Source organism: Homarus americanus, unplaced genomic scaffold (assembly GCF_018991925.1).
Source record: "Homarus americanus isolate GMGI-L3 unplaced genomic scaffold, GMGI_Hamer_2.0 scaffold5589, whole genome shotgun sequence".
Taxonomy (NCBI): domain Eukaryota; kingdom Metazoa; phylum Arthropoda; class Malacostraca; order Decapoda; family Nephropidae; genus Homarus; species Homarus americanus.
The window spans coordinates 993338-1137516 of NW_024736650.1; the positions used below are offsets into that span (position 1 = coordinate 993338).

Here is a 144179-nt window from a genome sequence, read left to right on the forward strand (position 1 = left end):
TCGAGGGTCTAGGCACATGGGTATGGTAATTCTGGTATCAAGTCACTTGGACGGAAATAAAGGTAAAATACTGTGGGAGATGTATAGATATGTAAATACCAAGAGATGTGAACACGCCTGACGCCAAGACTCTGTTACCAATCATTGTACCATTTATTCACATGTCTGTATTACTACATATTATTATAGCATGTCTGATATCTATGCTTATGTCTAATGCCTATGTCCACTTACTATGTCCCGATGTACTATGCCTGTACCGCGCTAGTCGAGTAATTAGAAGACCCCATTTATTGTCCTAGTAATGTCTAGCAACTCTCCTTGCCTAGCTAGCTAATTTCCCTCAGATCGGCTTCGGCCTGCCTACGACGAGGAGTTCCTTGTGCTGGCTCCTGTTCCTGTACCGGTTGGCTATGACGCCAAGTCTTGTACTACTTATTGAATATATCTACTGCTCGTGCTCTGGAGTTTGAAGAACCTTGTCTAGGATTTCATCACACCACATGGCGCAGTTGAGTAGCTCCAACACGACAGTTGACAAGTTGCAAGAGCCGGCCTGTCTGTTTCCCGGCCTCCTCTGTTTCCCGCCCAGAAGATATACTCCACAGTGCCCCTGGATTTAAAGTGCTTTGTGACCTTGTGAAGTGCCCTAAGTGAAGTGCAGTGCCTTTCATGTCTCTTTGCTATGTTTCTGCGGCCCTACAGGTAGCAGAAACGCTTTCAGCCCAGTTTCCAAGACAGCACTTCCGGCATACATCCTCCATCTGCGCCGGCCCGCAGGCCACTGCCTGCGTCCCCCTTCGACTGAGCCAGTACCGCCAGCTCGCCCGCGCGCGGAGGAATACAGGGACCAGCACCACCGCCGCCAGCCGCCTCCTCTCACTTCACAAATATTACAGTCAGTACTCTTTTACTTGCCCGCCAGTTCCTGCATTTTAGGCAAGTACATTGACGAAAACATAGCACTTCACCTTATTCTCCTTGTCTTTCCCATCGCAACCATACCAAACACGAGATGTCTAACCACGACGATTTGCCGGGAAATTTAGATGAGGATTATGAGGTAGATGAAGCCTCACAGACCCTCCCACCCCCCCTCACGCCTCACACGCCGGGCGCGCCAAATTCAAAGGATGGGAGCCAGGATATACGTCAGTTAATCCACTTCCTACAAGTTTCCCAAGAGAAGGAAGCCCAAAGACGTCAATTAGAGGAGGAAAAACGACGTCAAGAGGAATGGTCAAGACGTCAAGAGGAATTGTCAAGACAGTCAGAGGCATCAGCTTACCGCCTTCAACTTCAACAACAACACCAAGCTGATAACCACAAACTCCTGGGACTATTGGAATTGCTGGCAACGAGGACGACTTCACCAGCTGCCACAACCAATTCGCCAGCTTCAGCCTCTTCATCTATCCTTCAGACAACGCCTCCTCACACGTCACCTATCCCCCTTGGGTATACCTCAGTGCCTTCTCAACCACCTGCTCCAGTCTCAACTCTCGTCGACCTCTCCGTGCCTCCTCCACCGCCTGCCGTCTCGAGTACACCCCTGCACAGCAAGTCTTCAGTTCCCAGTCCCCCACCTCTTCAATCTGATGCAGCATATCAAGTATACCGTCAATGGCGACGTGGTTTCGAAGACTTTGCTGTTATGTCTGACCTCAACCGAATGCCCCCTCATAAACAACTCATCCAATTAAGATCGTGCATTTCCCTCGATGTTCAACGCCTCCTAGAGCACACGCTAGCCATCCCCCTGACTCCCCCAGGTCAGTGACAGAGGTTTTAAACGCCTTGCAGAGTCATTTCCGTGGCCTCCGCAATGAAGCTTTGCGTCGTAGGGAACTGCTATCCTGCAAACAAGCTTCTGGGGAATCATTCTCAGACTTCTATGCACGACTTAAGGACCTAGCAGCCGAGGTGGACCTATGTACAGGCGATCCTGTAACCTGTGCTGAGATCCAGCTCAAGATGATCTTGCTGATGGGTGTACATGACGAGGACCTGCTTCAAAAACTCCTCACCCTCGACGCCGCCTCTTCCCTCACCGACTTCGTCACCTGTTGCAGGTCGTATGAGGCCACAAGAGAGGCTGCCTCAGCTATACACTCATCGCCATCTCAAGTCCACGCCGTCTCCACCTACAAGAGGAATCAACGCCAGATGCAGACGGCGTCTTCTCCACAGCCCCCGTCACAGTCACCAGTGTTTTCTCCCGAATCCTGCAGAAGCTGTCAGCGCCAGCACGGTCCAGGAAAGTGCCATGCGGCTGATAGTACATGTCGAAACTGCGGGTTTCAAGGCCATTGGCCCCGCACAAGTCGATGTCCCGCCAACAAGGTCTCATGCAACGCTTGCAACAAGCAAGGACACTTCGCCAAGTGTTGCAGGTCCACCAAGAAGCCTCCATCTCCAGGTCAAAACGTCTCTTTACAGCCCGACAGAACGTCCACACCACCGTCTCCCAAGAACAACAAAGGATGCCGACGCGTGGATGATGCCTCGAGTGACAGGTCCCCCAAGCCCGTCAATGTTCGTCTGTCCTACGGTACCAACTCTTCCAACCTCCTGATGATACCTGACACGGGCGCGGACATCACGGTGATTGGACCAACACACCTGGACGCCCTCAACATTCCCAGGAGTAGCCTGTCACCCACAGCCATGAACGACGTGCTCACAGCGGACGGGTCCCCGATGTCTCCACCTTTGGGTTGCTTCAAGGCAACACTACAGCTCGGTCCCAAGTCTTGCCTTGCCACAGTCCACGTCCATGAGGGCATCCAAACCCCTCTCTTGTCATGTGGCCATTGTCAGGACTTGGCCATCGTCTCATCCGAGTTCCCAAAGCCCATCCTCGCCGTGACACACCTCAACAGGTGTGCAGAGATACCTGTTTCAGCCATGGCCACACCTGCTGCCGCCCGGGAGTTCTTTTTTCGTCAGTTCAGCGACGTCCTTGTCTCCAAGTCCGACCTCCAGAAGACGCCGCTCAAGAAGATGACAGGCCCCCCGATGAGAATCCACCTCAAGCCTGGCGCGACGCCTTTCGCCATCCACACACCCAGGCCTATCCCCTTTGCCATACGGGACAAGGTGAGGGCGGAGCTCGATTCTCTGGTGCAGCAGGGGATCATCAGACACGCCGGTGAGGAGCCCTCCGAGTGGTGCCACCCTATGGTCTTGGCACCCAAGCCTGTAGGTGTTCGCATCACAGTGGACCTCACCCATCTCAACTCGCAGGTCTCCCGTCCCGCCCATCCATCGCCTACGCCCATCCAAGCAGTCCGCAGCGTCACCCCGTCTGCAAAGTTCTTTACCACGGCGGATGCACTACATGGGTACTGGCAAGTCGACCTGGCGGAAGAAGATCGCCACCTCACTACATTCATCACGCCCCACAGCCGCTTCCAACACTGCCGCGGACCCATGGGCTTCGCAGCAACGGGGGATGCGTACTGCCTCCGTGGGGATATGGCTCTGCAGGGTGTCACCAACTGCGTGAAGGTAGTAGATGACATCCTGCTCTTCGACGATGATCTCCCGGCCCACTTGAACCGAGTTCATCTGATGCTCACAAGATGTCGTGCCCATGGTATCACCCTGAACAAAGATAAATTTGTGGTCGCCGCTTCCCAAGTTAACTACTGCGGCTACAACATCTCGCCAGAGGGGATCTCAGCTGATGAGGAGAAGGTCAAGGCCATCAGGGACTTCCCTACTCCAGCGAACCTGACCGACCTTCGCTCATTTATGGGCCTGGTAAATCAGCTGGCCGACTTCTCCCCTAAAATCGCCACATCAGCCCAACCTCTACGCCCCCTCATGAGCCCCAAGCGCTCTTTCCTCTGGACTCCTGACCACGACCTAGCGTTCAGGAATGTTAAGAAGGCGTTGCTGTCACCACCAGTCTTGGCACCCTTCGACCCGTCCTTACCAGTGGTCCTCCAGACCGACGCCTCCCGTCTATACGGCCTCGGATATGCCCTCCTTCAAGATCACGGCCAGGGTAGACTGCACTTAGTTCAGTGTGGCTCCAGGTTTTTGACCGACACGGAGACCAGATACGCCACCATCGAACTAGAGATGCTGGCAGTCGCCTGGGCTATGGCCAAGTGCCGCCTTTACCTGTTCGGCCTTGGGCATTTCACCCTCATGACGGACCATCGCCCGCTCATACCCATCCTCAATCACTACACGTTGGACGCCATTGAAAATCCTCGCCTCCAACGCCTCAAAGAGAAGACCGCCCCTTACGTCTTTACAGCTGTGTGGCGCGCCGGGAAGCTTCTGTGCATACCAGACGCCCTCTCCCGAGCCCCTGTTAGTCGCCCCACACCTGAAGATGAAGTCGACTGTACCACGGCCGCTGCTCACGTTCGGTCTTTAGTGACACACACAGCCACTTCTCTTGCTGACAAGACGACGACGACGCCCTCCATCGAAGACGATAGGACTCTCCAGGAGCTTCGCATCGCCGCCGCTCAAGACCCGGCATACGTCCAACTCCTCGACTACGTCTCCGCTGGATTCCCCACCAACCGCTACGACATTCACGCCTCCGCCCTCCCCTTCTGGAAGCTAAGGGATAGCCTCTATGCGGACGGAGAGCTGGTGTTGTACGGCCCCAGGATCGTCGTTCCCGCTGCCCTCCGCCGGCGCACCTTATCCCGCCTCCATGACAGCCACCGCGGCGTTGAAGCCACCAGGCGCAGAGCCCGTCAGACCGTCTTCTGGCCTGGTATTGACGCCGATATTAAGAGCACGGTTGAGGCCTGTGAGCCTTGCCAGCAACTCCAGCCCAGCCAGCAACAAGAGCCGTACCTGTGCAATGACCTCCCAAAGCGGCCCTTTGAGTCCGTGTCCGCCGACTTCTTTAATGTGGCCGGAAAGTCTTTCCTGGTGGTCGCCGACAGGCTCTCTGGATGGCCCGTGGTAGTTCCCTGTGGTCGGGACACCACCTCTTCCAGGGTCATCCGGATGTTTTGTTGCTTCTTCCGGGAAGTCGGAGTGCCTCTCCGCCTCCGAACCGACGGTGGGCCCCCGTTCAATAGCCACGAGTTCAAGAGCTTCGCCGAACGCTGGGGCGTCCACCACATCGTCACCTCCCCTCATTACCCGCAGGCGAATGGCCACGCCGAGGCAGCGGTAAAGTCCGTAAAATACCTCATCCTCAAGACAGCACCGACGGGGAACCTGGACTGCGAGGAGTTCGACAGGGGCCTACTGGAACTCCGTAACACCCCTACCCCTGCCGGACGCTCTCCTGCCCAGGTGTTGTATGGCCGCCCCCTTCGTACTTGTGTGCCTGCCCACCCCCAGTCCTTCTTAGATGAATGGCAGATCAAGGCGGACGAGTGTGACCGCCGTGAGGCTGCCCGGATGGCCCAAGTGACAAGCCACTATGACGCCCAAGCCCGCCCCCTTCCCAGGTTGGCCGTCGGCCAGCAAGTACGAATCCAGGACCCGACGTCACACCGCTGGGACAAGGTCGGGGTCGTCATGGGCCGTGGCGAGTCTCGTTCGTACCAAGTCCGCCTCCCCAGTGGTCGTGTGTGGTGGCGAAACAGACGCCATCTCTGCCCAGTGCCATCCTCTAGTGACGAACCTTCCTCCCCGTCCCCTGTGTCCCCTTGCCCAGACCAGGAACGAAGGTCGTCAGTTGATCCTCCCATTGTCCCTCGCCGCTCCCCCCGACTCATGGAAAAAGAGTCCGTAGCCGCTCGAGATTTCACTACGAGCGTAAAGGGGGAGGGAGGTGTATAGATATGTAAATACCAAGAGATGTGAACACGCCTGACGCCAAGACTCTGTTACCAATCATTGTACCATTTATTCACATGTCTGTATTACTACATATTATTATAGCATGTCTGATATCTATGCTTATGTCTAATGCCTATGTCCACTTACTATGTCCCGATGTACTATGCCTGTACCGCGCTAGTCGAGTAATTAGAAGACCCCATTTATTGTCCTAGTAATGTCTAGCAACTCTCCTTGCCTAGCTAGCTAATTTCCCTCAGATCAGCTTCGGCCTGCCTACGACGAGGAGTTCCTTGTGCTGGCTCCTGTTCCTGTACCGGTTGGCTATGACGCCAAGTCTTGTACTACTTATTGAATATATCTACTGCTCGTGCTCTGGAGTTTGAAGAACCTTGTCTAGGATTTCATCACACCACAGGAGAAATGAATACACCTAAAATACTCTAAGAACAAGTTTATTAATCTGAAATCAAAGGGAAAAAAGAGATATTATTCACATTACTACCAGGTTCAACTCCTGGGCTTATTGCAGACTCAGTACTTTCTTCTTTACTTATTTGCTTATTTACTTATTTTCTTATTTCTTTACTCAACAGTAATTACTCAGATCTTACACTCTTACTGCACACAACCTACTGGTGTTACATTACCTTACATAGCAGGACCAGTTCCTTGGCCCTACTCACAATACATAGTACATGGCACTCCTTGTACATTACTGTACTTCTCACACCTGCTGGTGGTACGTGGCATTACAGTACAGATACAAGACTTTACTCAACATACTCGTTAATACTGAAAAGAGCAGATACAGGGGTCCACTACCCAACATGGGATAATTATTTCCAACTAATTATCCCTAACATACATGTTACATTGTTACAACACTCTCTGTGGACATATACTTCCAGGGTGCGTTTCAAGGTGGAACACTGGGGCTCAAAGACCGTTGTTGTGGTCGGTGGTAGCCAGACACATGGCGAGTCTGGGGTCGGCACTACGAGGCAGTGGAGCACATTAATCAGGCCGCATCGATGCCATCGTTTCATATATGATCCCTGTTGGGTTTCTACTACATCCGGAGCAGTTGTCGAGTGATCCAAGAGTCACAATTGGATCTGGGGAAATATGGAGCGGGCGTCAAGGGACGGAAGCATGACAACACAAACAAAAATCTGGTCTAGAAACGACAGACGTATTTACGTTATATTACTTCTTACACTGGGTTAATGACAATTAAACTGTTAAAGCATGCACACTGATGAACACTGATATTCACTACAATTGACTGAATCAAACTGAATGGCTACACATAAACATACCTGGGGAAACATGTTGGAGCGGGCGTCAAGGGACGCTCGTCCTGCGTGATGCCCGGGTATATATATCCCTGGGTTGCCAGTGATCGCTACTCACGCAATGACAATACTTACAAACAAACTAACTGTTACTCATTCAAAGATGACCCTCAGTTGACAAAGGTCTGGCAAATTACTTGAGTTGATTACACAGACTAATTCAAGATTGAGCTTCCCAGGAGAAAGTGGAATAACAACGCATTGATAGCTGTCTTCACAAAGGCGGGGCAAACTAGGAGGAAAACACAAGTGTAGCGTCTAGGGGGAAAAACACGTCTTCTCAGGGGTCGCTAACCCACTCATGTTTTGCGGTCATGGAGTTTAATAAGAATCATTAGTTAAATAGATTAGCAGTCAACGTGACCATGACAAGGCATCCTGACATGCAAACTCCTTGTGCGTCTTGGTGCCCCACCGGTCCATTCACTGTCCAACCTGTAGGTTATGTATATAAGCTACTGTGCCGAGTAGCAACCCTGTATATTAGGGTGTGTCATAGGAGGGAAGATCAGCTAAAACTAATGGCCCATCACTTTTTTGGTAGATTTTAGTGTAGCTTATATAGCTTATATACAGTGTATATAAGCTACTGTGCCGAGTAGCATTTCCTAGTTGTCGCCGACAGACTCTCTGGCTGGCCTGTGGTGGTAATCTGTGGCTCGGACACAACATCCGCGGCCACCATTCGCCACTTCCGGCACCTCTTTCGTGACCTGGGCGTCCCCGTGCGTCTGCGGACGGACGGTGGGCCACAGTTCACCAGCCGGGACTTCACAGGATTCCTGGAGCGTTGGGGAGTCCGCCACATCATGTCAACACCCCACTACCCACAGTCAAACGGCCATGCTGAGGCTGCGGTCAAGACAGTCAAGCACCTCATCCTCAAGGTGGCCCCTTCAGGCAACATAGACTGCGAGGCGTTTGACAAAGGACTCCTGGAGTTACGTAATACTCCCACCCACACAGGGCGCTCCCTTTCCCAGATCCTGTATGGTCACCCTCTCCGCTCTTGCGTTCCTGCACACGCCAAGGCCTTTGCGAAGGAGTGGCAGACCAGAGCCGAGAGCTGCGACAGCCGCGCCGCTTCACGTGCCCAGGACGCCAAGGCTCGGTATGACGACCGTGCCCACCCTCTTCAGCCACTGGAGATTGGTGCCCTTGTCCGCGTCCAGGACCCGACGACGACACGTTGAGACAAGGTGGGCATAGTGATGGGCGTCGGCCGGTCGCGGGACTACAAGGTCAGGATGCCGAGCGGCCGTGTCTGGTGGAGGAACCGCCGCTTCCTCCGGCCAGTCCCACCCCCTGCTGCTGGCCCCCTGACCGAGGACGAGTCACCTACACCTCACGAGGATCCGCCCCACAGTGCACCTCGACGCTCGGAGCGACTTAGGACTAAGAAGTCCGCTCAAGACAAAGACTATGAGCGTGAGGGGGGAGGGAGATGTAGGTTATGTATATAAGCTACTGTGCCGAGTAGCAACCCTGTATATAAGCTACTGTGCCGAGTAGCATTTATATATATCATCACGTGGCAACACTGCACGTTATGTGGCAACATTGCCCCGAGGCTGCCATATGGCAAGGCAGCCTCAGTCTGACTGTGTGAGCCGTGCATGGCACACGCGAGTCACCACTTGTATTTCTCTCATCCATAATAAACGGACTTCAGCGTTACACGGTGTTTCCCTACCCATCACTGCATTCTTCAGGGAACACTTGTAACCATCACAACCCAGTAGCGTTTTTATGGCGAATGGCATTCCATCCCTTCCTGCTCTGACCTCCAAGGGTACCAGGGCCTGTGGCACATCTTGTCCTATCAGAATTTCTATGCTGTTGCTCTGCAATTCTGGTAATTCCACACCTCACAGATGGGTCCACCTTGAGATATCACTTGTGTTCGCTACGGAGTTGTGCAGCGTTGTGGGGAAATTTTGTATAATGAGTTCTTTCGGCATAAGTATGGTTCTGCCTCGTTTCATGCCTGCGCCAACCACTTCTAGATCTACCTCCGCTGACTCGAGTATCATCTCTTGGGCAGGTGTACCCATGGTTACCAGGGTAGGTGTCCCTTTCACCCTTAGTTTCTGTGCCAGATCTTTGGTGCAATACGACCTGCCGCTGCCTGAGTCCAAGAGAGCTAAAGTTCTGATGTGATTTCGTTAGTGCGAGTCCTTTCCCCGAATCTTCACATTCACTATGGGCAGTACAATCTTGGCATTTTTCAGTCAATAGTCAGATGTCGCTTTCGCAGCTGTATAGGTTTTCATGGCCGTCCTTTGTCCCTGTAGCATAGACATGGCCTATTTTTCCGGCCATGTACGAACTGTCGTTGGCTTTCTGGGCCATGCCACCATCAAAGGTGCCTGCCATTGACTCCTGTTTCACGAGATCTTGAAAATTTCGCTTTACGCCACCCTTGCGTGCGTTTGACATACTTGCAGTATGTGCCTCCCATCGTTCTTGATGCAACAGTCTAGAATGCTTCTCTTTGCACCCATCAGTGCCACACCTGAAGCGTGACCTGACCAACACTCAGCAACAAGGTGGCCCACTCTCAGACACAAGAAACAGCAACATAATCTTCTTACCCTCTCTAACCTCTCCCTCACTGACATGCTCCGGAATTTGTCGCACCCTGCTAATCCATGTGCTCTGGAACACACTGGGCACGAGCCTTTTCCAGAGCTTGTTTCTCCTCCATTGCCTTTCGCTTCACTGATAGTCACAAGGCCCACGGCACGTTTGCTTGACGATGATCCTTCTGGTCTTTTCTTACTTCCTTCTTGACTGTCCTCGCTTGATAGCAGAGCCATGTCATCCATCGTCACCGCTTTCTTCTCCAAATATAGCGCTAACCACTTCACCAGCCCCGTTCTGCGTCCTGTCGACTTCTAATAATTCCGTACATCATCCACACAACGTTCCCTCAATTTGGGGGGAAACTTAATCACCAGCGTTCTGAAGGTCTGCCTTGATTTAAGTTCAGACATCAAGTTCAGATTCTCCAGATGGCTTACTGTACCCCATAACTGAGATGCCAGTTTTTGCAGCCCTTCGCCGTCGAACGCCCCCACTGAGCGAGCGTCTATGAGCCTTTTCACCAGCTGGTCCGCATATGCATACTTATCTCCAAACCTTGCCTCCAGGATCTTGATTGCCTTGTTGAAGGCTTTGTCTGGCTCTAGATAGTCGCATCCCATGATTGCTTGATGTAACTCTTCTCCTTCACAAGCATCCATGAGCAGTTGGTACTTGCACTTCTCTGGCACAGCCGCACTTGTCATGTATCGACGGAAGGCATGCATAAAGGTCCAAAACTCCGCCCGCCCTTGTCCTTTAAACTTGGGAAGGGTGGCTTGCGGCATGCGCATCGTAGCCACTAACCCTCTTATTTCTTCACCCTTCCCTGATTCTCCCTGTGGATGCATAATTGTGACTTGAGGCGCTTTGCTTGCAAGCATTGGCGGTAAAGACGATGCCATTTTCTCGACATTGACCGATGCCTGTTGCTGGGTTTCTTCCCGTACTATTGGCATCTCATAATTGCTGGAGTTCTCTGTCGAAGGCTGTGAGCTGTCACTTCTTCATGTTAGTGCTGATGTCTCTTGGCCGGCCACCATTCCAGTGTGCATCGTTTTCATCCACCCTGCCTTAAGCTCTCGCAGGGCTCGGTTTACTTCATCCGACGCTGCCTCGGCTCTGGCCACTGCTTGTTGATAATCCAATTCCCTACTGTGACCTTCCCGTGGATCTCCTGGTATTGCAAGCTCATTTCTTGTTTCACCAATCTCTGATTGTACCTCAGCGGGCGGATCCATTGTCATTAGGTCAAAATGTTTGCTTCCATCTAGATCCGACTCTCCATCCATGTCATCAATATACCCAATCTCCGACATCTTGCTTATTCAGGTAATTTGAATTGCGTTCGTTTCCACCACTCTTAAATTAGGGCACGTTCGTGTGCCTCGTCTCACTAAAATTATCAGGGCACGTTCGTGTGCCTTGACTTGCACTCATTTATCAGGGCACGTTCGTGTGCCTCGTCTTACACTCGCACCTGATATCATTACAAACTTTACATTGATATTTGGGTTATTTACAAAGCAATATCACTTCAGTCAACTATGACTGCTAATTGTGGTCTGCACTTACGTCAGACAACAATAATGACATGTGTTTTCATTCTCATATGCACTACACTGAGAGTGATGAAGATCACCCAGACAAGACTATTTTCTGGACTAACAAGGTTTAACTATTATTGATGCGAGAGGTATACGGACGTTGCACTGCACTTCTCGCCACTGGATACACACACATCCACACCCACACGCACACACTCGTCCCTCGAGTAACGCGTGTTGGTGAGCCAAGCTACACTAAGAGTGGCTGAACTCACTCTGACAACATTATTTTCTTCAATAACAAAAGGTTCAAATATTATCGCCACTATAAATCTACGGGCGTTGCACTGTAATCCGTGGCACTGGGAACGCGCGCGCACGCACACACTCACGGGCATCCCTCCAGTGGGTTGAGTTGAATTGACCTTGGTTACTCTGCTGCCCTCCCGTTGATTCAAGCTAGCACTTCTTCACAGTAGACATCCAAGTTTGACTGTAACAGCCAGTCAGGCGGTTAAAGGATATTCAGACTCTTTAAGTTGGACACAAACATTATAATTCGGTCAAACCTGTTGAATACAATTCATTTAGTATTTCAAATAAGTCATACATAGCCACTCCTACATAAATGTTTAATCCAATATATATTTACATAACAATCATGGCTATGTAATTAGTCTAATCTTAACACTTACAATGAGTACTCAATTTGCCATATTTCTATATTGTCACACTGATAAATGATGCAATGGACACAGTCTACCTGTGTACACAATAAGTACTAGTTAAGCTTACGTGTTGAAAGTCTAGAGAGAAGCCAGGGTAGGTGTTGACTCTAAGATATGGGTAGCTATACTTTTTGCCCACCCTATAGCCTGGCCCCGTGGCTGGTCAGCTATGGCTGAGTCAGGTGAGTATAATAATACATAAACAAACTCCCTTCACACGCTCCAACCTCCTTCTGGGCCTCTCATCTCCACCATCTTCGTACTCTACATACTGCATACGGGCAGGCACACCCAATAAACATGACAACACGGAGAAGGTGGAGTTACCTACCTGTGGGAGGGAAGCGTGGCGGCTCACTGATTCGAAAAACCAACCGCCGCCTTCCACCCCCCCCCCCCCTAAAGTCACAGATTCCACCTACTCAACCATTTCACTGAATTACGTTACTGTAACACTCTGACGTTTGAAACTGAGACTACGAACTCAGTTTCATTTCCAACTATTATCTTTACAAACAATGCTCTGACTGAGCTATCAAAAGCAAGTATTAAATTGATAACAAAAGGTTGGATTGTCATGATCGTGATAATGGCTAACCTGAAAACCTTAAGGATTCATATTACGCTCAAACGTCCACAAAACCTTCCGAGTCCCCCAGTGGAAACGTCCCCGGTTTTCTCTGTTCCTGGGTGACGTCATCGATAGGCCGTCTTTGTCTTAAGGGAACTTTGAATATAATCCGCGGATTTCGTAGCAGACGCTGTATGTTGGGACCTGTTGCCATCCAACCCTTTGTAATCAATTTAATTTTGCTTTTGATAGCTCAGCCAGAGCATTGTTAGTGAGGATAATAGTAGGGAATGAAACTGAGTTCATAGTCTCAGTTTCAACGTCAGAGTGTACAGTAAATTAATTCATCGAAATAGAAGTAAGTGGACTCCCTGGCCTATTTTGAGTGAGGGTGCCGCGGGCATTTCACCCGTTAGTCAGAGTTGCCAACTTAGCGACTTTGTAGCTAGATCTAGAGCTTTTTGTTTTTTTCTAGCGACATTTTAGAGCGATTTGCGACTTGTCGCAAATCTAGAGATATCCACAGAAATCTAGCGACTTTCTGGATACTTTTGGACTGTCCATGAAAACTCAGTTTTCCTAATTTCGAGCCATAATATATAGCAACGGGGTTACAGGGACAATAAATAATAAGAAAAGTTTAATACATTTGAACGGGTCGTGGTACAGAAGGAGGGACACGTCTATTTCCTGATCACTTGATGTCAGCCCGTCCATGCATCTAACACCCTAAAATTGTGGTCAGAAGTGGCAAATTACAGAGATGCGACAGGTGAAAACCCTTACCATGATCTGGCTGAAATTGCACTCGCTGCCTTATCTCTTCCGCATTCAAACGCAGATGTAGAGCGCACATTTAGTAATATGAACTTTGTGAATCAAAATTGCGCAACAAAATGAAACTATCGACATTAAAGGCAATTCTTACAATAAAGTATGGGTTAAAAAGACAGAACACCTGTTGTGCAAGTTATGAACTTCCTAGTGATATTTTAAGAAAGATAGGGACTGTGGAGGCATACAGTTACAAGATATCTGCACGAGAACCTGAACCAAGCACTTCACATGCTTCCAGCTCTACAGTTGTTCACACTGCCGACGACTACGAAGAGGACTGGGATGCAATTACTATTGAATAATAGGTAAGTGTGCACATTAAACTTTAAAAAAAATAATATTTTTATTTTTACATAATGCATTTTATTTATACTCCGTCCATTATAGTCGGCATTATGAAAATATTATTTGCATCAAATTACTGAAGGGGGGGAATAATAGCTAGCGACTTTCCATGGAAGATTTAGCGACATTTAGCTACTTTTAGGTACCAGCCTAGCGACATTTGAAAATCCGAGTTGGCAACCCTGGAGGGCGCCGCGAGCATTTCTACCGTTAGTAAGTGCTCGCCCCTTCACCCATACAGGTATGCCATTCCACTGTGTTGTAATTCGCCCTTCTTTAAGTGATTTGACCCAATTAATAGTTGATTGTACAAGTGTTACAGTAACGTAGTTGATATGCTCTGAGTGAAGTCATATTTACGTCTTTAACGTCCCCTGAAACGTGATGTTGTTGTCACCGTTAGTGAGTGCCCGTCCCTTCACCCATACAGGTCCCTAACGCAGCCTAGGCCGTGTCTGTAGCGTGGATGTTGTATCCACTATGTCTGGGGAGATGTCCGAGGTCCAGTAGGATCAGTTACCTTCGTGAGACCCGGCCGTCAGACACTTCAGACTACCTATGGCCCCCATAGCTGGCTCGTCTGGCCCTAACGCTCGGCCTGCGAGGTGACCCCGGATCACCAAGCCACACACCACTACCAGCCCCCATCATTGGTGGATGAGTGTCTAACTCAGTAGGGCTATTTGTGTGGTGGGGTTAATCCACTGGGATCTTCAGAGTTCGTCGGAAAGTACCCCATGGTGGCAGGACCCCATGGCGGTTGTTTGAGTATCACTCCTGACGACCGAGTGTTGTAGTGGCAGTTGCCCCTGGTCTTTATGGTGCTAAGTGACTATAAGAGTTATGTGTTATTGAGTATGTCCACCCAGTAGTGGTGTGAGTATGTTGAGCCTGAGGGCATAGTACCAGATTTCGTCTGTTGGTACATATATATTCTTTCTCCTACATCCATATTAATGTTTAAATAAATTTTGTATTTGTATATTGTGTCTATTATTTACCTACAGTATTTACCGTTATTTCTTCCCTATTACTTGTTACTATCATTACATCTACCCACGAGCCTCCTCTCGTCACGCTACCAATGGTAATAAGTATGAGAGTAAAAGGAATTGTTACTGACACACAGGCCCTTATAAAATGGTGGCAGCTCAGGCCCTCATAAAATGGTGGTTGCCCAGGCCCTCATAAAACGGTGGCAGCTCAGGCCCTCATAAAATTGTGGCAGCTCAGGCCCTCATAAAATGGTGGCAGCTCAGGCCCTCATAAAATGGTGGCAGCTCAGGCCCTTATAGGATGGCAACAGGTCCCAACACGCAACGTCTTGCTGCAGCACCCATGGAGCAGATTTTAAAGTTTCCTTTCCAGGAATATCAACTCATTCCTCAGTTAACCTCCCTATCACAATTTCACTATGATTATCAGTCTCTGCTAATCATAGGTGAAAAAATTTTTTTTACAGGTTCTCGGTAGCAGAAAGAATTTACAAACTTCCGTCAACAAACACACAACATCTCGATGACGTCATCAAAGAAACGGGAGGGACAGAGGACATTCCCACTGGGAGACTCAGAAGGTTTTGTGGACGTGTAAGCGTAATATGGATCATTAGTTTAACAGGTTAGCCGTCATTACGATCATGACAGTGTATCAGTGAGAACCAGAATAATGTCAAAGCGAAATGTGAAGCTAGGAAGCTGTAGGCCTAGTTCAAGGCGAGACGCCACGCCATAGTATCAGTCGAGCGTCTCTTCTCACCCACGCAGGTCAGTACTCCACCGTATTTATAGAGGCCTATCTAGCAGTTTATATACATATTGAAACCTTGCCAACTGTCATAAAGTGAATTAATACTGTAATAGTGTGTGGTGATATTGTAATGACCACGGTCGTACAAATCAGTTAACATAAAATCAGACGATTCATATGACGCTCAATAGCTCACAAAACATGTAGCTATGCCTTCTTTATTGAGTCTCCCATCTCAAGCGTTCGTTTTCTCATTGCTCCCTAGCTTAGGTGCCGTCCATTTTCTCTGACTTCCTGAAAACAACCTCTCTATTAAGTAAATCTGAATGTGAGAGAGAACACCATTGTTTAGAGTCAACTTAGATATGTCTGATTATAGTTGAATCATTCACGATCTCTTGTAAGTGATGTTGAAAGCTTCAACTGTCCTTATTGTTAGTAACACTTGTCAAGTAGGTGAGTGTCGAGTCTGCGAGTACGAATGGCATCCCATGATATAGTCCTTGGGGATAGCCAGGAGTTTATGAGTACTACTGAAATTAGATCATTTTGATTCCCAAACCTCATAGAATCTGATATTTGGAGTTTGAGCATTGTCAAACTCCTTATCTCCAAGATCTCAACGTATACCCATAGAGGCTCCTTGTTAAGAAATCCCGCAGAGTTTGTGAAACTAGAGTTGATAGCGTGTGTGATTACACAGGACAATAAGACCCTTGTCGTTGATGCAATGAGTATAATTCGGTCAAAACCTGTTGAATACAGCTCACAGATAGCAACTGCTGGTACATCAGGTCACAGTTTGAATAATACGATCAATATACAGTACATAATTACACTTATTAAAGTTATATAGAGTTCTCAGAAGATTCAACAGTTCAAAATCACACTCACGTTTTGGGGTCTAGGGTTAGACCAACGAGAACAAATATAAAGTCCTGCGGGAAACTGTTGTGGGCGAGAATCAAGATGCTGCCTTTGAGTTGTAAACAGTTTCTTCACTTAACATGTGGCCGGCGCGCACAATTGGCGTGGCGATAACACTCCCCCTGTCGGGCTTCACACGAAATTACGGCCTACCATTAGATTCTCTCTCCGACCCCGTCCAACAGGCAGAGTCTCGTCGCTGGGCGTATTAACAATGAGTCCTTTATCTTCACTTTAACACTTCGCACCAGGCCATCTGCTCTCGGTAGTGCCTCCAGTACTCTCTCTTGCATCCACTGACTCCTGGGGAAGGGTTGTCCAGAGATGATCACGATATCCCCAGCGTGGAGATCACGGCGAGTGTTGAAGAATCTTTGACACTGACGTATTGTCGGGAGATATTACTTTACCCACCTCTCCCAAAATTGGTCCGCGATGAATTGGGCATGCTTCCATTTTCTGTTAGGTCGGCTTGGCGTTAGTGGGTAGGCCTCCAATTGCTTCTCCGACAAGTCACACACGTCCGTATTGTGCGGTTGAATAATTTGCGGTACTTACAGAAGGTATCCAGTATGTCCCACGAATTATGGCAAGAGTGTGTTCTCGTCCTGAGTGTCCAGCTCTAGTCGAGTGTACCTCTCTCACAATGAGCCACGTGATCCTGTTGTCCATCAGCCACAGTATGGGATTCTTCTGGTCTGGGTGGAGAGTGACATGTTTCAGTCGGCCGCCTACTCTGATAAAACCGTGCGTGTCTAGATGAGGTTCCAGTCGACTCACGTGGCTACCTCCCACGGGTTGTCCCTGTTGTAACATTCCAAGTTCTCGAGGGAATCCTTTCCTTTGCATAAAACTTAAGACGACTAACTTCGCATCTTCCAATTTGCTGACCTTGAGTCGATGTTTTCGGTGGTATGTTCTTTTGCTTCCCCAGCCGCCATTCTATAAATCTTCTAATCTACACAAAGCTATTCAGAAGTAGATGCCACGTGGAGTACCTGGCCCATAGCTTATTAAGGTTACCCTTCCTTTGGTCAGCTTTCGTCGTCAGCACCGTGGTTTCCTTCTTCACCTCTGGGTCTCCGTCTGTGAGGTGTGGAATCCTCATTGGACTCTTTGGCCAACTGTCTTCTTCCAACAAGAAGAAAAACAGGTCTCCGAATCCACCTGCCCTCCTCGTTGAGCTCTGCTCCGTGTAGTCCAAGACTAGCGTCGTCGGCTGAGTTCAGTGCCGACTTCATGTGGTGCCATTATTCTGCATTGGAGTCCTCGTGTTTCGTTCCCACTCGATTGGCCACGACGGAATGGAAGCGTCTTTCGGTGTTGCGTATGTGCTGAAGGACTGCCATACTGTCTGTCCAGAACACTGATCTGTCTATTTGTAAATCAAGTTCTCGTCGTAGTTGTTTGTCTGCCTTGGCAGCCAGTACTGCCGCGTAGAGCTCGAGTCGAGGTATGGTCTGCTGTTTCAGAGGGGCTAGCTTTGCCTTGCCACACACAAAGGAGATACGGTGGGTTCCATCTTCACACTTGGTCCTCAGATACGATACAGCGCCATATGCTTGTTGGGAGGCGCTCGTTCATTGGGGAGCCTGTCGTCTTTCAAATTACTTCCTTAACTCCTACGGCTTTCTCTGTCTGTGGAATTGCCTTGAGGACTTCCTTGTGATTACAGACCCACTTCGTGAGTCTGAATCCGCCCTTCTTCATCAGTTGTCTCAGTCAATGGGTAATTATTGTTGCCTTCCCCGGCGAATCTACTGAGAGAAGCAGATCTTGGAATGTTCATTGCAGCGCATACCCGGCACATGAAGGGCTACACATACCTCCAAAGAGATGCACTGTCATTCGGTAAGTGGTGGGGGCCCCTGGCAGCTGGTCGTCCGTCCACCATAAGAATTGTAAGACGTCTCGATGTTCGAGTACTACTCGCATAGTGGAACATTGCCTCGATATCAGCCATGAGTGCCACCTTTCCTTGTGTGAATCTGATGAGGACGCCCATCAAATTGTTGTTAAGGTCTGGCCCTTGCATCACCTGGCTGTTCAACGACATCGACTCGTATTCGGCCGCACAATCAAAACTATTCTCACCTTTTCTGGCTTGTTGGGATTCAACAACCGGGTGGTGTGGGAGATACCAGGTCGTCCCGGGTGCAACACTGAGTTCTTGACGTGGGACTCACTCAGCATGTCCCTCGTCAACTAGACGTCACATCTCTTCTTGATACCTTTGAGAAAGCCCTGGGTTCTTTAGGAGGCATTTTTCTCAGTCCCGCCAATCGCTGTTAGTCAAGCTTCTTATTGTCTGGGAGTTCCGGTTCTTCATGGTGAAACGGGATGGGAAGTTTCAAGTGTCCGTCCACTTGAGTAATTGACGTTGACCACTGCATCAGGACTCTTTTGCCTTCGACAGGGACGGGATCATCGTTACTGTAGGCGGAGTCGCATTCCCAGAAGTTCCTGACTTGTTTTTTTCCAGATTTGTCTCCGAATTTAATGTTGCCATTCTGACAAAGTGGTTAATCACGGCATAATCACGGCTCACCACTCAAAGCAGTCCATTTATAGTCCAGCCCAGAAGGGTGCGTGTTACAAACGGCTCTCCGTCCTTCCCGGTCCTTACTTCTAACGGCACTAATACTTGTGGTACATCTAGACCTATCAGGAGATCCACTCTTTTCGATGATTGGCGTAGTGCAGTACCTCGGAGGTATTCCCACAAGGTGACGTCTTGGGTGTCTTCGCCCGAAAACTCTCAGAGAAGACTGTAGATTCTCAACACCTTTACACTGATCTCTTCGGTGTTTACACTACTTCTTTCTTTCATGGTCGTGCCAATGGAGAGAAAAAAAATGGCCTTCCCTCTGCCTGCAGCTGGTTAGCTAGACTACGCGTGCAGTATGATTGGTTGCTACCTGAATCCAAGAGAGCTCCGGTGACCACTGCTCCTTCGCCTCTTGGTTCTTCTCCTCCATCCTGACTTTCACTATTGGAAATGCAACTCTGCTGGACTCTTGTAATCACAACTCGCAATAATTTGGTTCTTCACGCCAATCATCAATTCCGTTGTTGGTTATGGTTTCCCTGACCCATCTATGCGGATTTCCTCTATTCGTGGTCACCAGCACGCTTTGTGTACTCCCAGTCCTTTTCCCCATGGTGCTTGTACTGGCTTCGGCCTTCCATGATTTAGCTCCACTAGTTGCCGATTCCGGTGGTGACATAATGGCCTTAAGTTGACTCATTCTAGGTCGCTTGTGGTCAGGTAATATGTCTATTTGGTAAGTGCCCCCAGTGATTGCTCTCTTCACCCTTTGGAAGCTGGTCTGGTGTTCTCCTCTATCAACTTCGCCCCGTAGCGCCTTGCCACTGCTCGTCAGAACTCCCGTGAAGTGCAGAAGCCTCGAGTGTACACCAGAGCAGCCATCTATACCACATACCATCTTCTAGGTGCACTCCGTTATCCGGTGATTACTACCCAGGCAGGCGAAGCAGCGACGTCTTCCATTACAAGGGAAGTTCGCTTCCCTGTGGACATGCTGAGGAATGTCCAGCACATCTGAAGAAGGTGATGTTGCAAACTGCCGTAAAGCATGAAGGGTGTTGCTGGTATTGCCCTGACTGTGTAGTCAAGGTGAATGAGGCGATTTCAAGCCATAGGGGAACGAGTTTCCTAAGGACGAAAATAGAAGAAGCTGGAGCCTTGCTGGTTGCCAAACTAGAACAAGTTGGGAAAGAGATCCTTGCTAACACTGAGGAAGTAGCCGACAGAATGAAGGTGGTTGCTAGGAGGAGTTATGCTGACGTATTAGCAGAGCCACGGGAGGTGGCGGAGAGTAATGCAGGATCAGAACAGGTTCTACAGCAGCTAGGGACTCTAAAGAAGTGTGACGAAGAAATGAAAATTAAAGGACCTACTGTTAGGGGAGAGGAGTAACAACGGGAACGTCTCCAGCTCAGGAACAATGTAATTCTTTTTGGAGTCCCTGAGAGCCAGGCGGAGGGAACCGAGAGAAAGATAACACACGATAAGGTGCAGTTTAAGAATATTTGTACAGAGGTTCTGAAGATGCCATCAACCCCTCACGATGTGAGGAGGCTGGGTCAAAAGCAGGGGGACAAGCCTCGCCCCCTCATGATCACACAAGTGAGTGAGGAGGAGAAATGGGAGGTTATTCGGCAGGCAAAAAAATTAGCAAGGAGCGAGGCATTTCGGAGTGTATTCATTCACCCAGATCGCACGGTAATGCAGAAGGAACAGCACAGGAAGCTCCTGCAGGGCTTGAAGCAAAAGAAAGAAGAGTCGAGGAGGAGCCGGGACGGGTGTACATGGGTTATATTCAGGGAGAGAATAGTGGAAGCAAGTGTGCCGACACAGGGACGGGGGACAGCGGCGCACCATCCACCCGCTCTACCCCCCGCCCAGGAGGTGGCACCATCTTCGCCTATCAGCCGGGGGTTGGCGAGTGCCTTGTAAGCAATAACATTTCTAACCACACCCTGCAAAATACAGTGAACTTAGCAAATGGCGGGGTTACTACTAAAAGCAGAGACGTTACCGAGAACAAATTCGGGCTTAAATGCCATGTACACTAATACTATCAAGTTCCTTGATAAGAGAGAGGATTTTGAAACACTACTGAAGGTACACCAACCAGATATTGTAGGGGTCGCCGAACTGTTGTACAAGAACAGGAGAATCGACCGAGAGGAATGTGAGTTCAGCATTGTTGGATATGACTCATTTACGAACCTTTCTCAAGAAACTTGCAAAAGGGGTGTGGTTATTTATGGTAGGCAAGGCCTTGGAGCCAGCCAGGAGAGGGTACAGGGAGAGGATGTTTTTGAAGAGTCCAAGTGGTGTAAAATTAAACTAAAGGGAAGGGACTTACTCATTGTCGGGTGTATCTACAGATCTCCAAACTGTGACCCACTAAATCAAAGGTACTTAAGAGCCTTAATAGACAATGCGGCGATGCTCAACCTAGCCACCTCCTTATCATGGGGGACTTTAACTATGGCGACATCGACTCGAGAATAGAGTTCACCCCAAGTGACATGAATAACCCGGCTACTCTTTTTGTAGAAACTCTGGGAGATAATTTTCTGTTCCAACATGTTAGAGACCCGACACATTACAGAGAGGAGCAAACACCCAAGCCACTAGACCTCATCATAAAAAACGAGGAGGGTATGGTGGCCAAACTGGAACATCTTGCCCCAGTTGGCACCAGTTACCATGTGGTGATGTCATTCAGATTTAACTGTTACCTAGTTCAAGATAAGGCCAGGCCAAGGTTCAAATATTAAAGGGGAAATTACAACTGGATGAGGGAAGAGATGAGGGGTATCCACTAGCCTGACTCATTAAGGCACAAGAACGCAAACACTATGCTGAATATCATAACTAGTAAAGTGACCCATTCGATCGATAAATACATACCCAAGACCAAACCCAGTGCCTCTAGGAATACGAGGGGATCCCTACACATGAACCATGCGGCGGTCGACAAAGTAAAGAAGAAAACCCAGAAATTCAAGAGGTGGGTTGGGTCAAATGATGAGCAGGACAGGAGGATGTATACAAGAGCCAGGAACCAAGCAAAGGTAGAATGTAGAAGGGCTGAAAAGGAGTTCCAGAGGCTGGTTGCAAGCGAGGTCAAGTCAAACCCAAAGGCGTTTTACCGCAATGCAAAGTCGAAATTCAAAACGCGATTAGGAATATCAGACCTGAGGCTTGAAGATGGTAGTTACACAGATTCTGACCAGGATAAAGCTGAGGCATTGAACAGCTTCTTTTCCTCGGTGTTCACAAGAGAGGATGCGATTAACCTTCCTGCATTTGAGGACAGACGGTTCGACATAGCACTGACCCACATTGTATTCACAGAAGAGGGTATTAGAAATAAACTGTCAAAGCTAAAGGTCCATAAGAGTCCCGGCCCTGACATGGTGCATCCTAGAGTGCTAAAAGAGTTAAGCAGCGTGCTTGCCGAACCCCTGAAGATCCTGTTTTGTAAATGCCTGGATGAACGAAAGGTCCCCAGTGAATGGAAAGTGGCTTATGTGAGTCCCATCTTCAAGAAGGGCGATCGTCACTCCACGAACAACTATAGACCGGTGAGCCTGACCAGCACAATATGTAAAGTACTTGAGAGTATTATCAGAGACGCCGCGATGGAACATCTACTACGAAACAACCTTGTAAATGATTGCCAACACGGTTTTATGCCGGGGCGCTCCTGCTTAACACAATTGCTCAAGGTAATGGATATTTGGACCCATATTCTGGAACGGGGTGGTAATATCGACAATATTTACCTAGATTTTGCCAAGGCTTTCGACAGTGTACCCCACAAAAGGCCGAAAATCAAACTGGAAGGGTACGGAATTCAGGGAAATGTCCTAGCATGAATAGAAGACTTTCTACATGACCACAAGCAGTGTGTGGTGATTAATGGCACGAAATCATCATCCGTACCTGTCACAAGCGGGGTACCACAGGGCATTGTATTAGCCCCGCTGTTGTTTGTTTCATAAATGACTTGCCTGACGTACACTCCTCCATACAAATGTTTGCCGATGACGCCAAGTTATTTCGGGAAATCCAGAGCCAAGTGGACTGTGAAGAGCTGCAGAAGGACCTCTGTGGGCTCCAAGAATGATCGAAGAAATGGCTGCTGAGATTCAATGTCACGAAGTGTAAGAGGATGCACCTGGGGCGTACCAACGGTAAGGAGGCGTATCATATGTCCAAACGGGATGAAGAAACTGCACTATTTGAGACTGAATGTGAGAAGGACCTAGGTGTGTATGTTGACAATGAGCTGAAGTTCTCGGGCTATTGCGAGAAGAAGGTAAATCAGGCAAATAAATTATTGGGTCTTTTAAGAAGGTCGTTCAGATATCTAGACAGTCCGTCCCTCGTAACGATCTTCAAGAGTAAAGTGCTTCCCCATCTGGAGTACTGTTACCCCGTGTGGTCCCCGAGATATGCTGGGGACTCTCAGTTGGTTGAGAACGTTCAAAGGAGAGCCACCAGACTGGTGCCTGCCCTTCGGCACCTCAGCTACCCTGAGAGATTGGAGCGCCTGAACTTGCCTAGTTTATACTACAGATGGGCAAGGGGTGACCTAATTGAGGTGTATAAGCATCTCAAGGGGCACTACTCAGTCGAACGTCCTTACTTGGAGATGGCGGACGCTCGCCCCACAAGGGGATACAGCTCAAGATTGAAGATTCCGCAAGTCCAGAAAGCTGTGGGGGCAAACTTTTTCGGAGTGAGAGTTGTGAAATCTTGGAACAATTTACCAGAAAGCATTGTGACGGCACCGAGTGTGAGCTTTCAAGACAAGACTTGACCAACACTGGAGCAGGTGGCGGACTTTTCTTACTTCTTACTATTTCATATACTTATTCTTTTTATTCTTCAATATATTTATACTTATATTCTCGCTTATATTTTCTAAGTCACCAATTTGTAAGAGTCCTGTTTTCCTCTTTACTATTTCATATACTTATTCTATTTATTCTTCAATATATTTTACAGTATAAGTATATACAGTATATTATATTTCTCTGCTTATATTTTCCAAATCAATATTCTTTTCTTTACTTCATTTTTTGTCATATATATTATTTTATTTTCTGAATTTCTATGTTCTTACTTTTTCTCAAGTATATCCTGTTTTAATTATATTCTAAACCATGGATTAGCCTGGGAAACCATGTCATTCTTATTACAACACTTATTATACTTACAACGGTAGCCTGCCACCACCCAGACTTTAATTAGAATATAACATATCTCGTTGAACTGTTAGGTAGCCTGCGAGGGAGCTTCTGGGCAGGTGAGTTACAATAGTTATTTTCTGAGAACCAATGTGTAGAAGGAATAGAGCTGTGATACTCGTATTTTACTAATCTAATATTTATTAACATACTGAGTGAATAAGATGTTAATTAAGTTCACTCAGACCAGACTGGACCACTTAAGTCTTACCTTACAAGTAACAAATTAAATATTAATTTCTTGATTACAACATTACACACTCATTATATTACTTCATTGTCAATACAGATGAATATATAACACACTAGACAAGATCCAATATTCATGGGTTCAAGACTTAACCTGGGATAACTATATTTCTGTTAGTTAATCCCCAATCATGGATACCAATACTGCTCAATACATATAGCCAAGATCAATGGACGGACAAGACTGCGTCCACTAGTGACGGGAGTTGTTTATGCCACAGACAGCCAAAGCTCGCTCTCAAAGAGCGCACGGTTTTTCCCGGGTAATCTTGTCCTCGGATTCTTATCTCGCCATATTAAAGACATCCTTCAAGAACCATCTTGCCCATAGGCGGCTACCGAACCTCAGTAGTGGTGCCAACACAGACAGTGCCTGGAGATACGTTGAGGAAGAGTCACGAACGTGTTAAAATGGTCTAACTTCAACTATACATAACATACGTCTGGCAACGATACAGATGACACTTACTTTACTCGAATTACTTGGCACATGATTATTTCACTATGTTAAAACGTGAGCACTAATATCCACAAAATCGACTAAGTTAAACTGACTTAACATGGCGGCGGGAAACAATCATTCACATACCTGGAGAGGCGTTGAGGAAGAGTCACGAACGTGTGATTCATCCTTGTGCATCCGTATATAGGTGAACCTGGGGCAGTTCTGGCCCTTGCATACATACCAGAAAGATTAATTTCACCAACAACAGAAATTCTATTCACCTTGGTCGCTGTACACTCAACTATGAACGTCAGTGTCACGAGTCAGGCAAATTTTCCACGTCTGTCCCTATAACCTAATCAGAGATTGAGTTTATCAGGAAAAAGTGAAATGGACGTTAAACACGCACTAACAACTCTACTCACAGGAAACCACAAAACACAGCCAAGGAATTCTTCCTGAGAAGAGCCGTTAGGTCTTGGAGAGTTTGAGTTCGACAGAATCTTTTCAGTAGATTAATGAATTTCTTAAATAGACAACTGACACTAACTAAACTACAAAGATCCGATTCTCTGATGTTTGGGCATCAAAATAATCTAACTTCAGCAGCACTTGGAACTCATGGATATCCCCAAGGACGATATATGGAAATGCCACTCATACTGACAAACTTGACACTCACTTACTTGACAAGTTTTACCAACAATAAGGACAGTTGAAGCTTTTAACATCATTCACAATGGATCTTGAATGTTCCGACTGTATTCAGACATATCTAAGTTGCCTCAACATATGCAACCCCAGTTGCAATTTCAAATTCTGTGTCATTACTAAGGAATAACGAGGTCTCTGGTGCACTCAAAGATTGAGAGAAAACGAAGGACTCAGGCGTCCTGAAGCTATGAGAAAACGTACTTCTCAGTCGGGGGACCCAAATAAAGAAAGCACAGTGTAGCGTACTGTATGTGGCCAGTTGTCAATTATCTTAGTATGGGCACACAAACGTACGTACATGTAGATATCTCACACTCAGGAATGAGGTAGAATAGAAACTCACAATGCGCTTTATGTATATATATTGTTGTATAGCGCAGTGCTTAGGAGTGACTACGTGGAGAAGCTTGCTCAGAGGTCCTGTAGGGCGAGGAGGTTTCTGAGGAAGTTGGGTGGTGAGGAGCTGTGAGAGATGTTGCTGGTCCGGTAGCCGAGTGTAGAATGGTCTCCCTGGTTTTTCAGTTCAAGTTTAGAAGCTCCAACAAAGTTGTTGGTAGCGAAAGGCAGAGCGGGGAAGATGACAGAGGAAGGAGCAGGAGGTTAGGAAGGGAATTGTAGTGGGAGAGATAGTGCCATGGCTTTACACGACTGCGTTTATTTGGTTAGCGCATAGCGCACGTATTTGGTTTTGTCTGTGTTGGGTGTGTGATCCTCGGGTCACCACTCCTCAGGATTGTGTCGGTTCAAGTTTAGAAGCTCCAACAACTTTCCCTGAATACGAATTCGCAACCTTTCGATTTACAACAGGTACCTACTTTACTGCTAGGTGAACAGGGACCAAGGGGGCTAGGAAGAGTGTCCAAACAACTTCCGCTTGCCCGGGAATCGAACCTGTGACATCTTGCTTGCGAGGCAAGAGTGGTACCGCTTCTACCACAAGCGCCCCTAAGTCTCCCTGGCCAGGCATGGCCGTATTTATACAATTTACGAGGATCAGGATTTGGGGTGAGCGTAGCGAGAGGGCTAATCACAGCGGCTTAAGCGTAAGGTGTGAAATGCTCTGATCCTCAGCTGGAGGTTGAAGGTCGAGACTAGGTCGGCGATTGTACCCCTACGTCCACTGCATAGACCTAGTCGCTCGGCGTAGCACTCTCTAACCCTCTCTCACCATGAACGGTTACGAGTTTGATAACGTGGCGCGGATACGTCCGGATACGCCGACCTGCCCCAAGAAATTAGACCTCCTAGTTCTCAAGAAGTTCTTTGAAACTAATGAGATCGTGGGGGTCACCAAGGTGGAACGACTGAAGCTCCATGGTGACATCAAGATCACCTTCGCCGAGAAGAGTATGCCCGTACAGCTCGCGGAGATCCCAGACATCAACTGCATTCCATTTAAAATGATTGCCTACAAGTGGGACAACCTGAAGCTGGGAGTAATCTCCCACGCCGAAATTGCCCACGTGGACCAAGCAGAGCTGAGTGAGCTCCTCAAGGGGCAACTCCAAGTTGTGAAGAAGCTGCCCGACACCACTGCCCTCATCGGACACCATACAACCTTACCCAAGGAGGCTCAACTGGCGTGGGCAACTGTGCCAGTCAAGCCCTACTGCAGACCGAAACGCTGTTACAAATGCCAGCACTACGGACACACTGTCAACAAGTGTGAGGCGCAGGAGGACACCTGCTCCCTGTGCAGCAGCCCCGGACACCTCTACACGGTCTGCCCCAACACAGTTAAAAAATGCGCTGCCTGTGGCGGCCCACACTCCTCCGCCGATCGGACCTGCCCGAAATGGAAGGAGGAATGCAGGATAGCCAAGGCTCGACTCGACAAGAAACTGAGCTACAAAGAGGCCCTCCTTGCTGTACGCTCCCAAGACAAGAAAAAACCAGCAGTAAAGAAAAACCAAGAAAAGAAAACCCAAGAAAAGAAAACTCAAGAAAAGACACCCGCCACACAGAACCAAGAACACCACGAGGCCCGTGGAGCTGAAGCCCACGTGGTCAACCTCACCGTCTCCGACTTCTTCCACACCTATGAGGACTTAAGACACGAGGAAGACGAATAACAAGACCCAAACACGAATGAATGGACACTTCAAGAGAGCAAGAAGAGGAGGAGAGTAAGAAGAAAATCTACATCAAGCTAAGAAGAATACCAAGACAGAAGACCAAGACATTTCCTCCACACAATAAAACAACACACACAATCAAGCCGACCAAGCACTGAGAATCCATGGCCCAACCCAACACGCACCTGACGCTTGACCTGACGCTAGCCTGACTCTGTCCTGTCGCCTCCTGGCCGCGTCCGGGCGAGTTGCTGCTGCCTCCAACTTATACTCCCTCACGCAAGCGGTGTTTAGCCACTGCACCTATTCTCTCCTCCTAAAATTCACTTCAATCCTCCCTTTATTCTTCCCCTGAACCTCCTTCCCCCCTGTCACTAGCATTTCATGTTCATGGCTGTACCGAGTCAGCAGTCAGACAGCACACACAGCACGCGACACACACGCTGACTGGACACTGGAGAGGACGGACCAGCTGACGGGGACGACGGAGAAGGAACAGACACAGCTGATAAGCTAGACTTTGGACCTCTCCCACTGTCCAACTTACCCTGAAAAACACATCTGACACTTCAATTCTCTACATCTGACAAATCTGTTGATTCGATCGACACATTGGGCCTCTCCTACAGTATCGGACCTCCCTTAGGAACCCCGAATGCTGCTGAGGGGCTTGGTGTGAAGAGAGAATCATCAGTGAGTTTTCAGACTCTTTCTACCACTTGGTTCTTCTCTTCCGTGCCGTGAAAGGACCTATTCCCCTGTCAGTTGACGTACAGGGGAGTATTCGTCTGGAAACGCCCTCTCTCCCCACACCTCGCTAGAGCGTGTTAGTGTGAAGGGTGGAGGGTCAGCACAGCCTGCCGATTCACCTGGGGACCTCTGTGATAGTGCAGGGTCTCCCCTACGTGAGGGGCGCAGGAAATTAGGGACATTGTCAGGGGAGATCTCCATAAATCTCCACTAAAATAGTAAACATGCCCTCAATAAAAATTAGAGTAGACCGCACCCTCCAACTATGCTCAGACCTGGCCTCACTCATCTTCCAGCTGACCTTGATTCTCCAAATCCGTTCCTTCATCAATGACGACATAATCAAAATATTTGTACAGACTGACGAAGACGCCGACCAGTTCCACTCCCCAGCAGTGAGTAAAAAACTAAAAGACAATGGCTTAACGGTCCTCAGCTCAACTGAGTACCGTGCAAAATGCACCCTTATATGCAGAAGTCATCCCTCCTATCCTGGACAACCCAAACTTACTGAATGAACTCAACTCCCACAACACCAACAAAATGACATCAGCAACCCGGATGGGAACCCTTCCCATGCTAAAAATCACCACAGCAACAAAAACAGATGCCATCAAATTAAAATCAAACGGCATAAAAATCGGCAACAACATCATCCCCTCACGTGACATTGAATTTCAACACTACATCAAAGTTCACCAATGTTACAAATGTTACCAATTCGGACACAACACTAACCGGTGCAATAACACACAAACCTGCTCAAAGTGTGCCAACAAAGGCCACTCCCACCGAAACTGCACGGCCACTGAAACAAAATGCTGCAACTGTAAAGGCCCACACTCTGCCATCAGCAACAAATGTCAAATCAGACTCGACAACAGCACAACACCACTCCCTCCCCGCCGACCCTCACCTCCCACAGTACCACCTCCACCTCCCCACCACTCACTCCCTACACCCACGACTCACCCCACCCGCACTTGCTGGACCAACAACGTGACCGCCCCCCACCCTCCCCCGACACTGACGCAAAAATCACTACCATCATACTTTTGGCACACACCCTAAGCAACGGAAACAGGTCACTTTTTCTGAAACTAGCAATTGAAGGTTTGAAGGCGAACGGCCTCCCTACCATACACATTCCTGATTCCTTCAGAACCGGTCCCGACCTCATCTTCCCCACTGCCCCCATCTCCGACCGGACCAACATGCCCCCCCCACCCCCCAGAGAAACCACTGCAATCTCCCTCCGCCCCTCCACTTCTGCCATGCCCACACCTGACTTATCTCACCAATCTACCATTACCTCACCCCCCAGAGTAATCAGTCCAAAACCTCCCGGCCCCTCCACCTCGACCTTGCCTACACCTGACTTCTCCCACACGACTACGATGAACTCCCGGACCACAAACACCCAAACCAAACCCAATCCTCCCCTAACACCTCAGACTCCCAAGAATAAAATGGCAGCCCATCCCCCCACAGAACTAGTGGTCAAGACCCCTAGACCAAAGAGGAAGAACACCTCCCCCCTTTCTCCCTACACACCTGACAGCAAAAGAATTATACAATACACACATCCAACTAAATCTATAATCAAAGTAAATCTATTCGGCACTACCCCAAAGGAAACAGGAAACAACCCCGACACGAACCTAGCACACTCCCCTCATCCTCCCGACTCCCCCACACACAGTCACGTAACCGCCCATCCCTCACCTGCATATACCACACTCAGACCACGCTCACAGTCACTCGACAATTTAGACCTCATCCCTGCACCCCAGAATTTCAATCTCATATAAGTAACCAAGAACAAATTATACAACATGATCACCATTATGCAATACAACTGTAGAGCATATCATTCAAACAGACACGCCATCTCTCTCCTCCTACAAGAACACAACCCAGACATCCTCCTCCTCAACTCAACATGCACAAACACCAAAATCAAGCACTTCGGCTACACAAGCAGACAATCACCCCACGAACTACACGAGGGCGTTGCAATCCTCATCAGATCCTCCATGAAACACGAATTCATCACCAACTTTGCCTTCAAACACTTCATGGCCGCCAAGATCGACACTCAACACGGACAGATAATCATCTGCACAACATACTCAAGACCAAACACGCTTATCCCCTTCACAGACCTATACTCCATCTTTAACAACACACACCTACCTGTAATACTAATGGCCGACCTCAATGCACACCACACCGCATTCCAACACAACCGCATCGACCCCCATGGCCAACAACTACACACTCTGGTCACTCACAAAAACCTTCACCACATTGGACCTTTCTTCCCCACATTCTACGCTGCTCACGGCAAAGGCACACCAGACATCGTCATCACCAACACCCCTGCCCTCCAATTCCAACACTACATCACTCCCGGCCCCCTATCAGGCTCAGACCACATTCCCATCACTCTTCACCTCTCCAACAATTCCATCCTCCTCCCAACAACTACACCTCAATACCAGTATCAACACGGAGATTGGAATGCCTTCCAAACCACACTCTCTGAACAACAATACACACTAAACCTCGAACACCAACCCACAAGGAAGATTGAGGAAACCTGGACACACCTTTTCAACACTATCACCGCCATAGTGTAACGGGCCGAGTTTTCTTTCATCAATTCTATCATCCAGCATTGTTTTCTGTAGTATTCTATTTACTCATACTTATTTGTCTTGTGTAGCATTCCCTCCAATGAGCAAATTCTGTTTAATATACTTATTCTTCCATTCTGTACATATATATTTATTCTTATATGTTCTTACTTATATTCTTATATGTTCTTAATTTCATACCTTATATTCTCACATATTCTTATATAAGTAACTCTATGTTTCTCTTACTTCTTGCTTTCCAAGTCAATGTTCTTACCTTTCTGAAGTATACTTTTGTTTTATGTCTTTTCTTATACATGGGTTAGTTCAGAACCATGTTATTTTGTATAACACTCTTTATACTTACAAGGGGTAGCTGCTTACCCAGACTTTTCATTATATAACAGAACTCATGGGTGTTTTAGTAGTGGTAGATGTATAGGCACGTGAGTAAGTATTATTTTCTGGGAACCACGCTTAGAAGGAGAGTGGTGATATCTAGATTACTAACTCAATATTTATTATCACAGTGAGTGGAGAAGATGCATCTAGATTCACTCAGGCTAAACAGAACCGAAATTAACTTATTAAATCATCAAACACTTCAAGAGCTTATTACCTCATTCAACACCTCCAAATAATACTCATATTACTTTATTGACACTGTTGTAGTATTTGTGACAAGTAAGATTTAGAAATGCTTACACACTGTCAATAACCCTGGACTCGCAGGTCTACTTTTAACAAGGAATAAATTACCTTCTCAATTCGTGGTTATTAGAACATCATACTCTCAGGTTATTCTTTTTCATGATTACTACAGATGAATACATAACACATTGGACTAACTCCACAATTATAGTAATACAATACCTCCTGTTAGTTTGCAAGGAACAACCTGGTACCTTTTGAACTCTCATTCAGTGGTTCAATACTTAACCTGGGATGACTATATTTCTGCTTAGTCATCCCTAAGCTTGGATATTACTACGGCTCTGTTACACCAAGAACAGTAGGTAGACCATGATCATATGACCGAGCCATTAGCCAGAGTTGTTTACAGCGACCGCTGCTGAAGGCCTGCCTGCTAGGGTACCTCAGGGAGGTTGACTCGTTACACACTGGCAGAGTGGTGAGGGCGCTTCTCGGGGAATCGTGTCCTGGGATTCTAAATGCGCCCTTAGAGACAGTCTTCAAGAACCATGGTGCCCATAGGTAGCTATCGACCTTCAGGAGATGGGTTTAATACATCCGCGTCTGTAGACGTGGAAGAAGAGTCACGAATGCTGAATATTTAACTTCACTTTCAAAACATACGTCCGGCACCGGTTCAGACGATAGCTAGAGCTCTACTTTACTTGACTTAATTAAGTAATTGAAGGCATCTATGTTGAAACATGAACACGGATATTCGCAAAATGACTAAGTTAAACTGAGTTAATATGGTGGCGGAACACACGTGAACATAATACCTGTAGACGTGAAGAAGAGTCACGAATGCGCGATTCTCCTCGTGTAAAGGTATATAATGCGTGATTCCGCTGGGCAGCTTTGGGCCTCCATATTCATGCTAGAAAGGTCGATCTTACCAACAACATACCTTTCTACCATTTTGGGATCACCGTATACTTAATTGTGAACTCCGGGTGTTCCGGATCAGGTAATTTCCTATGTCTATTCATATAATCTAATCAGAGGTTGAGCTTTGCCAGAAAAGGTGGAATATACACGTTGATACAATAACACCGCAAGTTTCAGGCCTGAGGCAGACAAAGAGCTGTCTACAGAGAGACGTTAGATCTTGGAGATATACCAGTTGACAGAATAGTTCAGAAATTAATGACTTTCTTTTAAATAGATAACTGACACCACTAAACTATAAACATCAGATTCTCTGATGTCGGGGCGACAAAATGACTTTAACTTGTGGCGCGATCAGAAGCTCATGGATATTCTCAGGGAACGAAACTGATGGGTATCGCTGGTCCTGGCAGACTCCAACACTCACTTACTTGACACGTCTTATATTAATAATAAGGACATGCTGCTGTTCCAACACCACTCACAATGGTTTTGAATGTTTCCAACTAAACAGATATCTAAGCTGACTCTAAACCAGGTGTTCTCTTCTCACATTCAAATTCATTTTATAGAGAGGTTGGTTTCCAGTAAGTCAGAGAAAATGGGATAACGGAGGACTGAGGTCTTGAAGTGATGAGAAAACGGACTCCCTCAAGATGGAGGACTCAAATGAAAGCCGAGTTACATGTTTTGTGGCTATTGAGCGTAATATGAATCATTTGATTTGGCGCTAACTGACGTAAGACCGTATTGGCTACAATAGCAGATACCCACATTCCTAAACACCGGTTCAAGAGAAAATACTCCTTCACACCCTCCATAAGAACTCGACGCCTACTTCACTGCTACAGGTCACGATTCGAACTAAACAAACTTAACCTAGCACCAGTTTACGCAGACATCTCCACACTAAAAACACACATCATCCACAGCCTCCGACAAGACCATAAGGTTCACTGGGCAAAACTCGTAGAGGCTGCCCAGGAACACAGAACACATAACCCCCGAGAATTTTGGCAAAGGATCGCCAAGCTGAGAGGAACAGCAAAACCCCCCTTTGATCACCTACTAGTAAATGGTAGGAAAATCAATGAGCCAGCTGACGTAGCACAAACACTAAAACAACACTGGGAACACATTTTCCACCCACACCCCCCCACACAACAAAGGCACATCTTAAACCACATAAACAACATCACCACACACATGCAAACACTTCACGACAGAACAACTCCTGACAACACAATAGATACCTCCACACTTACACGGAACCACATCCTCACTGCTCCTTTCACTCCAACAGAAGTCAAACAAGCACTAGACAGAATCAAAAAGAAAACACCAGGCGACAGCAATATAGGTCAAGCAATCCTGAAGCACCTGCCCCCAGAAACAGTCACAGCCATTACATACCTCTACAACACCCAACTGGCTACAGGATACTTCCCAAAACTCTTTAAGACAGCCACAGCCATCATGATACCTAAACCAAACAAAAACCCAACAGATCCACAAAACTACAGACCGATCAGCATACTAGAAGTCTTAGGCAAAACTTTTGAAAGACTATACAACACCCGCCTCAGATACCACCTTGAAGATGAACAACTACTGTCCTACAAGCAGTTCGGCTTCAGAGCACACCACTCAACTCAAGACGCACTCAATATAATGACAAACTACCTCCACATGAACAAAGGTGCATACAAGACAGCACTCATTACAAAAGACGTACAAAAAGCCTTCGACACAGTTTGGCACGATGGATTAAAGTATAAGATATGCACCAATTTTAACCTCCCTCAAAAATCACAACAATTACTATGCAACTTCCTAACAGACAGAAAAATGAGGATAAAATTCACACCTGCCTACTCTGACCACTTCACACTGCAAGCAGGAGTCCCACAAGGATCAGTCCTGTCCCCAACACTATACATTCTTTACACAAACGACTTACCCGACCCCTTACACATCGACTCTCTGACAATACAGTACGCCGACGATGTAACCCAACTAGTCAGACACATCACTAGCCTTGATCACCTAACAGATAAAGCACACAGGGAGCTAGAACAAGTTACACAATGGGAACTCCAATGGCGAATACAAACCAACCCGAACAAAGCACAAATCACCTACTTCGGCACCAAAAGACGCCAACCACGTCACATTTACCCAAACCCCTACATCGCCTACCCTTCACCCATAACTATCAAACGAACAAACACAATCCTAGGACTCACATTCAACGACACCCTCACCATGACACTACACACCAAAACGAAGGGTTCGATCGCAAACAAAGCACTCGGGAATATATACAGATTCAGAACCGCATCAATCAAAACCAAAACACACCTATTCAAAGCCCTCATACGTCCACTATTGACTTATGCACCTAACACACTCCAGCTAGCAGCACCATCACACGCCAAGAAACTTCAAGTCATACAAAACAAAGCACTAAGATTCATCCATAACACACACGGGTCATCCTTCATCCCAAATAGACATCTACATGAACTCAGCTCCGTCCCCCCACTTAACATCTACTGGAGACAACTAGGAGACGAACAAATAGAATCACTCCTCATTACTAACCCTCAATGGCAGGATTATTTCGACAATATCACTTTTATCCTCTTCGAAACTGATCGGCTTGTTAGCCGCTCAGGCGATCGGTCACATCTCTTTTCATTATATTCTTCACCAAAAGATCCTGACTCGCTAGCCGCCAGGCGATCGGTCACGTCTCTGTCGCACTGTTGTTGGCAAATACTGGGCATGCACGGCTCCTGAATGCCTGGAGCCCGCTCAATGTTGGTCAAGTCTTGTCTTGGCGACTCACCTCCGGTGCCGTCACAACACTCTCTGGTGGGTGTTCCGAGGGGTTTACAACCCTCACTACGAAAAGGTTGCCCTCACGGTTTTCTGGACTTGCGGCTTCTTCAATCTTGAGCTGTGACTGTGCGGTGAGCGTCCGCCAGCTCAAATGGGGACACTCCTTCAGGTAATTGCCCCTGGATGCTTATGCACCTCAACTAGGTCCCCCTTGCTTGCGTCTGTAGTATAAGCTAGGCGAAGTTCAGGCGCTCAATCTCTCAGGGTGGCTGAGGTGCCGAAGTCACCCGGCACCAGTCTGGTGGCCCTCCTTTTGAAAATTTTCGCCAACTGACAGTCCTAGCATATCTCGAGGACCAGATGGGGTGACAGTACTCCAGATGGAAGCACTTCCTCCTAAAAGTCGTTACGAGGACTGGACCGTCTAGATATCCCTGAACGACCTTCTTATAAGACCCAATAATTTATTCGCCTGATTTACCTTCTTCTCACAATGTGGAGACTTCAGCTCATTGTCCCAGCTTCACACACCTAGGTCCTTCTCACACACAGTCTCAACTGGTGCATTTTCTTCTCCCGTTGGGACATATGATGCACCTCCTTACCGTTGGTACGCCCAGGTGCATCTCCACTTCGTGACTTGCATTGAATCTCAGCAGCCATTTCTTCGACCATTCCTGGAGCCCACAGAGGTCCTTCTTGCAGCTCTTCACAGTCCATGGTTTCCTTAATTTCCAGAAATAACGCATCATCGGCAAACATTTGGCATGGAGAATTGGCATACGCGTCAGGCATGTCGACATAAGAAACAAACAAACAACAGCAGGCCCAATACACTGCCCTGGTACCCCACTTGTTACAGGTACAGATGACGATTTCGTGCCATTAATCACCACACACACTGCTTGCGGTCGTAGCGAAAAGTCTTCTATCACCTTCGGTTCCATTTCCCCAATTCCGTACCCTTCAGTTGATTTCAGCTGCTGAGGGTACACTGTCAGCCTTCGCGGCAAAATCTAGGTAAATATTGTCGATATTACCACCCCCGTTCCAGAATATGGGTCAAATATCAACACCTTGAGCAATTGTGTTAAGCAAAAGAGCGCCCCCGGCATAAAACCGTGTTGGCAATCTTTTACAAAGGTTATTTCATAGTAGATGTTCCATCGCGGCATCTCCTGATAATACTCTCAAGTACTTTACATATTATGCTGGTCAAGCTCACCGGTCTATAGTTGTTCGTGGAGTATCGCCTTCTTGAAGATAGGACTCACATAAGCCACTTTCCATTCACTGGGACCAATTTGTTTCATCCAGGCATTTTACAAAACAGGATCTTCAGGGGCTCTGCTAGCTCGTTTTGCAAAGCTCTCTTCCTTTTCAGGATGCATATCAGATCCGGGACTCTTATGGACCCCTTTAGCCCTGGACAGTTTATTTATAATACCCTCTTCTGTGAACACAATGGCATGGGTCAGTGGTATATCGATAATCTGTCTCAGAAGCACTAGGAAGGTTAGTTGCATCCTCTCTTGTGAACACTGAGGGAAAAGAAGCTGTTCAATGCCTCCAGCTTTATCCTGGTCCCAGAATCTGCATAACTACCATCTTCCAAGCCTCAGGTCTGATACTCCTCTGCGTTTTTCAATTTCGACTTTTTTGCATAGCGAAGTAAAAAGGCTTGCCCAACTGGGTTTGTCTTGGCCTCTTCAGCAGCCAGCCTCTGAACTCCTTTTTCAGCCCTCCTACACTCTATCTTTGCTTGGTTTCTGGCTCTTGCATACATCCTCCTGTCTTTGCTCATCGACAGTAGCCCACGTCTTGAATTTCTGGGTTTTCTTCTTAATTTGTCGACCGCGCATGGTTAATGTGTGAAGTGATCCTTCGTGTCTTAAAGCACTGGTCTTGGGTATATATTTATCGATCAAATGGGTCATTTTACTAGTTATGATATTGTATCAGTGTCTGCGTTCTTGTACCTTAATAAGTCCAGGCCAGTTGATGCCCTTATCTCTTCCCTCATCATACTCCCCGCAGATTCAGAAACGAAAATCCTCCACATACTAAAACAGATAACTGACACTTCCTCCACCTCCCTGGTCTTGGGTATATATTTATCTCTCCTATACACCCAACAACTCCCGAAATTAAACCTAACACCTCTCCTCAACCCACACAACGATTCCCACCCAATTAACCTCACCTAACCTAACCTAACCTGACTTACCCGACCTCAAAAAAAAAAAAAAAAAAGAGCACTAACACTCAACCTGCATCTACTCCCCCAAAAAAGAAAGAAAAAAAACCTAACAATCCCCAAAATAAAAACCTAATAACACTCAGCCGTTACTAGCAATCACAAAATAAAAATAACCATTCAACCATTCACTAACCACACCTACCACTCCTCCCAAAACAAATACCTAACCCCATCCCATACTAACACAGATGACGTGTACGTCTCCCTTAGCCAATAAGGTCGGGGAGAGGTGCACAGTACCTACAAAGCCCTCTCCTCAGAATGTTACCAACACTGTTCAGATGGGCGCCTCCTCAACAATAAGGTCGGAGAGGTGTACCTTACAAAGAATGGTACCAACATACAGATGACATGAACGCCTCCCTTAGCTAATAAGGTCGGGGAGGTGCATTAGTACCTGTACACAAACCCTCTCCCTCAAGAATGGGACCGGAACTCACAATACCTAAAAGCCCTCCATGCAAATTGCAGAAGTCCTTTACAAGCCAAAGAAGAAAGAAAGCAATAATAACCCAACTCTGCCAACCACTAATAAAACCTACAATCTTCCCAAAAGAAAAACTTAACCCACCCAAACTTACTCACAATCCTCCTAAAAAAAAAAATAAATAACTCAACTTATCCTATACTGCCAGATTCTAGGGTCACTAAGTCTAAGGGGAATACTTAACTCTAATCTTAATTTCTAAGGGTCGCTGCCACCAGACCCCTCTGGACAGCATGTAGCTCGTTAGGTAGCGTGCAGAGTGGACTAGGCATTGGGTTAGGTTTTTCCATTGACCAGATCGATAAGGGTAAGAAGAGGTGAAACCACAACATGTCTAATTGATTTATTCCTATAAAACATACTGGTAAAAATATATACATGAATTGGCCTTCCTCAGAACAACGGAAATGTGGTTACAGATGGGCCCAGACTCTTACATTGATGGCGTGTCATCCACCTACTTATTGCCTAACAATCTGTGACCACCTTACCTCGGTCATTCCTTCTTACACTAACCCTTAACACATCAGACTGCTCCACCTGTATGGAATCTAGCACCGTGGTTATCACTCATAGTAGCACCATCTCAACACACATGTTACACTCCATACCTGCAAGTATGGGACTCCTTGTGACTTTTAGGTATACACAACAAGCACCTCGTTCGCACACCGCCCTCGGTGGTGAAGACGAGGCTTCACCTAGAACCATAGCACTATTTCTACGCTTGGTATTATAGGTCGCTCAAGTGACGACCGCAGAGTTCTCACGGTCTCCTTATTTGTGACTATTCATTTGGAGTGGTGCGCTGGAAATCCAGAGTTCACAGTGGATTGGCATGAGGAGTGGTCACCACCTGTTGTGACGCTCAAAGGGATAATAGCGGCCGGGCGGCAAGGTACTCAACCGCATGGAACCTGAGGTGACAGTGAGAACGAGGAAGACTGAGAAATAATGCCTGACGGGCGGTTATCCCTTAACATTCCTATTACACTTATATATCCGGCAAAGCTTTAAACTGTAATAACTTCTGTTATCAACCTTAATTATAGGGCGGGATATAGCCCGCTAGGACACTGACCTGAGGTGACGGTAGAACGAGGAAGACTGAGGCATTGCCCTACGCTCTCGTCACTAGGCCTACAGTTTCCAATCCTGAATTTTCACTTTTGTTTTTATGGTTCTCACCTGAACACTTTTCGGTATATTGTCACTCATGCCTTATAAACACATATTTTAATCCTAAATTACACACTAAGGTAAGGTCTTGGTTTGCTAGTTCTTGGGTAAATTCATGGGGTTATAATATCAACGTGGCATCTGAGGCGGGTACATGACTTGCGCCTTGAAACAAAAGCTGAATGTTCATGGCGGGGTGTATCAACTTCACTTAAAACTGTAATGAGGTCCTCCTCTCACACATTGCACTATTTGAACACAGACATAAGATTCTCTGATCACTGTACCTGTCGTGGGTATATGTCACGTGAGGATACGAGGTGTATTAAATTCATACCGACGCATACAAGATATTTCCTTTCAAGTATAGTTTCTGGATCACTTCAACACCTCACATAGTTCTGATACATTATCTTTTTCCAGATCATTGTTCTCATGTATTTTCATGATATCTGTGGGAGTTATGTTCGCTACACGCTCACAGACGTAAATAGTATGACCTTCAAACCTGATCCACATAGTCTTACAGTACACTAGTCCGGCTCAACTGGACTTTAACATTCATCTTATGCATACCCTGAGTTCTCCTTAATGCTATGAATACATACACTTAATATGATATAACTGTACCTGGGTACAATACAACACATGGTCTAGGAACATTGAGTAGGTGAGTTGTCCTTTATCAATGTTTCCCGTTTTCTGAGGTTCCACAAGCGCGGTGCATTTGAATGTTATATAGCGTAATATGAATTAAATGGGATTTTTAGGAATGACAATGATGTGCGCAGTACAATCCAACCACTAATCAACTCCTACAATCCTCCCAAAACAAAAATTTAATATACCCGACCTTTCTAACAACCCCCTTCGACCCCCCTTAAAAAAAAAAATTTTTACATATGACTCAATACAACTATTCATTAGCCATACAAATCATATCACCCCTAAAAAATCCTACCATACTATAAATTAACCTAACAACCTCCAACCTCTCCTCCCCCTCCTCCCAACAACTCACCATACCTGACCTCACTAACAATTATCCTCCCCTTCCCCCCTTACTATATTGACACAAACACACACACACACAACAACCCCCCTTAAGCAATTCTAATTCAGCTCAAATCAACATGCCACCGCCACCCCCAACCAATCCTCAAATACAAACTCCCCTCCCCACAACCAATCTCCAAACACAGCCCCCCTTCCAGACAAAGCCTCTCATAATACTACAACTCTCCAGAACCAAACCAAACATACCCAACCTCTATGACAGCCACTGTCAACGAAATCGACCTAACTCAAGACTGAAACCAATCAACCTATATCTCACTCATCTCCGTTCACAATTTGACAAAAGCTCAAATCTGTCTCCTGCTATTACTAAAAACTCCTACGGTACGCTCATCCTTCCTTACTACGAATACTTTGACATTTCAAGATCAAAGATTCAAAACTCTTCCTCCCAACTCGCTCCATTTCTCTTCGACATAGCTCAAAGACCTACAACTCTCAGAACCAAATCAAACATACCCAACGTCTGTGACATCCAATCTCAATAAAATCGACCTAACTTAAGACTGAAACCAATCAACCTATATCTCATTCTCGTAACCGTTCATAATTTGATAAAAAAACTCAAATCTGTCTCCTGCTATTACTAAAAACTCTCCTACGATACGCTCATCCTTCCTTACTATGAATACTTTAACATTTCAAGCTCAAAGATTCAAAACTCTTCCTCCAACGCGCTCCGTTCCTCTTTGACATAGCTCAAAGACTTTACCTTCATCTTTCTCCAAACAACCCTACGACTAGCTACATTTCCATATTTTCACCTTCTCTATTACTTTGATCGTGTGTTGCCTGTGCGTCCGTCCACCTGCACTTCTCAGCTTGCGCCGCCGCCGTGGAAGGGCGGTTCTTCCTCCGCTTTGCCAACACTGCCTAAGCTAAGACGACAACCAGAGCACCCGCGTTAGCCCTTTGCTTGCCCGGTCCTGCTCCCGCCCTCCCTCTGCCTCGTCCTGATTGTGATTGTTACACCTACCGGGCACATTGCCTACCCCCTCACGCAAGCGGTGTTTAGCCACTGCACCTGTTCTCTCCTAAAATTCACTTCTATCCTCCCTTTATCCTTCCCCTGAACCTCTTCCCCCCCCTGTTATGAGGGACTGAGCTGCCACCATTATATTAGGGCCTGTGTGTCAGTAACAATTCCTTTTACTCTCATACTTATTACCATTGGTAGCGTGACGAGAGGGGCTGTGGGTAGATGTAATGATAATATCAAGTAATAGGGAAGAAATAACGGTAAATACTGTAGGTAAATAATAGACAATATACAAATACAAAATTTATTTAAACATTAATATGGAATTAGGAGAAAGAATATATATGTACCAACAGACGAAATCTGGTACTATGCCCTCCGGCTCAACATATTCACACCACTACTGGGTGAACATACTCAATAACACTCCCAACCCTACTGGGTGGACATACTCAATAACACATAACTCTTTTAGTCACTTAGCACCATAAAGACCAGGGACAACTGCCACTACGACACTCGGTCGTCAGGAGTGATACTCAAGCAACAGCCATGGGGTCCAGCCACCATGGGGTACTTTCAGACGAACTCTGAAGATCCCAGTGGATTAATCCCACCACACAAATAGCCCTACTGAGTTAGACACTCATCCACCAATGATGGGGCTGGTAGTGGTGTGTGGCTTGTGATCCGGGGTCACCTCGCAGGCCCAGCGTTAGGCCAGACGAGCCAGCTATGGGGCCATAGGTAGTCTTAAGTGTCTGACGGCCGGGTCTCACGAAGGTAACTGATCCTACTGGACCTCGGACATCTCCCCAGACATAGTGGATACAACATCCACGCTACAGACACGGCAGGCTGCATTAGGGACCTGTAAGAATGAAGGGCGAGCACTTACTAACAGTGACAACATCACATTTCAGGACGTTAAAGACGTAAATATGACTTCACCAGAGCAACACCTTCACTCAAAATAGGCCAGGAGTCCACCTACTTCTATTTCGATGAATTAATTTACTGTACACTCTGACGTTGAAACTGAAACTATGAACTCAGTTTCATTCTACTATTATCCTCACTAACAATGCTCTGACTCAGTTATCAAAAGCAAAATTAAATTGATTACAAAGGGTTGGATGGCAACAGATCCCAACATACAGCGTCTCTACGAAATCCGCGGATTATATTCAAAGGAAACAGAAAAACGGGGCACGTCAACTAATAACCCCAGAACTGATTGGTTTTTAATATGAATCGTCTGATTTCACGCTAACTGACGTGTACGACCATGGTCATTGCACTCTTACACTTCGTGACATTGAATCTCAGCAGTCATTTCTTCGACCATTCTTGGAGCCCACAGAGGTCCTTCTGCAGCTCTTCACAGGTCGTTCAGATATCCCTCGTAACGATCTTTAACAGTGAGTTACTTTCCCATCTGGAGCACTGCCTGGTCCCCGAGATATGCTACGGACTGTCAGTTGATTGAACATGTTCAAAGGAGGGCCACCAAACTGGTGCCTGCACTACGGCACCTCAGCTACCCTGAGAGATTAGAGCGCCTGAACTTGCCTAGCTCATATTACAGACGGTCAAAGGGAGACCTAATTGAGGTGTATAAGCATTTCAAAGGGCACTACTCGGTCGAGTGTCCTTACCTGGAGCTGGTGCATGCTTGCCCTACAGGGGGTTCCAGCTTAAGGTTGAAGATGCCGCAAATCCAGAAAACGGTGAGGGTGATCTTTACGGAGTGAGGGTTGTGATCTCGTGGATCAATCTGCCAGAGTTTTGTGAAGGCACCGAATGTGAGATGGTTCAAAGACCAGACTTGACCAGCATTGGAGCAGTTTCAGATACTTTCAAGAGCCAATGCATGCCTAGTACTCGCCACAGCGCGTAACAGAGACGTGGCCGAAATTGACTGGTCACCCAAGTGGTTAACGAGCTGATCCGTGGTGAAGAGGATAAAAGTAAAAAACGAAAGTAACTGAAATTCAGGACATGTGTTCGTAACAAAGAACCGGCTAGTAACCCGGCATGTGGCGATATGATAAGTTAAGAATAAAGATAATTAAACGATACCAGCATAGGTTACGTTAATTTACTTTGAAGTGCCTGAACATGCCCAGCATCTGTTGACGGTAGGAACCCGGGAGACAGCGACCGTCCGAACAAGTAACCTGACAAATAATTAAAACAACAAATATGAAAATATTAGTAAACTTAATCAAAGTAGTGCATGTTAATGTTACATATCGGATTTAGATGCTTTACACTGAAGCATACTTCTAGAATGTACACTAAAAAAGCAAATGGCATTTACTTTTACCATATACATAAGAAAATGTGGTGGAAAAATATGATTTGATGAAGTATAAGCATTACAAAAACTGAAGCATCTTTCAAAAAATTACAATATACGCGAACGTGAAAAATGCATTAAATTTTATAAAACAGTTGAGCATCAAAATTTTCTCATATTTTACCTTGGATCGTAAGAGAAAGTGAGAGAGGAAGCTTGTGATCCTCTTCCTCACAATACTGGCGTTTATGAGGCAGTGATTGTCAATCGTAAACAAAGTGGTCGCGTCGCTCAGTGGAGGTCTAATGTCTCAAATTAACTCTGGAGCAGACAGCTAAAGATACTGCCAGGATCAGGTAAGTTACGGTCGCTGATTTTGATTATTTCCGAATTAAAGTTTATTTGTCAGTCTTCCTCAAGCATTGTGTCTCCAAGTAAATGACACTAACGTCGAGTACCCTTTAGGTGATATACTAAATGAAATATTAGTGAGTTGTCATAGATGGCGGCCACAGGATAATACCGTAAGTATCGAGAGGAAATATTATGGAATACTCAGTAAGGTATTTTTGCAATTTCGGCCAATTGACGGCCGACTGTTTTAACCATCCCCAACCTTTAGATCTCCTTATTTGGAGCATTTCTAACCCCATTTCAACCAGGGGACAAACAATAATATCGCCAGAAATGAATTTAAAGTTTTTCCATACTTTCGGGGGTAACTCTAAAACTGATACTTTCCCCCGGAAATAAAGGTCAAATTCGATTAAATCAGACCAAAATACACAAAATAAATACATTTCTAAACTACTAGGGCATAATGGCCGAAACTGCAATTTTACCAGTAGTAATTTTGGTGTTAACAGCAATAATCAATTGGTAGAGAATTTAGGGATAATTCAAGGTTTCTGTAAAATTTTTGGGTAATTATATAGGACTAACCAGCCGGTCCGACTAATTACCCAAATGTACCCAAATGTAGCCGCAATGAAGTCAAATAATGGTCCTACATGAATAGATCGGACTGCCAACCACTTCTCGACTAGTATTTGGTGTCAAAGTCACAAAAAATTGGAAAACTTAATTTAAACTGAATTAATAGATTGCGTGCTTGTACCGAGGGCGCGAGTAATTACCCAAATGAACCCAAATGTAGTCGCAATGAAGTCAAATGATGCTCCTACAAGCGTAAATCGGGCTGTGAATCACTTCTCGATTATTATTTGGTGTCATAAAGTCACAAAAAACTGGTAAACTTAATTTAATCTGAGTTGTGTTAGGTTAGGTACATGCACTCGATCTATTAACTCAGATTAAATTAAGTTTACCAATTTTTTGTGACTTCGTGACACCAAATACTAGCCGAGGTTAGGTTAGGTTAGGTACATGCACTCGATCTATTAACTCAGATTAAATTAAGTTTACCAATTTTTTGTGACTTCGTGACACCAAATACTAGTCGAGAAGTGATTGGCAGTCCGATTTATTCTTGTAGGACCAACATTTGACTCCATTGCGGCTACATTTGGGTACATTTGGGTTCATTTCGGTAATTACTCGCTCCCTCGGTACATGCACGCGATCTGTTAACTCAGATTAAATTAAGTTTACAATTTTTTGTGACTTCGTGACACCAAATACTAGTCGAGAAGTGATTGGCAGTCCGATTTATTCATGTAGGACCATTATTTGACTTCATTGCGGCTACATTTGGGTACATTTGGGTAATTAGTCAGACCCCTAACCAGCGGCCGAAATTGATTGATAACAATTATAAAAACGCCGGATTTTCCCTGTTATTTTATAGAGGACACGGTTATTTTTCGTTATCCACCCATCACCTATTTTTCACATGAAAATTTTTTTTTTTTTTTTTGCTAATTTTCTTGCTGTTTTAGATAATTCTGACATTTATCTTTGGAACAAATCACCTTTTTTTTCTTGTTTTTAAGTTAGGTTAGGTTGGTTGGTTGGTTCCTTTGGTATGGGAATAGGTTATTTTTGGTGTATTACTCAAATCTGACCTCCATTTTTTGTGTAAATTAGGGTTTCTGTTAAATAAAAATGTTAATTTGGGGGAAAAAAAATTCATTTGCACAAAAATGGATGTCAGATTTGAGTAATACACCAAAAATAACCTATTCTCATACCAAAGGAACCAACCAACCAATCTAACCTAACTTAAAAACAAGAAAAAAAAAAGTGATTTGTTCCAAAGATAAATGTCAGAACAGACCTAACCAAACAAACCTACCTAACTTAAAAACAAGAAAAAAAAAAGTGATTTGTTCCAAAGATAAATGTCAGAACAGACCTAACCAAACAAACCTACCTAACTTCCTTACCCCCTGGTATATTAAACAGAAAGAACTTACTATGATATTGTGAAATTTGAGGGATTTTCTGGACATGAGATGATACGGCCACATCGGTGTTATACAGCCCGGGCAGTGGAGTGATTTATTGTGATGGTGGGAAACATCGAGCTACAGCGTTGAGGAAGTAGATGAAAAAATTTCTTTATGATCTGAAAGCACAGGAATTCCCGCAGTGTGGACAGTCTCTATTTAAAGGAACAATGCTGTTGTCTTTGAACAATTAAAGGGTCTCGTTGTCTTTATCCCTAAATTCACAAATTACGTACATTTAAGACTGGCGACAACCTTAACACGACATGCTGAAAAACAAACTGCCCCGGGCGCTGTAAAAGCGCCTCAGCTAAGCGTGGCCTCCTTACCGCCTGGAAGACAAACTAGTGCGCACCTAGGTGCCTAATTATATATGAAATGAAAAATTTGCACAATAAATTACTATCATTTCAGAACTCTGATGAAAATAATGTAAAAAATAAACTAATAAAAATAGCTCGTCCGCAGGTTAGTCGTATATATTCACCAATTTTAGTTTCGGTCCTGTTTATATAGATATCCAAACCACTTTTTTTTTTTTTTATCTAACATAACTTAACCTGATATTATTATCGTTTTGGTCATGCGGTGAATTTTAGGATTTTAAGTTTAGGTTAGGTTCCGTTGTTTTATTTTGTGTGTGTTTTGAACGATTCTGATCTACTTCCAAATAGGTGTCTGACTGAAACGATACTTTTACTCCTAACCTAATCTAACCTAACCTAACCTAACTTTACCTAACGAACCTAGCCATAGAACCCAGGAACTATATCTAACTAAATATAAATTCCAAAGATTCCCCGGATGACCAAAACTATATTAATACCATATTAGGTACAGTCGGGGTCAAAAGCCTTGAACACTTAGCAATATCTGGTATCTACTTCTGAGTTATACATACAGTATATGATTGGGATATACTAATAACACTACTTGTCATCACATATTATGCCTGAACCACAAAATGGGATAAAACTCTCCTTAATACCTAAGATCTTCGGGTACTTACATGCCAAATACTGTCAAGTGTTCAAGACTTTTGACCCCGACTGTACATTATTAATTTATAACAGAAGTGTACACAATGAAAGTTATCATAAAGTCATTTAGATTTATAGCGACAGTTGGATTTCGGGGTGAACTAATAAAAAAATATTTCTGAATTTTTTTTTTTTTTTTTTTTTTTTAGTCTTCCCAAAAATAAAATGAATGCAGTCCAACTCGGCCTATTGCCAACTCGCACCATCAAATACCAACTCAGACCATCTCGAATAACCAACTCGGACTAAAAAGTATAAGTAAAGGTTTACAGATTTATTTTTGCATGGATGATAAAAGTACAAAAGTACAATGATAAAAAGCAGCATAGGTGTACAAACATTACTGATAAACAGCCATGTGATGTGTGTAGCCATTGAATAGAATCACAAGAAAATACTTAAAAGTTTACCCTTTAATCTATGCATGAATGACAAAAGTTCACTGTTAAAAAGCAGCATAAAAGTACAAGCATTACAGATAAACAGTCACGAGATCTGAGGTTGACGAGTTCCACAACAATGTTCCCACAGAGGGCGACCTCACTTTACCTGGTGACTTGACAACGATAACCTCACAAAATATGGCTGTTGAGGATGACCTGATCACGAGATCTGATGTTGACGAGTTGCGCAACAATTTAAATAATGAGTTACTTGATGCACAAAGGCAGAACATACCATACAGAAAACTCAGAGCAGACAACAATGACCCTAAATGGGTAAATAATTATTTAAAGAATATTATTGGCCAAAGGAAGGCTATAGGTAAGAGAATAAATCGTGGTGAAGTTTACCTCCGAGATGATTATAGGATTATTATTGGCCAGTAGGGTTAAGACTGAGATAAGAAAAGCAAATAGGAATAATGAATTGAGGGTAGCAAGGGAGGCAAATCAAACACCAAGGGATTCTTGCAAATGTATCAAACTAAAAAACACGAGACAAGATTGGACCAATACGATGGAGAAATGGGCATTAATCTGAACAGATATTTTTCAACAATTTTCACCATCGAAAATTTAAACATGATACCCGAGGTACCGACTATATACAGAGATAGTGAAGAAACTGGATTAAGCGAGATAGTAGTGACTAGTAACGATGTTAGTAAGCAATTAGACAAGCTAAAGCCTATTAAGTCACCAGGTCCTGATGAGATATTTGCCAGAGTATTAAAGGCATGTAAGGGAGAGCTTAGTATGCCATTAGCAAATTTTTTTAACATGTCATTAAACATGGGTGTAGTAAAAGAATCCTGGAGGATAGCGAATGTGATACTGATTTTCAAGAAGGGAGATAGATCACTATCCTCTAACTACCGTCCAATCAGTTTAACATCAATTGTAGGCAAATTACTGGAAGCAATTATTTCAATCTATTCGAAATCACCTGGAGAAGCACAAGTTATGAATGTGAATCATGGTTCATTGATCAAGTTCTACTAACATACTCATAAAATTCGTCCTTCAAACCGATTGAATCCTCGGTATTCACTCATTCTCACTCTTCGTATTTCACTGAACCAAAAGGGACATAAAGCAAATCTCAAACTCATTCCTGAACCTCTAGTCACCTACTTGCTTGAGGTGTACAAGGTGTGCCGAGTTAGTAATGTGTGGGCCCATTGGTTATTTAAGATAGGCCAAGTTGGCTAACTGCGTGGGCCAAGTTGATTCTTTAAGATGGGCTGAGATGGAGGTACAGTACATCAAATAAAACTATGTCCATTAAACATAAGGAGCAAAATTTAAGCAAATAAAAAAAAATTTTTGTCTAGTTAGTGGATGGAGTAAAGAGTAAGATTTACCGATTAATTTTTAGGCTATACAAGTAGCAGGAAATTTATTACCAAAATAAGTTTTTCTTCTTTAATTTTTTCTTGTTAACAGTCAAAAAGGTAATCTGGATATGGCTAACACCGGAAGGCATTCAATTTTGTTCATTTTACTACATGCTCTCCTATTTGCTAGAAAGAAGCCAAGTAGAAGATCTCCCATTGGTTATATTGTGGTCTTGAGAAGGCATATCTGTCATTGGCTGTGGCTATAATATGACCGAATGGATTTGTCATTGGCTGTACATATTTATAAGAACCAAATAGAACCTGACCTAACCAACCAAGGAAATCTACCTAACCTTAACTAACTTCCTAGCCGGGGGGCCAGACCCACGTCATATTAAACAGAAAGTACTTATTTTGATACAGTATTTGGTACCAATGAAAGCAAATTGTTGATGCGTCGTGGTGTATTTTACTTTTTTTGTGGATGTGAGTGTACGATCGAACCAAGCCGGTCAGTTGTAATCAAACAGAGCAGTTGACAACACGTGTCGACTTGGTAGGTCTTTCGTGGGAATATTTACGGTAATTAATTTTTTCACGTATACCATAAAGCACGTAGGGACATTATTTTATTGTCATATGATCAGTTTTTTGCCGTACCATAACCCCACAGTTTCGCTCATCCTTCATACCCTGCCCACTACACTGTACCCTCTTTAATTTGGATCGTTATACAGGTAATTCAGTTTTCAGCTTAATTCGTATGTTTGTTTGTTTGTTTTTCAAAAATGAATTAAACGATTTGAATTTGAAATAAATCTGAAATAACTATTTATTATATACAGGTACATAAAACGACATAAGTAAATTTGCTGACGGCACTAAAATAGGGCATGTAATTAAGTCTGACAAGGACACCGCAAAACTACAGGAAGATCTAAACAAATTCTTTGCATGGTTTGAAAAATGGCAGATGAAATTTTATGTGGATAAATGTAAAGTACTGTACTTAGTCTAGGAGATGTAAACAGAGAAACCAGATACAGGCAGCCCCCGACTTACAACGAGGTTAGGGACCCAAATCCAGGTCGTAAGTCGAAAATGCAAAAAGTAATACATAGAAAATCTAAAATGAAATACAGTACAGTATTACCCCGCTTTACTCGGGTTTTTTTATGCGTTTCCACGTTTACGCGGTGCATGTACTCTTTTACGCGGAGAGCGGCACGGGTAAGGTGCGCACAAGGTCGCCCAGTCATCAAAACATTACCGAGTTCTTCACTCGCCACCCACCACAGCCGGCCCAAGTCAGTGATAGTGAGGATATGGACTTATTTGGACTTTGAGGGGTTTGACAAAGAGGCCCTGCAAGCCTCTGTGGTGGATAGTGATACAAGTGATACAGGTGAGGGCCAATAATCTGCCCTCTGCCTCGGAACCAACCCCCCATCCCCGTGTGCCCAGCCATCTTTTCTACTAATGTAAGTGTTAAAAAACCTAATATTATTGATATATCTCTTAATTATTAATTGTGTGTGCATACCATCATAAAATTAAGAAGTTATTTTTACTACAATGTAGGTATTGTGTCTGAAAAAGTGGAGTTTGGGGGTCGGCCCAGTCTCTATTTCAATTAATCCCATATGTTCTGTTGTTCACTTTTCGCGTTTCCCGCTTTATGCGGGCCTCCATGGGTTCAATTGACCGCGTAAAGCGAGGTTTCACTGTACAGTAAAAGTAATCAATAATGAAAAATGAATACAGTGTTACTGTGCACTTACCTTTAATGTAGTCAGCTGAATGCACACGGGGCCCCAACAATTTTTTTAATTAAACATGGAGACTACATTAATTGGATGAAGCAGAGGAGACAGGGCTGGGTGGGTCATCAATGTCGCTTGCTTCAGACAGGCTGACATACTTGCTTGTTGAAGGTATTGGATCATCTTTAGGGCGTGAAGCACCGGTGGGGCGTGAGGAGACTGCAGTGGGGGACTTCTTAAAATATATGTCCAATTTAGACAGCACAGTTTGCCTTTTCTTTTCATTGTAAATCTCCCTGTAGCAAGCAAGTGCATCTTGGATCATTCTGTCAACTTTTGCAAAATGCTCAACATTTTGATCCAATTCTTCAAACATTTGCATCCCCTTATTAATAGTAGCAAATGCCTCTGCCATTTGTTTCTTCTGAGCACCACCAGAACTCTCACTTTTACACTTGCCAGTCATTTTAAAGGAAATTAGAACAAAAATATTGAAAATATTGTCAGTACACTACCAACAACAACGACGGCCAAACACCAACTGAGCACTCTATGGCTTGGACGCTGTACACCACGAGGCGGCCCAGCCCACGCCACGCTCTCGTAAGGGACGGAAACGTTTCGGTACTGGAAAATACGTACGAAATTTGAAAAAAAATTGGGTACGACTGAGGTGGTCATATGTCCGGGTGGTCGTATGTTGAGTAGGTCATAAGTCGAGGAGTACCTGTACCTGTATCAGATGAACAGCGTTGTTATAGAGAAATCTGACTGAGAGAAAGATTTAGGATTAATGATAAGTAGGAATCTTAAACAAAAACAACAATGTGTATTTGCTCGAAACAAGGTTATCAAAGTACTTGGGTTCATACAAAGGAGTGCTAGTTACAAGACTAGTGAGGTTATCCTAAAACTGTATCTTGTGCTTGTGAGACCTCACTTGGATTATGCAGTTCAGTTCTGGCCACCATACTACAGAATGGATATAGAATCCCTAGAAAGAATTCAGAGGAGAATGACAAGACTGATCCCAGGCATTAGGAACCTTGCATACAGAGACTGGTTAAACCATCTTAATTTGCACTCCCTCAAAAGACGTAGGGGGAGGGGCGATGTGACCAAAGTGTGTAAATGGAAGTCGGGGCTAAACAAAGGGGACATTACAAAGGTACTCAAACTATCCAACCAGGAGCGAACTCATAGCAATGGTTTTAAATTAGACAAATTTAGTTGTAGGCGTGAGATAGGTACCCGGTAAATATTGGTTTGGAAGTAGAGTAGTGGATAAGTGGAACAAGTTACCAAACATCATCATTAACTCGAATATGCTGGATAGCTTCAAACATGGGTTGGATGGATATATGAGCGATAGGGGTTGGGTGTAAATGGGACTGCCCAGTATGGACCAATAGGCCTGCTGCTGTTTCCTCCATTCTTATGTTCTTATGTTTTGGGAATATATTATGAAATAGATTAAGATGAATGAATTATAGGAAAAGAATGTGAATTATATTAGGATAATGTACAAAACTACATTTGGTGTGTAGCTGGGGAGAGGAGGAGGAGGGAGGGAAGGCAACTCACCACCTCCCACTCAGCAGCCCGCGATCCCTTTATAACAACAGTACAGTATGCAATTTACCATAATTCCCATATTATTTAGGTTCATTTGGTGCTGGCTTAGTAAAACATTATTAAAAAATAATACATTTTCCCCCAAAAAATCCCACACTCAATCCCAGAATTGAGCTACTGCACTGTAGTATGTTCTCAGACTCTTATTTACATATATTCTCAGACTCTTATTTACAGAGCAGTAACAGCTGATTGGTCCTGCTGACCCGCTCTCCCTAATAATGTCACTCGCACTCACTATCTCTCAAGCACCGTTGTTGTCACTGCTCAAGAGGGTTGGTGCTTACCACAGGGTCTGTCTTGAGCACTTAGTACAGTAAATAATATTGTAGTGTAATTATCAGAACTTAATACTAAAGATTATTGTATTGTACAATGCATCTCCACATACTCTGGTTTATTCACTGATGAGTTGTCTAAGTGCAAAACTATCCAAATCGAGCTATCATATTTCAATAATTCTCAAAATAGGAATTAGAAAGTAAATTGGTACTAGACACTGGTTTAGTAGTGCTGTTAATGTGTGTACAGTGGTCCCTCGGTTAACGAACACAATTCGTTCCAGAAGGTCGTTCGTTAACCGAAACCATCATTTCAATGGGATTTTGGGTAATTGGTTCCAGCTCACCGAAAATTACATACAAACTAAAAATAAATGCGGAAAAGTACACTTACTTTGAGGTGTGCATGTAGAAAGCTCCTGGTTGATGATGATGGGAATTAGAAGTGGGGATGGAGGAGAAGGGAGAAGAGAAGGCAGTGGGGTGGAAGAGAAATCACCCCATGCTTCATGCTGACATTTCACCCCAAAAAATTTAAGTTCACTTGGTGTAATTCAAGATTATTTTCTTTAAATCAACACTGAACTGCACTATATATTGTCAATATGAAAACTAAATTTCAGAATGACCAATAATTGTACTGTAAAAATGTAAAAAATTTTTATGTTCAAGAGAATCTCAAGCAAGATGCTTCCTCTACTGAGCAGAGACACAAGCTGATGCCATTCTGGGTGAGTCAAGTGGCTGTTTGGCTCGCTAAAAACTAGTTCCCTGTACTTCAATTATGTTAAATAATTGTTAAAATGACTAAAAATTTTAATATAAGACTTTTAAAATTATTGAATAGTACAACCTTCTTGATATTTACTCAAATGGTAACGAATTTAAGCCCTAAAACCGATTACTGTATTGGCGGACTAATACTCCAGCTGGTGAGCAGGCAAAAACATGTTGACACGAATTCGTTAACCTAATTTTTGTTCGTTAATCGAGTTGAATATTCTTATGGAAGGTAATTCGTTAACCGAGGCGTTCATTAACCGAGGGATCACTGTAGAAGCTGACTTAACTAACCAAAGAAACCTACCTAACCTTACCTAACTTCTGGACCCCCCGCCATATTAAATAGAAAATACTTTTTAGACATTTGAGACCAATGAAAGCAACTTTGTTTAAGCGTCGTGGTGTAATTTTATGTATTTTGTATACAGTACGTGTATTCCCTTAAGGGGAGCGTCCGGCTAAAGCACAAAATTCGTTAATATGGGATCAATCAATATCAATTTCCTGTCAGCAGTTAAGGAAACCAGATGCAGTACATTGTTGCTATACCCCTGAATCGGTTCTGTCTAATCCCTGATATCTGATTTTTCCCTAATACAGGGTATTTTCATAAATTTTCAAAATCCTACTTCTCCATAACTTCTTGCTAAATTACGTTGAAATTCATGTGTAATATAGGTAATTTACTCTTCTTGAACGTGTCGTATATATATATATATATATATATATATATATATATATATATATATATATATATATATATATATATATATATATATATATATATATATATATATATATATATATACAATGAAAACGTGGATAAGATAAATCTTGATAAAATCACACGGGAAAATGGAAACAACGGAGCACCTTAGCTTTCGTCTTTATTCAAGACATCTTCAGAGGCAACTGGACTACATGGACAGAGAGAGGCTTAAATATACAGGGTGACCTTAAAAACATGAGGTCAGGTCATAATGATGTCATCCACTAATCCCCACACCAACACACACGTAGAGGAGCTTAAGAGAAGGGGGGTGACGTGACTAGTCAGGTCAGGTCAAAAATAAGGGACCCACAAAATAACTATCATACATCTAGATCAAAGGTTTTCAAAGCATTTTTAACCTTGGGCCACTGACAAATAAATTTATGTAACATATTATCAGTTTTGAACTGACCATCACTAAGGTTTATTGATTTTAATTCCTTAATCAAACTAGCTTCAACCAGAAGTCTTTCTGTGACACAAGATGATTTAAATACTTCTTAGCTTTTTTCCCAAGCAATGGGGTGATTATTATTCCTAACATGAACGAACAAGGCACTGCTTTCAGATGCTGTTCTGATATTATACTTATGTTGTTTGATTCTGAGCTGCAGTGTTTTTCCTGTTTGTCCTACATAATTACAATTACATTTGCTACATGGAATACAATAAACACTTCCATTTACATTCAAACTTGGGCTATTCCTTATTAACATATTGGTAATGGTAGAGTCATACTTGAAAACAACATTAATATTTAGAAGCTTGAGGGACCGAACTAACGGGACAAGTTCATTACGATAGGGCAGAGTCAAAATATTCTTAAGTGTAGGAACTTGTCTGGTTTGAGAGGAATGAAAGGATTTTTTAGCCCTTTTAAAACAACGATCAACAAACACAGAAGGGTACCCGAGTTTCTGTGCAATGGAACGAATGTGTTTCAATTCATCGTCAATAAATTCAGAGTCACAAATACGCAGACATCTTAAGAACATAGCAGAAAAAACTGACATTTTGGTAGACTCAAGGTGATTCGATAAATAGTGAATGAAACTGTCTACCTGTGTGGGCTTTCTATATACCTTAAATTTATAGTTTTGGCCATTTCTCATGATAAGCATATCAAGGAATGGAAGGGATCCATTTATTTCTCTTTCAATTTTGAATGTGATACTTGGGACAATATCATTAATGTAATGAGACAAATCTCACAAGAAGAAGATTACATATAGGTAGAATATTGATAGTATAAGAGTATAAAAGAGAGGAAGATTTTGGTAGCGTGGCCGTGATAGTTATTTACACTTATCTTATCTTATACGTCAATACACATCTATTACGTCTTAAGGGCGACTTCTCAAACACCGCTTCGTTACAACTCTTTATTAATTACGAACATGACATGGACACATTGATAACACCTTCTATTGAAGTTACTAGGACATTATATTTACGTTACTAGGACATCATATTACGTTACTAGACACTCTGATTCTCGGACACGAACATGAAATGAATACACTTCCCACGTAAGTAACTCATCCCATGGAAAGCTCTGACAAACACTCACGTGACCTAGGGGAGGCCTAGCAGGTGGTCCTGGGTTGTCTCTATGGGAGACTGCTTAGCTGGGCGCCGGAGGGAAGTCTCGGTCCTGACCGGAGGCGACCGGAGGCGGCTTGCCTCCGGCCCCTGACTTCTCTCGAGCAGGACTCGGGACGTGGTAGCTGGCCCTTCTTGGTTACAAGACACACTCTCTCTCTGTCTCTCTCTGCCTCTCTCTGCCAGAGGGAGGACTAAGACGTCCTATATATTGGGAGGCGAGCCGTCAGGTTGAGCCGATTGGGGGGGGGGGGGCGGCGAAGGGTCTCCTTACATTTGCCCTCGCTAATGTAGGGTCAGGTCTGGACTTCTTCTGCGGTGTAGGCCATTGTGTATATTGGGAGAGAGCCGGCCGGTGCCCCCTTACATGTATGACATGGGAGGGGAGCCTGGCTGATTTATAACCCTTGGTCAGCCGTGAGAGTTACCCTACACTTGACCTCCCTAATGTCGGGTCAAGTCTGGACTGTCTCTGAGATGCAAGCTGTGGTCTGACAACCCATCACTACATTAAGCTTGTCTAAAAATTCCAATGGGTCACTGTTTCTAGGCCAAAGACAAAGAACATCATCTACATATCTATACCATGGAGGAATAAAGTCCACTATATTGGGTAGTAATCTCGACTCAAAAAACTCCATATAAATACAGGCTAGAGGAGCAGAAAGACAATTACCCATGCTCATGCCAAATATTTGCTTGTAGAACTTCCCATTTGCTCTAAACACATTGTCAGTTACGCATAACTCTATCAATTTCAGGAAAGTATCATGTTCAATAGTTAAATCTAACAGTTGTAATTTATCTTTGAGAAATGAAAGTAAGTCTTTCACAGGTACTCTAGTGAACAGTGAATTTACATCAAAACTTATTAATTCGCAAGGTTCATTGTGTTTAATTGATATATATATATATATATATATATATATATATATATATATATATATATATATATATATATATATATATATATATATATATATATATATATATATATATATATATATATATATATATATATATATATATCTCGGCTTATAAGACGGAATTTGAACATTAAAAAAATCTGCCCAAAGTTAGGGGGTCGTCTAAACCACCAAGTATAAAATTCTTACCTCTTAAATATTGTGGTTTAGTGTGTCAAGAGTGGTGATGGAAACATCGTAAGCCACTCACAAGGTCTTACCACTAATTATTTTATACTGAAACTTACGTTTGGCAAGCTGGATTCAAATTAAGATTACCGGTATATTAAAATAATAAAAATGTATTATAAACCTGTCTAACATACCGTAAAAGAGAATTATACCCCTGTAATAAACACAGCTATCATCACACACCCCTCCCCACGCCCCCCCCATTTGCCAGTGAGGAGACAAGAAAGGGAAAGTGACCGCGAGATTGGGCTATTTTTAGCCGTGGAGGTGGTCAGTAATGCATATCGGTATATTTACTGATAATAATACTTATCTCCTATAAATAATTAATTTAAAATTTATTTTTTTACAAGGAATATTCAGTAAATGACTGCATTAATTCTTGAAACTACCGACAGTTAAATACAGACGCTTAAGTGACGTCACTAGTGTTTACACTACACCAGCTGGTAACATTTGATGCCATTACTTGAAGTGAATTGGCCTTATTTTAAGTAACTAACTATAAATAAATACAAAAATTAAAAAAAAAGATCAAAACTGAGAAATAATATACTGTATGTATGTTGTGTTGTCAAAGTAAGAGGAACAATTGAAACTGCAATTCGGTAAATCTATTTCAAGTAAATGGAAAATAAGCAAACATGTTATTTACCAAGACGCTTCCCTCTGGCTCAGGGTGAGATGGAGGGGAGATAAGGCTATTTATAGCTCGTCTGAAGTGGCCAGTACCCTAATGCACCATAAATAATTCATTGAACATTCATTTTTTGTACATAGTATATTCAGTATATATATATATATATATATATATATATATATATATATATATATATATATATATATATATATATATATATATATATATATATATATATATATATATATATATATATATATATATATATTTCTGATTATCGCTTTCTTATTGGGTGCATTAATTTTTACCTAACTTACCATTTTTTCCTCCAAATATTTATAAAGGTAAATCATCAAATAATAAACCAAGCCAAATATAAAGAAAATCTATATGTTCAGCCATGCACAATATGTTATTCTACTACTGTACTTAGTTATTGTTTTATTAGAATTGGCCCATAAATGGCCGATCCTTAGGGATGTGAATGTTAGAAAACCTAGTTTTGAAATATGGGCCGATAAAGGTGAAGAGAGCAACTCACAATTGTACCTCTGTCTTGCATGTTTCACAGTGAGGACTAATAATGGTTTACACCAGCACTCTCTGTTTACATCATGTGATCAGTTGAATCGTGCGGTTTCTGTCAATTACTCCGTGATTTTCACTATTTTCTCCAATTTTGTTGTTCGCGATGAATACAGAAAGCGTTCTGGTGATCTAATTGCCGCTGTTAAACGTAAAATAGGTTTACAAGAACGCAACTAATGCGTTGTAGCCCGCGCCTTCCTAGCGACTGGCCGAGCTGTTATTGTGTGCTTTTTTGGGTGGTGCTACCACCTTATTTAGTCAAGATAATGGCCTCTACCTCTACTGGGGTCCTACTGGTGCTGGTGGGGGTGGGACAGACCCACCTAAACGGCCAAATAAGGAAAAGGAGAAGCGGGACTATCATAAGGGAGTTAAGTTTGCCAAGTACTCAATGCAGGATATGCAACGTGTGATTAAATTACTTGAGGAAGGCCTAAAAACTAGTTTCCAGAAAGTACAATCAAGTCAATAAAGGCAGAATTTGTAACATTTGGAGGTTATAAATGGGAAAATCAGAGGTTGATGTAGAGTAGCCAGTCTATATCGTTGTCATGGGTGATTGTCATGGGTTGCGTTAGGCTTACCCACGCAACCAACTCCAAAGTTTGTTTTACTAGAGATAAGACGCCCGGCGAGGCATAACTGGGACACGTATTTTCAATTAGGTATGTTAGCCAGCCTTTGGGGGGGTGGGCAGTGAAACAGTGTTGTACTGTTCATCGCTTCACACCCAAAAACCTCATTTTTAAGTAGTATCCCTCCTGAAAGGGAGCGGGACACCTCACCACACAGAGTCCTCCACCGCCACTCCGTCCTGTGGATCATCGTCGACACGAGACTAAGTGTGTTAACCTAGGTTGTTATCCCCGTGGAAATATCACGTGTGGATGCCTGGTTGCGACAAGAGCAATCCAGGCTGGCCTATCAAACCTACAGTAAATGGTTAATTAATTCATGCTTACAGAGTTCTGCACAACACCCGTCTACAGTGACCGTGATCGACACGAGACTAAGTGTGTTAACCTAGGTTTGTTATCCCCGTGGAAATATCACGTGTGGAAGCCTGGTTGCAACAAAAGCAAACCAGGCTGGTCTATTGCACCTAAATGGTTAATTCAAGTCACGCTTACCAGTTCTCCTTGCCGCGACAACCGTCTACAGTGACTGTCAGTGACGCGAGACTATGTGTGGTAACCCAAGAGTACTTTTTGTTGTTATAGCTCGTGGAAAGAAGTTCTTATGTGGAAGCCTGGTTGCAACAAAAGCAATCCAGGCTGGCAGTAAATGTATCACTTGAAGAATTAAGGCTCTGTTAAGTCATACCCACAGTAGAGTAATCACATGTGCCCCCAAGTTGAAAATTCCCTCTTTTAGAAGATTAACTTTATTACAGCGTGAACGTGAGTGAATCATATATCCATGCAAATAGTAAATCATTGTATGGAAGCTTGACAAATAAATGTAAGTGCAATTATCTGCCCGTATCTGTGATCCTATCTTATTATTACTAAAGGTAATACTGATTGGTTATGACAAAGTACAGTATAACCAATAACTGAGATAGATGTTGAAAATTAATGGAATTCATTAAATCATCATTTATCAAGTATAAATCATGGAATGTCGAGTGGTGGAGTGAACTTCTACGTAGATACACCATAATCTCCTGTAAGTAATCAGTGTGAAGGTATCGAACTCTACGGTAAGAAATAAGAAATACAGTGAACCCTCACTTTACGCGGTCAATTGAACCCACGGCGGCCCACGTAAAGTGAACAACATAACATATGGGATTAATTGAAATAGAGACCGGGCCGACCCCCAAACTCCACTTTTTTAGACACAATACCTACGTTGTAATAAAAATAACTTCTTAATTTTATGATGGTATGCACACACAATTAATAATTAAGAGAAATATCAATAATATTAGGTTTTTCAACACTTACATTAGTAGAAAAGATGGCTGGGCACACGGCGATGGGGGGTTGGTTACGAGGCAGAGGGCAGATTATTGGCCCTCACCTGTATCACTTGTATCAATTGTATCACTCTCCACCAAAGAGGCTTGCAGGGCCTCTTTGTCAAACCCCTCTAAGTCCATATCCTTACTATCATTATCACTATCACTGACTTGGGCCGCGTAAAAGGGTACACACACCGCGGAAAATGAGCATTCCGGTTTCGGCAAGGTACCGTGTAAACGTGGAAACGCGTAAAGTGAAACCGCGTAAAGCGGGGGTTTACTGTACGATATATTATTATCTTTATATACAGTCGGCCCTTAACATACGCGGGGGTTACGTAACAGAGATAGCCGTGGATGTTAAAAATCCGCGTATATGTGCTGCCCCCCCCAAAAAAACCCTGGCCCCCATGTCCTTATTTACCGTATATACCTGCGTGTAGTTCGAGTTTTTAAGACCAAATTATTTGGCAAAAAATTGGGGGTTGACCTCTAAAAGGGTAATAGTTTCGTAAGGTTGAAAAATATTTACCAGTAACTACCAGTAAACAATGGAAACGATGCACCAACGCACCACCAGCTGTGAGTGTTGGTACAGTTGCCAGGGCAGATCTCTTGCGTCATCATAGCAAGCCCAAAGTAGCCAAATTCATGGTATGGTAGCACAGGACGATGTAAAACATAAAGTATTCATTTCTTAAAGTTTATTTATAGATACTGGGCATAAACTTTTGTTCATTACATTTGAAACATCAATCTTTGTTAATTAAATTTGAAACAAAAGAAAACTACGATACCGTATTTTCATTAAAATATTACATCACAAGTATATTTTACCTTAACTGTGACTGAATGTATATACGTATTCTCAGAAATAAATACAGAAATGTAATATTTTTGCTGGAATGATGTACGTATTACAGTGGAAAGTGGGATAAAATTGTGACGAAAGCAAATGACTTTCGCTTTCTTTCGTTATTCAAAAGATTTTACCGTAATCGCTTTTCGAATGGTTTTCAGTTAAAAAACTGTTGTACTCGTACTGTAATACAATAATATTCTATCCTATCATTAACCTTATAATCCCACAACTGAAAACCATTCGAAAAGCGATTACAGTAACATCTTTTGAACGAAAGAAAGAGAAAGTCATTGCTTTCGTCACAATTTTATCCCACTTTCCACTGTAATACGTACATCATTTCAGCAAAAATATTACATTTCCATGTTCTCAGAAATAAATGGTAGTTTTGTTGAAACAAAATGTACAGTATTTAATATTAAAATGCAAAAATAGCTATAAAAACAATTAATACACCCGTAATGTACTGGCTGGCATCTCGTCCCTTTTCCCGCGTCCAAGGTCACCACTCCTCCCAACTCGCTCCCTCCGCCTCCTCCACCTCTTCACCATCACTACCGCCGACAACAAACACAAATGTTCTGTGAATAACTGCACCTCCACTTCCTATGTACAGTACTGAACTGTACAGTCGGCCCTTGACATACGCAGGTTTATAATACACGGATTTGCAAATACGCGGATTGCCCCGCCGGGGGAATATTCTGTCCATTGAAATAATTGAAGTACATTCAAATCGCACGCCATTCAACTCGCGCGCGGCACCGAACACGGGACACCGCCCGCTCCCACAACCTCACACACACACACACACACACACAGCTCTCCCTCGCAAGGATTTCAGCAGTGTGAGTTATATTCTGCTAAGTTTAGTCTGACATTTTACAAGATAAAAACTTTTAAGCCTAAAACCACCTTCACCCTGGCTGGGAAAATGGGGGAGGGCTGAGGTGTTGACACGGCCAGCGGTGAAGGTTACCTAGTGCGTATTTATTTACCTGTCATATAGAGGGAGTAAAGTTTTCTCTTATAAAATGTCACTAAATTGACTTGGCAGAATATAACTTACATTGCTGTAATTCTTGCAAGATAGTGATTAATTTGAGTATAAACATCCCATAGTTTGCACTAGATTAAAAAAATTTAGTAATTATTTAGTACAGGGGCCCCCCCAAATTCATGGGGTTAGGTTCTCAAAATGGCCACAAATCAGCAAATAACATATGCGGACCAGGGGAGGGGGGTACATTTTTACTTGTGTACAAATAAATGTACACAGGGTACTGTATTTCCTGTATGTGTTTGCCCTTAGGACAATTATTTATTTTACCTGTAATACTGTATATATATGTGTGTGTGTGTGTGTAGAGACACACACACATACAAACACTCACAAAACACATACAGTGGGGTATGCTATAACGAACGGATCCTACTGCGAATATTCCTATAACGAACGGTTTTACCTATAAAATTGAGAATGCTATAACAAACGCAACTCCTACAACGAATGCGGATGATACGGGACTATTTCGTCTGGCGCATGAATATTGTTGTACCGCGACCCACAACAAAAGCGTCAGGCGCCATCTTTGTCTCATTGTGTAGCCAGTGCACCACTGTTATTGTTGAAATTTCGTCTTTTGATGTGGAAATACGAGTTATTTGTATAAATATTTTGTTATACAAGTGTACAATTGTAACAATGAATCGTCCAAAGCAAGTGAGAAAGCTCATAACTCTTGAAACTAAGATAGAAATCATAAAGAAACGTGAGAGTGGAACAAGCATTGCAAAACTTAGTAATGAATATCGGATGGCTAAATTGACTATATGTACGATTTTGAAGAATAAAGAGGAGTTGAAAACTGTGCAAGTGGCTAAGGGAATCTCTAGACTTAGCAAGCAAGGTGTAATGTGATTGAGGAGATGGAAAATTTACTCTTAGTGTGGATAAAGGAGAAAGAAATGGCAGGTGATAGCATTAGTGAAGCTATAATTTGTGAGAAGGCCAGACAATTGTTTGAGGACCTTAAAGCCAAGACTCCCAGTGGAAGTGATAGTGATGTGCCAGTGTTTAGGGGTACCAAGGAGTGGTTTACTGGTTTCAGAAGGAGAAATAAATTACATAGTGTTGTGAGACATGGTGATGCTGCTAGTGCAGATAAGGAAGCAGCTAAGGAACACCATGACATTTTTTAAATGTGATTAAAGAGGGAGGCTTTGTTTCTCAGCAGGTATTCAACTGTGATGAAACTGGACTTTTTTGGGAAAAAATGCCTCGCCATACATACTGTACATTACAAGGGAGGAAACTTCTGTCCTTGGCCATAAGCCAATGAAAGACAGGCTTACCCTCCTTCTTTGTGCTAATGCTTCTGGTGACTGCAAAATAATACCACTACTTATGTACCATGCAGAAAACCCCAGAGCTTTCAAAAACATTAGGAAGAACAGCCTTGGTGTTGTGTGGCGGTCAAACCCAAAGGCTTGGGTGACCAGGAGTCTTTTCTCTGAGTGGGTGATTGAGGTGTTTGGACCCAGTGTTCGGGATTACCTCAGGGAGAATAATCTTCCACTGAAAGCTATATTGGTGATGGACAATGCACCAACCCACCCTCCTAATTTGATGGTTGAATTGCCAGAGGAGTTCAACTTCATCACTGTGCACTTCTTGCCACCCAACACAACACCTCTCATCCAGCCCATGGATCAACAGGTAATTTCTAACTTTAAGAAGCTGTACACAAAGGCACTGTTTAGAAAATGTTTTGTGTCCACTTCTTCCAGTGATGTTAGTTTGAAGGAATTTTGGAAGAGTCACTTCAATATAGCAGACGTTGTGTTTTTAATTGCTTCAGCCTGGAAAGAGGTTACTATGAGGTGTCTTTGTGCTGCTTGGAGGCCATTGTGGCCTGAATGTGTGCTTCAAAGAGACTTTGAAGGCTTCGAAGAGTTAGAGGAAGAGGCTGTTGTACATGAAATTGTGTCTCTGGGCAATTCCATGGGCCTGGAAGTGGATGATAATGATGTTGAGGAGTTGGTGGAAGAGCACAGTAAGGAGCTGTCCACTGAGGAGCTGCTTGAGCTTCACAAAGAAGAAAATGAGACACTGAAGCGGAGCTTAACTTCTGAGGAGTCAGGGGAGGATGAGGACAAGGAGGAAAGCCGCATCATTCCAGCCAAAGATCTCAAGGATGTGTTCTTTTGCTGGAGCAAACTGTCTAAGCTTGTGGAGGATTATCATCCTGATGTTGGCTCTGTGGAAAAGGGCATCAGTGTGTTTAATGACAATGTGATGAACTACTTTTGGAAGGTCCAGAAATCAAGGTTGAGGCAGCCAACCCTGGATTCCTTCTTTAAAAAAGTAGCAAAAGACCCTACAGACAAAGTGCCTGTGAGATAGTCACCAAAGAGGGCTAGGAAGGATGACTCCTCTCCTTCCACCTCTTCTCCATAATTCTCTCCTCCCCCCCCTCCCCCTCTGCCTCCTGCCCTGCATGCTGAACAACACTAAGGTAAGATAAAGTACCATATTTTTTACATTTTCCACAGAAAATTTTCAGTGTTAAGTGGTTGTATTTGGGGGCCTGGGACGGATTAATCCTATAACGAACGAGGTTCTAGAACCAATTAGATTCGTTATAGCATACCCCAGTATTAATTGGAAAAAAATATTCTCAAATAATCAGAAACAAATTTATTAAAAATGTGAGTCTACCCTCAAGTCCGTGCTAAAGTAATAAAGCACGGGCTCAGGTTTTTAATAAATTTGTTTCTGATTACAGTATTTGTGAGAGGATTTTCCCACTACAGGGGTATTATTTATTTGTGCAGTATGTGTTTTGTGTGTGTGTGTGTATGTCTACACACACACACACACACACACACACACACACACACACACACGACACCACAACCGCATCCAGCCCATATGAGCATGAACCGATTGTTATAAGAACAGCCCAGTCCCAACCATTGTAAAAATTATCAATAACTTGTATTCGACCAGGGTATTCACTCCCAGTCAATCTTACTTTTTGCACTGTCACTATGTTGAAATGCCCTGTAGTTTGAGCTTCTCCCCACCAAGTTATTATATATCATATTTGTATCACTTATGGAACTGTATATTTTCAGCCTTCCGGCTGCCATGCTCTTTCAATAAACCGCTAATTATTATTATTATTATTACACACACACACACACATACAGGTAATGGAAATTACTGTCTCTAGAGCGAATGGCTTCCTGTCCCGGCCGTGAAAATGTCAGCAACTTTAAAACTACCCACAGACATTCTCGTGTACATTCAAGGTGTCATCCGCGAATAATAGAGGACCGTGAAATAAAAATCCATGAACTTGGGGGGGGGGGTCACTGTACATTTGAGTACAGGTTTGCCCTTAGGATAATTATTTCTTTTACTTTTTTCACAATATGTATTTAGGATGACGTGTGCATGTAAATGAGTAAAATTAAAATGAAGAAAATTACATATACACTGTACAGGTATCTACCCGAAAATACGAGTTGAAAAATTTTTACTTAAATGTACAGTAATGCCCCGCTTTACGCAGTTTTTTTTTTTTTTACGCGTTTCTAAATTTACGCGGTACCCCGCCAGAACCGGAATGTTCACTTTACTCGGTGCATCTACTCATATACGCTGGAAGCGGCCTGGGCAGGGTGCGCACAAGGTCGCCCAGTCATCAAACATTACCGAGTTCTTCACCCGCCACCCACCACAGCCGGCCCAAGTCAGTGATAGTGAGGATATGGACTTTGGGGGGTTTGACAAAGAGGCCCTGCAAGCCTCTGTGGTGGATAGTGATACAATTGATGCAAGTGATACAGGTGAGGGCCAATAATCTGCCCTCTGCCTCGGAACCAACCCCCCATCCCCGTGTACCCAGCCATCTTTTCTACTAATGTAAGTGTTAAAAAACCTAATATTTTTGATATTTCTCTTAATTATTAATTGTGTGTGCATACCATCATAAAATTAAGAAGTTATTTTTACTACAACGTAGGTATTGTGTCTGAAAAGGTGGAGTTTGGGGGTCGGCCCAGTCTCTATTTCAATTAATCCCATATGTTCTGTTGTTCACTTTACGCGTTTCCCGCTTTATGCGGGCTTCCGTGGGTTCAATTGACCGCGTAAAGCGAGGTATTACTGTACTACACTAAAGGACTAAAAATTTTAGAATTTTTTGCAAACTATGTGATGTTTCTACTCAAATTATTTGCTATCTTGCAAGGATTCCAGCAATGCAAGTTATATTTTGTTAAAGTTTAGTCTGTGACATTTTATAAGATAAAAACTTTAAGCCTAAAACTTCCTTCACCCTGTTTTAAGAGTGCTGCTTAGGGGAGCTTCTTAGCCGAGAACCCCAAAAAATTTTGTCGTAATCTTCTGAAATCCGGATTTACCGGGTTCGAATCTTCGAGGGTTCACTGTATATACCTACGTACATACATACATACATACAGTGGTGTCTCTATTAGCCAGAACAATTGGTGCAGAGAACTTCGGGAGATGAGAGATTTCCGGGTAATGAAACAACTTTTTCAAAGCCAGAAAAAATCCCTCATCCACGGAATTTTCTGGGTAATGGAAAAATGTTCTCAGAAGTTCCATAAATTGCACATTACATCATCTCTCGAACCCATAAAAATATCCCTAATCTGGAATATTCCAGATACCGAAAAAATTTATCAGAATTTCTGGAAAATGTGCCTGATTTTCATCTCTCAAACCAGGAAAAGACTTCCGTATCCCTGGAAATTTCCAGAATTTTCCGCGTACTGCAAAAATTTTCTCAGAAATTTCCAGAAAATGTAACCCCTTGGAAAATTTCAATTCCGGCTATTAGAGAGTTCCAGTTAAGAGGGATTCCGGCTTAGGGAGATATTAATATAGTACAGTGGTCCCTCGGTTAACGAACTCAATTCGTTCCAGAGGATTTTTCATTAACCGAAACCATTGTTTCAATGGGATATTGGGTATTTGGTTCCAGCTCACAGAAAAGTACAGTGGGGTATGCTATAACGAACGGATCCTACTACGAATATTCCTATAACGAACGGTTTTACCTATAAAATTGAGAATGCTATAACGAACGAAACTCCTACAACGAACATTATTTAAATTTTTTTTTTTTTTTTAATAATTTATTGTTTTTTATTACAAGTATTAATGATATTCTTTATTTCAGGGGTTTAGATGCATATTTATGCACTTTTTTACAATTTTATATTACAGTGACCCCTCGTTTAACGAACTCAATCCGTTCCAGAAGGTCGTTCGTTAACCGAATAGTTCGTTAACCGAAACCATTGTTTCAATGGATTTTTGGGTTATTGGTTCCAGCTCACCGAAAATTTCCTAAATTCAACAAAAATGGTAGAAAAGTTCACTTACTTTGAGGTGCGTATGTAGAAGGCTCCTGGATAATGATGATGATGATGGGAATTAGAATGGTGGTGGAGGAGAAGGGAGAAGAGAAGGCATTGGGGTGGAAGAGAAGTCACCCCATGGCGCCATTTCACCCATAAAATTTTAGTTCTCTTGGTATAATTCAAGATTATTTTCTTTAAATCAACACTGCACTGCATTATATATTGTCAATATGTAAAATAAATTTCAAAATGACCAATAATTTGCTTGGAAACAGAAAAAAAGCATTTAGTTGAAGAGAGTCTCAAGCAAGATGTTACCTCCAGTGAAAACAGAGAGAGACTAACGCCTGTTTGCTGTGTTAAGAGGCTGGATGCCGCGCATTAAACTAGTCACTTTACCTTCAATTATGTTCAATAATTGTTAAAATGACTAAAAAATTTAATATTAAACTTTTAAAATTTTGAATAGTATAAACTTCTTGATATTTACTAAAATAGTAAGGAATTTAAGCCCTAGGACCGATTAATGTATTGGCTGACTGATACTAAAGCAGGTTGCCCGGTCAGTACAAGCGAAAACATGTTGAGGTCGGTTCGTAAGAAATTTGTTAACCGAATTTTTGTTCGTTAACCGAATTGAAGATCCTTATGGAAGGCAGTTCGTTAACCGAAATTTCGTTAACCGAGGCGTTCGTTAAACGAGGGGTCACTGTATATTTTTCAGTGTTAAGTGGTTGTATTTGGGGGCCTGGAACGGATTAATCCTATAACGAACGAATGCTATAACGAACAAGGTTCTAGAACCAATTAGATTCGTTATAGCATACTCCACTGTATATACAAAGTAAAGCCAAAAACGCATAGTCAGAAACACTCCTAAAATTCCCCTAAATTGCCCTTAAATCACTGTATATGTGTGTACATATACACTCTTATTCTTAAATCACTACTGTAATGTGATACAGGTGATTAATTTTTATCTCTTTTTGCAAAATATATGACGTTTATACAGTTGTACCCCGCTTTACGCGGTTTCACGTTACGCGATTTCTCATATACGCGGTGCCTCGCCAGAACCGAACTTTCACTTTACGCGGTTCATCTACCCATATATGCGTGAAGTATAATTTTTTTTTTTTATTTAGCTCATAAAATTCATACAAATTACCCGGCCAGAATATAATTTGCATTGCTGGAATTCTTACAATTTGATGATCATTTTGAATATAAACATCATAGATTTTGCATTAGACATACAAATTTTAGATGTAATGTTTACTCTGAGTAAATATGCTATCTTTTGTGCAAAATATATGACATTTATATTCAAAATGTTCCTGGTCTTACAAGGAATCCAGCAATGTCAATTATATTATCCTAACTTTAGTCTGAGGTTTTATTTGCTACTAAAAGTTAAAATTAGTTTTTCACCTAACATTTCTCTGGTAGGGAAGGAAGGTGGGGGGTGGGGGGAGGGTTGGGACCGACCGACCATCTGGCGCGGTTGGAAGAGGGGGGAGGCAAGTTGGGGTACTTTGATTGACAGTGTCATGAAGAATATTTTTTTTTTATTAACTGAAGATATTTGTTTTAGCTCATAAAATTCATACAAATTACTGGACCAGAATATAATTTACATTGCTGGAATTCTTACAATTTGATGATCATTTTGAATATAAACATCATGGATTTTGCATTAGACATACAAATTTTAGATCTAATGTAATAATTTGGTTTACACAAAGCAAGTATTTTATCTTTTGTGCAAAATATATGAAGTTTACATTCAAAATATTCCCTGACCTGCAAGGAATCCAGAAATGTCAATTATATTATCCTAACTTTAGTCTGAGGTATTATTTATTACTAAACGTTAAAATCTAGTGTTTCACCCAATCATTTCTCAGAGAGGTAGGGGCCAGTGAGCTGGGAAGAGGGGGGGGGGATTTGAGTCTATTATTTGAATGGACATTAACCTGGCGACTGTATTTCTCTTAAATATTAATTGTGTGAGCATACCATCATAAAATTTAGATGTTATTTTTACTACAACATAGGTATTGTGTCGGAAAAAGTGGAGTTTGGGGGTCGGGCCATTCTCTATTGGAATTAATCCCATATGTTCTGTTGTTCCATTTACGCGGATTTCACTTAACGCGGTACCCTGTGGGTTCAATTGACCGCGTAAATCGGGGTACTACTGTATACAAATTATTCGCTGTCTTACAAGGATTTCAGCAATGCAAATTATATTCTCCTAGCTTTAGTCTGAGATATTATATAAGATAAACACTGTAAGTCTAAAACCCTGGCTGGGCAGATGGGGGAGATGGAGGGAGGGAGCGGGAGGTGAGGTGATACGGTTTGACAGTTGGCGCCAAGAGGTCTAGTGAAGTATTTATTTGTTTTTTTATTTCCTTTAGATTGGGTTTTTGTTTTTTGCTTATAAAATTTCATAGACGTAACCAGGGAGAATATAATTTACATTGCTGGAATTCTTATACGATAGTGATTAATTTAAATATAAACAAGCTATAATTTGCACTAGACATAACAATTTTAGTACCGTTAGTACATGTACACTACAGGTTTGCTTTAGGTCATTTATTTCTTTTAATTTTTTTTAGTATGGTGTGTGTATGTAAATGAATGAAAATAAATGAAGAAATTTATTTAAATCTACCCAAAAATACAGTTGAAAAACTTTACATAATAAAATGTACTAATGCACTAAAATTTTTATCTCTTGTGCAAAGTATATGACGTTTATATTCAAATTATTCACTGTCTTGCAAGGATTCCAGCAATGCAAATTATATTCTCCTAACTTTTGTCTGTGATATTTTATAAGATAAAAACTTAAAGCCTACTGAAAACCACCAAACCTTTGCTAGGAGGGTGGGGGGGGGGGTGACAGTGACATGTTTGACAGTTAGGCGCTGAAGTTCTAGTGAAGTATTTATTTGTTTATTTATTTCCTAGATTGAGTTTTTGTTTTTTTATTATAAAATTTCATAGAAGTTACCGGGGAGAATATAATTTACATTGCTGGAATTCTTATACGATAGTGATTAATTTAAATATAAACATGTAATAGTTTGCACTAGACTAAAATTTTAGTATTCATTTTGTACTTTATTTTGATCACATGTACAATACAGCTTTGCCCTTTGGACAGTGTATGCATGTACAGTAAAAGTCCAAAAATCCGGATGCCAGAAATCCGGACCACCTGAGAATCCGGACTTTTCGAAAACTATTTTTTTTTTTTTTTTAGCGGGCTTTTGTGTGTATGTGCGCATGCGTGAGCGCCACAGCTGCACAGCAACAACAAGCGACCACGTGGTCGCCACTTTAAAACGAGCAATCAAACTGTGACAACATACCGTATATACTCGTCTATACCCCCCCTCGTTTATAGGTCGACCCTGATTTTTTGACCAAGAAATCGTTAATTTTTGATATTCCTCGTTTATAGTTCGACCCACGTTTTTGAGGGTAATGGAACAACAAAACCTTCTGTAAAAACACTCTACATCCTTTAAACCGAGGCTCGCCGTGCCTGAAACACGAGTGCCGAAGGCAAATTGTTTACCATTTATTATTACGACGCTTTACACTGAAACGCGGGTAGTTTCAACAAAAATATTGTATATTTCCATTCAATTATTTATTCAAGTCAATTAGGGGGGAATATTATTGTAATACAACAGTTTTTTAACTAAACCATTCGAAAAGCGATTACGGTAACATCTTTTGAACGAAAGAAAGCGAAAGTCATTGTTTTCGTCGCGATTTTATCCCACCTTCCACTGTAATACGTATGTCATTTCAGCAAAAATATTACATTTCTGTGAATGTATTATATCAAGCACAGTATGAATAGAATATCATTGTAATATAACAGAATTTTAACTGAAAACTATTAAAAAAACGAGTAACATCTCTTGAACATTGGAAGCTTAGGTAAAGTCTTTTGTTCTCGTCATGTATTTTATCCTATTTTACATTGAAATACATCACGTTTCAGCAAAACTACTATTTATTTCCGAGAATATATTCATTCAGGCGCAGTTTAGGTAAAATATACGTGTGATGTAATAGTTTTTTAACTGAAAACGATTCGAAAAACACGTACCCTCTAGCCCTGTTCAAGGAGAGGACTGGGAGAAGCTGTTTGGTGCTGCAGACGATGACAAGGAAAATGATTTTGATGGGTTTTAATGAAAATATTCGGAAATATGGTATCGTAGTATTTATTCAAGTCAATTAGGATAGAATATTATTGTAATACAACAGTTTTTTAACTGAAAACCATTCGAAAAGCGATTACGGTAACATCTTTTGAACGAAAGAAAGCGAAAGTCATTGTTTTCGTCACGATTTTATCACACTTTCCATTGTAATACGTACGTCATTTCAGCAAAAATATTACATTTACGTGAATGCATTATATCAAGCGCACAGTATGAATATAATACCATTGTAATATAACAATATTTTGAGTCCTACTCTTTCCATTTACAGAGTACTGTACAAGCCCATAATAATGGCTCCTAAAGTAGATAAACTTCGTTGTGTGAAGAGAAAGAACATGTTGAAATTGAGTGACAAACTTTAAATAATTAAGAAACTAGAACGTGGTGTGAGCAATACTATTCTAATGGAAACATACGACATTGGAAAGTCTACAATTTATGATATAAAAAAGGCAAAGAATAAAATTCTAGAATTCACAGCTTTTTCATTAAAACTGCTCATTTTGATAAATGAAGCATGCTATATTTGCTAATGAATAAACTATCAAAATGTACCTGTTCATCTCTTCTTTATTCCTCCTTTGATTTGAATTTTAAAAGTACTGCCTGAGAATCCGGAAAATCCGAAAATCCTGACCGACCCAATCCCCAAGCAGTCCGGATTTTTGGACTTCTACTGTAAATGAATTTTAATAAATGAATAAAGTTACATATACCGAGCCAAAAATAATAGTTGAAAAACTTTATGTAGACAGAGCTTGGATGGATAAATTTTAGAATGACCAATAATTTGAATATAAAAAATGCACAAATATTAAAGAGCACAATTTTCTTGATGTTTACTCCACTGGAAACAAATGTAAACATAGAACAGATTAGATTACTGAATTGGCAGACTAGCCCATCAGCTGATGCTCACAACAAAACGTGATGTTCGTAAGGATTTCGTTAATCAAATTTTTGTTCGTTAACCGAATTAAAGATTCTTATGGAAGGTAATTCGTTAACCGAAATTTCGTTAACCGAGGGACCACTGTACAGTCTCTCCTCGACTTACGACGGGGTTCCGTCCCAACGACCAGGTCGTAAATCGAAAAGGCAAAAATAATACATAGAAATTCTAAAATGAAATACAGTATACAGTAAAATTAATCAATATCCTAATTTTTTCCATAAGATTAAGTACAGGTATTCACTACAGTATATGCTGATTCCCATTATGCTGTGTTGCTGCAGAATGCAACCATAGCATACAGCAAAGGTCAGGTGTAAATGGACAAACCAATACTTTTTTGTTGAACAGAAATGCTTGCCACTGTTTGATTTGCTCGGAAAGTGTCGTGTGTTTCAAAGAATACAATCTGAAAAGACATTTTAAGTAAAAGCACACTACCTATAACAAATTTCGATGACAGGCACCAAAAGAAGAGATGCAGAAATTGAAGAGAATATTGCTTGGGCAACAAATGGTGTTTAAAAGTATGAAGAACGATGCAGACAATATTGTTAGAGCAAGCTACATCGTATGCCAGTGACTTGCAAAATTTTTAAAGCCATTCTCTGTTGGTAGGCTTGTGAAGAGCTGTATCTGTGATGTGCAAATACTTTGCCCAGATCAGCATAAGGATGCATAAAAAAAAATTGCCTCACGTTGCACTGTTGCAAGGTGAATAAATGAAATGGCAGATGATATTAGTGGGTCATTAAAAAAAGGTGTCATTAGAGTTCAGTGCTTTTTCCATAGATGTTCGTGAAAGCGCTGATAAAACAGATACAGCCTAACTGGCAATCTTCATCTGGGGAATCAACGATGATTTCAATGTCACCGAGGATCTACTAGCTCTTCAGTCAATGAAAGGGCCGATGACGGGAAGACCTTTTCTCAGAAGTAAAATCAGCATTTGTATGCTTCAAACTGAAATGGGAAAAACTGAGTGGTATTACAACTGATGGGGCAAGGACTATGGTGGGCTCCAATGTTGGCCTTGTTGTGAGGATTAAAGTAGAGATGTCTGATCGCAGCTTGTATCCTGAAGAACTGAATGTATTTCAATGTATCATCCATCAAGAGACTATTTGTTCCAAGAAACATACTTTTAAGCATGTCATTGACCCAGTCATTACTTGCATCAATTTCATCAAACGAGATTACGAGAGTTACGAGTTACGAGTTACGAGATTTTCTTGAAGATCTGGAGTCATATAAAGACGATCTCGTCTACTATTCTGATGTGCACTGGCTTAGTAAAATGTTAAAAAGATTCTACCATCTCAAAGATGGGGTGTCTACCTTCATGAAAATGAAAGGTAACCCAGTGCTGGAATTAAATGATAATGATTAGTTGGGTGAATTGGCATTTCTTGTCGCTGTTACGACAGCTCAATGACTTGAACATCAAGTTACAGAAAAGAGGTCAACTGATGCACGAGTTATACAGCCACATAAAAAATTTTCAAAACAAACGGCAATTGTGGCAGTGACACATCACATTTTCCTACACCTCCTAGAAATTTATGGAAATGAATTCCCAGGGAAAGGTAATCAATTTGCGAGAAAACTTGATGCTTTGTCCCAGGAATTCTAATCTCATTTCAAAGAGTTCAAAACTGAATTAAGCAGTCTGAACTTCTTCACCACACCATTTCATGTTGATGACGCTCCAATTCATCTACAGATGGAACTGACTGGGTTCAAAACACCGGGAACTGAGAGTTAAATTGCAAGAAGTTCAGTTCTTGAATTTTACAGCAAATATTTTCCAAGACACAAATATCCAGGTCTCACAGCATCTTCACTAAAAAAGGTGTCACTGTTTGGCAGCACATATATATGTGAAAATATTTTATACCCATGAAGTTTATAAAGTCCAATCACAGATCCAGACTCACAGGCGAGCATCTGGAGTGCTGCCTCAGGGTTGCAACCTCTGACATTCCTCCAAATTTTGAACAGTGTATGTATAAACTTCCAAACCCAGGTGTCCCACTACCTATGACTGGTAGTAAAGTCATAATCTCCTATCTCTGACTATAAAACATTGGACAAAATTTTAACTAAGTGTAAAAAGTAAATTATGTCCTGATGCCTTACGAACTGAAACCCTGACTGGTTGTTTATATATCATGTATATATATGTCATCATTGATTTATATATCAGTGTCTCACAAAATAAAAAATATTGTCTAAAATAAATTGATCTGCACCAAACTGTCTTATTAATTTTAACCTTGACTGCTATGATGTTACATGCATAATTTTATTATTTCCTGTTTTTGATCACATGAAGTTGAAATAAGTTGTGACTTAATTTTAAAATAAATAGATGTGCCTATAGGTTGTTTCATTATAGTTCCACATGCACCAATATTAACATTGACATTATTCTGGTGGGTGTTTCTCGTAAGTAAGAAAAATGCTATAACTGTAGGAAAAATCAATGTATTCACAGACTGCTTCAGTCATCTTTTGTTAAATACAGTGATCCCTCGGTTAACGAAATTTTGGTTAACGAACTACCTTCCATAAGAATATTCAATTCGGTTAACGAAATTTTTACGAAAACATGTCAACATGTTTTCGCTTGCTCACCAGCTGGAATATTAGTCCGCCAATGCAGTCGGACCTTAACATACGCGGGGGTTACGTAACAGAGATACCCGTGGATGTTAAAAATCCGCGTATATGTGCTGCCCCCCCCCCCCAAAAAAACTTGGTCCTCCCATGTCCTTATTTACCGTATATACCTGTGTGTAGTTCAAGTTTTTAAGACCAAATTATTTGGCAAAAAATGGGGGTCGACCTCTAAACGGGTAATAGTTTCGTTAGGTTAAAAAATATTTACCAGTAACTACCAGTAAACAATGGAAATGACACACCAACACACCACCAGCTGTGAGTGTCGGTACAGTTGCTAGGGCAGATCTCTTGCGTCATCATAGCAAGCCCAAAGTAGCCAAATGCATGGTATGGTATGCACAGGACGATGTAAAACATAAAGTATTCATTTTTTAAAGTTTATTTATAGATACTGTACATAAATTTTTGTTCATTACATTTGAAACATCAATCTTTGTTAATTAAATTTGAAACAAAAGAAAACTACGATACCGTATTTCTAAATACCTGGTATTTTCATTAAAATATTACATCACAAGTATATTTTACCTTAACTGTGACTGAATGAATATAGGTATTCTCAGAAATAAATATGGAAATATAATATTTTTGCTGGAATGACGTACATATTACAGTGGAAAGACGAAAACAATGACTTTCGCTTTCTTTCGTTATTCAAAAGATTTTACCGCAATCGTTTTTCGAATGGTTTTCAGTTAAAAAACTGTTGTACTCGTACTGTATTACAATAATATTCTATCCTATCATTAGCTTTATAATCCCACAACTGAAAACCATTCGAAAAGCGATTACGGTAACATCTTTAAACAAAAGAAAGAGAAAGTCATTGCTTTCGTCACAATTTTATCCCACTTTCCACTGTAATACGTACATCATTTCAGCAAAAATATTACATTTCCATGTTCTCAGAAATAAATGGTAGTTTTGTTGAAACGTAAAGTACAATATTTAATATTAAAATGCAAAAATAGCTATAATAACAATTAATACACCAGTAATGTACTGGCTGGCATCTCCACTCGTCCCTGCTCCTGTGTCCAAGGTCACCACTCCTCCCAACTCGCTCCCTCCGCTCCCTCCTCCCCGTCACTACTGCCGACAACAAACACAAATGTTTTGTGAATAACTGCTCCTCCACTTCCTATGTACAGTACTGAACTGTACTGTGCTGTGCATTTTTACAAACAATAAACATGGCAAGAAAAGCTATTAAAAAAAAGAGATAAAAATTTCACTTTACTGTACAGTACCTATCCTCGGCAACAGGACGGGGGTCATCGGGCTCATTGTCACTCAATTCCATAACTGGTGGTGAAGTGGGGGCGACGGTGGATTCAGCTGCTTCCTCACTGCCGCCAGTGATTGATGGTGTTAAATCTCTCCTTCGGTGATCAAAGAACATGGTGATGGGGAGTTGTCGTCTCTTTCTTTCATTTCTTCCATGATGTTTTTGTATGGAGCGAAAACGTCATCCATCCCTCACATGAATTTCAGGGCACGCACCATGGAGGGGTCCATACTATAGGCCATGTTTTTCAGTGCCTCAATATTCCTGGTTATCTCCCCCAACTTCTCCAACGTTATTTCTTGGTGCTCTTCCTCATCCTCTTTCCCTTTCGCTTCCTCTTCCTTGCCTGAGTCTACTAACTCCTGTAGATCCTCCTTGGTCAGCTCAGTGTCGTGCTCTTCAATTAGCTCCCTAATCTCGTCCTTTGCCATGTCCCGGAAGCCTTCAGCAGCCACTTTCCTTGACAGTGCCAGGGTCTTTCTGAATATTTTCATTAAAATCCATCAAAATCATTTTCCTTGTCATCATCTTAAGCACCAAACAGCTCCTCCCAGTCTTTTCCTTGAACAGGGCTAGAGGGTACGTGTTTTTCGAATCGTTTTCAATTAAAAAAAATTTTACAGCACATGTATATTTTACCTAAACTGTGCCTGAATGAATATATTCTCAGAAATAAATAGTAGTTTTGCTGAAACGTGATGTATTTCAATGTAAAATAGGATAAAATACATGACGAAAACAAAAGACTTTACCTAACCTTCCAATGTTCAAGAGATGTTACTCGTTTTTTTAATAGTTTTCGGTTAAAATACTGTTATATTACAATGATATTATATTCATACTGTGCTTGATATACTACATTCACAGAAATGTAATATTTTTGCTGAAGTGACGTACGTATTATAGTGGAAAGTGACGAAAACAATGACTTTCGCTTTCTTTCGTTCAAAATATGTTACCATAATCGCTTTTCGAATGGTTTTCAGTCAAAAAAACTGCTGCATCACAAGTGAATTAGGATTGAATATTATTGTAATACAACAGTTTTTTAACTGAAAACCATTCGAAAAGCGATTACGGTAACATCTTTTGAACGGAAGAAAGCGAGTCATTGCTTTCGTCACTTTCCACTGTAATACGTACGTCATTTCAGCAAAATATTACATTTCCATATTCTCAGAAATAAATAGTAGTTTTGCTGAAACGTAATGCATTTCATTGTAAATTAGGATAAACTACATGAAAACAAAAGATTTTGCCTAGCCTTCCGATGTTCAAGATATGTTACTCGTATTTTTAGTAGTTTTTGGTTAAAATACTCTTATATTAGCGATATTCTATTCATACTGTGCTTGATATAATACATTCACGGAAATGTAATATTTTTGTAACTACAATGCTGATGTCAACACAAGCGTGGTTACAGCGAGACTGACTGAGTGAAGGAGAGCTATGCATGTGTGTGTGTGAGGTTGCGGGAGCGGGCTGTGTCCCGTGTTTGGTGCCGTGCACGAGTTGAATGGCGCGCGATTTGAATGTACTTCAATTACTTCAATGTGCAGAATATTCCTCTGGCGGGGCAATCCGCGTATTTGCAAATCCGTGTATTATAAACCCGCGTATGTTAAGGGCCGACTGTACAGGAATCGGTTTTAGGGCTTAAATTCGTTCCCTTTTGAGTAAATATCAAGAAGGTTGTGCTATTAAATATTTTTCCAAGTTTTATATTAAAATTATTAGTCATTTTAACACTTATTTAACATAATTGCAGTACAGGAAACTAGTTTTTGGTGCGCCCATCAGCCACTTCACTCACCCACCAAGGCGTCAGTTTGTGTCTCTGGTCAGTGGAGGTAACATCTTGCTTGTGGCTCTCTTGCACATAAATTATTTTTACTTTTTTACAGTACTGTACAATTATTGGTCATTCTGAAATTTATTTAACATGTTGATAATATACAGTCGACCCTTAACATGCGGGGGTTAGGTAACAGAGATACCCTTGAATGTTAAAATGCGTGTACTTTTGCTGCCCCCCCCCCCCTAAAAAAACCCTGGCCACCCATGTCCAATTTACCGTATATACCTGTGTGTTTTTCGAGTTTTTAAGACCAAATTATTTGGCAAAAAATTGGCGGTCAACCTCTAAACGGGTAATAGTTTCATTAGGTTGAAAAATATTTACCAGTAACTACCAGTAAACAATGGAAACGACGCACCAACGCACCACCAGCTGTGAGTGTCGGTACAGTTGCCAGGGCAGATCTCTTGCGTCATCATAGCAAGCCCAAAGTAGCCAAATGCATGGTATGGTATGCGCAGGACGATGTAAAACATAAAGTGTTCATTTTTTAAAGTTTATTTATAGATACTGTACATAAGTTTTTGTTCATTACATTTGAAACATCAATCTTTGTTAATTAAATTTGAAACAAAAGAAAACTACGTTACCGTATTTTCATTAAAATATTACATCACAAGTATATTTTACCTTAACTGTGACTGAATGAATATATTCTCAGAAATAAATATGGAAATGTAATATTTTGGCTGAAATGATGTACATATTACAGTGGAAAGTGGGATAAAATCATGACGAAGACAATAACTTTCGCTTTCTTTCGTTGTTCAAAAGATTTTACCGTAATCGCTTTTCAAATGGTTTTCAGTTAAAAAACTGTTGTACTGTACTGTATTACAATAATATTCTATCCTATCATTAACCTCATATTCCCACAACTGAAAACCATTCGAAAAGCGATTACGGTAACATCTTTTGAACGAAAGAAAGCGAAAGTCATTGCTTTCATCACAATTTTATCACACTTTCCACTGTAATACGTACGTCATTTCAGCAAATATATTACATTTCCAAATTCTCAGAAATAAATAGTAGTTTTGTTGAAACGTAATGTACAGTATTTAATATAAAAATGCAAAAAGAGCTATAAAAACAATTAATACTGTACACCCGTAATGTACTGGCTGGCATCTCCACTCGTCCCCGTCCCTGCTCCCGCCTCCAGTGTCACCACTCCTACCCGCTCTATCCCTCCGCCTCCACATCGTCACTACTGCCGACAACAAACACAAATGTTTTGTGAATAACTGCTCCTCCACTTCCTATGTACAGTACTGAACTGTACTGTGCTGTGCATTTTTACAAACAATAAACATGGCAAGAAAAGCTATTAAAAAAAAGAGATAAAAATTTCACTTTACTGTACAGTACCTATCCTCGGCAACAGGACGGGGGTCATCGGGCTCATTGTCACTCAATTCCATAACTGGTGGTGAAGTGGGGGCGACGGTGGATTCAGCTGCTTCCTCACTGCCGCCAGTGATTGATGGTGTTAAATCTCTCCTTCGGTGATCAAAGAACATGGTGATGGGGAGTTGTCGTCTCTTTCTTTTCATTTCTTCCATGATGTTTTTGTATGGAGCAAAAACGTCATCCATCCCTCGCATGAATTTCAGGGCACGCACCATGGAGGGGTCCATACCATAGGCCATGTTTTTCAGTGCCTCAATATTCCTGGTCATCTTCCCCAACTTCTCCAACATTATTTCTTGTTGCTCTTCCTCTTCCTCATCCTCTTTCCCTTGCGCTTCCTCTTCCCTTCTCCCTCACTTGGCTGACATGCTTAGTACTGCGTGGAGCACTGGCACTTACAGCATCACAGATATCTTTTTCCTTTTTCTTGATGGTACGTACGGTGCTTTCATTCACGTTGTACAGTCGCCCCACAGCAGCGAACAACATTCCCTCCCTTAACTTATTCAACAACTCCACCTTCTCCTGCAGAGTCATCACTTTCTTCTGGCACTTAGGGGTGACTCCAGCTGGTGTCTTTGATGCTCTTTTAGGGGCCATGGTAAATGTGGGTAGCAAGGGATAGCAACTACAATTCTGATGTTAACACAAGCGTGGTTACAGCGAGACTGACTGAGTGACGGAGCGCGGAGTGGCGGGGTGGGGTGACGACTCGCTATGCGTGTGTGTGTGTGTATGTGAGGTTGCGGGAGCGGCCGGTGTCCCGTGTTCGGTGCCGCGCGCGATTTGAATGTACTTCAATTACTTCAATGTACTGAATATTCCTCCGGCGGGGCAATCCGCGTATTTGCAAATCCGTGTATGCTAAACCCGCGTATGTTAAGGACCGACTGTATAGCGCAGTGCAGTGTTGATTTAAAGAAAATAATCTATATTTACAGCAATTGAACTTAAAATTTTAGTGTTGAAATTGTTATTGAATCCAGCATTGGTCCAAAGAAATATAGAAAGGCGATTTCAATCCAGGTGAAACAGGAAATCATAAAGAAACATGAAGATGGCATTAGAACAAATGTGCTTAGTAGAGAATATGGTATGTCGGCATCAACTGTGTCGACAATTCTTGCGCAGAAAAACAAGTTTAAAGAAGTGAAAGTGAGAGAGAAATCTACCAGAGTGTTTAAAGGTAGACCCTTAATTGCAGAAACAGAGAGGTTACTTCTCATTTGGATTAAGGAAAAACAGATGAAAGGTGATTCAGTTTCTACTGAATTTATTTGTGAAAGAGCCCGGGAAATCTATGAACATTTGAAGGAAGAGCAACCTAGTTTTTACTGGCACAGAGTTTGAAGAGTTTAGGGCCAGCAAGGGCTGGTTCGAAAAATTTAAGAAAAGAAGTGACATTTTTTTTGTTATTAGGCATGGTGAGGCTGCCAGTGCAGATAAAGAAGGAGCAGCAAAATTTTTAGTGGAGTTTAAGGAACTGGTGGGGGAAGAAAATTATCTTCCACAGCAAGTGTTCAATGTGAACGAAACTGGGCTGTTCTGGAAGAAAATGCCCAAAAGGACATTCATCACCAGAGATGAAGCCTCTTTACCTGGGCATAAACCCATGAAGGACCGTCTCACTCTATTGCTTGGTGCCAATGTTTCAGGGGATTTCCGACTGAAGCCTATGCTTGTCTACCACTCTGAAAATCCCAGGGTGTTCAAGCAACAAAAGGTGGTAAGAGGACAACTTGGAGTTTATTGGAAGTCCAACCGTGAGGCATGGGTGACAAGACAGCTCTTCAATGAATGGGCTGTTAAGGTGTTTTGCCCTTCTGTGAAGAGCTACCTAACCACCAATAAACTCCCTTTAAAGGCTCATCTCCTTATGGATAATGCCCCTGGTCATGACCCTGAACTTGCCAGCACTTTGGAGGCTCGATTTGACTTTGTCAAAATGTTGTTTTTGCCTCCCAACACTACATCAATTATACAGCCAATGGACCAGAATGTGATCAGCAACTTCAAGAAGTTGTACATGAAGAAAATGTTCAGGAGGTGTTATCAGGCAACTTCCACTGATCCTGAAGTAATACTGGCACAGTTCTGGAAGACACAATTCAACATCCTGGAGGCTGTAAAATTGATTGTGTCATCATGGCAAGAAGTCTCCATTAGATCCCTCAATTCTGCATGGAAAGCACTGTGGCCATCAGCAGTCCATGATTTTGAGGGATTTGAGGAAGAAGCAGAGTTGGACAAGGAGATTGTGTCCATTGGTCAGTCAATGGGCCTCGAAGTGGAGGAGGGTGATGTGGAAGAGCTTGTGATGTCTCATGAGCAGGAACATACTCCTGAAGACTTGCAGCAACTGGATGAGATGTTAGAAGCTGACAGTGGTGAGGAGGAAAGGGAACGTCATGACCATAGGTCTTCTTCAGACTTAAAAGATGTTGCTCACCACTGGGAGATGTTCAGGAAACTGGCTTCAAGGCACTCTGATTTGGAAGCAACAGAACCTATTTGTGTAATGTTGAGGACAAAGTGCTCTCCTTCTTCAAAAATCAGTTAAGGATGAGGAGGAGAAATGCCCCACAGAAAAATTTACAGTTTCTTCTCTAAAAGGCAGCGGGAGAAAGATGCTACCCCTCAGCCTTCCACTTCAAAAAGGAGAGAGGATTTTCCTGCTGGAGAATCTGTCAGTCCAGAGGTTCCTGACTCGCCTTCCAAGAAGCAGTAAAATGCTTCTCCTCCACCCCCACTTCCTTCTCTTCTCCCTTCTCCTCCTCCACCTCCCACTTCAAATTCACATCAGCATCATCAACCAGGAGCCTTCTACATACACACTTCAAAGTAAGTGTACTTTACTGCATTTTTTTTTTTTTTTACTTTGTATGTTATTTTTGGTGAGCTGGAACCAATTACCCAAAATTGAAACAATGCTTTCGGTTAACGAAATTTTTGGTTAACGAACGACCCTTTGAAACTAATTGAGTTCGTTAACCGAGGGACCACTGTACCAAGGAACATTAACATTTTACTTAAAAAATTATTATGGTGGATATGTTTCATAAATGGGAAAAAGACTGTGGTTGTAAACTGAAAATATCGTAAGGTGAACGTGACAATAAACTGTTTCACTGTCTGTGCTAATACAATATTAACATTACTTTTGTGTTAAGTGGAATATAAATTTTGGTGGGTTGGCCCGCAAAGAATTACCAGAATCGTAATGCATGCAGCACATAACTGAGGAAAGATTGCCCATGCCTTCTGTACGGGATATTCTTGGCTGACTGTGTCCTGGTACAGTACTGCACAATGGAAGTTTTTGTACAAACAGGAGCAAGCGAGGGATCAACCTTGTAGAATGACTGGGGACAATGAACTAAACCTATCCTGATGCTAGGCTTGGGATAATCTGGGAGATGCATCTGCCTATCACAGATATTCCAAGTGGTTTTCCCATCTACACACCCAGCACATGAGGACCTGGAGCAGGATGCAGTCTTTCGTCACTCCCGGGAACTTTTGTCCCGAGGCCCAGAACAGAAGAGTTTGGAGAGATTTTCTCATCATTTGCTCAGAATTTTCTTGGCAAGTTGCACATTATTTCATCCTTGGAATTTCTTCCTAAACTTGGTACAGAAAAATTTGGAGAGAGTTTCCGGAATTTCCCAGAATTCCGCATTATTTCATCCTCGGAATTTGCTCCCAGTTGAAAAAAAATGCAGAGATTTTCCCGAATTTTCTCAGAAAGTGACCCTGATTTTCAACCTCGGAAACTGGGTCACAGACCCGGAATGGAAAGTTTTTTCAGAAAAATTCCAAACCGATTTCACTTCCGGGCATTGGAGAGTTAGGGCTAATGAGGATTCTGGCTAAGAGATATTACTATACTATAGTGTACATATACAATAGTAGATAGCAGGAAGCAAGCAGCTATCAAAAAGGGAGGTACTACCGCCTGGGAAGATACTGGAGGCATAGTGTGTTGTCTAATGGTAGACCCTGCTGCCATATGGCACCATTTACACAAAATTGCATGGTCTCAATTACTTCTCTCACTATTGACAACACAACATTCATACTGCATTGTTTCTTACGATTGATTGATTTATTAATTTTTGTATTTATTTATGGTTATTAGTAGGGCCCGGATAGTTATGCACTAAAAAACCATGAAATATGCATGCAAATATGCACTAAAAACAGGGGAAATATGCATTTATATGCACTAAAAATGTCACTTATAAAGCCAAGAATGCAGGTTATACGGAAACAAAATAGTTAATATAAACTAATGTTAATGTTTATTAAGCAATATACGTAATGTATTTAACATATATATGTGAAAGTGCTTCAAAAAATATATATGAACATGTATTTACATTATAGACTGACATATTTTCAGACATTACAGATTGTGGTTGCATTTGATGATGACATGGTGGCGTAAGTTCTCAAAGTTAAAACCCCGCCTGTTGTCTGTCAGCATAGCTTTATATTCTGAGAACACCCTTTCTACATCACACGAGACGATTGGTGCATGTTTCATACATAGGAGGTCTGACATAGTGAGTGGCTGTACCGTCTCGTCAATAATAGCATCACCAGACATTATCTGACTGACTTTTTTCAGCTTTTCAAATCCCTTGTTTTTGTACAACACGTTACTCAGTTTACCATAGTAAGCATCAGACTGCAAACTTTTCAGTTCATCAAGAACACCATTAACCAACGAAATTGCCGAGGACAGCAGTAGTCCCCTTTCTTCAAGTCTAGTAATTGTTGATGAGATGCACACAAAATTCGTTGCAATGAAGAGCAAGCTTTCCTTTATTCCTTCAGTTTCAAGTAAGATCTTGCTTTCCTGAATGCTCTGAGCCTCCTCAGGGTCGAATGTCGCAATAACAGCTTCAATGACGTCGAAGTTTTTCCCATAGTACGTTGCAGCATCGATCCAGCTTCCCCATCTTGTCACCACAGGTGAAGGAGGAAGTGGTGTACTTGGAGCGATTTCTGAAAATCTCGCAGTTCGAGAAGGTGCCTTGAGAAAGATTTTCTTGACGTTGGCTATCAGTTGATTTACATCTGGGTATTTTGACCTAACCAGTTCTGCTACACGATGCAGACCATGGGCCACACAGGTCACATGGATCATTTTTGGATACAATACTTGCAGTCCATTCATTGCTTTGCACATGTAAGGTGCAGCATCAGTGCACACCAAAAGAACATTTTCATACTCTAACTTCGTTGGCCACAACAATTGCAGAGAATCGTTGAAGAAACCAGCAACAGTGGAGTGGTTGACTTTAGATAGTACACCAACATTCACTAGGTAGTATTTGCCTCGCTATGTTTCATCTCCCAACACACCAAAAATAAGATTCACAATACACCGTTGCTCAACATCAGTGGTTTCATCGAGTGACACCCATATTTTCTTTCCACAAGCCTTTCTCCTTATGATTTCCATCGTGTCCTTGAACAATTGTGAAACATAGTTCTTACGTAATGTTGATTCGTCAGGCACCTTTTTTCCAGTATACTGTTCCAGGAATGACTTTAGGCACTTGTTATTCAGTTTATGCAATGGAATATCCGCTGAAACAAATGCCTTGCACAAATCTGCGTTGAACTGGGAGCGATCAGGCCCTGACTTACTGGAACATGCAAGAAGTAGTTGTTGCTCCTTTTGTGCACTATTGGACTTAACAGCTTCGAGTCGGATGTGCTTGCTTGTTTTAAGGTGTTGTTGGACTTGAAATTTCTTGCTCGCTGTCACTGGTGCTTCACAATATTTACAAAACAGTACACTTCCATCAGTAGTAAATGCATCAAATTCCTTTACATATGATCTCAGCACTTCATTTTGGTTTCTTTGTACTTTCGGCATTTTCATGAGCAGCAGTCCTGACTGACTAACTCACTAGTCCACTCTGCTGCAGCAACAACAGTCAGGGGGTGGGGTTAACCCAGAAATACCAATGAGTCATGACCAGGTGTGGAAACGACAGATTAAAGCGACGTGACCTCACCTCACTTCACCTAACCACACCTCACCTCCCAGTACCACGTGTGCTCATTCAGTGGCAACAAAGAGATACTGCCAGATGAATATTTTACCAAAATATGCATTTATATGCAGTTATCTAGGTAATATGCACTTATCATAGAAATCAGGCAAAATATGCATTTGCATATGAAATATGCAAATGCATAACTATCCGGGCCCTAGTTATTAGTATTTTTATTTATTTATAAATTTGATTTATTATTACAGTTGTACCCCACTTAACGCGGTCAATTGAACCCAGAGGGTCCCGCGTTAAGTGAAATCCGCGTTAAGTGAACAACAGAACATATGGGATTAATTCCAATAGAAACCGGCCTGACCCCCAAACTCCACTTTTTGAAGGCACATACCTATGTTGTAGTAAAAATAACATCTTAATTTTATGATGGTACATGCACACAATTAATACTTAAGAGAAATACAGTCGCCAAGTTAATGTCCATTCAAATAATGGACTCAACTCCCTCCCTCTCTCACACTACACTCGCTGGCTCTTCCCTCTCAGAGAAATTTTTGGGGGAAAACCACTAAATTTTAATAAATAATACCTCAAACTAAAGTTAGGATAATACAATTGACATTGCTGGATTCCTTGTAAGACCAGGAATATTTTGAATATAAATGTCATATATTTTGCACAAAAGATAACATAGTTACCTAGAGAAAAATTTTTATCTAAAATTTGTATGTTTAATGAAAAATATATGATGTTTATATTCAAAATGATCACCAAATTATAAGAATTCCAGCAATGTAAATTATATTCTGACCGGGTAATTTGTATGAATTTTATGAGCTAAAACAAATATCTTCAGTTAATAAAAAAAAAAATAATCTTCACAACACTATCTGTCAATCAAAGTACCCCACCTTGCCTCCCCCCCTCTTCCAACCGCGCGGTCAGTCCCAACCCTCCCCCCCACCCCCCACCAATCCTCCCTTCCAGGGTTTTTAACATTTAGTATTAAATAATACCTCAGATTAAAGTTAGGATAATATAATTGACATTGCTGGATTCCTTGTAAGACCAGGAATATTTTGAATATAAATGTCATATATTTTGCACAAAAGATAACATAGTTAATTTGAGAAAAATTTTTATCTAAAATTTGTATGTCTAATGCAAAAATATGATGTTTATATTCAAAATGATCATCAAATTATAAGAATTCCAGCAATGTAAATTATATTCAGACCGGATAATTTGTATGAATTTTATGAGCTAAAACAAATATCTTCAGTTAATAAAAAAAAAATAATTCTTCACAGGGTAACAGATGGTCGGTCGGTCCCTCCCTCCCCCCCACCCCCCACCAACCGTCCCAAGGAGATGTGTGGGATAACCACTAAATTTTAATAAATAATACCTCAAACTAAAGTTAGGATAATATAATTGACATTGCTGGATTCCTTGTAAGACCAGGAATATTTTGAATATAAATGTCATATATTTTGCACAAAAGATAACATAGTTAATTTGAGAAAATTTTTTATCTAAAATTTGTATGTCTAATGCAAAAATATGATGTTTATATTCAAAATGATCACCAAATTATAAGAATTCCAGCAATGTAAATTATATTCTGGCCGGGTAATTTGTATGAATTTTATGAGCTAAAACAGGCAGTCAGGCAGGGTGGGGCAAATCTAAAAATAGCGTCTCGAGCCGGACACTCACCGCGTATATGTGGAAAAAATCCGTGTTAAGTGAAAGTTCAGCTCTGGCGAGGCACCGCGTATATGATAAAACGCGTTAAGTGAAACCGCGTTAGGCGGGGTAATACTGTATTATTATTATTATTATTATTATTATTATTATTATTATTATTATTATTATTATTATTATCATCATTATTATTATTATCATTATTATATTATATTATTATAAATATTGCATAGATAGAAACAGATTTACTGTACTGCACTTTAGTATTAGTGTGATTTAGGAATTGAGATGTCAGAAATAAAGTCTTAAATGTACTGAAATACTAATACAGTACAGTAAGTTATAAAACAATACATGATATTGTACTGTACTTCAGGATGCATGAACTCCTAATGATATAGGAACAAATCATGAACAGTTTATGGGAGCATTTGATCAATATTTGTTTAAAAATTAATGTTTTCTATAATATTTTATGGATTTTTCAGTTTTTGACACCTGATTTACTCTAATTAAAATATAAAAACTTTCCTGTTATAACAAAACTTCACCAGCACAGGTGGCACAGTGGGTAAGTAAACTTTTAGTAGTACAGTACTGGTATTTTCCAGAGAAGTACTGTATTCAAATTTTTTTTTTTTTTTGCTATTTTTAATTTTTTTCTCTAAAAGTGTTTACATAGAAATGGGCTTTCACCTGTACAGTACGTTGGAAGCAAACTTCTCTCAATACTGTTAGCAGTTCATCTGCCAGTGATTGATAGCTATGAGTTTTCTTAGTTTGAATTTTGTTTGGTATTATCAAAAATATTTACTCTTTATATTTCAGGAACTTGAGGTTCTTGCTGATTATTCAAGAAGCTAGGTGATGGCCAAGTTCTAGGGTATTATCAGTTATTAAGGAGTGCAATATCAATTGCCATCATGACAACCACAGAGCAAAATGCTGTCAATAAGTCATGGGAACTCTCCTTGTATGAGCTGCACAGAACACCACAAGAAGCTATAACAGATAATACAGAAATCGCTGTCTCTCCACGCTCCTTACACTCAGAACTTATGTGCCCAATATGCCTTGACATGCTGAAGAATACTATGACCACAAAGGAGTGCCTTCATCGGTTTTGCCAGGTTAGTGTTTCTTCTGTTGTTTAATTACTTGATTAACCTCCTCATGGGTTTGCTGAGGTAGATATTAGGGAAAGATATCGTAATCCGTCATTCAAGAACCATAAGATTTCATGACAAGCCATTAGATTAGTTTCTATGCATACAAGAGATACTCTTCAGGATATTCTCTAAGATATTTATGAACAATTTCCCGTTGATGCCTTCAACCACCCTGACAGAGGCCGGGTCCTCTGCATGAGCCTGCACTACATCATGAAGTATTGTATAGCTATATGCTTGCATATGACAGCCAAAAACATTTTAATGAAACAAAGTGACACTAAGCAGACACTGCCTCTACTTGATTGAGTGAGGTAATTACATCCCTGACAACGCAATAGCAAGGTAAAAAACATAAGTAATAAATAACATCAAACTTTCATAAAAACATTTAAACATTAATAGATAAAACTCAAAGCTTGTATAGAAGGCCGGCTTCCTCCATGAAGGAGAGGACATCCCCTCCCATGCTACCCACTCCCTCCCCCAGCACCAAAGAGAGACGGTAAGACTCGTCTCCCCTTCCTGGCACTGGGAGAGGTGCTTACGACGAAGATCTCAGAGAATTGGGCACTTCACCAGGAGGTGTCCAACAGTCAGTGGGACCTGGCATTAAAAAAAACATACTTACTTCATCAGCAACATAATAACAAAATAGTGGCAAACAGAATTGACTAAGTAGGATTCTTCTGTACAGTACTGTACTGTAATTCTTTGTTTCACATTCTCATTTATCTTTTAGTGCATTTTTCCTCATAAATTTCCTCTTAATTATATTTATTATTATCAGTTCCATTAAGCACAGGTAAACCTCAAGATACAATGGAGCATTATAACATGAGAATTAATGGTATACATTCCCAGCCAGTCCCCAAACACACATGTATTACCAACAAAAAACTCCTACAATACTACTCTCAGTACAAAACAAGTAAACAGCACTCACCACATCATATTGGATAAGCCTGGTTATCATCACATGTCCCCTTCGAGGCTAAGGTGACTCGTGTAGGTGGAGTGAAGACGTCACTCTGACTCCCACACAGCCTCTGGGCAGCCTCATACTGCTTCACAGTGTCGAGCTTCACCTCAGAGACACGGTTGTCTTGGATGCCTTGGCCTTCCCAGACATTTTCAAAGTTACACTGCTCACTTCACAGTAACTGAAACAGAGCAAAAGCACTTGTCACAAAAACAAAGCGAAGGATGATAACAAAAACAATGATAGCAGCCGACACTGCACACATTTCAAAACAACAGTTGACGCACTTTACAGTTACAAAAACACAGAAAATATCACTTCACAGTCACCATAACACATTTCAATACTGTATAAAGGTTAGTGCTGTCCTCTCACTATATAAAGGGAAGAAAACAATGATAAGTACAATGTACGATACTGGCCGATAATCGTGGATCAATACAATGGCGGGTTTACGATCGACAAAGAACCAAGGTAAGGACTGTAGTGCGCGGGTTGGTCGTGTGGCGGCACATGGGTAGGCTGACAAGTGAAGGAAGAGATTTGTGGTGCAAAGGGTTAAATATTGTTTCCTTGTAAAATGTTACTGACTTGATGTAGAAAAATATATCTTGCATTGCTGGAATCCTTGCACGATGGTGATTAATTTGAGTACAGTGATCCCTCGGTTAACGAGCGCCTCGGTTAACAAATTACCTTCCATAAGATTCTTAACTTCGGTTAACGAGCAATCCCTCGATTAACGAATTCCTTACGAGCGCCCCTCAACATATTTTCGCTTGCACACTAGCTGTCGTATTAGTCCGCCAATACAGTAATCGGTTCTAGGGCTTAAATTCCTTACTATTTTAGTAAATATCAAGAAGTTTGTACTATTCAATATTTTTAAAAGTCTTATATTAAAATTTTTAGTCATTTTAACAATTATTTAACATAATTGAAGTACAGGGAAACTAGTTTTTAGCGCGCCAAACAGCCTGTCAACACACCATGCAGGCGTCAGTCTCTGTGTCTTTTCAGTGGAGGTAAAATCTTGCTTCAGACTCTCTTCAACTTAAACGATTTTTTCCATTTTTTCAGTGAAATTATTGGTCATTTTGAAATTTATTTTACATATTGATGATATATAGCGCAGTGCAGTGAAAAAATATTCTTTATTTACAGCTATTAAACTTAAAATATCACGTGTTGAAAATTTTTTGGAATCCAGCATGGGTCCCAAGAAATCAAGAAAAGCAATTTCAATCCAGGTGAAACAGAAAATTATTAAGAAACAAAGAAGGCATTAGAACAAATGTGCTTAGCAAAGAATATGGCATGTTGACATCAACCGTGTCGACAATTCTTGCACAGAAAGACAAATTCAAGGAAGTGAAAGTGAGAGACAAATCTACCAGAGTGTTTAAAGGTAGATCCCTAATAGCAGAAACAGAGAGGTTACTTCTCATTTGGATTAGGGAAAAACAAATGAAAGTTGATTCAGTTTCGACCGAATTTATTTGTGAAAGAGCAAGGGAGATTTACGAACATTTAAAGACAGATCAGCCTGGTTCTTCAGGCACAGACTTTGAAGAGTTTAGGGCCAGCAAGGGCTGGTTCGAAAAATTTAAGAAAAGAAGTGACATTTTTAGTGCTGTTAGGCATGGTGAGGCTGCTAGTGCTGATAAGGAAGGAGCATCAAAATTTTTAGTGGAGTTTAAAGAACTGATGGATGAAGGAAATTATCTTCCACAGCAAGTGTTCAATGTGGACAAAGCTGGGCTGTTCTGGAAAAAAAATGCCCAAAAGGACATTCATCACCAGAGATGAAGCCTCTTTACCTGGGCATAAACCCATGAAAGACCGTCTCACTCTATTGCTTGGTGCCAATGCTTCAGGGGATTTCCGACTGAAGCCTATGCTTGTCTACCACTCTGACAACCCCAGGGTGTTCAAGCAACAAAAAGTGGTAAGAGGACTGCTTGGAGTTTATTGGAAGTCCAACCGTAAGGCATGGGTAACAAGACAGCTCTTTCATGCATGGCCTCTTCCCCTTATGGATAATGCCCCTGGTCATGACCCTCAACTTGCCAGCACTTTGGAGTCTCAATTTGACTTTGTCAAAGTGTTGTTTTTGCCTCTCAACACTGCATCAATCATACAGCCAATGGACCAGAATGTGATCAGCAACTTTAAGAAGCTGTACATGAAGAAAATGTTCAGGAGGTGTCATCAGGCAACTTCCACTGATCCTGAACTAACACTGGCACAGTTCTGGAAGACACAATTTAACATCCTGGAGGCTGTAAAATTGATTGTGTCCTCATGGCAAGAAGTCTCCACTAGATGCCTCAATTCTGCATGGAAAGCACTGTGGCTATCAGTAGTCCATGATTTTGAGGGACTCAGGAGGAAGCAGAGTTGGACCAGCAGATTGTGTCCATTTGTCAGTCATTGGGCCTTGAAGTGGAGGAGGAGGATGTAGAAGAGCTTGTGATGTCTTATGAGCAGGAACTTACTCCTAAAGAATTGCAGCAACTGGATGAGATGTTAGAGGCTGACAGTGGTGAGGAGGAAAAGGAAAGTGATGACCATGTGTCATCTTCAGATTTGAAAGATGTTGTTGACCACTGGGAGAAGTTCAGGAAACTGGCTTCAAGGCACCCAGATGTGGAAAAATCAGAACTAGCTTTGTGTAATGTTGAGGACACAGTGGTCTCCTTCAAACATCAGTTAATGATGAGGACAGATGCCCCACAGAAAAAAAAAAAACAGTTTCTTCACTAAAAGGCAGCGGGAACAAGATGCTAGCTCTCGACCTTCCACTTCAAGAAGGAGAGAGGATGTTCCCGCTGGCGAATCTGTCAGTCCAGAGGTTCCTGACATTTTCATGGAAGGTGACTCACCTTCCAGGAAGCAGTAAAATGCTTCTCCTCCACCTCCGCTTCCTTCTCTTCTCCCTTCTCCTCCTCCACCTCCCACTTCAAATTCACATTAGCATCATCATCCAGGAGCCTTCTACATACACACCTCAAAGTAAGTGTACTTTACTACCTTATTTGTTGACTTTAGGCAATTTTCGGTGAGCTGGAACCAATTAAAACCCATTGAAACAATGGTTTCGGTTAACGAATTTTTGGTTTACGAGCAACCTTCTGGAACGAACCAATTCGTTCCAGAAGGTCACTCGTTAACCGAAAATTTTGTTAACCGAAACCATTGTTTCAATGGGATTTTGGGTAATTGGTTCCAGCTCACCGAAAATTACATACAAACTAAAAATGAATGCAGTAAAGTACACTTACTTTGAGGTGTGTATGTAGAAGGCTCCTGCTTGATGATGATGGGAATTAGAAGTGGAGGTGGAGGAGAAGGGAGAAGAGAAGGCAGTGGGGGTGGAAGAGAAGTCACCCCATGCTTCATGCCCGTATTTCACCCATAAAATTTTAAGTTCACTTGGTGTAATTCAAGATTGTTTTCTTTAAATCAATACTGCACTGCACTATATATTGTCAATATGTAAAATAAATTTCAGAATGACCAATAATTGTACTGTAAAAAGGTAAAAATAATTTACATTCAAGAGAGTCTCAAGCAAGGCGCTTCCCCCACTGAGCAGAAACACAAGCTGACGCCATTCTGGGTGAGTCAAGTGGCTATTTGGCGCCTAAAAACTAGTTCCCTGTACTTCAATTATGTTAAATAATTGTTAAAAAGACTAAAAAATTTAATATAAGAAGTGGAAAATTATTGAATAGTACAACCTTCTTGATATTTACTCAAATGGTAACGATTTAAGCCCTAAAACCGATAATAGTGGTCACTCGGTTAACGAACACAATTTGTTCCAGAAGGTCGTTCGTTAACCGAAACCATTGTTTCAATGGGATATTGGGTAATTGGTTCCAGCTCAGTGAGAAGTACAGTAGTATATACAAAGTAAAGCCAGAATATAATTTACATTGATGAAATTCTTATAAGATAGTGGTTAAGTTGAATATAAACAACCTAAAATTTGCATTAGACATACAAATTTTAGATCTAATTTAAGAATTTTGTTAGGGAAAGCAAAATTTTTTCTTTTGTGCAAAATATATGAAGTTTATATTCAAATTATTCGCTGTCTTGCAAGGATTTCATCAATGCAAATTATATTATCCTAACTTTAGTCTGAGATATTATATTAAATAAACACCTTAAAGCATAAAGAAATCATCAATCCTCCAGCAAGCGGGAAGAGGGGGAGAGGGAGGTGAGGTGACAGTGTTTGGTGTTTGTTTATTTATTTGAGATTTGTGTTTTTAGCTCATAAAATTCATATAAATTACCCGGCCAGAATATAATTTACATTGCTGGAATTCTTATAAGATAGTGATTAATTTGAATATAAACAAGCTAAAATTTGCATTAGACAAATTTTAGATCTAATTTAAGAATTTTGTTGCAGAGAGCAAACATTTTTATCTCTTGTTCAAAATATATGACGTTTATATTCAAATTATTCGCTGTCTTGCAAGGATTCCAGCAATGCAAATTATATTCTCCCAACTTTAGTCTGAGATATTATATAAGATAAACACTGTTAGCCTAAAACCCTGGCTGGGCAGATGGAGGAGAGGGAGGGAGCGTGGGGGGGAGGGGGGAGCTGGAGGTGAGGTGTACTTTGTCAGTTAGCGCCGAAGGTCTGGTGAAGTATTTATTTGTTTATTTATGTCCTTTAGTTGAGTTATTGTTTTTTTGCTCATAAAATTGCATAGAAGTGACCGGGGAGAATATAATTTACATTGCTGGAATTCTTATAAGATAGTGATTAATTTGAATATAAACAAGCTATAATTTGCATTAGTCATTCAAATTTTAGATCTAATATAAGAATTTTATTACAGAGCAAAAATTTTTATCGTGCAAAATATATGACGTTTCAATTCATATTATTCACTGTCTTGCAAGGATTCCAGCAATGCAAATTATATTCTCCCAACTTTAGTCTGTGATATTATATAAGATAAAAACTTGAAAGCCTACTGTATAACCACCAAACCTTTGCTAGGAGGGTGGGGGGGGTGACAGTGACATGTTTGACAGTTAGCGCTGAAGGTCTGGTGAAGTATTTATGTTTATTTATGTCGTTTAGTTGAGTTTTTGTTTTTTTCTCATAAAATTGCATAGAAATGACGGGGGAATATAATTTAAATTGCTGGAATTCTTATAAGATAGTGATTAATTTGAATGTAAACATGCCAGAGCTTGCACTAGACAAAAATTTTAGATTTATTTTTTGTACATTATTTTGATTACATGTACAGTACAGCTTTGCCCTTAGGACAGTGTATGCATGTAAATGAGTTTCAGTAAATGAATAAAGTTACATATATCGAGCCAAAAATAATAGTTGAAAAACTTTATGTTGACAGAGCTTGGATGGCTAAATTTTAGAATGACCAATAATTTTAATACTGTATAAAAAAATGCACAAATATTAAAGTGACAATTTTCTTGATATTTACTCCATTGGAAATGAATGTAAACATAGAAGAGATTACTGAATTGGCTGAGTACCCCCTCAGCTTAACAGGTGATGTTCAAAATAAAACGGGATTTTCATAAGGATTTCGTTAATCAAATTTTTTTTGTTAACCGAATTGAAGATTCTTATGGAAGGTAATTCGTTAACCAAAGCGTTCGTTAACCGAGGGACCACTGTATTCGAGTATGGTCGATCTCTTATCGATGGTTTTTGAGGTACCTAACCCTATCATATAATGGTCATTGCCTGTACAGTACAAGATCCCTTCTGAGCTGAGTAAAATCGTCTGCATTAGCCAAATGAAATATAAAAAGTTACGACCCTGTACAGTAGTTAAGGGTTAAGATTGTATGTAGTGTTTTGTAGAAAACTCTCATTTGGTGGTTGTTGGGGCTCACTTGAATTCACCTGTACATAATATTCACTTTTCAATGGGTTCTGTGGACAGTTTGTTTATGAAATTCACAGTGAAGAAAAGGAAAACCCTTCAAAAGGTTAGTTATTTGGTTGAACAGGATTTGACTTTCTCAATGTATAAACAAAGAAATTTAAATTAAATGCAGTTCATTTTCTATAATGTTCTTATGGAAACTATCTTGGTCTTAAATGATAACACTCATTTTCATCTGAAATCTGATTCTTATGGAAATGAGAAGTACAGCAATAATGGTAGAAAAATTTATTAATTACCATTCTGAGCTAATCTAGTTGCTATTATCAAACAGGATAAAGTAGATATCCTGGATATACAGAAGCATATTTAGGATAATATACCAAAACAACTTATCACCAGTCATTAACAGGGATTTCATGATCATGCCCTCAATCACAGTAATTATTGAATTAGTATATGACAGGCATTAATTATGTTACTTTAATTTTCAGGAATGTATCATCACAGCATTAAGATCTGGTAACAAAGAATGTCCCACTTGCCGGAAAAAGCTAGTATCAAAGAGGTCATTACGACCTGACCCAAACTTTGACACCCTGATCTCCAAGATTTATCCCAGCCGTGATGAATATGAGCAACATCAAGAACGAGTATTTGCCAAACTCAATAAAAATCACAATCATGCCTCATTGATAACTTCAATTGAAGAAGGCATCAAGCTTCAATTCCAAAGCCGTCAGAAAAACCGTAAAGCCATGCAAGATGAAGGTACCACACCTACACCCACTCCATCAGCACCCTCTACCCCAACCCCCAGTGAGCCTCCGAGTACACCAACCACCACTCACACTAGTGGTGCAAATACCACAACCCCCACAAATGCTCCAACTCCCACAAATGTTACAACACCAACAAATGCTGCATCTTCAACAATAGGGCCCAAAATGAAGAAGCCACGGAGAACATCAGAAAATGAATCAGGAGCAGGATCCAGTAACGATGGAAACCCTGGGGAAGAGGCTGAAGGACCCAGTGAGTCTGGGGAAATAGAGCTGGTATTCAGACCGCATCCACTAGAAATGAATGAAGATAATGAACTAATCAGAGAATTGAAGGATTCTTCCATACGTTACATTAAAACAACAGCCAATGCAACTAGTAAGTGTGAATATGTTACGCATGTGATGCTAATATTGGGCATTTATAGTTGAGACATTCTAGATTAAATAAAATGGAAATTTATATGATTCCCATTCAGGTGTGTATTTATTTTTGCATATAGGATTCTCTTTTGCCCTGAATATGACTCTTAAAATGTCAACACCTCCCGCTTATGGTGCCAAGATCCTGACTTGATTTAGGTGTGGTCAGGTAATGAGCAACCTTTCATGACCTTCTATCTGTCTTAAGGGAATCATATACTATCCAATCAGGTTGACAGGGTTATATAACTTGAGAAACTCCTAGACACATGGTGGGTGTAATTTATTCAATAATTAATTATGTCTTCCACTAAAACCATTGCCCTAAAAGGGACTTCAGAAATAGAATTCGGCTGATCAAGGCATGAAGACAACAAGAGTGATGTCACCTGTGTGTAACCTACCTCTCACTTCATATTGGTTATTACTTAAGTTTCTAGGATCAACCAATTGGTTCCATTCGCTTTCCGCCTGTCCAGACATAGTCCAGCTAACACCATCTCCATAGGGAGCTAAGTGTATTTGTGTCTGTTTTTAGCACTTCATCCTCCTCACCAGAATCGGCATTAGCATCATCAAATATTAATACATGTACAATGATATCCCCATTAGCCGGAACAATTGGTGCAGAGCACTTCCGGGATGAGAGATTTCCGAGTAACCAGACGACTTTCTCAAACCCGGAAAAATTCCCATCCCCGGAAATTTTCCGGTTACTGGAAAAACTTTCTAAGTGTCTAAATTATGCATTTTGTACAGACAAACACTAGCCCACATCCTCATAATGTTTCTGTGTGCTGGGGAGTTTTCCAAGAGTCTAAATTAAAAATCTCTATGATATGGTCATGAATGAAGCTGTGTGTTAGAGCAAAGACTAGTATTTTCCACTCCCTTAGAGCTGTGGGGGATTAGTGGATCTCATGTAACTAGCCTGACCTGACACAATGTTAGGTGGAGGTAGGGTGGGGTATTGGTGGTCTCATATTACTGACCTGATACAATATCAGGTCACCCACTGTTGGGTGGGGGATTAGTAGGTGTCAGTACCTGAAGATGTCTTGAATAACCATAAAAGCTAAATTAAAGTATTTTTTATACTTACACTTATCACATTGTATACCTTCAACATTACATTACATAAGATTTTAAAATGTGGAGTGAGAAAGCTGAAAGCTGTGGGTGATTAGAGAGATGGAGTGGTAACATGCACCAGTGTTGCCAAGGGCTAAGCTCCTCAACAGCTGATCATTTAATTCACCATCACGTAGTTAACCACGCATAAATTTATGTCATACAATATGGGGGTGTCTGGGTGTGATGTTGTGGTATTAATTAATAAATAAGCAATATTGTATCATCAATGACAGCTGTTTGAAGAATAGCAGCGTACTACAATTGTCACTACTATTCATCAAACTACTGTACTTTTATTAACAATCAATATTGTTTATTATTTATTAATCTATACCCCAACACCACATCATACATACAATCTTTTGTGTGAGATACTGCGAATTGGAGGGAGGTGGGGAGGCAAGGTGTTGGCTGGCAATTGGCAGGGAGGGGAGGCAGGGGGAGGCAAGGTGTTGGCAGGGAGGGGAGGCAGGGGGAGGCAAGGTGTTGGCAGGGAGGGGAGGCAGGGGGAGGCAATACACACACACACCTCCAAAACACACACTCCAACATTTATTATTATATATTCTCGTATGATCAGCCTCTTTTGATGTATGTTTTATCATGGTTAATATAAAATATTAAACAAATTAGAAAAAATACAATATATAATTATTAATTTGACATCAAAATTACATGACAAGTCGAATAATAAGGCAATTTTTTCACCCAGACCTCTCTACTGGGAGGAGAGTAGGTGGCTGGTAAGCTTAGCCGTTCCCAAATTTACCGTTTTTTTATTTAATCATTACAGTACTGATACATTATAAAAAGTATTGTATTAGCCCTTGTCTCATGGCAATAACAATTATATGAATTTGGGTTAATACATTTACTTTATATAATACAATCACCCCACGGTAATTTTCCATAAGCTGTGAGTTGCCATGTGTTGTTCATGTGAGGGAAAATTTCTCTATGAGTAGGCCGACCTTGAGAATGTAGGGTCAGCCCAGCCTCCCCTTAGGACACTAGTCTTCACTTGAGCCTCACGAGAATCGGACGGGTGACTTAACTCAGTCAAGCTGAGCCCTGTCCTTAACTAACACTCACAGTTTACAGTGTTAATTACGGTGCTTTTACTCATAGCCTGTGACCTTTTTAGTTTATCAATGAATGGAGAAAAGATCATTTTGGGTTTGTAACTTAACCCCTTAACTTATTTATATATAAGCCAAGGTAAAAGGGAGCTCTACCCAAAGCTTATATTGTAAAGGCCTGGGACTTAGGGGTAGAAATCCCTTGCCAGCCTAATCAGGATCTTATAAGAGAAAAGTCAAGAACCTTGGTTTTCCGAGGGATAGCAAACAACCATTAGAGATTGACATCTCTTTACTATGAAAATAACACAAAAACTGACACCACACACTCAAATAACAATTACGGGAGTCAAACAATTAAAGGAGTCAAACAATTAAGGGAGTCAAACAATTAAGGGAGTCAAACAATTAAGGGAGTCAAACAATTAATGGAGTCAAACAATTACGAGGATCCAGGATTTTTCCTACGGCGACAGCCTGGTGGAAGGTTCTGGTAAAGACGTGATCTGCTCTCAGCTCTCAATGGGGGGGGGGGTCCAGGGCAGCTTCCTCACTTGGCGCCGGCATTGGTGGGCGAGGGTCTTGTCACACAGGAGAGACGCCAGGGCACGGACGGGAGATAGGGCGTGGAGGAAGTGGCAATGATGTGGCAGCCGGGGTAGGTGTCCGGAGATTGACAGCCGTATAGTGAAGGTCTGGGGAATCAGCCCACAAGTCCAAGACCTCAGATGAGAACGCAACCAGAATTTGAACGAGCAGCGGGGAAGTGGAGCTGGCTGGGTAGTGTCTGATGTGTCACGAGGCAGCAGCGACCTTCTCACCTCAGTCTACTCCCCCCCAAGTGGGGGACGCGAACAAGCAAACGAGCGGCAGGCAACCATCCTGCTCATTACAGCCCTGACATATATAGTATTGTGCTGTATTATATATGAAGGGTTCAGGTATTAATAAGTACAGATTATTACAGTAAACTTATCTTTATTCGTAAATAAAAAACAAAGAAAATTTTTTTACAATGGTAATGACAGGCCTGAGGAGACAAGGAACCTCCTTGAGGGGTGTGCGGTTGTGGGGTATGGGATGTTTGGGTTCACACTCAGGATGGGATGGAGAAAGGAAACTCACAATGTGCTCTCTGTATACATGTTGTATTGGATGTACAATGCAGCTTGGTGCTGGGAAGTGGCAGCGTGGTTACAAGCGTGATGTAGAGAGAGCTGGTTGGTGAGGATGCTCAGAGGAGGACCAGCTTGTGGGTCGCCATGCTCGCCGGCAGGAGCGAGGACCGCCAGGCAGGAGGAGGAGGTGTTGCTTGCTGGTTGATGTAGGTAGAAAGAGAGAGGTCACCATGAGGTCAGGTCTTAAATAGCGGGGGTAGGCGTGGCTTAGTAGTTGACCCCCGCTCCGTGGGCGGCGCTGGTTGACCTAGACCACGAGGCATACACTGGGGAATTCGCGGGGTCGGCTACTCAGCGACAAACAGCGTTTGTAGGGGAGAAATCCACTCTGGCCTCCTCCTCCTTCCTTCCTTCCTTCCTTCCTTCCTTCCTTCCTTCCTTCCTTCCTTCCTTCCTTCCTTCCTTCCTTCCTTCCTTCCTTCCTTCCTTCCTTCCTTCCTTCCTTCCTTCCTTCCTTCCTTCCCTTCCTTCCTCCTTCACCTTACTCCTTATTGAATTTTAAATAAAAGAAAACATATAATTTATATAATAAACATCCTCATAAATTACTAACTCATGAATTATATGAATAGAATATGAATTATACTGTACAGTATTAAGATACAGTACAAAACTAGATTTGGGTGCATAGACGGGGGGAGGTGACGGGTGGTAGAGGGAGGACAAGTGGACAACTTGCCTCCTGGCCCGTGCTGTCACCAATCATTATTTTTATTTTTATTCTTTTCACAAATACTGTATACATACGTATATTCCAAAAATTCCCTGATAATCTCTTGATTTTATACCGTATTACTCATTAATGAGTCATCCATCATGCCACAAGTTGCCTAATGTTTCATGAACTACATATACACGTATGTGTAGTGATTGATCTCTTGGTGGGGGGGGGGTGCAGTCAGTATCTCCTACTATATGGACAGGACTGATTCCTGTCAGCTTAAAGTTGTCATGTAGGGATTTTTCCAAAGCAATTATCCAATAGTATTTGGGATGAAATGAGTGGGTATTAGAGCTTATTGTATTAATTTTGTGTACATTAAAGCTTTGACTAACGATGGTTGTAGATGTACAGTAGTAAAATGAATGTAAAAAATACTGTATGTATCTTTTAATTAATGTATGTAATGTACGTACAATAGAAGTAATCAATGAATTGGTGGAGAAAAAAGTGAGACTGAGGGAGGCCAACATATGCACTCATGGAAACAGTGTCATTTATCATATGTCCACACACACACACACACACACACACACACACACACACACACACACACACACACACACACACATACTCCATACAAACACACACAACCACATATACTCCACACAGACACACACACACATGGTGACTTAGCCGTTTGGGTGGGGAGTGTCGCGTTCACTTTTACCCCCAATAGACCTTCTCCTCCAGCTGGGGGGGAGGTAGGGAGATTAACTCATACAATACTTAAGGATAAAGGCAGAAGGGTTTTATTGGTTTGCTTATAAAATGTAACTGACTTGACTTGGGAGAATACAACTTGCTTTGCTGAAATTCTTGTAAGGTAACGATGAATTTGTGTATAAACATCCATTATTTTGCACCATACATAATAATTTTAGTAATTAACTTAGTACAGTACATTTAAGTACAGATTGTGATGATTTATGTGGTTGTAATTTCAAAGCTTTGTGACATCACTAATGCATAATGAGTCTCCATATGCCCTGGTTTATTCATTGATCAGTTGTCTAAGTGCAAATGTAGCCCTGTTGAGCCATCATGTATGAATTAATTTTAAAATAGAAATTATAATGTAAAATGATTTAAGACAATGGTTTAGTAGTGCTGTTAATGTGTGAGCTGTGTAAGTGTCTTGGGATGTCACCTCACCACCTGAACAAACTCTTCATCAACTTCTTCAAATCCTACAACGTGCTTGACAAGCTAAAGCACACACTTATGAGAATTAAGACAACAAGCATGCAGTGAGGGTCTTGTTGTGTTACTGCATGGAGGCAAATTAAAAGATCAGTGTTGTGGAGCTTATCTCTTAGCAACACTTGGTGCATGTTACCAATGCTTTCCACTCCATCTCTCTAATCACCCACATCTTTCTGCTTTCTCACTCCATATTTTAAAATGTTATGGAATGTAATGTTTAAGGGATACAACTTTGCTCATTTATACTTATACTTATCACAATCTCTCTAAAACACTTTTGGTTTCGTGTTTATTCAAGACATCTTCAGGTCATGAGACCCACTAATCCCCTACCCATGAAAGGGTGACCTGACATGCCATCAGAAAGTCAGTAATATGAGACCACTAATCCCTCACACTACCTCCACCTCCCTCCCCAAAATACTTGAGCTTTCGTCTTTATTCAAGACGTTTTCAGAAAATACTCTTGATTTTCGGCCTCGGAAAAATTTTTCCCAAAGCTGGAATTTTTTTTTAATTCTGGCTTTGGGAATGCTTTAACGAGCAAATTTCAATTCCAGTTATCAGAGAGTTCTGGGTTTGAGGGATTCCGGCTATTGGAGATATTACTGTAATAATAATACATATATACAACAATACCCTGCTTTGAAGAAAGCTGATTCATTATATTTTTTATACAGGTAAACCTCGAGATACGATGGGGCTAGGTTCCGAAAACCCATCTCTAGGTGAATTATCATAGATAGGGAGCATTATAACAGAGGGTTCAATTGAATACTTTCCCAGCCAATCTCCAAACACCCATGTATCATCGACAAAAAAATTCACACAATACTACTCTTAGTACAAAATAATTAAACAACACTCACTACATCATAATGGACAAGTTTGGTCATCGTCACATGTCCCCTCTTGTAGGTGAAGTGGAGATGTCACTCTGACTCCCACACAACCTCTAGGAGAGTCTAGGGAGTCTGTAGAGGCTGGACACAGAGTAGGAGTCAGAGTCCTAGAAGGGGCTTCTGCAGGTACTTCAGGGGCTGGAGGCATAGGCTTCGGCTTGGCTTTAAAGAGGGTGAAGTTCCTGGGTGGGACTAGAGAGGTGTCAAAAGTCGAGGGTTGTGGCTCTGACTGTGGCAGGGGTTGTCTGGCTCCATTGTTCATATAAACATTGATGATGGAGGTGTTTCTAAGAGCTTGGGGGATTCCCTCCTTTTCCCTATATTCGCCAAGAGAGAGTGGAGAAGGCATGTAAGCCGAGGTCCTCCTACTTTATACACTTAGGCTGGGATTCCATTAAGCCCTGCGGTTTTGTTATTTTTCATCTGTTTGATGGCAGTAGCTATCCTCCATCCAGGGATGGAGGATAGCTGAGATAGGTCAGCTCTGGGTGATGAGGGACCTGCTGGGTAGTCAGGATATCAGCATCGGTGTTTCGGTTGAGCAGTGAATGGTAGTTCTCTTTCCAGCGCTGAAGGATGCCATATTCATCTTTGATTATGGAGTTACCGTCAGATGAGCAGAGGGGGGGTTGCGCCTTGAGTGATTGGCCCATAAAATGTTTTAATGGAATTGAAAAATTCGCACATATTGTGTTGATCTGCAAGTTTTTGTGTTTCACATGTTTTATTTTTCAACCATTCGTTCTCTAGGTTGCGAAATTCACACTGGGCTGCCGCTTCCTTCTTGTGGTAGGTATCAGCTTTAATCCGATACAGGGTTGTTCTGCCCGTCAGTTAAAGCAGCACTTTTATCATCGACGAGTACGTACATTCCAGGTCAGTTTCATTAAACCAGTCCTGGTGTATTCTTTTGATCTGGCCAAGGGTCTCTGCAGGTTTTGTCATAACAGTGTCGAGAATACCCCATTCGGCACTAGGATTTGAGTTTATTGTTGGGTTGTTTATCCGTCCATGTTTGAGCTGCTCTCTGAAAGCATGTGCTGCCGCTGGATCATCCACACGCTTAGTGTTAAAACCTCTTCTGGAGGCTTGTTTCCTTCGCCATTTTGGGGCTACGTGACGTGAGAGCTTGGCTCTGACGAGTCGATGATCAGTGTCACAGTGGTCTGAGCCACTCATGGCTTGGGTGATGAGGACATCTCAATGGTCTTGTTTTTTGACAGCGTTGTAGTCAATAAGATGCCAGTGTTTGGATAATGGGTGTTGCCACAAACCCTTGAACTTGTCGTCCTGCATGAACAAGGTACAGTAAGTCCTCATTTAACGTTGCCCCCGACAATGTTGTTTCGTTATAACACTGCTGTTCTTTAGATACCCGTGATTCGGACAACGTCCCGCCGATTCAGTACTGTATAATGTCGTCACGGACTACTTTGTACGGCCCATCACCCTCTCACCCAGTCAGAGTGGGAGGAAGAGCCACCCTCCGGGTCTCAGTGACTCACCACCCTCTTCTTCTCCCACCCTCCTCTTCTCCCGCCCTCTTCCTCTCCCACCCTTCTCCCCTCCACTACCCACCACACACTCGCTCCACCTCTGTCCATCAGTGAGTACAATACAAAATTATTTAGTTTATTTATCTTTTTGGATGTATATTATATACGATTTTCTATAAAAAATTCCGTTGAATTTATGTATATGTAATATATTTAATGGGGCAAAGGGAGGCTGGGGAACGTAACTCCCGTATTTTATCTTTCTTTTGGGGAAAATTTATTCCGTTAACATTGCGGTTTTCAGGAACGGAACCACGATGTTAAGCGAGGACTTCCTGTAATGGTGATAGTGAGGTTGTGTACAGCACATTTTCTGAAGAAGTGTAGACCGTTGGGATTTCACTTGCCTACTCCGTTTCTCCCAATGATTCCCTGCCATATGTCAGCATCTCTGCCAACTCTGGCATTGAAGTAACCTAGGAGCACAGCCTTCTCTTCTCTGGGGATGGAGGTTAACACTCTGTCACGGTCAGTGTAAAAGGCCTCATTGATGTCATCCTTGCATTGCTGGAATCCTTACAAGATATTGATTAATTTGAGTATTAGCATTCCAAAGTTTGCACTAGTCATAAAAAGTTTAGTAATTATCTTAGTACTGTACATTTGAGTACAATTTTGTACATAGAAGTATAGTCATGTTTTGCTCAAAATTATGGCTCTTTCACAGGGAAAAGTCTGTATGACTAACCCCAGTGATCAGGATATTTTGGCAGAGTATTTCAAATAAATTCTTTGTTTAGTTCTGTACAAAGAGAGTAACTTATTCGCAACAGTGTGATGGAGTGAGGAGGAGACTGGTGTTGGAGGAGGGATAGAGACCCTTGGGGGGAGGAACTGCCCACTCACCCCCCAAAAGGTTCATCTCCCAGTCCCACCCCTCCCTCTGTCATAACTCTAACTTGACACAACAGTATATTGTTTATTTGTTATTTATTAATTAGTAAAGATATGTTACTGTAATAATTTGAGCTTATTAATACCTGTACCCTTAATACAGGGCGTTCTCTCTTAACGTCGGGGTTACGTTCCTGAAAATGCGACATTATGCAAAATAACGTTAAGCGGATCAATTTTCCCCATAAGAAATAGATAAAATACGGGGGTTCCGTTCCTGATCCTCCCTTTGCCCCATGAAAAAAGTTACATATACAGAAAATCGTTGCCACTTCTATAGAAAATAGTATATAGAACTACAGTACTGTACTACGTTTGTATCGGTACTCACCGATGGGCGGAGGTGGTAGAGCGAGTGTGAGGTGGGTAGTGGAGCGAAGGAGGAGGAGGGTGGTGAGTCACTAAGACTCTGCGGCTGCCTCCTCCTCCTCCTGTTCTGACTGGGGTTCCTCCACCGCTGGTTGCTCCTCCTCCGTTGTTGTTTACTCTTACTCGGCTGCCAGCTGTTATGAAGAAGCTCCTGCAGTCCCTCAACGAAAAAATTAATCCAGTGTTGGCTGCTTGGTGCTACTCATCTTCTCCTTATAGAGCTCGGTGTAACAACCAAGACTGTCCTCAATGCTGCGTTGAACCTTTGAGCTACGTTCTCTGTTTGGGTCGTCATCTAGAAGCATTTGCATTGCTTGCTGGAACATGTTCAACGATTCTGCCAACCTCTTTGAAGTTAGCCGTTCGTTGAGGTTCTTCTTCGTCGTCGTCATCTGTGTTCTGTTAGTTGTTGCAGATCTTCGCTGGTGAGTTCTTCTATATGGGATGCCGGGACGTCCTCAATATCCTCTGATTCCAACTCATCAAAGCCTGCCTGTCTAGCCAAGCTGAGGATATCCCTATTCACAGCTGGGACTAAGTCCATGAATCCAGTAAAACTGTTGATACACTCTGGCCACAGTTTACGCCACACACCATTCAGGCAACTTAATGAAATCTCTTCCTATGCCTTGCCAATGTTGTCAATAGCATGAAGAATGTTGAAGCCGTGCCAATATTCTCGAATCGTTGGTTTATTTTCTCCGTCGGTAGCCTTGAGCAGCTGGGCTATGGTATGCCATAAATAATACGCCTTGAATGCGGCGATGACGCCTTGGTCCATAAGCTGCATCAGTGTTGTCGTGTTGGGAGGCAGGAATACAACTTTTACACTATCATGCAAGTCTTCGAGATTGGGAGGATGAGCTAGAGCATTGTCAAGGATCAAAAATTTTGAAGTTATGGTTCTCCTTGGCACAGTATTCCTTCAGTGCCAGGATGGCGTACACGTTCAACCACTGGCTAAATATGGTGCCGGTTATCCATGCCTTCTTATTTGCCTTGTAGATGACAGTAAGGTGATCCTTCGAGTAACCTTTCAGGGCTTTTGGGTTGGCAGTGCGGGAAATCAGCATAGGCTTCAGCTTGAGGTCACCGGCAGCGTTCGCGCCAAGCAGCAGCGTCAAGCGGTCTTTTGCCGCTTTAAAACCTGGCACTCTTTTCTCCTCCTTGGAGATATAGGTCCTCTCGGGCATCCTCTTCCAAAAGAGACCAGTCTCATCCACATTGAAGACTTGCTTCGATGAGTGGCCTCCTTGCTGGATAATCCGTTTGAATTCTGGCAGGAATGTCTCGGCAGCCGTATCTGAACTGGCAGCTTCACCAGTCATCTTTATGCTGTGGAAGTTATAACGACACTTAAATCATTGAAACCAGGTCTCTTCCTTCGATCCTTCACCCTCTTCTGCCTTTAAGTCGTCAGACAAGGATCTGGCCTTGTGCTGGATAACCATAAGGCTCACAGGGGCATTGCGTTGATTCTGGTCCTCCATCCACATTGCCAGCATCTTTTCCACTTTCTCTATCACAGTGCTTCTAGTACGAGTCATCTTAGTAGCACTCAGAGAAGAAACACTTCCAGCACTAACCTTAATCTTGTCAGCGTTGGTCCGGATAGTACGCACCGTTGTGGGGGTTAGACCAAGCACTGCGGCTATGTCCACAGCTCGTTCCCCTTTTTCAAAACTGGTTAATACAGGTAGTCGTACAGTACAATACTTATTTTTCCTATTGTAGTATTTAATAATATTTTATATTATCAATGATAAAATATACACCATAAGAGGCTGATCATACAAGAATATATAGTAATAAATACAGGCATCTAACATGGTGCTGGAGAGTGTGTGTATATGTTGGTGGTGTTGGAGGGTGTGTGTTCCTGACACACACACACACACACACACACACACACACACACACACACACACATGGGAATTAAGACAACAAGCATCCAGTGGTCTTGTTGTGTGACTGCATGGTAGCGAGATAAACATCAGCTGTTTAGGAGCACTTGGCAACACTGATGTATGTTACCACTCCTTTCTACTCCATTTCTCTAATTACCCACACCTTTCTGCTGTCTCACTCCATATTCTAAAATGTTATGTAACATAATGTTGAAGGGATGCAACTTTGCTTATTTGTACTTATACCTATCACAATCTCCCTTAAAATACTTTAGCTTTTACCTTTATTCAAGACATCTTCAGGTCATGAGACCCATTAATCCCCCACCCAAGAAAGGGTGACCTGACATTGCATCAGAAGGTCAGTAATATGAGACAACGGAAAACTCTATTTATTGGAAATTTCCATTTCACGAACAGAGGTGGCTCGAATTAGTTCGTTAAATTGAGAAAATACTGTACTGTGGCGCAGCGGCTCATCTGGGATTGAGTGTGGGATTTGGGGGGAAATTTTTTTTTTTTTTTTTTATGTCTTATTAACCCAGCGCCAAATAAACCTAAATAATATTCGAATTATGGTGAAAATGCATACTGTACTGTTGTTATAAAGGGATTGCGGGCTGACGAGCACGAAAGGTGAGCTGTTCTCTCCTCTGCCACTTCACTCCACCTCTGCCACTACACAGCTATGCACCCAAATGTAGTTTTGTACAGTATCTTAATATAATTCATATTCTATTCCTATAATTTATTCATCTTAATCTATTACATAATATGTTCCTATAATAATAAATGACTTTTTGGAACCGCACAATTGGTTGGCATATTTTTTCACATATTTAGGCAATTAGTCACAATTATTTGCATGTGCAAAACATCACTGTAATATTATACAGGGATCCCCGGGTTATGAACGTGTTCTGTTCCTGAGGACGTTCTTAAGTCGGATTTGTATGTAAGATGGAAACGTGCTATGTGCATACCGTACTTGCAGAACAATGTTTAAAATTACACTATATCATAGCTTAATTCCTTATACAGTAATACCTCCGTTAGCCAGAATCCCTCTTAACCGGTACTCTCCGACAGCTGGAATAAAAATTTTTTCGGAAAATTGTTCCCAAAGCCGGAATTTTCTGGAAAATTCTAGATTTTGGAACGATTTTCCTAGGATCTCATTTTCTGGAAAATTCCAAGAAAATTTTTCCTAGTATCTGGAAAACTCTAGGTGTGGGTTTTTTTTTCCAGGTTTGAGAGATTAAAATCAGGCACATTTTCCGGAAGTTACGAGAGAAAAATTCCGGTACCTGGAAAATTCCAGAGATGGAAGACATTTTTCCGGGTTTGAGAGATGATGTAATGCGCAATTTCTGGAACTTCCGAGAACATTTTCTGTTACCCGGAAACTATTTGCTGGTTATATGCATCCATAAGCTGTAAATGAATTATATAAATTAATTTCATGCTTAGACTAGGACCCCATCCCCACTGGGTGAGCTGCTGTATTATACAGGATATACTGTACTGTATGTATTCCAAAAATATCCCAAATCCGAGACCCTTTTGGTTCCAAGCATTTTGGACAAAGGATACCCAACCTGTATATAATTTGTAATTTGACATCAAAACTAAATAACAAGCCGAATCAGAAGGTGATCTCTGCCTCGAACCCCTATCATCTCCCAGAGCTTGCCACACCTCCACTCAGGGCAGCATTAACAATGGTGCCCGAGGAGCCCGGGCCGGGGGCCCTGGGACCAGGGGGTGCCCTTGAACTTGCAAATATTTGTTATAATAATAATAGTAATAGTAACAATAATGTAAAAATTGCAGCCCATTGCATTGCAGCAAAAATAGTAAATGTTTGCAGTACTGTATTGTATAAGGACATACAGTCAACCCTCACTTCACGCGGTTAATACAACCCACAGGGTACCGCGTAAAGTGAGAAACGCGTAAAGTGAACAGCATAACATATGGGATTAATTGAAATAGAGACCGGGCCGACCCCCAAACTCCACTTTTTGACGACACACAACTATGTTGTAGGAAAAATTTTATCTTAACTTTATGATGGTATGCACACACAATTAATATAGAAGAGGTTAGGTTAGGAAAAATAAAGGTTAAGTTAGGAAAAATAAAGGTTAGGTTGGGAAAACTAAAAGTTAAGTTCAACACTTACGTTAGTAGAAGAGATGGGTCGGCATACGAGGATGGAGGCTGGTTCCGAGGCAGAGGGCAGGCTACTGGCCCTCAGGTGAGTCACCATCACTGTCATCCACACTTGTCAGGGCCTCCTTGACAAATCCCTGAAAGTCATCATCACTGTCTCTACCACTGTCACTATCACTGGCTTGGGCTGGCTGTGGTGGGTTGCGGGCGAAGAACTCTGTTATGCTTTGCTGACGGCTGGTGTTTATGTTGTCATGATAAACCTTGAAGTAGGGCTCCATAGTCTGCAACAGCTGGGTAGTGAAGATTTCATACCTGTTTGCGTCAGGGTCGTCGGAAAGGAGGAGCTTGACTTTCTCGATACACTCGATGGCACCCCTAACATTACTATGGGATAAGCGGTGTTCTTCTTGGGATGACGCACCACCTGCCTCTTCACTGACGTCATCATCATCTACCATCTCGTCGGTAGTCACATCAGGATCCCTTATCACCTCCAGGATGTCGTCGTTGGTGGTCTCGGAGAAGCCTGCAGCTGTAACACTCTGCGCAGCTTCTCTGGCAAGGTCCACTGCTACTGCAACAGTCTGAACCTCACCAGTCACAGATTGACTCTGCCTAACGGCCGGAATGCCTTGCAACACATGTCTCCATGCGTGACGAACAGTTGCTACAGACAGCTGATCCCATGCCTCCACCAAGAAGTCCACAGCTTTCTTGATGTTGAATATTCTCCAGAATTGTTTTAAAAGTACTTGTTGCTCTGCCAACTGTTGATCCTCGTCGTCTTCGCTCTAGCTATCGGTGGTGGTGTCGCTCAGGTTACGCAACACTTCCCTGGTGTTGGTGTAGTCATTCAGGAGCTTATTTTTTCGTAGAGAATGCAGCTTTTACATTACAGATTAACTCTTGGTCTATGGGCTGTAATATAGACGTAGTGTTGGGAGGAAGGAAGACCACTTTTACGTTGGGGTGACGATCTAACAGTAGGGGCGAGTGTCCTGGTGCGTTGTCCAGCAGCAACAAAATCTTGAATGGCACATTCTGTTGCTCACAGAATTTCTTCACATCGGGAACGAAACAGTCATCAAACCAGGAGAGGGCCAGTGTAGAGAACATCCACGCCTTACGTGCGGTCAGCCAGTGGACATTTAGCTTGGTCATGTCCATGCTCTTGTAGGCGTGCGGCTTGCGTGCTGTGTGGATCACCGATAACTTGAGCTTACAGGTACCGGAGGCATTGGTGGTAAACAGGACGGTGATGCGCTCCTTCTGCAACTTCCGGCCCCGAATCTTGCTGGCATTCTTCACAACGAAGGTCTTGGAAGGTAGCTTTTTCCAAAAAAGACCAGATTCGTCCATGTTAAACACCTGGTCGTCGGTGTACTGTCCTTCCTCCATAATCTCACGTAAAAACGGAGGAAATTCCCTAGCCGCAACACAGTCAGCACTAGCTTCTTCACCACCAATGTTGATATTGGTGATCTTGTTCCTCTTCTTAAACCTCTGTAACCACCCAGAGGAAGCATTAAAGGGTTTCGGCTCTGTAATTCCCATCTTTCGTGCCACTGCCATGTACAGTTCACGTGCGTAGTCCTTAACAGAGCGCGTGTCGACCGCCATGTTCCGTCGCGCCTGACGCACCAAGTACCTCACAAGTAATTTTTCTGTCTTGAGAAGCACCTGGTTGTGAAAATACTTGATCATAGAAGCACCTGTAGACTTTGTGATGTTCATGTGCTCCATCTTGGCTGCATCCTTCTTTATCGTCCGGATCGTAGATTCGTTCACACCATGCTGGCGCGCCAAATCAACCTGTCTTGTTCCTTTCTCCAACTCTTGGATGATCTTGTACTTCACCTCGTAGCTTAAGGAACGTCGTGTCTTCTTTGGCTTAGGGCGGCTGGGTCAAGGCAAGGAAAGGTTTCTCTCTGGGGGCGGTGGTCCGGCGGAAGCCATTTTACAGAACAACGGATGCACGATCACACGGTGTGGCCTGGAGGGATGAAACTGCCGCGGCTAGGTCAAGCGTCGTCTTTCCTCCCTCCCTCCCTCCCCCGGGTGGACACGTCATATTACTTTAAACCAATTACAGCTAGCAGCGGAGGGAGGTAGGGATGCATGGCCAATCACAGTCCGATACGTCATATGACGTCACTGATAACGCAACAGAGACATGCACTGCGCAACCTTACCGCGAGGCTTGCCCAGGCGGAGGCGGGAGCAGGCGGGTGGGGCGAATCTAAAAATAGCGTCGAGCCGGACACTCTCCGCGTAAAGGGGTACACGCACCGCGGAATGTGAGCATCTCGGTTTCGGCAGGGTACCGCGTAAACGTGGAAACGCGGAATGTGGGACCGCGTAAAGTGAGGGTTGACTGTATATTATTTATATTAGTAATAGTACTGATAAATATACATGCTGGTATTTCTCAGTTTGCACTATCTTTTCGTTTAAATGTGAATGCTAGTGCACACACACCACACCCCCTCCTTACCTCGGAGCAGAAATACGCTGCGTCAACAGTCACTCGTTCAGTCTCGTTGTGTCACGTCCGATCGCCGCGTACCTGCTTGGGTTTGTTGTGTGAGAGCTGCTCGGCGTGACACTCATTGATTCATATTTATCATTGGATTTTATGTCTTTATTAAGTTTACTGTGCATTGGATGAATATGACTCTATGCTGTAGAGTTATGGTATAACGTGAATTTGGGGAACTGCAAATATCTACCAGTCTACTTATGCATGAAATATGTGAATTTATGATATTTATCATATTCTATTCTGCATTTCAGACTTTCAGTTTCAGTTATTAAAATAATGAGTGGCAAAGGTTTAAGTGGAGCTGCTAAGCACATAGCCAGAAAACAAAAACAACAACAGAATTCGGCTGAACTTAAAAAAATAAGAAAAGTTACTTGTTTTTTTAAAATATAAACCAAAGTGAGAAAAAAAGACTTGTACACTGTAGTGCCTCTTCTGCTCATGCTACACCTACAGCTGACCAACTTTGCTGTAGTACTTTGTCTACTACACATACAACTGACCAATCAAAGAAAAGTGATGAAATTAAGTGGCATGATATTCAGTTCAATGAAACTAGTCCTGGAAAATGGAGAAGACCAATATCACAGGTACTTCAAATTTACTGGTGAAAGGCTGGGCCAAATACTTGTCAGCATCACAACTCTGAGTTTAAAGGAACCTTAAGAACGTATGGTTCAGGTTAGCATCAGAAATGCCATTTCCTCTCTTATTCTGCATTCTTCAGAACTTTGATTAATGGCGAATCAGTAAAGAGAGAATGGTTACTCTTCTCTAAATCACAAGGTAAACTATGCTTTTTCACATGTTAGCTCTTCTCTAGTACATCTACAAGTTCACCATTTGTGCATGGTTTTAATGACTGGGTACACACCACCAGAGCCCTTGGGGAACACGAATGTTCAGTGGATCACAGAAAACAACTCTAGCCCATGTACAGCGATCAAAAATCGGTAATTGTATTGGCAATGAACTCCGTCATCAAATTGAAAATGAGAGGAAATATTGGCATTCATTACTTTTGCATTTGGTAGAAGTTATAAAGTTTTTGAGTGAGCGTGGATTAGCATTCAGAGGATCTGATCAAGTCATAGGATCACCCCATAATGGTAATTTCCTAGGTATTCTTGAACTAATAAGCAAGTTTGATCCATTTCTGGCTGGTCACATTTCACGGTTTGGAAATAAAAGCAAAGGAAATCCAAGTTACTTGAGCTCCACCATTTGTGATGATTTGGTAATGGCTAGAAAGGTTTTGTCAACTGTTTGCAGAGATTCAGGGTGCAAAATACTACTCCTTATGTTTCGATTCTACACCCGATACTCCAAGAACTGACCAACTTGCATTCACCATTTGGTATGTTTCTTCGTCTGGTGAACCAGTTGATCATTTTTTGCTTTACCTTCCCATCAGTAGTCACACAGGAGAAAATATGTGTGATAAGGTCCTGGACACATTGAATGAATTGGACATACGGTAGATATTCAAAATTGTCTTGGACAATCGTACGATAATGCTGCCAATATGTCTGGGAAATATGAAGATCTCCAAAGAAAAATCAAAGATGTAAATAATCTCATTGATTATTTACCTTGTGCTGCCCATTCACTGAACCTGGTAGGAGTACATGGTGTTAGTTGTTGTTTTGAAGCCAAAAAATTTTTGGTTTGCTGAAGATACTTTATGCTTTCTGCGCAGGATAAACACGTCGTTGGGCTATCTTGACAAAGGGTTTCACTCCAAATGAAAACAACAAGATTTTAACTTTAAAACGCTTGTCAACTATGAGATGGTCTTGCCATGCTGAGGCTACAAAAGCATTGTGCCTGAACTACAAAAAAAAAAAAAAAAGTCTATATGAAAACCTGAAAAACTTTGTGGCTAATGATGATGAACCTGAATCTATGAGGTCAGAGGCAAATGGATTAATTGCTGGTCTAGAAAAGCTTCAAACAGGTTTCATGTCAAAAATGTGGAATAGAATACTTATTCGGTTCAATAAAGTGAGCCTAACTCTGCAAAAGGAAAGTTTGGATTTGCCGACAGCCACATCATTGCTTGAGTCTTAGAGGAGTTCACTGAGAAACTGAGTGAAAAATTTTACGAGATTGAAGATGATGCAAAGAACACCATGCCAGGCATAAACCAACATTATGAATATGAAGAAAAACATCAGAGAAAAAAAAAAGAGATATTTGATGAAAGCTAATCACCAGATGAAGAATTCATAGAATCCCCTGGTCAGATGTTCAGAGTGCAAACATTCACTCTAATCATAGATAAACTGCGGACTTGTCTTGCACAATGTAAAAAAGATTATAGATGACTAGCAGATGATTTTGCAATTCTAAAATGTTTCTCAGATCAAAACAAAGAGCATTTACCAACTAGAGTAATCCATCTCACATCAAAATACAGAGATGATTTTGATTCTGATGAATTTGAAAATTTTTATGGTCAGATTGAAAGAGAAAATGGATTCACCACTGTCGATGCTCAAGTTCATAAAACATCAGAATTTGGAAGCAATTTTTTCAAATGCCAGCATAGCTTTGAGAATATTTCTGTCATTGCATGTCACAGTATGTGTGAAGCAGAATGCAGCTTCTCAAAAATGAAACTGGTGAAAAGTGAAAGGCGTGCTACAATGAGCCAAGATAAGCTGAACTGCCTTGCCATCATGTCCATTGAAAGCAATTTAACACGTGTGATTGACTTTGAAGATGTGGTTTCCCTGTTTGCTGCTATGAAAGCTCAAAAGGCTAACTTTTAGTTAAATACATCTATAAAGTACTTCATCTAGATGCAGTTGTTTCTTCCAATAAATGAATTAAAATCAGACATTCTGATTACTACAATTTTGTCAAATTTTATTTTATTAAAAGGTAAATTTTTGCTTCTGAGTAATCTAAGTATGACTGCTGGTAATGATTGTATGCAACTTAAAACTTAAAGAGAAAACACTTGAAATGGCCTTATAGTTTATTATTTTTTAAGTTGAATTAAAAAAAATCATTAAATAAACTACCTTTATCTGAAATTTATAATTTTGTTATTTTTCCTGAAAAAGGCAGGGGGATGGGGTAAGGGGGGCCCCTCTCGATAAAGTGCCCGGAGCCCTAGATTGTCTTGATGCAGCCCTGCCTCCACTATTTGGTGCAGACCATGGAGTATTGCATAATTAACTTCTTGGGCTTCCAGTAAAAGTCTGGAGAGTTCAGTACAATATAGCAATTTTAACACGTGTTATAGGACAGATTTCCTATGCGTGGACGTGTACCAGTACAATATACTGTATACCCACTCAAAATGAAACCCCACTCTCTATGCAAGTGTGTGTGTAGTGTGTTTAAGCAAGTGTTTACTGTTACAAGTTAGCTAGTTAAATTTAATGTCGGTCCACCCATAGAGGCCAACTTGTAACAAAAGTAAGGTAATTTAAGAAAGATTCCAGGGGAAAAGGGTGGACATTATACAAAGGAGGAGTTTTTAATATTTAATAACAATAATGACTAATTATAAAGACAAATCCTAACCACTAACCCTACACCAGTGCCCTAGCTAAACATATAAATATCCTAACTACAGTCTCTCCTCAACTTACGACGGGGTTAGGGACCCAAATCCAGGTCGTCCCAGTCACACAAGTGAAAGGTACCTGGGAACTTTTGGGTAAACTTTTTGACAAGGTGTCATGCTGGGTTGTATACTGTAATGGGATCTCAGATTGTTCTCTCATTTTTTAAGTGTGGTAGATGTCATTGTTCATAAAACAATTTATTTGTCTTCTTACAGTTGATCACTTATCCAAGTACCTTGCGATGAGACTGACTTTGGCAAACCGTACAGGAGAACTGGAGACAGAACTTCCTTCATCACTCAACAACTTTTGTATCTACATTGCACCAACTCCAGATCAGTATATTGGTGTTGGTGGTTCTCTAACATTGGAGCAAATTAATGAGAAATATTGGAGAGTAAATAAACCTATGGAAATGTTCTACTCATGGAAGAAAAATTAATAGGTGAAAAGGACTATGATAAAGATGTATAAAAAAAATCTACAACAATGTTTGATTAATGGTATGTAGAAGAAAATATGAAGTCCATTATATTTACTTAATGGCTCTTTCAATTCTTTAGGAAAAGCGGCTGTTAGATAACAACATTTTATGTTGTAGAATTTTATAGTTCCAAGTAAAAAAATTAAATAAATAAATAAAATATTAACTCTCAGGCTTTATTTTCTAATTAAAATTCCTTGGTAAACTATGGAAGGGAAAGTATGGTTATGTAAAACACACAAGATTTTAGTCATGTATCAGTAATTGATATTTTAATCAAATGTAAAAATGCAAGAATTCCAGTAATTATCAGTATGTACCAGCAACCTATTATTCATCAAACACGATTATGTATTCCAATCAGAAACCTTTATTTTATTGAAACAAACAGGTGGTAACATTATATTTTTTATGACCTATGTGTCATCACCAGCTGACCTTTGTGTTCCATAATGCTAAACAACCACTGACATAGCCTACCAGTTGCCAGAAGACCCTGACAAGGTAACAGCAAAATATGCTATCAAGACGGACAAGGTAGGATACTGTTTTTTCCTGCAAGTGACATTTCTCACTTTGCCATACCAAGGTGGAAGATTCAATGCATTTGATGTTACAGCTGCTTCAAGGTCTAGTAAATCTTAAGACCAGGGGTTGAAACCCATAGCTCACTCTCACAATTTTAACCCCATTTGGCCTTGAATGGAAGTTTATGCTTCCACCGGTCATCAAGTCAACAACATTTCTTCAAAATCTAGTTAGGTCATACTACTGCCATTACTTTCCAATGGATCATTTGAGGATAATTGTTATTCTTGTTCTCTTTTGTACTTTATCTAATTACAGTATTCTCTGGTTTTGGTGTATGATTATATCATACACAATCAATTAACATTTTCAGTGTGCAGAGTGAAGGTGAGTGCTTTTTTAGTTAATCATTATTATGCCATGTTTACTTCAAGTGTTAGTTAATATGGCATAATCCTAGCAGATTTTTAATTATGATCAGTGGTGGGGCTGAAATATTTCCAAGGGTTCTGGGTTTTAGTGACTTCTATTGGGATGAATTATTACAGTGAAGGCTGGGTGAAACAGACATTTAGTTGTCAGCCACACTAAGAGATTCACTTGTGTGCAAACTTAGATTACAAGGGATTTAAAAGTTCTTCATATATGCAGTATGCTTTTCAGTGAATCTAGCACTTCTTTTTATTTCATAGTCTCTACACATTTAATGCATTTTCACATAAAAGATTCATGCTTTACATAAATGACATGCAGTTAAAATGATATCAAACCTTATGGACACTGATATAAGTTTGATAATTGAAATACTGTAGTTATTAATTGAATGGAATACTTTTATATGCTGTAATATACATTGAACTAGTACAGGTATTGTGCCACAGGCCTGAAGGCCTGCTATGAGCTTACTACAGTAACTACCAAGCCATTAGAACATTTCTTAAAGAATTAACTTCCGTTAATTTAACTCCCAGCATTTTCGCTCCGGTATTCTCGCTCATTCCCCATGCATTTCACTCCTGGTAAAATCACTTCCTTAAACAGTTTAAGGTGAATAGTAAATAAAGACCATTCAAGTGTATATTTATTAAAGAAGAAAAATATTAAAAATGACTCGGTGAAAGAAATAACCACATTAAAAGTGACAATTGTTTTCAAAATACAATAAAAATTTATTAGAAGTGATGCAAGTTATAAGCCATACCTCTTAAAAAGTCGATTGTGTCTGGATTATGTCTTATCAAGAAGAACTTACTTGTTGGTAACTTGTTCTCGTTTGTTATGGACATAGCGAGTGTCAGTAGTAAATGTTGGTTCAATTAGATTTTACTTTCATACCAATTTCAACTACTTTTCAATGAATATTCTGAGAGGTGTAACAGGCAAGATGAAACAGAAGCAGTTGGAATGGGTGATAAAAGAGCTGGTGTTATGACTTTTTTTAAAGTCCATAATGAAACATTGTGGAAAATGAAAAGTCCAGTGTACCTTTCTTGTGTCTTGTTTGGAAAAGCAAATAATCTTGGAACTCTGAATGACCATACCCTGAGAATGAGTGTAAAGATCATGAAATATATTTGGGCAGCATTTGAAAGTACTATCATCATCCTAATGTTTGACATACTCTTAAGTTATACACACCCTTGTCTGTGGCAAACACAAGTAATACAGTGGTCCCTCGGTTAACGAACACAATTCGTTCCAGAAGGTCTTTCGTTAACCAAAAATTTTGTTTTAACGGAATCCATTGTTTCAATGGGATATTGGGAAATTGGTTCCAGCTCACAGAAAAGTACATACAAAGTAAAAAAAAAATGCATTAAAGTACACTTACTTTGAGGTGTGTATGTAGAAGGCTCCTGGTTGATGATGATGATGATGGGAATTATAAGTGGGGGTGAAGGAGAATGGAGAAGACAAGGAAGTGGGGATGGAGGAGAAATCACCTTTCAGGGGACCCAAGCTTGATGGAGTAATTTCACCAATAAAATTTTAAGTTCACTAGGTGTAATTCAAGAATATTTTATTTAAATCAACACTGCACTGTGCTAAATATTATCAATATGTTAACTAAATTTTAAAATGACTAATAATTGTAATATAAAAAAGGCAAAAATATTAAAGAGCACAACTTTCTTGATATTTACTCCACTGGAAACGAATGTAAACATAGAACAGAGTACTGAATTGGTAGACTAGCCCATCAGCTGATGCTCACAACAAAACGTGTTTTTCGTAAGGATTTCGTTAACCGAATTGAAGATCCTTTTGGGAGGTAATTCGTTAATCAAACCGTTCGTTAACCGAGGGACCACTGTATATACAGTACTGTACAGTATGTCATTCTCACCACTAACAAACTGTAAGAAATTTGCCAATACAGGTATATAGGAATCTGTTCTGAAATTTCATAGACAGACCTGTTTGAGGAAATGGGGGGGGCTCTCTCTTTTGCTTGGTGTCAATTCCTTGTATTTTGCTTGAAATATGAAGTGGATGTTGGCTCTGCCATATAACTCTAATCAAAGTTTGAATTGGCAGTTGCAATAAGTGATGAGAAGATTCCTGGAAATTGATTACTGCAGGTTTCAAGTTAGCTAATGTTGTACAAACTTGGAGTTTTGCATCAGAGGAACTATGATTATGTTCACCAGCACATATAATAATGCCAGATTCTTCCTCATGCATCAGTGTTTGGACTCATGCTTTGCAGAACTTTATTTTACATTAATGATAAGTCTTGGACCCATCATCATTTATTTTCTGTGCTTCGTGTATGTAATTCTTATCCTGTGCAAGTTTCTTCTTTTCCGGATGCTGTTAATGATGTGATTCATGGTTGAAAGTTTTCAAGAACAAGTTCTGACCAACCCTCACCTGGCAGCAGTAGTTGAACCACTTGCCAAGTTAGGCCATTCCTGTAAGTGACACCACACTGTCATGTCACTGATAGTGTCGTCTTGTGGATATTTAAAATATTTAAATTATTTGTTTTTATTACATTTTAGAACTACTTAAATTAAATCTTAAGTTATACAGTATAATTTTGTTTTATTATTATCTAAAGTGATTGTACTGGGAATTAATTATCCTACATATGGCTGCTACTGCTGCCAGCTGTGGTTGGTATACAACCATCAAAATGTATTCTCCTAAAACCTATTCATTTCTGCAGCTACTGCGGGTAACACCAGTTAAGAAGCACATTAGTAAATTCTTGCAGGGAGTAAATTTACCAGTGTAATTGCATGGGAGTGGAATTATTTTTACCCTTTGTTACACAGTGTGACTGGCACTTTACTTTACTATCTTCACTTCTTCACTTATAAAGTTAGCTATCCATTTTCCCTAATCATGAACCACTGATCCTCAGGACAAGAGGTAAGGGCTGCCCCCAATCAGCCACCACATCCCTTTACGTATATACTTTACTGTACAGCGCAGTGAACTAATATTGTACATGCACCATAATTATACAGTAGCTGATGCATTATCAGTTTTGTTGAATTTCATCTTTTTTTGTGGGAATTATGGGTACAGAGGCAAGCACTGTCTGTTAAATACAATTATAGTGGTCCCTCGGTTAACGAACGGTTCAATTAACGAAATGTCGTTTAACGAATTAGCTCCCATAAGGATTTTCAGTTCGATTAACGAACAAAACTTTGATTAACGAAATCCTTACGACAAACACGTTTTGTTGTGTGCATCAGCTAATCAGCTAGTCCGCCAATACGGTAATTGGTTCGATGTTTACATTTGTTTCCAGTGGAGTAAACAGGGCCGGATTAACCATGAGGCACTGGCCGCAGGCCCCCAGACTCTTAGGGGCCCCTAAATTCTAAGGATAAAAATATTTAGCTATATATGCCATTTATGGTCAATTAGTAAGTAAGTCATTAACTATTTCGTTCTTAATGTGTCCAATTGGATCATACATATACAGTTTAGTGACTCTGTAGTGGCGTGTGGCAACTGTTAGTCTGTTTGACAACAGTAGCTGACAACACTCAGCTGATCCGGGACTCCATTGTTATTTATATATACCTTTAGGGTACGGGGCCCCCAAGCTGATCTGTGCCTCAGGCCCCTAATAAACTTAATCTGGCACTGGGAGTAAATATCAAGAAAGTTGGTCTCTTGAATATTTCTGCATTTTTTATATTAAAATTCTTGGCCATTCTGAAATTTAGTAAACATATTAATAATATAGACAGTACAGGGAACAATTTTTGTGCGCCCATCAGCTGATAGAATCACCCAAAATTCCTTCTCAGTTTAACTTTGTTTACAGTGGAGTGAACATTAATTTTGTTGGTCTCTTGAATATTTTTGCATTTTTACATTAAAATTATTGGTCAATCAGAAATTTAGTTAACATATTGATAATATACAGTGCAGAAATTATTATGAAGCATGAAGAAGGCATTTGAACCAATGCACTCTGTAAAGAATTTGGCATCATCATCGACCCTACAATCAGCTGTTTGATATGTAAACAAAGCTGCCGATAATATGACATACACACCTCAAAGTAAGTTAAAATACAGTATTCTATTGTTTTTTATTTATTATTGTACAGTACTGTATACAGTACTGTATTTAGTTTATATTTAATGTTTTGTTAATTCTATTACTGGTATACAGTACTTTGTATGTACAGTGGTCCCTCGGTTAACGAGCACAATCCGTTCTGGAAGGTTGCTCGTTAACCGAAACCATTGTTTCAATGGGTTTTGGGGTAATTGGTTCCAGCTCACCGAAAATTGCCTAAATTCAGCAAAAAAAGTAGAAAAGTACACTTACTTTGAGGTGTGTATGTAGAAGGCTCCTGGATGATGATGATGATGTGAATTTGAAGTGGGAGGTGGAGGAGGAGAAGGGAGAAGAGAAGGAAGTGGAGGTGGAGGAGAAGCGTTTTACTGCTTCTTGGAAGGTGAGTCACCTTCCATGAAAATGTCAGGAACCTCTGGACTGACAGATTCTCCACCATGAACATCCTCTCTCCTTCTTGAAGTGGAAGGCTGAGGGCTAGCATCTTCTTCCCTCTGCCTTTTACTGAAGAAAGTATCAATTGTGGTCTGTGGGGTATCTGTCCTCCTCATGTTTAAAGAAGGAGACCATTGTGTCCTCAACATGACACAAAGTTAGATCAGATTTTTCCACATCTGGGTGCCTTGAAGCCAGTTTCCTGAACTTCTCCCAGTGGTAAATAACATCTTTCAACTCTGAAGTTGACATATGGTCATCACTTTCCTTTTCCTCCTCATCATTGTCTGCCTCTAACATCTCATCCAGTTGCTGCAAGTCTTCAGGAGTAAGTTCCTCCTCATGAGACATCACAAGCTCTTCGACATCATCATCCTCCACTTCAAGGCCCAATGACTGACCAATGGACACAGTCTCCTGGTGCAACTCTGTGTCATCCTGAAATCCCTCAAAATCATGGACTACTGATGGCCACAGTGCTTTCCATAAAGAATTGAGGGATCTAGTGGAGATTTCTTGCCATGATGACTCAATCAATTTTACAGCCTCCAGGATGTTGAATTGTGTCTTCCAGAACTGTTTCAGTGTTAGTTCAGGATCAGTGGAAGTTGTCTGATGACACCTCCTAAACATTTTCTTCATGTACAACTTCTTGAAGTTGCTGATCACATTCTGGTCCATTGGCTGTATGATTGATGTAGTGTTGGGAGGCCAAAACAACACTTTCACAAAGTCAAATTGATACTCCTAAGTTCTGGCAAGTTGAGGGTCATGCCCAGGGGCATTATCCATGAGGAGAAGAGCCTTTAAAGGGAGATTATTGGTGGTTAGGAAATCCCCTGAAGCATTGGCACCAAGCAATAGAGTGAGACGGTCTTTCATGGGTTTATGCCCAGGTAAAGAGGCTTCATCTCTGGTGATGAATGCTCTTTTGGGCATCTTTTTCAAAACAGCCCAGTTTCGTCCACATATGAACACTTGCTGTGGAAGATAATTTTCTTCTTCCATCAGTTCTTTAAGCTCCACTAAATACTTTGCTGCCCCTTCCTTATCAGCACTAGCAGCCTCACCATGCCTAATAACACTGAAAATGTCACTTCTTTTCTTAAATTTTTCGAACCAGTGTTTGCTGGCCCTAAAATTTTCAAATTCTGTGCCTGAAGAACCAGGTTGATCTGTCTTTAAATGTTCGTAAATCTCCCTGGCTCTTTCACAAATAAATTCAGTAGAAACTGAATCACCTTTCATCTGTTTTTCCCTAATCCAGATGAAAAGTAACCCATCTGTTTCTGCAATTAGGGATCTACTTTTAAACACTCTGGTAGATTTGTCTCTCACTTTCACTTCTTTAAATTTTTCTTTCTGTGCAAGAATTGTCGATACAGTTGATGTCGACATGCCGTATTCTTTGCATAGCGCATTTGTTCTAATGCCTTCTTCATGTTTTTTTTATAATTTCCTGCTTAATTTGGATTGAAATTGCTTTTCTTTATCACTTAGGTCCCATGCTGGATTCAAACAATCTCAACACGTGATATTTTACGTCTAAACTTGCTGTAAATAAAGAATATTTTCTTTAAAATAACACTGCACTGCGCTATATATTGTCAATATGTAAAATAAATTTCAAAAAGACCAATAATTTGCTTGGAAACACAGAAAAAAGCATTTAGTTGAAGAAAGTCTCAAGCAAGATGTTACCTCCACTGAAAAGACACAGACACTGACGCCTGTATGGTGTGTTGACAGGCTATTTGGCGTGCATAAAATTAGTTTCCTTTACTTCAATTATGTTCAATAATTGTTAAAATGACTAAAAAATTTAATATTAAACTTTTAAAATTATTGAATAGTATAAACTTTTTGATATTTACTAAAATAGTAAGGAATTTAAGCCCTAGAACCAATTACTGTATTGGCGGACTAATACTACAGCTGGTGGACCGCCAAATGCAAGCGAAAACATGTTGAGGTCGGCTCGTAAGAAACTCATTAATCGAGGGATTGCTCGTTAACCGAAGTTAAGAATCTTATGGAAGGTAACTCGTTAACCGAGGGACTACTGTATACTTTTTCTGTGAGTTGGAACCAATTACCCAGTATCCCATTGAATTAATAGATTCGGTTAACGAAATTTTGGGTTAACGAACGACTCCGTGGAACGAATTGTATTCGTTAACCGAGGGACCAGTGTATATCATTTGCACAATACTTCCTTCACGGTGAAAAGATAGTAGAAAAGATATGGTTTTATTAGGGTGACATAGTTAGAGAGACCAGGCAGAAGGCAGACTCTTTTATTAAAAAAGGAGAAGCCTGTACAGAGTGAGAGGAAAAAGTCAACTTCAGTAAATCATTAATTTTTAGTAGGAATTATTATTTTTTTTTTTTAATATGCCTGGTAATACAGTATACAGTTGATGTTATATAAGGGCTGTAATAAGGTATATGGGGTTACAAATTTCAATAATGAATGGTCTCCAGTTCCTAACCATAACCCTTATTCTTGCATTAATGATTTCACATTTGCACCATTTCATAATTACACAATCAATTAGGAATGCAGCCCCATGTAAAACGGAGTTTCCTATACAATATTTTGCTCCCTTTATTTAAGAGATAATCATGTTTTTGGTAGATAAATTTGGAAACTGTTTGGAGGAACTTTGACATAGAAATCTCTAGGGATTATCAAAAGAGCACAATTGGTAGTGTTGCCATAAAGTATTCAAAAGTTAGCCCATGAAGACTGAGCAGTTCTCCCAGGTCATAATCCACTGTAAGTTTCTATATGCCATTATTTTACATAAAGATAAGGCCAATTAAAATCAATATGGTTCCCATATGTGCTTTGTTTATTAATATTTGTTATCCCTTTTATTATTAATCTTTATATGATTGCTATAAATTATGGTAATTTTCTTTTCTAAAAATGTCTATTTAAAGACAATTATGACTGATAGTCATCATGAATGAAAGCTGATTTTTTCATGAGAATCAGGTTTGAATTACTGGTAAAAAAAAAAACAAGTTCAGAAGATTCAGATGCAACTGTCAGCCAACTTTAATGAAGCAGTACTGTACATCCAGGACTCGGTGATCTTCATTGGTTAATGATGACATTAGTGTAAAATTGCCTCGAGTTCCATGGGAGATTGTTATTGAAAATGTTAACTTAGTTGAAATAAAAGAATTTTAAACAATGTGTTTGTAACTTTTCCCGTGAAGAATGAAGTTTTTGAACAAATACTTAATGGTATTAAATTTGGGTGCTACACAGAGTACACTGGATCTCAGCTAGAATAAATACCTACATAAATATATCTACAAAAATATTTATTATATTTGCATAGAGGCATTTATATGCTAAATTTAGAGCTACAGTACATGCAAAATTTTTTGTCTACCAATTCAATACTGTAGAGCCATTCTAGCCAGATTTTTTTCTCAGAGCAGTCACCATGGGTCCTGAGAACATATCACATTAGGAAAAGACCCAGCCACTATGAGTGACAACTCCATCGAATGGCACATAATCTGGTGGAGAAGGAGGGTTGTAGATATGAACGGCGGGAGGAACAGGCGAGAAATGTGGTGCTTCTCGCGCGGCAGGTGCAAAGTCCGCGGGGGAGCTGGGTGGGATGTCTGGGTCCACAGGGCCGGATGCAGGATCCTCAGCAGGTACCTAAAGAAGAAAAGAGGGCCCTCGGAAATGTTGTGGACGAGGTGGGCTGCAGGCGGCAATAGTAGGCAGACTAGTGAAGGAAGCGCAGGTGTGGTTTGCTGGAGGGAATGTGGTGCTTCTATGGCGGCAGGTGCAAAGTCCTGGGGCACTGGGTGGGATGTCTGGGTCCACAGGGCCAGGTGCAGGGTCCTCATCATGAGCAGGAGCAGTAGCTACCTGAGGATGAAAAGAGTGCACCCAGAAGTGTTGTGGACGAGGTGGTGCTGGAAGCGGCAACAGTGGGCAGACTGGTGAAGGAGGTGTAGGCATGGTTTGCTGCGGGTAATGTTGGGCTGGGGCCCCATCGGTTAAGGTGGCCGGCTTCACCCGATCGATGCTGACAGTGTCGTGTCTGCCTTTGCGAATGATCGCTAGAAACTTTGCTGACCGTGCAAGCACTGGGAAGGGTCCGTCGTAGGGGCATTGATGTGGGTTGCGGTGAGCATCGTGCCTGATGAAGACATACACAGCATTGAGTAGTGCAGGAGGGATGTGTTCAGAGCCTGTCGTAGTGTTTGCAGTAGATTGTGACGGACAGCAGGAGTGAAGTGGGCAAGGTCAAGGGAAAGTGAGAAATCCCCTGGTAGGCGAAGGGGTTCGCCTCGGGTGAGATCCGCTGGGCTGAAGTCCATGTCCTCTTTGTGAGTTGAGTGGATGTCAAGGAGCACTAAGGGTAGAGCATCCGTCCAGCTGTAGGGGTCGTGCTGTGCCTTGATGGCACCTTCAGCTGACGATGAAACTGCTTTACCATGCCACTGGACTGAGGGTGATAAGCTGTAGTGCAGTGCCTGGTAGTGCCGAGGAACTGCAGGACACTATGCCAAAGTTGTGACTCGAACTGGACTCCTCGGTCAGTGATGACAGTGGTGGGAGGACCGAAATGGGAATGGCTTCTATCCACTTGGTCAAACAGTCAATGCAGGTGTTGCCGCAGGATACTGGAAGAGGTCTTACGATGTCAAGGTGCACTATTTAGAAGCGTCCCTTGGGCACAGGAAAGGTTTCAAAGGGAGCCTGTGTGTGTCTATGTATCTTAGAAGACTGACAGGCCAGGCACTGGGCAGCCCATTTCCGAGTATCAGCCTTGATGCCGGGCCTGACAACACGTTGCTTGAGAAGGTGCTGGGTGGCTGAAACCATAGATGCGGCGGTGGGTGTGGGGCACGAACGGTCTAGGCTGCCCACAGGGCATGTCACACCACAACTTGATGTTCGTGCCGGGAAGGCGAGACCTGGGGAAGATGTCTTGTATTCTGCAAGGTCTTCGTCGTTTTCTTGATCCACGGCGAGCTGTCTGTAATCCAAAGGTGGAGATGAGGGAAGAATGCTGGATATACAACAAGAGAGAGAGAGTGTCGGCGATCTCATTGTGGCTGCCCTTGATGTGTTGGATGTCGCTGGTGAACTACGAGATGTAGGCCAATTGGCGAAGAACACGAAGTGTATGTGTCTCGGAGGTTGAAGTGAAGGCTTGGTATACTGCCAGATTCTGGGGTCGCTAATTCTAAGGGGGATAACTTAACTAAAGTCTTAATTTTAAAGGTTGCTGCCACCAGATTCCCTCTGGGCAGTATGTAGCTCGTTAGGTAGCGGGCAGAGTGAACTAGTCATTGAGTTGGGTTTTTCATTGACCAAATCGATAAGGGAAAGAAGGGTGAAACAATAACATGTCTTAACTAATTTATTCCTTATAAAACATATGGCATTCCGCTAAAATACAAGAGGGTTGACCTTCCTCAGAAGAACAATGATGATTTTGGTTACCCTGCTCAACAACTTACATTAATTGTGTCATAAATATGTTCATTACTCATAACAATCAGTGACCGCCTTACCTCGGTCATCCCTTCATACAATAACATTCAACACATCAGACTGTTCCACCTGTTTGGAATATAGCACCCTAGGTTATTATACATAATAGCACCATCTTACCTCCTTGTAATACCATCTCACCACACCCCGGTTACACTCCACACCTGCAAGTATGGGACTCCTTGTGATTTCTAGGTACACATATCCGGCACCTCGTTCGCACACCGCCCTCGGTGGGTATAGACGAGTGCTCCACCAGTAGACATACTAGTACTGTTTTTACGCCTGGTAGTATAGGTCGCTCCAAATGACGACTGCGAATCTTCTCGACATATTAGTAGGGGATGATAGGCAGGGAACCCACAGGTTCATAATGGATGGGCATAATGGCGTCCCCGCACCTCACATGGGAGAAATGGCCGACGCACAGAAAGGCGCTTGGACCGCGTGGGATCTGTTTCGCTGAGAAGACGGGAGAATACTTAGAAATAATGCCTGATGGGCTGTTTTCACCTACCCTAACACATTACTACTTCGCTTTATTCATCAGGCAAAGTTTTAAGCTGTAATAACTGCTATATAAGTCTTTTTAGGCCTGGAAGTGCCAGATGGGGGATGTAATAGCCCCTGTCTCATCAACAGAAGTACAGTGACCCCTCGTTTAACGAACACCTCAGTTAACGTAATTTCGATTAACGAACTGCCTTCCGTAAGGATCTTCAATTCGGTTAACGAAAAAAAATTCGGTTAACAAAGTTCTTACGAACCGACCTCAACATGTTTTCGCTTGCACTGACCGGGCAACCAGCTTTAGTATCAGTCCGCCAATACATTAATCGGTTCTAGGGCTTAAATTCCTTACTATTTTAGTAAATATCAAGAAGTTTATACTATTCAATAATTTTAAAAGTATAATATTAAATTTTTTAGTCATTTTAACAATTATTGAACATAATTGAAGGTAAAGTGACTAGTTTAATGTGCGGCATCCAGCCTCTTAACACAGCAAACAGGAGTTAGTCTCTCTCTGTTTTCACTGGAGGTAACATCTTGCTTGAGACTCTCTTCAACTAAACGCTTTTTTTCTGTGTTTCCAAGCAAATTATTGGTCATTTTGAAATATATTTTGCATATTGACAATATATAATGCAGTGCAGTGTTGATTTAAAGAAAATAATCTTGAATTACACCAGAGAGCTAAAATTTTATGGGTGAAATGGCACCATGGGGCGACTTCTCTTCCACCCCAATGCTTTCTCTTCTTCCTTCTCCTCCAGCCCCATTCTAAATCCCATCATCATCATCATCATCATCATCCAGGAGCCTTCTACATACACACCTCAAAGTAAGTGAACTTTTCTACCATTTTTGTTGAATTTAGGAAATTTTCGGTGAGCTGTAACCAATTACCCAAAAACCCATTGAAACAATGGTTTCGGTTAACGAACTTTTCGGTTAACGAACGACCTTCTGGAACGGATTGAGTTCGTTAACGGAGGGGTCACTGTATTATATAAATGGGTTCATTACATTTGACTTATATACTAATTCACCCCCTGTAACTTTCCACTTGCCATGAGCTGTCATGCTCATATCACGTGAATGGTAGCCTCCTTAGGGCACAGCCTGTTTGACTGTGTCAGCACATGGGTCAGCTCAAGTAAGCCGGCACCCACGGGCAGTCACACTCATAATCTTACATCAAACGGACGTGATTAAACAGTCCATTTCCATAGCAACCGTCCTCTCCCTTTCACACTCATAGATAGTGGAAGTTACGGTTGATTTACACTCAGGAATTATATAAACAATATTTTTTTCAATAAAAGAAGAACGCAACAATTGGGTTTCGCTACTCTTACCCAATATAATATATGTCTAGTCCATATCCTTTATGGCTAGTTTCAAGGACATTGACCTGTTTCAGTGAGAAGACGGAAGAATACTGAGGCCACTGCCCTTCCGCCTCTCACCACGTAGGCCTACAGTTTCCAATCTTTAATTTTTACTATGATTTCCCATGGTTCTCACATGAACACTTTCCTGTTTATTGCGACCTTATGCCTTATAAATACATATTTCAATCCTACATTACATACTAAAGTACAGCTCGGGTTTGACAGTTCCTGGGGAAATTAATTGGGCTATATCATTAACTCAAACCTGCAGTCCGGGTACAAAGGACACTACCCTGAAACAAAAGCCGAATGTTCATAGCGTGGGTATATCCACTTCACTTAAAACTGCAATTAGGGATCCTCCTCTCACACATTGCACTACTTGAACACAGACATAAGATTCTCTGATCGCTGTACATGTCGTGGGTATATGTCACACGAGATAACGAGGTGTATTAAGTTCACACCGATACATACAAGATATTTCCTTTCAAGTATAGTTTCTAGATCACTTCCACCTCTTCACATAGTTCTGATACCTTTATTCTTTTTCCAAATCAATGTTCTTATGTATTTTCATCTGGTATCTGCAGAAGTTGTGTTCACTAAACGTTCTCAGAAGTACATAGAATGACCTTCACACACAATCGCCCTTATAGCACACTAGTCCGTATCGATTGGACTCTCCCAACCATCCTATAGCTACCTTGAGTTCTCCTTAATGCTATGAGTACATACAATTAATATTATATACCCATAGTTGGGTACAATTCATCAAATAATTCCGTAACATTCATTAGGTGAGTTATTCTTTATCAATGTTTCCCGTTTTCTGGGATTCTACAGGCGCCGTGGATTTGAATGTTATGTAGCGTAATATGAATTAAGGGGGTTTCTTAGGAATGACAATGATGTGCGCAGTACATGGCCTTCCCCTCCCAAAGATTCATATTATGCGGAATAATATGCAAAAGCACTAACGCGGTAGGGTACATACATTTGACAACATCCTAACAGTTCGTGATTACAGTACCTTAAAACAAACAAAACATAAGGAGACTTAAACGTTTCCCACGAACGTCTCCGCTACCATATACATAGGACAATAGCTTACAATTATTCTACTTCAGTACACAATATCATTAAAAGGAAAATTACAAGGAGACTTAAACTTCTCATACTCGGGTCTCTGTTACTTATACATGCAACATCTTATCAATTCCGTTATTTCAGTACAATGCCATATAGGGAACATGTCCCTAACAGTTCATCAGAGTGTTACATCAACATACTTTTGGCATCAACACATAAACAGTGACTCTTTGACGTTACATATACAACAAAATTTCCCTGCATGAAATTACATCTACTATGAAATTTAGATTCTTGTCTATGAATGGGAAATTAGTTACATCAGACACTTCCTCAGATTACTACTCCGTTTCACTAGTAAATCACATTTTCAACACAAAACTGTGGTTCTATAATTACACAATGGGGTTCATACACAAACCTGGATTTTCTATCTCACAGTTCAGAAGAACTGGTATTCAAGGTCGGGGTGACTTCATTACCCGGAACGAGTCAACAACCCAAAAAAACATTTTCCAACAACACACATACAAAACTGAGATTTCTCCCTTCGACAACATATGCAACAACTGGATTTCCGGACTTCAGTTCATAGGAACTGGTATTTGAACTGTCGGGGTGACTTCATTACTCGGAACGAGTCAACAACCCAAAAATTCTGACAACACACATAAAAAAACCTTCGAAAACCTATGTAACAACTGGATTTCTGGACTTCAGTTCATAAGAACTGGTATTTAAACTGTTGGGGTGACTTCGTTTCCACTGACGAAGTTAACACCCCAAAAAAAAATTCCGACAAACCACCTGAGCAACTGTCTCCTCCCACCAAAAACTTTAAAATTCAGCAAATCAACCTAAGAAACTGGAAAGCCAAAAATATTCAATTGAAGCAACATCCTGGAACTATATGTCCTACAAATCCATTCTAACTACTGGTCTCCTCTGCCTCACAGGGAATCTGCTTGCAGGCTGACCTTCCACATTTCCGTCATCACTTTCCTCATCTGTTTCATCTGAACCTGAGTCTGAGGAAGAATCATAAGGTGGAAGACAGGGCTCACTCAGCTGAACAAACATGTCTCTACTCACATATCTCTTTACTTTCTCAGCCGCTCTCTGTATCACCTCACTTTCATCCAATGGGTTAGTCAACTCATACGCGGCACCATCTCGTATAATTTCTGTTATAGTGTACAGACCCTTCCACTTGGTATTCAACTTCCTACTGGTCCCAGGGCTGGGTAATTCATTCCTCACCCATACTGTCTCTCCTAACTGCATAGTTTGGTTCGTTCTTGATCTATTTGCTCTCTCTCTTGTCTCTCGTGACATTCTGGCAGATGTCTCTTTTATCAACCAATGGGCTTCTTTCAACTCTTGACTACTCTCATTCTCGATTATAGGTAAGTCAATTCCTACTTGTCTCTGTACATGCCTCGAAAAAAAAGCGAAGTGAGACTGTACCCCACTTGTGGCATGAACAGATGTGTTCAGAGACGACTGCACAGGACTTAGAAATTTTGGCCAATGAAGCGGATTATCTTCACACATGAATGCAAGTGTTGTTTTAGAGGTCCTGTGCATTCTCTCTCTGACCCTATTACCTTTAGGGTGGTAAGGCAATGTAAAATAGTTCTTAATGCCAGTTACTTTACATAATTCTCTAAACTGTGTTACTGTAAATTCACTTCCATTATCTGCAATGAGTACCGTACTCCAGGACTACCTTAAACATTAATGAATTTACCAAATTCTCTTGTCACTTCCTGAGTGGATTTTGTTCTCAGAGGATAGAAATTGACAAACCTAGAATAGTGATCTATGACGGTCAACACATAGCGATATCCATTCACACTATTATGCAAGTCTGTCAAGTCTGCAGATACTCTCTCTAAAGGTTTAGTTACTTCAGACATCCCTTGCCATTGCTGCACCAACCCTTTTGTCCCTTTGAATCTTTGACACACTTCACATGATTCTACAAATTTCACACAGTCTCTGCAATAATTGGGCAAATAGAAAAGGCCCTCTACTCTGGCTATGGTCTTCCATTGTCCTAAATGACCTGACGTCTCTCTGTTATGTGCCAACTTTAATGCTGCTCTACGCAAATTATCAGGTACCACCAGGCCGTACAACAATGCTTTATCAATTTGCTCCTTCACTAGATTCAGTACACCATCAATTACTTCAAATTTATCAATAGTCTTCTTGGGATATTTATGTTTGGGTACCTGTCCTCCTTCTAAATAACTAGCCAATTCTTCCCATCTCCCTTCTTTTCTTTGTTCTATGCCCAGCTGCCTATGCGTTAATCCGTCTAGCTGAGGGGACTGACCTGCCATCCTATTCCTGGCGACTTTCCTGAAGGTCCCTACCTGCCTACTCAATGCGTCCGCGACTAGTTTTGTCGTACCAGGCTTGTACTCTACCATATATATGTAATCTCTCATTTCCAACATCCATCTATTCATTCTTTGACTCTTAGTTTTCTTTTAAAAACAGACGTTAACGGCTGATGATCAGTCTTCATGGTAAATTGGGAACCCCACAAAAAATGACGGAAGAATCTACAGGCTAACACTATTCCTAATGCTTCTTGGTCAGTGGTGGAATACCGTGTTTCCGCGGGATTTAGCTTCCGAGAGAAATGCCCAACAGGACGCAAAAAACTGTCATCCTGTAATTGATTCAGTGATGCCCCCACACAAAAATTATTAGCATCACTATGTAACTCAAATGACTTATCCATGTCTACTTTTACCAGTACTGGATGGGAAGCTAATGTCCGCTTTAACGTTTCAAAAGCTGGCTGGCATTCATCTGTCCATGCAAAGGCAATTTGTTTCTTAGTGAGTTCTGTTATGAGGGCTACTACTGCCACCATTTATGAGGGCTGCTACTGCCACCATTTATTGAGGGCCTCTGTGTGCCAGAAACACTTCCTTTTACTCTTATATTTATCACCATTGGTAGCGTGACGATAGGAGGCTCGTGGGTAGGTGTAATGATAGTATCAAGCAATAGGGAAGAAATAACGGTAAATACTGTAGGTAAATAATAGACACAATTATACAAATACAAAGTTTATTTAAACATGAATATGAAATTAGAAGAAAGAATTGGTTTGTACTAACAGACGAAATCTAGTACTAGGCCCTCAGGCTCAACATACTCACACCATTACTGGGTGGACATATTCAATACACTTCCAACCCTACTGGGTGGACATACTCAATAACACAACTATGATAGTCACTTAGCACCATAAATACTAGGGCAACTGCCACTACAACACTCAGTCGTCAGGTGTGATACTCAAGCAACAGCCATGGGGTCCAGCCACCATGGAGTACTATCCGACGAACTCTGGAGATCCCAGTGGATTAATTCCACCACACAAATAGCCCTACTGAGTTAGACACTCATCCACCAATGATGGGGGCTGGTAGTGGTGTGTGGCTTGGTGATCCGGCGTCACCTCGTGGACCGAGCGTTAGGGCCAGACGAGCCAGCTATGGGGGCTATAGGTAGTCTGAAGTGTCTGACGGCCGGGTCTCACGAAGGTAACTGATCCTACTGGACCTCGGACATCTCCCCAGACATAGTGGATACAACATCCACGCTACAGACACGGCCTAGGCTGCGTTAGGGACCTGTATGGATGAAGGGACGGTCACTTACTAACCGGTGACAACAGCATCACGTTTCAGGGGACGTTAAAGACGTAAATATGACTTTACTCAGAGCATATCAACTACGTTACTGTAACACTTGCACAATCAACTATTAATTGGGTCAAATCACTTAAAGAAGGGAAAATTACAACACAGCGTGGAATGGCATACCTGTATGGATGAAGGGACGGGCACTTACTAACGGTTAAAATGCCCGCGTGCCCTCACTCAAACCAGACCAGGGAGTCCACCTACTCCTATTACGATGAATTAATTTACGGTACACTCTGACGTTGAAATTGAGACTATGAACTCATTTTCATTCTCTACTATTATCTTCACTAACAATGCTCTGACTCAGCTATCGAAAGCAAAATTAAATTGATTACAAAGGGTTGGATGGCAACAGGTCCCAGCATACAGCGTCTGCTCCCATAGACAAAGGCGGGGGAAACAGAGAAAACGGGGAACGTTTCCACTGGGAGACTCAGAAGGTTTTGTGGACGTTTGAGCGTAATATGAATCCTTAAGGTTTTCAGGTTAGCTCTTATCATGACCATTACACCGTATCCACCAACGCTATACAAGTATGTCCACATACAGGTAACTTAATACATGGAGAACTGTGTGGGAACGGTTGTCGTGGCCCGAAGGGGGATTCCTAGCTGGGCGTCCTGGACACGTGGTAAAGAAACTCCTACAGTTCATCCTCATGCACGCGTAGCATGAACCTGGTCTGGGCCTGGAGGGGCAATTATGCGGGCTATGGTTATCCTTCTTACAATATCCGCACCATTCATTTCCTGTCCACCCTTGAGTGTTAGTTTCCTTCCGCCTCTTGTTCTTATCCTGTCTTCCGTCAGTCTCGTTCCTATGATAGTCTCGCTGGACTCTATAATTCTCTGGTACTGGTTCCTGGCGGGTCTGTCTAACATGTTGCTGTCCCCTGCCCTGTGATCTCAAATACCATTCTCTACACTTTGTCAACTCGTTCAAAAAGGGGTCTAAGGATATGCCTAACCGGTGGTATCTTCTTAACTCTCTCTGCATTTGCCCTGGCAAGCCCTCATACAATACATCTTTCATAAGCTGATCTTTCCCTTGTATCAATTCAAACTTCCTCTCTATGGCTGCCAGCTTATACTTCATTCGTTCCACACATCTTTCCGGATCGTCCTCTACATGATATTCTTCTCTAAAAAAATCTGCCCATGCCTTATTCAGGGTATTCTGGCCTGTGTTGAGCTTTGTTAAAGCTTGCTTAAGGGTGTTCCAATCCCACATCCCCCTGCTATCCAATTCCTGCAGAACCCTCTGCTCTACTGGACTCTCCATTCTGCTTAGAGCCGCTTCTACCCTATGGTCATCCTGCTTCAGTAACCACTCTACCTGTCTACTAAAAGTTCTAATATGGCTCTCAGAATCCGACCCTGTTAGTGTTTCCAATGATAACGTTCTAACATAACTGAGGTTGAACACAGCTGCTTCCCTATCATCCCTCTTGGCACTGTCCGTTAGTTTGGAAAGAACCCCTGGATCAACTCTAAAGCTACCTGGGTGTGTGGTATCATTCCCTGATTGTGGTACAGAGTGGGCACTTTCTACCGGTGGGTCAGTTGGGGTTGTGTCCTTACCTACGCCATACTCTAGATCAGTGTCTTGGTTCTTTGCATGCTGGAGTTCTCGTTTTAGTTCCTGAACCTGTCTCTGTAATATTTCTAGCTCTGAGCATTGTCTCTCGACGATCTGCAAAGTCCGTTCCAATCTCTCTTCTAATGTGTCTCCAACTATGGTACTTCCCTGTTCTACTGACTCAGCCATTTTGACCTAAAAATGCTACCTCTCAACCAAAGACAAATACACACCACTTAACACAACTACTCTCCTGTACTACTACAACCTGAATTGATCAATGGTACAATACAACACCTTAACATGGCAACAAAAATTGTAACTCACACCAACTAGAGACCGAAAGTCCTATGGTATTCCATAGGTGAACCACTTAACAACATCAGAGGTGAACCACTTGAGACACTTCTCAGACACAGTGTGGACTCCCTTACTTCAACGCCCACAAGGTTAATCCACAACTTCTGTAATTATTAATACATATTAACACTGGATAAAACACCAACACAAAACACATCAATGACACACATGACTTCAGTACTGTATAAATTTTCAAAAATTCATCTTACATTTCTGTACTCAATCAATGTTATTCACATGCAAGTATCACTCAAAAATCAGATAATCCATCATTAAAATGCTTGTCTATTTCTGCAACTTAAATCACAGCTTTAATTCCCTCGGATTTGATGAATGATTAAAAACCATCCCACCGCTGCCACCAAATTATACTGCCAGACTGGAGTCACTAATACTAAGGTTAAATACTTAACTCTAATCTTAATTTCTAAGGGTCGCTGCCACCAGACCCCCTCTGGACAGCATGTAGCTCATTAGGTAGCGTGCAGAGTGGACTAGGCATGTAGTGGATTTCTCCCCTACAAACGCTGTTTGTCGCTGAGTAGCCGACCCCACCAATTCCCCAGTTTATGCCTCGTGGTCTAGGTCAACCAGCGCTGCCATACATCACGGAGCGGGGGTCAACTACTAAGCCACGCCTACCCCCCGCTATTTAAGACCTGGCCTCGTGGTGACCTGTCTCTTTCTACCTACACCAACCAGCCAGCAACACCTCCTCCTCCTCCGCCTGCCTGACGGTCCTCGCTCCTGCCGGCGAGCATGGCGACCCACAAGCTGGTCCTCCTCTGAGCAACTTCACCAACCAGCTCTCTCTAAATCACAGTTGTAACCATGCTGCCTTCCCAGCTCCAAGCTGCATTGTACATCCAATACAACACGTATACAGAGAGCACATTGTGAGTTTCCTTTCTCCGTTCCATCCTGAGTGTGAACCAAACATCCCAAACCCCACAAGCATTGGGTTAGGTTTTCCATTGACCAGATCGATAAGGGGAAAGAAGGGTGAAACCATAACATGCTTTAATTAATTTATTCCTTATAAAGCATACTGGTAAAAAACATACAATTGAATGGGTCTTCCTCAGAAGAGATAGAGGTAAAGATGAATCAGTAAGTAATTATATAGTAGCTTTGAAGAAATTATCCATTCACTGTAACTTTGGACAATTCTTGAACCGAGCTCTAAGAGACAGGTTTGTAATAGGCCTGAATTATGAAAAAATACAGAATAAGTTAATGAACACCACTAACTTAACTTTTGAAAGTGCATGTCAGATAGCTACGAGTATGGAATTGGCCGAGAAAAACACCAGAGAATTTGTTCCCAATGCTGGTAGTGAAACAGTTGGCAGTAGTGGCTCAGTGTGTAAAGTAACTGTAGCTAAAAGGAATAATTATACCACAAAACAAAGAACAAATGCTGATTTAAAATGTAAGAGGTGCCAAGGAAAACATGAAAGCTTTCAGTGTAAGTTCAAGAATTCAAAATGTTACAATTGTCAACGTATTGGACATATTGCTCCTGCCTGTAGAAGTGATAAAGGTAGAGTACATGCCGTTGAAGGTGGAGAGAAAGAAATGAAAAACAGTATTCATGAGAGTGTTGGTAATTTTGGATCTGATAATGATGAGAGTGCCCATGTGTTTACTATTTACACCAGTCATGAAGAGAAAGTTAAACATAGGTATATTGTGGACTTGTGTATTAATGACACACCTGTAACCATGGAAGTGGATACTGCAGCTGATTTCTCCATAATGAGTAAAGATATGTATGAGAAACTATTTGCGCATGTGCCTTTAGAAGACTCAGGTGTCAAGTTGAGAACTTATACTGGAGAGATTTTGAACACAGAACGTAAATTAGAGTGTGAGGTAAAGTACAAAAATCAGAATTTAAAGTTGCCATTAATTATAGCTAGTTATGTGAATAGACCAACTTTGTTAGGTAAGAACTGGTTGTGTGAACTTGAGATGGACTGGAAGGAGATATTTAGTGTTAGAATGTGTAACAGTATTCCAGGACTTGAGAAATTGCTTGAAAAATACAATATTTTATTTGTAAAGGGACTGGATGGTATAAAGCAGTGGTTCTCAACCTTGTTTTCCCCATGCACCCCTTTCACCATATGTCAGAATGTCATTCCCCCCTCCTTTCCAAAATTGTCTGCCTCAATAAGTGCATTCCAAATAATATGCATATAATACTGAAAATCCTTTATTTTTTCCATATTAGTACATATACATTTACAATTTTACATGGATTATTTTTATAGTGGAGTTTTACAAATTAAATGCCAATTGAAAATGTTGATGGATTTATAAAACTTGAATAAAAGTAAAATAGTTTTTTTTTTATTTATAATGAATTACTTAACAGACCAAACTGAAGCATAATGCAATAAACAAAAAGGTCAATAGAATACCAGGATATTGTAAATTTGTAATTAATTTTATTCAGATGAAGATTACAGTCAATGAGAAACCTGTGATTGTTTTTTCTTCTCCAATTCTGGGATACGCGGAGGAGTGCTTGAAAGGGCACAATGCAGGTCATTTTCTACCTCTAATTTACTACGTTGCTTCGCTTTAATTTGCAACAGAGTTGAAAAGCCTGACTCACAAAGATATGTCGACACAAACGGAAGCAATGCAAGGATAGCTCTTTCTGCCACTTTTGGGTAGGAATCGCACATCAAGGGCCAAAATTCTGTGATTGATTTCTCATCGAACATATCTCTTGCTCCAGAATCAGTTTTCCGCCCCCCCCTGAAAACCTGAATTCCCCCCCCCTGGGGGGAATTCCCCCCTGGTTGAGAACCCCTGGTATAAAGGGTTATGAAGCTCATGTCACCATTGACAAAGATGTTACACCTGTAGTATCTTGCGTTATTTAATGGGAGAATGACGAGTCACATGGTCTGTCTGGCTGGTCGTTTATTCTGTAGTGGAATTCTCCCCTACAAACGCTGTTTGTCGCTGCCTAGCCGACCCCACCAATTCCCCAGTGTATGCCTCGTGGTCTAGGTCAACCAGCGCCGCCATAACCCACAGCGAGGGTCAACTGCTAAGCCACGCCTACCCCCGCTATTTAAGACTCCGGGGTCACCATTTGTGGGGTATGAGATTGTTTGGTTCACACTCAGGATGGAATGGAGAAAGGAAACTCACGATGTGCTCTCTATATACATGTTGTATTGGATGTACAATGCAGCTTGGTGCTGGGAAGGCAGCATGGTTACAAGCGTGATGTAGAGAGAGCTGGTTGGTGAGGACGCTCAGAGAAGGACAGCTCGTGGGTCGCCATGCTCACCAGCGGGAGAGAGGACCGCCAGGCAGGCGGAGGAGGAACGAGGGCCGCCAGGCAGCGGCGGAGGAGGAGGTGTTGCTGGCTGCGGCATATTTCATATGCAAATGCATATTTTGCGTGATTTCTATGATAAGTGCATATTACCTAGATAACTGCATATAAATGCATATTTTGGTAAAATATTCATCTGGCAGTATCTCTTTGTTGCCACTGAATGAGCACACGTGGTACTGGGAGGTGAGGTGAGGTGTGGTTAGGTGAAGTGAGGTGAGGTCACGTCGCTTTAATCTGTCGTTTCCACACCTGGTCATGACTCATTGGACTAGTGAGTTAGTCAGTCAGGAGCAGTGCTGCTGTGTGGAGCTACTCTCTTCTGCTGCTCGTGAAAATGCCGAAAGTACAAAGAAACCAAAATGAAGTGCTGAGATCATATGTAAAGGAATTTGATGCATTTACTACTGATGGAAGTGTACTGTTTTGTAAATATTGTGAAGCACCAGTGACAGCGAGCAAGAAATTTCAAGTCCAACAACACCTTAAAACAAGCAAGCACATCCGACTCGAAGCTGTTAAGTCCAATAGTGCACAAAAGGAGCAACAACTACTTCTTGCATGTTTCCGTATAACCTGCATTCTTGGCTTTATAAGTGACATTTTACTGCATATAAATGCATATTTCCCCTGTTTTAGTGCATATTTGCATGCATATTTCATGGTTTTTTAGTGCATAACTATCCGGGCCCTAGAGATCACCACGAGGTCAGGTCTTAAATAGCGGGGGTAGGCGTGGCTTAGCAGTTGACCCCCGCTCCGTGGTGTATGGCGGCGCTGGTTGACCTAGACCACGAGGCATACACTGGGGAATTGGTGGGGTCGGCTAGGCAGCGACAAACAGCGTTTGTAGGGGAGAATTCCACTACAATTCTCTGTTCTTGGTTACAACGTGCCTAACACATTTCGTGTTTACACAAGCCTAAACACTTTCTGACTTTGGTAAGAAGTAACATAATATATAATATATATATTCAATAAAGGCAGCATATAAACATACATATATATAACAACACCCATATATGCTAAGTCCAGACCTGTTCCTTATGTATTGAAAGGTGAGGTTGAGAAAGAATTAGACAGACTTGTGAGTGAGGGAATTATTGTGAAAACCGCCAAGAGCAATTGGGCTGCTCCAATAGTAATAGTACCTAAAGCTGATAAATCTGTTAGACTATGTGGTGATTATAAAGTCACCATTAATCAAGCTGTTGAGGATGTCATGGTCACGTTGACTGCTGATCTATTTAACTAATGATTCTTATTAAACTCCACGCCCGCAAAACATGAGTGAGTTAGCGACCCCTGAGAAGACGTGTTTTTTCCCCATACACGCTACCCTTGTGTTCCCTCCTAGAGTCCGGCCTTTGTGAAGACAGTTATCAATGCGTGTTTATTTCACTTTAGCCTGGGAAGCTCAATCTTGAATTAGTCTGTGTAAATCAACTCAAGTAATTCGCCAGACCTTTTTCAACTGAGGGTCATCTTTGAATGAGTAACAGTTAGTTTGTTTGTAATTATTGTCATTGCATGAGTAGCGATCACTGGCAACTCAGGGGTATTTATACCCGTGCCCATCCCAGGGAAAGCCTTCCCTGACGCTGCTTCCATGTTTCTCCAGATCCCATTGTGATTCTTGAATCGCTCAACCATTCAACAACGGCCTCAGATGTAGTAGATGGCCAGCAGGGATCATATACGAAACGATGGCATCGATGTGGCCTGATTAATGTGCCCCACGGCTTCATTGGGCCAGACCCGCCATGTGTTTGGCTACCCCACAATAACAACAGTCGTGTGAGCCCCAGTGCTCCACCCTGGGTTACTCCTTGGAAGTGTATGTCCACAGAGAGTGTTGTAACATGTATGTTAGGGATAATTAGATGGAAATAATTATCCTATGTTGGGTAGTGGACCCCTGTATATGCTAGTTTAATTATTTACGAGTATGTTGAGTAGGAACTGAGTTTGCACTAAGCCCAGGAGTTGAGCCTGGTAGTTATATAATTAATACAATATCTTTCCCCATTGATTGCATATTAATAAACTTGTTTTTAGAGTACTTTAGGTGTATTCCTTTCTCCCACAGTATTTTACCTTTATTTCCATCCAAGTGACTTGATGCCAGAATTACCATACCCACATGCCTAGACCCTCGACCATGCTACCAAAAGAATAGGTGACGGAACTGAGTAAGACTAAGAGAAGTAAGTAAGATGAGGGTGGTGTAGATATAGAGAGGGAACCCGCGTCCTCACAAGGATGAGCAATATCCCTTACCCACATCTCAAGATTTGTTTGCTGCACTAACAGGTGGAACCATTTTCACTAAGTTAGACTTGTCCCAAGCATATGCTCAGGTCTCTGTTGATGCTGAAAGTCAACAGTACCTTACTATCAACACTCATAAAGGATTGTATAAGTTCAAAAGGTTGCCTTATGGTGTTAAAAGTGCACCAAAGTTATTTCAGTGCATCATGGAAAAAATTCTTGTGGGTCTTCCCAATGTTTATGTTTTCAGGATGATGTCCTTATTGTTGACAGTGACATCCAAAATCATGTCAAAACCCTAGCCACAGTATTCGAAAGATTGTTGGCACACAATGTCAGGCTCAACAAGAGCAAATGTTCATTCCTAGCTAAAGAAATAACTTATCTTGGCTACAAAGTGAATGCAGAAGGGCTGAGACCTGTAGAAGATAAAGTAGGAGCCATAGTAAATTTACCTGCTCCAAAAAATGTCAGTGAATTGAAAGCTTTCTTAGGTATGATACAGTATTATTCAAGGTTCTTGAGTGGACTTTCATCAGTTTTAGCCCCTCTGCATGAACTATTAAAGAAAGGGATACCATGGAAATGGAAAAGTGCAACTCAGAAGTCATTTGAAGATTGTAAAGCTGCTTTGTCTAGTACTGATGTTTTGGTCCACTATGATACCAGTAGAACACTAAAGCTTGCTTGTGATGCATCGGGCTATGGCTTAGGTGCTGTCATAAGTCACATAATGGATAACGGTGAAGAAAGACCCATTGCATATGCCTCGAGAACTCTTACCCAAAGCGAGAAAAATTATGCACAAATAGAGAAAGAGGCTTTGTCTATCATATTTGGAGTAAAGAAATTTCACCAGTATCTATATGGGAGGAATTTTGTTTTAATAACTGATCACAAGCCTCTCTTGGCAATTTTGGGTCCTAAATCACCTATTCCTACACTTGCTGCAGCAAGAATGCAGAGATGGGCTTTGATATTGTCGGCATATGACTATGAGATATAGTACAGACGTTCAGATGATCATTCCAATGCAGATGCTTTGTCAAGGTTGCCATGTAGTGGATCAAATGATGGAGTAGAGCCTAAGGTTTATGATGTAACCATGATAGCAGAAAATTTTCCAGTCACCTCCGGAATGATTGCCCATGAAACTAGGAAAGATGTTGTATTAGGAAGAGTCCTGGAGTATACACTAAATGGATGGCCAGAGATTTGTCCGTCCTTAGACTTGCAACCGTATCATTTAAGGAGATGTCAATTATCAGTAGAACAGGGATGTGTGTTGTGGGGTATGAGAGTGTTAATTCCACAGTGTTTTAGAGGGCAAACTTTGAATGAACTGCATTTTGAACATCCAGGAATATGTGCTATGAAAGCACTGGCCAGAAGTTTTGTGTGGTGGCCTAAACTGGATGGTGAAATAGAAATGATGGTACGTGAGTGCTCTGTTTGTCAGAATGTTAGGAGCATGCCACCCAGCACACCTTTGAAAACCTGGAAATGGCCTACCCGTCCCTTCCAAAGAGTACACATTGACTTCTGTGATAAGGGAACAGACAAATTTCTTGTATTAAAAATAGAATCAGGGTATAAATATACGATAAATTCATACTGAACATTAGAGCCAGGTAGGAACAATTTCCTCTGACAACATACATGGTACACAAGCAGTGTAGATGGGTGTTGTAGCAAACATGTAGTACGTACTAGTGCTGTGGTGAACATGAAGTACCTACTAGTGCTGTGGTGAACATGTAGTACTAGTGTTGTAGTGAACATGAAATACTAGAATTGTAGTAAACATGTAATACTAGTGTTGTAGTAAACATGTAGTACTAGTGTTGAGTAGTGTGAATCGATCTTTAATAAATTTATTGTCAACTCCTTTTCCTTCCCTTTTTTCCTATAATCTCTTGTTTTTTTCTCATAGTTTCATCATTTTTCCTCGCATATTTTTGTCTGTTATTCTATTATTTTCTACCCATTTCCTTCGTCTTTGTTTTTGTTCAATTTACTTCTAGTTTTCAGTTTTTCCATTTTTCATTTTCTCTGTCGATATTTTTGCCCTTTTAAATTTCTGTTTCTCAGTCTATATCTGATTTTCCTTTCTCGCTATTTTTGTTATTCTCACTGGCCTTCTTTTTTCCTTATTTCCTTTTGTTCTTTGTTTTTTTTATTAT

At 41.6% G+C, this 144179-nt stretch overlaps 2 protein-coding genes across 2 annotated transcripts; one reads left to right on the forward strand and one right to left on the reverse strand.

The window, feature by feature from the left end:
* Positions 1–10024: 10024 nt before the first annotated feature.
* On the reverse strand, positions 10025–10669 carry LOC121872219. Its single transcript, XM_042374885.1, has one exon. It carries the CDS (start codon positions 10667–10669, stop codon positions 10025–10027), a length of 645 nt encoding a protein of 214 aa, XP_042230819.1.
* Positions 10670–44001: 33332 nt separating this feature from the next.
* On the forward strand, positions 44002–116821 carry LOC121872263 (E3 ubiquitin-protein ligase RING1-like). Its single transcript, XM_042374929.1, has 4 exons — positions 44002–44145; positions 88494–88795; positions 96208–96874; positions 116381–116821. Exons 2-4 carry the CDS (start codon positions 88589–88591, stop codon positions 116605–116607), a joined length of 1101 nt encoding a protein of 366 aa, XP_042230863.1. The 5' UTR covers positions 44002–44145; positions 88494–88588; the 3' UTR covers positions 116608–116821.
* Positions 116822–144179: the final 27358 nt, after the last annotated feature.

What these genes read in the sequence shown, in the direction of transcription:
- LOC121872219 (XM_042374885.1), bottom strand. Translation starts at nt 10,669, where the DNA reads ATGCCAATAGTACGGGAAGAAACCCAGCAACAGGCATCGGTCAATGTC.
- LOC121872263 (XM_042374929.1), top strand. Translation starts at nt 88,589, where the DNA reads ATGACAACCACAGAGCAAAATGCTGTCAATAAGTCATGGGAACTCTCC. An exon ending in GCCTTCATCGGTTTTGCCAG is followed by an intron (nt 88,796 to 96,207) that starts GTTAGTGTTTCT and finishes TTTAATTTTCAG; the next exon opens with GAATGTATCATCACAGCATT. An exon ending in AACAACAGCCAATGCAACTA is followed by an intron (nt 96,875 to 116,380) that starts GTAAGTGTGAAT and finishes GTCTTCTTACAG; the next exon opens with TTGATCACTTATCCAAGTAC.